The 144,179-nt window shown below is 37.7% G+C and overlaps 1 protein-coding gene across 3 annotated transcripts; it reads right to left on the reverse strand.

Annotated features, from left to right (window-relative positions):
- Positions 1-14,262: 14,262 nt before the first annotated feature.
- Positions 14,263-105,501, reverse strand: Nox4 (NADPH oxidase 4). Of its 3 annotated transcripts, XM_075952725.1 has the most exons (18): positions 105,286-105,501; positions 104,624-104,719; positions 79,096-79,206; positions 77,424-77,508; positions 76,564-76,661; positions 74,615-74,642; positions 69,554-69,626; positions 65,434-65,514; positions 61,630-61,846; positions 59,697-59,861; positions 59,499-59,561; positions 52,902-52,962; positions 37,920-38,001; positions 29,286-29,405; positions 27,088-27,196; positions 24,778-24,846; positions 23,461-23,561; positions 14,263-16,483 (listed from the first exon to the last, which is right to left on the reverse strand). In XM_075952725.1, exons 1-18 carry the CDS (start codon positions 105,340-105,342, stop codon positions 16,363-16,365), a joined length of 1,737 nt encoding a protein of 578 aa, XP_075808840.1. In that variant the 5' UTR covers positions 105,343-105,501; the 3' UTR covers positions 14,263-16,362. The 3 variants fall into 3 exon arrangements, with proteins under 3 accessions (XP_075808840.1, XP_075808841.1, XP_075808842.1); XM_075952726.1 differs by lacking the exon at positions 59,499-59,561 and having other exon boundaries at positions 16,228-16,483; positions 105,286-105,475; XM_075952727.1 differs by lacking the exon at positions 105,286-105,501 and having other exon boundaries at positions 16,228-16,483; positions 79,096-79,202; positions 104,624-104,714.
- Positions 105,502-144,179: the final 38,678 nt, after the last annotated feature.

Consider the following 144,179-nt stretch of genomic DNA (forward strand, 5'->3'; position numbering starts at 1 on the left):
GGATGTATATAACCAAAATATATTACTTAAAATTCTCAAAAATTAGTAAGATACTTATAAATGAACTCAGAGACTGTGACAGCATGCACAGTCCAGAGAGGGTAGCAGACCAGAGAGGGGGTAATGAACACAGTCTCCCACTACTGACCAAGAGGCTATCTATAATTGATACCTGCAGGCAAAGAAAAACAATAGTTTCTCTCATGGAGTCTTACTGGGTATATTAACCATACTGTAGGGCAGATGTGATCCCAGGAATACTTGAGCAAATACAATACAAACTCAATGATATTTTTGTAGACATTTTGTCTCATTTTGCTTAATTGGACATTTTTGTCTTATAAATCTGTTTTTTAGCTCAATTTTTGTTTTTATATTTCTGTGTGCATTTTTTGATTGGTATTATTTTTGTCTATTTTTTGAGAGAGAGATGAGAGAGAAAGACAGAGACAGAAAGAGGGAGAGAGAATTTAAAGTTGGGTGAAGACAGAGGTAGGGGCATCTGAGAGGAATTAGAATTAAGAGAAGAAAATATGGTCAAAATGTAAGAAAAAATTAGTAAAATAGTCTAGAAAGGTAAATTTTAAAATAGAAGCAGAGTTATGGATTCAAGTTCCACCGGGTACATCAAGAAAACAAGTCTAGCATCTAAGACTCTGGGATCATTGCAGAATTTGGGGAAGAAGAAAGAAAGCAAGATTGTAAGAACCAGAGGATCAGAAGATTGCTGTGAGACCCTTGTGATGATAAAGCTACACTCATACAGTCTCTCCAACATGACTGCCCACATGAGCTCATCAAGGACAACAGCAGTCACCTGCCAACGTGGACCGGGAAAGCCAGGAGGCTTCAACCATATACAAAGAACTACAGGCAACTTATCAAGAAAGAAAAGCAATTAAATATAAAGAAACTCCGTTACCTGAGAGAATTATATGCTTGACTGTGCACATCTCTGAGCTCCCCTACATTTTCCTGGCTCATTCGTTTGACAATCACCATATATGTATTTTCCGACTCTTAGGACATTGCAGATCCAGTCTTTACCTCTACCTAAAAACACATTTTATCGCTGGGCGGTGGTGGTGCACGCCTTTAATCCCAGCACTCGGGAGGCAGAGGCAGGTGGATCTCTGGGAGTTCGAGGCCAGCCTGGTCTACAAGAGCTAGTTCCAGGACAGGCTCCAAAGCCACAGAGAAACCCTGTCTCGAAAAAAAAAAGCCACATTTTATCTAAATATATCCATAGCTAATCTCTTACATCTTTCAGAGTTTTCTCCAATGGTTCCTCCTTAATGAATCTTTTTGTCTGAACTGAGTGCTCCAAAGCCTCTTATTCTCTGTACATTGTCTGGTTGTGGGTCTCTGTCATACCTCTGCATTTTTGACTAGTTATGGTTTTCTGTAATATTCTCCATCTGTTGCAATGGGAAGTTTCCTTGATGATGGATGGAAGATAAACTTATCTATGGGCATAAGGACAAAAATTTAGATAGTAGTTAGGGTTATGCTAGTTGAGTATATTGGCAGTTGAAGATTTTCCTCCAAAATTCCTGACTTCATTAGTCCTTGGTAGTTCTCTGGGTTTCCAGTGACAGGCATGATTTCCTTGTTGTTGAGCAAATCTAGCTCAGGATGAAATGGCAGTTTGATCTTTGTCAAGTTGGTAGTTACAGTTTGCATATTCACTGTTAGGTTTCAAGCATTACTTACACACTTTTGCAGTTAAGCACTTTGTTGAGCTCCTAGCTGTAAATGTTTTCTCTGTACTGTACATAGTCGCTTCATTCTGAAAGGAACTTTTTAATGCAAAAAAATAAATGTGTGGTTTTTTGTAAATTTTAGTAAAGCCAAATTTATGAAACTATTTATTATTTATGGTTCTGTGTTCCACCCAAGAAATATTTTCTTAAATCTAGGTTATAAAGATGTTTTGAAAATGAATAATTTTATAATTTGCAATTAACTTTTGAGTTTTTACATCAGACGAAAGAGTAAGAGTGAAGTTCATGTTTTGCAAATGGACATTCAATTTTTTCAATACTACTAACCATATGTTTCCACAGAATTGCTTATGAACATTTGTAATACTCAAAGGCAGAAAACAAGTAAATCAGCAATAAGAATGAATAATTTATACCCATGACCTCAGTGCTCTCTAAGACACAGACTGATACTTCACAGAGCAGACCAAGAGGTAAGTGGCCAGCCCCTCAACTGGTCAGTCCAGTCTTTAGGCCTGAAGATCCAGGGCAAAACCCTGTACCTTTCCCCTCCCCAACTGAGCTACAATAGCTAGTCAGAAGCAAGCCTCTTGCATGAACGCTGCACCAACACCCCCCATCAAACCCTGTAATCCCAGAGACACAGACAACTTCACAAAACAAACCAAGAGTGGCTCCCTGAGACACAGACAGCAACTGTCACGATTGGTCTGAGAGAGAATTCCTGAGACATAGACACTGACTGCAAGGATTGGACCAAGAGGTAAAGACACTGACTGCACCAATTAGAGGAAGAGATGGGTAATTGCTAATGCCAGAATACATTCAACAATCTAAAGAGGAATATGACAACACCAGAACCTAGCTTATCTACATCAGGAAGACCTGAACATTCTAACTCAGAAGAAGGTGAAGAAAACAGTTTAAATATAACTTTGTGAAGATGATAGAGATCCTTAAAGAGGAAATAAAAATTCCCTTAAAGAAATGGAAAAATTAAAAAGATTTTGAAGAAACCAATAAATCTCTTAAAGAAAGCCAAGAAAATCAAGAAAAAATAACCAAACAGGTGAAGCAAACATCTTAAATAATTCAAGACTTGAAAATTGAAATAGATGCAATAAGGAAGGAAAACAAACCAAGGGAATTTTGTAAATGGAAAATCTGTGTAATCAAACAAAGCTATAGATAAAAGCAAAACCAACAGAATACAAGCGATGAAAGAGAGAATCTCAGAAATTGAAGATACAATAGAGGAAATAGATTATCAGTCAAAGAAAGTGTTAAAATGAATACATTCTTAATACAAAACATTCAGTATATCTGGAACACTACAAAATGACCAAACCTAAGAAAAATGGGGATAAAAGAAGGAGAAGAACTACAGATCGAAGGCACAGGAAATAGGTTCAACAAAATCAGAATAAAAGTTTCCCAACCTAACGAAGAATATACTTATGAAGGTACAAGAAGCTTATATAACACCGCATAGACTGGAGGAAAAAAGTCCCCTTGCCATATAATAATCGAAACACAAACACACTGAATAAAGAAAGCATATTAAGAGCTGCAAAGAAAAAGGACGAAGTAACACATAAAGGCAGATCTATCTGAATTACACCCAGTTTCTCAATGGAAACTCTGAAGCCAAAGGTATGGACAGATGTGCTGCATACACCAAGAGACTACAGATGCCAAAGCTTTCAGTCACCATAGATGGAGAAAACAAGATATTCCATGACAGAACCAGATTTGAACAATACCTATACACAATTCCAGTCTTATAGAAAGTACTACAAGGAAAATTCCAACCCAAGGAAATTAACTGCATCCATGAAAACACAGGCAACAGATAACCTCACAAGAGCAAACCCCAAAGAAAGGAAACACACAAACACTACCACCGAAAAATAACAGTAATTAACAATCACTGGTTATTAATATCTCTTAATATCAATGGACTCTATTCACCTATAAAAAGACACAGGCTAACAAAACAGATACAAAAGGAGATCCATCTTTCTGCTCTATACAAGGAATATACCTCAACCTCAACAGACATTATCTCAGAGTAAAGGATTAGGCAAAAATTTTCCAGTCAAATGGATCTAAGAAACAAGCAGGTGTAGCTAAACTAATATCTTACAAAACATACTTCACACTAAAATCAGTCAAAAGAGATGGAGAAGGACACTTCATACTCATCACAGGAAAAATCCATCAAGATCAAGTCTCCATTAGGAGCATCTGTGTCCTAAATACAAAAGCACCCACATGTGCAAAAGAAACATTACTAAGCCTAAATCACACATCAAACCCCACACACTAATAGTACAAAACTTCAACATCCCCCTTTCACTAATGGACAGGTCTGCCAGACAGAAACTTAACAGAGAAAGAACAGAACTAACAGATGTCACAACTCAAATAAACTTAACAGACATATATAGAACATTTCACCCAAACACAAAAGAAGATACCTTCTTCCCAGCACCTCATGGAATCTTCTCTAAAACCGATCACGTACTCAGTAACAAAGCAAACTTCAACCAATACAAAAGAATTGGAATAATCTGGTGTATCTTATCTGGTCACCACGGCTTAAAGTTATAATTCAACAACAACACTAATTGCAGAAAGCCTACAAACTCATGGAAATTTAACAATGCTCAATTGAATCACCCTTGGATCAAGAAAAAAATAAAGAGAGAAACTAAAGATTTTCTAGAATTCAATGAAAATAAATGCATAATTGTTGTCGGAGGCTGCTTGCTCCTTTTCCTGCAGCCTAGACTCCTGAAATAATCGCACAGAAATCTGTATTAATTGCAATACTGTTTGGCTGATAGCTTAAGGGTATTGCTAGCTAGGTGTTATTTCTTAAACTAAACCATTTCCATTAATCTGTACATCACTACAAGGTTGTGGCCTACCAGCAAACTTTCTGCAGGCTCCAGTGGAGGCATGTGTCTCCGGTGGTTGCTACAGGGCTTCTTTCTGCCTCGGGCTACTCTCTCTTTAGATCCCTTTCAGCCTGGCTTTACTCGGTTAAGCCATTGGCCAAAAGCAGCTTCTTTATTAACCAATGGCAATAAAACATATTCACAACATACATCACTGCCCAAATCACATAACATACCCAAACTTATGGGACACTATGAAATCAGTGCTAATAGGAAAATTCATAGCACTAAGTGCCCATATAAAGGAAGTGGAGATATCTCACACTAAGTGACTTAACAGCACACCTGAAATCACTAGAACAAAAAGAAGCAGGCTCACCCAAGAGGAGTAGAAGACCGGAAATAATCAAATTGAGGGCTGAAATCAGTAAAATAGAAACAAAGGAAACAATACAAAGAATCAATGAAACAAAGAGTTGGTACTTTGAGAAAATCAACAAAATTGACAAGGCCTTTTCCAAACTAACTAAAAGGGTTAACATATTGCATTCAGCAGCATGTACTACAAATCCATCCATTTATTTGCAAATGACATAATTTAGTTCTTCTGGCTAACAAATCTCTGTCATGTATATATTCCATGGTTTCTTTATCCATTCATCTCTTAAAGAACATCTGAAGATGTCACAATTAACTCATTCCTTTACACTGATAAAAGAAAAAAGTATGCCCAAGTTGTTATGTCATATTTATAAAGACAAAATGAAGTCAGAGTTAACAACAATCAAATATGTTGCTAGGATTTGGGACTATAACGATGATTAAAATTCATAAACTATATGCTTCATTGAAAACTGTGAAACAATTGAGGTAATAGACAAGTAGATAATTACTTATGAAATTATGATGGAAATAATATCACTCTCGAGCAGTATTTCAACACACAACATAACAAATAAGATCATAAAACATAGAGGGGCTCCCAGGTGCCCAGGGTGATGTCCCCAGGTAGTTCCTGGGGCAGCTGAGGATAGGGAACCTGAAATGACCCTATCCTATAGCCATACTGATGAATATCTTGCATATCACCATAGAACCTTCATCTGGCGATGGATGGAGATAGAGACAGAGACCCACATTGGAGCACTGGACTGAGCTCCCAATGTCCCAATGAGGAGCAGAAGGAGGGAGAACATGAGCAGAGAAGTCGGGACCGCGAGGGGTGCACCCACCCACTGAGACAGTGGAGCTGATCTATTGGGAGCTCACCAAGGCCAGCTGGACTGTGACTGAAAAAGCATGGGATAAAACCGGACTCTCTGAATATGGCAGACAATGAGGGCTGCTGAGAAGCCAAGGACAATGGCACTGGGTTTTGATCCTACTTCATGTTCTGGCTTTGTGGGAGCCTAGCCAGTTTGGATGTTCACCTTCCTAGACCAGGATGGAGCGGGGAGGACTTTGGACTTTCCACAGGGAAGGGAATCCTGACTGCTCTTCAGACTGGAGAGGGAGGGGGAGAGGAGTGGGGGGAGGGGGAGAGGAGGGAAAGGAGGGGGAGGGAAATGGGAGGCTGGGAGGAGGCGGAAATTTTTTTTTCATAAAAAAATTTAAAAAAATTAAAAAAGATCATAAAACATGATTAAATATCTTTAATTTGATCATAAAATAGGAAAAAATGATTAAATATCCTTAATCTAAGACACATTTTTTTAGATTGGATTACTTTCTTCTAAAACAATTAGAATAGATTCTTCCCCCCCTTTTTAATGTGTAGCCCAGGCTAGCCTTAAACTCATGATTTTCCTACCTCTGCCTCATTCAGCAAATCCTACTGGCATGCACTACCACAACTGGTTACAAGAGAACCCCATTAATCATTTATATATTGTACACATTTCTAAGTACTACTCTATATAATTGCTACTTGTCATGTGAACACTAAGCATTAGTACACTATTTTATTTTAATGAGGAAGAAGCTTGAATAACAAAGACATTCTAAAAAGTCAAACAACTACTAAACTGGCTGTATAACAATTCCTTTTTTAAAACTTTTTTTTAAGTATTAGATTTAAAAAAAATACCAAACCGAGTTCCCACTCCCTCCCCTCCTCCCATTCCCTCCACACATCCTTCCACCCCACCCCCATTTAATCCTTAGAGAGGGTAAGACACATTGCATTGTGGAAGGTTCAAGGCCCTCTCTACTATATCTAGGCTGAGCAAGGTATCCATCCAAAGAGTACAGGTTCTCAAAAGACCAGTACATGCAGCAGGGATAAATCCTGGTGCCACTACCAGTGGCCCCTCAGTCTGCCCCAGCCATGCAACTGTCAACCACATTCAGAGGGACTAGTTTGGTCCTATGCTTGTTTCTTCTCAGTCCAGCTGGAGCTGGTGAGCTCCTATTAGCTCAGGTAAGCTGTTTCAGTGGGTGAACCAACCCATCACGGTCTTGACCTCTTTGCTCATATTCTCATTCCTTCCCCTCTTCAACTGGACTTTGGGAGCTCAGTCCAGTGCTCTGATGTGCGTCTCTGCCTCTGTTTCCATTAGTTGAAGGTTCTATGGTGATATTTAAGATAATTACCAGTCTGATTATAAGGCAAGTCAAGATCGGGTCCCCTCTCCTCTACTGCCTAGAGTCTTAGCTGAGGTCATCCTTGTAGCTTCCTGGGAATTTCTCTAGAGCCAGGTTTCGGCTAACCCTATAATGGCTCCCTCAATCAAAATATCTCTTTCCTTGATCTCATCTTTGTCCTTCATCTCTACTATCCTATTCCCTCAAGTTCTTCTCAACCTTCCCCTTCTTCCTCCTCTTCCCCTCCCTTCTCCCCCCACATCCCTGCTCCCAATTTTGTCTGGCGATCTTGTCTGTTTCCAGTTTCCAGGTGGGTCTATATATGTTTTTCTTTGGGTTCATCTTATTACTTAGCTTTTCTAAGATCATGAACTATAGGCTCAATGTTCTTTGTTTATAGCTAGTATTCACTTATGAGTGAGTACATACCATATCCATCTTTTTGGGTCTGGGTTACCTCACTCAGGATAGTGTTTTCTATTTCCATCCATTTGCATGCAAAATTCAAGACGTCATTTTATTTACCACTGAGTAATACTCTAATGTGTAAAATGGTGTCATTTGAAAGAACACAATGAGTTAGCTATCAATACCATAGTAAAGAAACCTAAGACACACTGGGAGGTAAGCATCCTGAAATCTGAATTTGTTTGTGAATTTGTAAATAAACTTTGTCATAATAAACAGAATTTTTAGTTTTAGAAATTGCTTTGTCCAGATGATTGCAAGTAACATAATTACTCATTGTTCTAAGTAAAGCACATTCTTCAAATACCACTTGTGATGTGTTCAACTTCGATGGTGCCCATTCCCCCTTCCTGATGATCACGCACTCGACAGAAAGCTGTAAACATGGCCCCTGCCAAATAGAAACACACAGGCAAGTTAAGAAATTCTAACTAGTTTTACTGCACTAAAGAAAGCCTGATGACACTAACTTCCTACATCTTTTTATATTTCAAAGTAATCAATACGAATAAAATGAAGCATTTCGAGACACTTTTAATCCTCAGTACTTAGATTTCCATCAAAAGCTCCTTGATTTGTACATGCTCACACCCCAAAGCCATTTTTCCCCAATTATCTTTTGTTTTTTTGTCTTACTGGACGATTTTACAACACTAATGCTATTAATGCATGCACTCCTGACCCCATCATGACACAAAGCGGATAGTGTGGACGGAGAATGTATGCACATAACTGATGGGTTCGTCTTCTAAATGCATTTGAACTCGACCCTACTGAAATGTTCATGACAGACAGTGTGACAGCCTTGTGAAAAGAAGGAGCAAGGGCTCATTTCAGGGAAGCAGGCTCTTTGAAATTGAATGTATTGAATGTAAAAATTGATTTGAAAAAAGAATTCAGTACCTCATAAAGAAATAACCTGCTTAAACTCTACAACCCAGTCATTACTATTAAAATGTTCTGCACATTGAAACACAGCCAATGCTGATTTGACACAGGAGTAGCTTTTAAACTAGAGACATGGCATACTCCTATAATGTAAAGACTTTTATTTAGGAACATTAATAATATAAAGTCTCTTATTCTGAAGTGAAACTTCATTCATTCTTCTTAAACAAAGGAGTCATCTCATTCCAAATTTGTGGACAATATGAGGTACATTTTAAGATCTAATGGTCACCATATTAATGAATACTAAAGCATGTTTACTCATTCAGCTAGTTAGTAAATTATAGATTATTATGAAATTCACAGTCAGCATACAGAAACAAAATAGAATTATTTATATAGAAAATTCTGGACTTCAACTTACTGATGGATTAAATCAATTTTCAGAACATGTCAGGCAAACTGGTGTAAATGCCTCATTTCCCACCTACCCAAAATGTCAGACAAACCTGGGAGTTACTATTTTATCCCTCATTTGCATAACAGGAAAGTGGTGGTGGCTGCAAGAGCGTGGAACTCGACAATATGGCAGCATCTGGGTAAGCTGGAGCTCACAATGATCAAATGGAAAATTGTATCTGGATTTCAAAATGAGCACATTAGAGATTATTGGTTTTTTTCTTGGAAGAAAATGTACTTAGGTTTCACTTTCTAAAATTTTATTGATATTTAATGTTATACTTTTGATGAAACAAATATTAGAATTGGCCATAACAAAATAAACACCTCAAATAAATAAAACTAAAGACTTAAAATATAAAGATTTCAAGATCAGAAACAGCGAAAACAAGATCCTATATTCTGCTAGAAATTCCATGTGATTTTCCACACAGAATACAAAATTAATTTACAATAGAGGGAGATTAAATCTTTTTGTGATCCTTCTCTTGCTTTCTACGGCTGTTACAGTATTAAATGACACGGTACGCACCTAAAGTTTTGATTACAGGATTATCTTTTCTTCAACTTAAAGCTAACCATTATGCTACTATAAAGTATGGAAAGTGTCATTGCATACGTTTCATCAATTTATTTTCAGTCAAACATGCTTCTTACCTTCAGCCATAAAGATATATATCCACTGAAAACCATGGTCAAAGCAACATGCAAAGCTCCTTCATTGTGGATAAACAATGACAATACTAGAACTGAAGCTTGTCTAAATTCTTGCCCTACCTTCCCTGAAGATACCATGGTAATAGATGAACAGGAAATTTGCTTACCAACCCCAATACATTTTTAATATATCCCATTCACCCAGTTTCTCTAGTGATGGTCGCTCACCTTCTTAATTTCTGTACTTTTTCTCTTCTGTGACCAGGTGATTTCCTCCCTTTGTCTGTAGGTCATCGTCTGGGCTCTTACAGATATAATTTAAATATTAAAATCTAAAATAAACAGTATCACTTGTCAAGTACATAATGCAAAGTATCTCTGGTGAGAGTAAAGGATTTGTAAATTGTCTTTAGTTCTTTCTAAAGAGAAAGAGAAGTCATAATGTATTACATATTTCTTGTTACAGAATTATTTCAGTTATAGGCTAAAGGCAGTTTGATACATCTTATAGACAGCCACTTTCCCACATTTTTCTCCTCTGAATGCTTAGAAGAGGAAGTGAAAAAATTTTAAGAGTCACAGGTGGAGGATGATAAAACAGAAATGCCGTTTTCTGGGCACAGCAGGGCAGTTGCTCCGTGGACTCTCAGTAGTTGTTGGTAGCATACACAAAACTTACACTAGCTCTAGTCCAACAAAACTCTGAGCATGGTGCAGGGATGGGGGCAAGAAGTCCCACCCCTGGCTGGTGAGTTATGGAGAGAAGGAAAATCAGTTTTCTTTAGTGGTGTAGCCATTGTTGGGTGGGACATTCTGCAGTAGAAAGCTATACATCTGAGAGAATATGAGCAGTACAAATAATGTTAGTTCTTAAATCACAACTGATTTAAAAACAATTAAAACTAAAAGAAAGTAAAGTTTCTTGTTAATTGCAATTGCAGAGATATTATATTTTTTTAACCATTGAGTAGTACTCTACTATGTAAATGTACCAATTTCTTTATCCATTCTTTGGTTGAGTGACATCTACGTTGTTTCCAGGTTCTGACTAATACAAATAATGCTGCTATGAACATAGTTGAACAAAGGTCCTTATAGTATGATTGAGCATCCTTTGAGTATATGCCCAAGAGTGGTATTGATAGGTCTTTATGTAGACTGATTCCTAATTTTCCGAGAAACCACCATACTAATTTCCAGGTTGGTTGTACAAGTTTCAAACACTATTCTTATAGGAATGTTTCTGAACTGACCAATTCCTAAGCATAAAAATTAGTATTTTGCATTTAAATGAAAATATCTATTCAAATATTTAACTCATGCAGAACTTAAAAAGATGCAACACTTTTTCCTTAATTGATTCTCCTTTGCAATTTGTTAGAATTCTTATATTTTCCTTTAGGAAACCTAGATTCTCAGATTTTTCAAATTTTATTCATTGAAAATAATACACAATGAGGTAAAATTGGGGGGAGTGGAGAATAATTTAGACCTTAAGCAACAATGATTCTCACTGTCCTGTGATGTTTCTTTTCTCACTAGTTTACAAAGGCTGGTTCTGTTGGCCAAGTAGCAAGTTATAATAACAGAAAGATAGGAGATTGATCATGTGTTTTCATATCAAATTGTCTCTTGGAGACCAGAAAGTTGGCTAAATTATGCCTTGCAACTATGAGTCTACATTTAAAACTAAAGTTTTAATATTAAGGTTTCTAGAAAGCTTATTTTGCATTCTCCAACATCAAGCTTTAGAGAACCTTACCATTTAGCGTAGTTAGTTCCCAATGACAGAAAACGTGATCTTCCTCACGTCATGTCCCACCCCAGATGAAACAGGGTATTTATAGAGAGATTCGGGAAAAGAGGACTAGATATTCAACTGAATGTATATCTCATAGCAAAGTGGAAAGAGCCTGGCAGCAGATTTCTATAAACTGAATTCTGCTATAAATAGATATCTTAAAATATGTCACATGCTCTTTTTGGGCACCAGTTTAAGTACAAAAGAAGAGTTCTAACTTCAGCATTTTATATTACTACATCATAACTGAATGTGGAAATGTCATAGCTACCATAAGAAAAGGAAAGTTTTTCATAAATAGCAATTGTTATATTTATTATTTGAGAGGGAGAGGAGAGAGATTGGCACATGAATGCTGTGCTCTACTTGTGGAGGTCAGAGGAAAACTTTTTGGGAATCAGTTCTCTCCTCCTACCCTGATAAGATAGTCCTTTTAATCATTTCTTTTGTGCTACATACTTCAGATTAACTATCCTACATGTTTCTGGGAATACTCCTGTCTATGCCTGACTTCCTGATGGGGGAGGTCTGGGATATGTGTCTGTACGGGTTCTGTATACAGAGCTCAGATCATCAGGCTTCCGTGGCAAATGCTTTTACATAATGGTCACATTATCTGTGGAGTGCTCAGCTATCAATAGACTATCATCTATCTCATGAGTCTTTCCCCAAAATGAAGGAAACATTGTGGAAGAGGGAACAGGAATACTTAAGAGGCAGAAGTTAGGAGAGGATGGTGTCAAAACAGTCTTCCGGACAGGACAGGCATGATGTTCTCATGAACTCAGGGCTGGTAGAGTTGCTTATACAAGATCTACACAAGATCATGTCACTCAACATTCTATCAGGAAGGTAGAAGAAACTCATGAGCTCCCACCCCTAGATGATTAATTATGGACAGTTTACAGCTTCTAAAGGAGGTTGGGTCAGTTCTCTTTATAAGAGTGGTCCCTAACAGATAGGCCATTCTCCAGTGGGGGGCTCCACACTTGTGTCCATATGGGTGGCTGTTGTGTAGCAATTTCCTCTGAGATAAAACATTTCTTTTTGGAAGAAAGATTCTAAGCTCAGAATATTATAAAGGGTGGTTAAATATTCCTTCACACATTAAATCTCATTAAGTTCAGGAAGCAAGCGAAACAAATGCTTTAGGGAGTCAGTAAAACAGACCAGATTTACGAGGTTCCTCTGTCCCCAAGCACAGATAAACTGTAAAAGACTATTGAGGGACAAAACTCCGAGTCAAACTAGTTGATTAAAAGATGCTCATAGGAGCCAAAACATCTGAAAGATGCAGAGCTTCCTAAGAGATGCTAAGACCAACTGAGATGACTGCAAAAGGGACCCTTCCTACTATCAAACTAACAATAAGTTCTGCAGTGAGAGCTGGATTTCCAGGTGTCTTTTGTATCTTAGGAACCTAGTACATCCTAGGGATGAGGAGCTGTTATCCGTGTTGGGTGAGCTTTTGGTTTATGTTTCTGTAAGTAACCCCTCACTCAAATTCCTGTGAGAAACCCCAATAATACTCATTGGTTCACCAACTTGAACTCCATATCCGGGGTGAGCAGACATTTTTATTAATGTCTCTTCAGTAACAGTGCTATACAACAGTAGCACACATTGAACTCTGTGGGTAAAGGAAAAGAGAGGATATGAAGTTGGGAGTGGGGGACAGAAGGTAGGAGGTAGACCCAGGAGGATGTAGGGAGAGGAAAAAGGGATAAATGTGGTAATATATTGTATGCATGTATGATATTATACAAGAATAAAATACCATGTTAAATACAAAAATATGTTAATATGATGAACATTATTTAGCATCAGTGTAATTGTATTATTCACTGATGACAATGTCACCTTTTTCTCTAGTAAGCTTCCAACAATGTCCTGTAAGTAAAATTTATTACTTTTTTAATAAGTGTTCTAAGGAATCACTGATTGGGTAAGTAAGTCATAATCACATAGCTATGCAGAAAACATTGTAGCATGTGGATTGTTCAACATGCCTTTTAAGAGTGCCTATATTTTCACAATTACTCAACTGATATTTTTGATTCAACAAATGAGGAATTGTGCACTGTTTCTTTCTTACCAGAAATTAACCCTGAAAAGAGAACTAAGCCTCAAACATGTACGGGTGTAACCTCCTCTTTCTCTCTCTCTCTCTCTCTGGGTGTGGTATATGTTTATACACACATGCATGCACACACAGATGGAATCTGATGTCTCCTGCTGATTTCACAGACAAAAGGCACACATGTGGTACACACACACACACACACACACATATATATATATATATATAAATTCATATATATGAGTATGTGTATGAATCTAAACTTTTTGGTCTTAGTTATATGTAAAACGACAGCCTCTTCCCTTCACCTAAATGAGATGCAAAATTAAAACCTGATACAAATCATCATTGAATTATTTACTTAGCAGCATATAAAGAGCATTCTCTCTATCCACAAAGAAAACTTGCTAGTATAAATCTATAAATTACTGATAATTTCTTCAAAAAATAGAGGGAATGTGCAAGGAGAACTATCCACAGCAGAAATCATGTTCTCTAGAGATTCTTTGATATATGATCTTGCCATTTGAGGATGTTTGTGGCCTTATATTATGTTCAATATATATCATAGCATGATTTACATTATGTTCTCGAATAGATATCTTACCTAAAATAACTTGTATTTTGCATGGCAGTAATGCTTGTAATTCTACACTTGGGAAAAAGAGACAGGAGAAAAAGAAGCTTAAAGCTAACTTTGGCCTTAAACAATTTTTTAATTGTTTAAACTTGAGGTCAATTTTTCTATACAAGACAATTTTTCAAAGCAAATTAAAAAAAAACAGTACTACAAATATTAACTGAGCCCAAATGAAAAATCTTAACCCACAGTTATATGACTAAACTATGACATTTATAGTTGCAGAATCCAAATTCTTAAGGTTATCGTACCAAATTGCAGACATATCTGTTGTAAAAGAGATTCATGGACACGACTTCAATTTTATATTTATTGCCATTAAAATTAGGGATTTAAAGTATACATGAAAATAACCACCACCATAGAAAGAATTTGTCAAAACAAACAAAGCTGTCTTCTATATGTGTGATAAAGCTTTAATTAGATTCCTGCTAAAATAAAACTATTTTTAACTTATAGATGCTTGAACATGCACTGGAATTTAGATCAGAAAAGGAGGCCCATCTATCCTCACATATAAGCTTGGAAATGTCATTCTTCTTTTCTAAATGTTTGATCTGAATTATTGAAATTTGATGAATTTACATAATCACATGAATGTTATGATTAATAAAGATTCATTATTGTATACAAGCCTGGATAAACTCTTTCTTTTTGTGAGTTCTTTCTGATCTGTATCTGAGCATTACCAAGATGTAATGATTATATATGTGTGTGTGTGTGTGTGTGTGTGTGTGTTTCTCTATATATATGTCTTCAGAGCTCAATCTACATGAGCATTGCACATTGCCCATAGAAGTGATAAGAAAGTGTTTCAAGGAAAGAAAAAAATATGTGTAATAAATACACATGTGGTCATTTGACGCTAGCTGTTTTTAGTATACTTGTTTGTTAGTGGTGAATGAAACCAAAATCAAATAATAACAGCATTTACCATTGTTATGTGACATACAAAAGACTACCAAAAATAAGGCAAGAAACTGATTACACCAATGTACTACACTTGACAGCATTAATAGCTATGTACCAAATTAAATGGACAAATTGTACAAATATCTTAATTAAGTTTGTAAAGTAGATTTTCTTTCTGATTAAAAAATATTAAATAATGAAAGGCCATAAACCGATTGGATCACAAGAATAGGAAATTTAAATCTAATAACTCACAATGATATGAAACAGTGCAAAAATCATATTAGTGATTCTTAACTTAAATTTGAATAAATAGTGAAATAGTCCCACTTTTCTAGGAAGCAAAGTGAGGGTCGCACTGCAGGAATGTAACTTCAACATCTCTATGAAAACAAAGGGAGACAAGGGAGAGAGGTTTTATGCTTCAGTGTTCCCTGCAAGATTTGCTCTTTGGTGTCTAAGCATAAACTAAGCCAAGCACTCTAGGAGGCTACCTTTCCCGGTTTTCATTACTATGCAAAAGCACTAAATTGAGCAAATTGGTGATAAACTAGATCAATTAAATCATTGTGTGGAAGGCCTGCTGAGGGAATGCAGATTTCCCTAGTAGAGGATAAGGTGCAAAAATAAGAAAGCCGATACTGTATCAACAAGGGCAGATGGCCTGGGAGCCTGTGCAGTACACACAACACAGGGAAACAACAGAGTGAGCAGAGAAAATTATCAGTGAACATAAAGTACCCGTATCGATACAAAGTTTTGTGCTGCTGCTTCCAACTCCAAGGGTTGGCCAGGATCCTTTCCAAATGAAAGCGACTCCACTTATGCAAAACGGAGAAAAGTCTAGTTTCAATGAATTTTTAATTTTGTTCAATCTTGAATCTGCTCAACCAAAAACAATTTAAGGAGGACTGCCGCTATCAGCTTCAGAGTAAGTAAGTTCAGCTCCTCGCAAGAGAGTTCTTGAATCTCCCATAAAAATCAACAGTGTGCATCTAACAGCATTCTTTTTAATTTGCCCATCAAAATGTGAATCACCACATCAAATATTCTTCAGGGCCTCTTTGGCTCGCAGATTAAACATGTCATTTTGCAACATTCTTTGCAATCTCATTTTAAATAATCATAAATAATAAAACCTTGATATTCTTTGGCGTAGCACAGTTGTTTGATTCAGCTAAGTTTCCAAGTCTTAGAAATTGCACTGTTCCTTCTTTATAGTCCTCAAAAGATAGTTCCCTAAGGCTTCAGCTGAAGGATTCTTTGTTATATTCAAATCTTGTCCCATATGAGTTGCTCCGGTTACTTATATTATGAAGAGTTTTGGAAATCGAACTTGGTCCACAGCAGAAAACTCCAACTGTTTTCCTGGAAAGAGAAGAAAGGGGTAATCAGGTACAAAATTTGACAGAACACAACAAGCACTGAGCTGTATGAACATGGGTCTAAGGTATTGGAAAAGTTAATTTCATGCTGCTTTACATTTTAAAACAACTTTCCAATTATGACATCCATGGCTGAATTCGGAACAATGTAACTGTGAGCATACATTGGCTGGTGGAAATTATGCATGCATCTAATACTTTCACCACAGGCCAGTGGGTGACCACACTAAGAGGAAGAGTGAAGAGGTGACAACTTTTTAATTGGCGTTTTATGAATGTTGTTCTAAGCTTTTCACATGGAGTTGCATGAGCCGTAGTTAAAAAAGAGACTGAAAATCACTACCAGTTGGAAAGCAGCATTTTTTATCAACCTGGGGGGAAGTTATATACTGCTATATCCATGAAAAATGACAAATGGGTTTATTATTCTCTAACATAAAACTTCCGACAATAATCAAAACCATGCAGCTGTAACAAATAGAAAACATAAATTCCAAGAATTAAATATTTCAATGTGATCTCCCTCCAAGGTTTATTGATGCACACTGGCTTCCTTCTAGGATATCAAATGTTTAAAATTACCTATTCCAAATAAGACAAATGCAGAAACCCCTCATTACCCTAGTGTAATGGAGAGCAAAAGACAAAGACCAAAATTTGTTGAAACAAAAAAATACAGAAAACAGTTATATTAAGACTTTTCACTTTGAAAATTAAATTAAGAAACATTAAAACAGAATGTTTCCTTGTAGCAATGATGGTAAAATGCAGACATCCTCTTCCATTAAAGAACCAAAGAAAGGCCTATAGCTACATCTCAGGGTTAGTGCTTTTGCCTATCATATGGGACACCCTAATTTTGATCTCCAACCTTGCCATTATGACAAACCTACTATTGTATAAACATAATATTTACTGTACATTGGAGATGACGTTACTGCAGGAAGCCACAGGCTGACAAATAAAAAGCTCAGAGCCAAATGTGGCAAACCTTCCCTGAGACAGATAGCTTTCATTGACTAAAAAGATACTATGGATACTGCTGGAGATAAATTATCCATGGTCTTACCCAGCTGTAAACACTGAGAGATATAATAAGGAATAGTGTAGCAAGATTTGACCATGGTTGCAATAATGGCCAAAAAAAGTGTAACCAACTGTTTTCTGATTAGGTTTAAGACCCACTTCAAAGGAGGAATGCATGCCTAGTACTATAAATCTGGGTAAGAAACCAAGGCAGGGCAGCTCACAGGCTCTGCGGATGAACTCAATACTATTAGTTCCAATCTGTCCACTCAATTCATATCTTTATACTCATAAATTGGTTCAGGTCTCAGAACTCAGCAGGAGATGGTGCTATGGTTGGTAGTTAAAGAAGAAACTTACAACTGGCAAAGTGAAGAGAAGTGATGTCTATGAAGGGCTTTCTCACAAATGGGGCATCTTTTTAAGGTTCAGAGCCCATGATGGAAGAATGGGAGATTTTAAGAGCTGATGTACAGGGAGAACTTGGGTGAGACTCTTCTGAATATGAGGGACTACTGTACTCATGAGTTCACGGTGGCTGTGTCTGTCTGCACAAGACCTACTCAAGAACAGGCAGGTCAACATTGCAGCATGAAGGTGGGGTTCAGGAACAGCTACCCTGAACTGAGGAGTTATTGACAGCTGATGGAGGCTGGAGAGGGACAGACAGTTTTCTTTAAGGGTCTGGTCCCTGGTAGAACCTCACACAAATGGGTATGAGGACAGCACACGCTGGACTCAGTGTTCCTGCTTTAAGAGGATGTGAAATGGGGAGAAGGGGAGTTGGATGTGAGAGAACTTAGGAGGAGTGGGAGGCAGATGTAATCAAAACACACATGATACATGTGTAAAATTCTCAAATACTTTATATTTATCAAATATCCCAAAATGTGTGAAGCAAGTGTTTCAGAAACTGAACGCATAACTACGATCTTGGGGGAAAAATAAAGAAACAAACTAAGCCTAGGATTATCATCACTTATTGCCCAGCAAAAATCTGTATGGCAAAAAAAACACGGTGCAAATCCTCAAAAGTCTCACTGGGTTAAAACAACAACAAAAAAAATGAGTTTACAGAGGCCAAAGGAGTTATAAGCCATGTAACAAAATAAAGAAGAGATAGATCTACAGCAAGAAGCTCCAAAGTTCTGGAAAATAGAAACCTCGAATACCTGGCTGAAAAATCATCTGGTCATTTTCAACCACACAAATTTAGTCAAAAGATTTCAAGAGATCACTAGGTCAAACACTTCTCAACGTTGGGAGAGTGCTGTGGAGAACTTTTAAAACCACAAACCGGAATGGAAAGACCTGTGCTTCATGGTTCCTGGGTCATGTTCCTAAGTTTCCCCTTATTTGCAAAGGGTAGTTAGTAAAGATGTTGATAAAAGTAGCCTTAATCTTCAGACTGCTCTACTTCTGTACTAAGAAATCTCACAGGAAGTCTTTAAAAGAGCAAACTGAAATAAAGTAGTGGAGTTATATGCTACAAGTCCAATACAGTTGAGAAGAAGAAACTAAAATTGGCATTTAGCATCCAAACCTTAAAATGGGCAGAACGTAAATGTTATCAGAAGGGCCCAAGTATATAGGTGAATATTACATCACGTGCTCAGCATGTACCCCATCTCTCTCTCTCTCTTTCTCTCTCTCTCTAAAACACACACACACACATAATATAAAGGAAAGACAAAATTTACTTAGAATTATTATAGACTGATTTGTTCCCCTCCATTCCTAAGTTAAAATCCTAACTTCAGTGCCTAAGATTGTGACTATTTTTGGCCAGAGGACTCTGAAGAAGATGACTAAGTTAAAATTAAACATGAAGAATTGGCTTGAATACAATATAAGTAATATATCTAGATGGAATCTGAACACAAGCACTGAGGAAGAATGGGGGGAAGGTCATATGAAGAGGCAAAAAGAGCACAGACACATGTAAAACAGGGGTTCAGACAGTTTCTGTTGCTGCCAGTCACCTTACCTGGCTATAAACGTCATTCCTTGTTTTTCGCTTGTTCTTTGTTTCAAAAGTCAAGAAAGTATTAAAGAGATTAGAAGTTATACAAAATTATGCTTAATATTACTCATAGGTTTCTATAGCCTGAGCCATCCTGAATCCAAAAATAATCAAGATAATCCCCAAAGACATGTCTACTAGTCAGTATGATTGAGACAATTTCTGTAGCAGGGCTTTCCTCTCAGATGACTCTCAGCTGTGTTAAGTTGACAATTAAGGCTCAGCAGGATACCATCTGGTAACATTTAGCTTCTTCTAGGTAGTCTACAGTTGGTTGGTCATACAAGAGTTGACATTTTAGTCTGTTGGTGCTTTGAGGTTCCTCTCCACTGCATTCTTACATGTATATTTTGAGACAAATACTGACATTTTGCATTTTATCTTCTGTTTATGATGCATAATACATGGGTTTTTATCCCCTGCTAAATATACCTAAGTTTTTTTCTCTTTGTTGTATTATTTTCAGCATTTTCTTAAGGTTCATGTGATTCATGGATTTATGGGTTGTGAGGCTTTTTTTTTACAGCGTATTTGAGGGATGTTTTGTAGCTAATTCCTCAGCTTTGTCTTAGTCTGTCTTCTCTCCCACCGGGGCATCAGCTGCACATGTTAAAATAGTTTCTGTTATTCCCAAGTTCGCTGGTAATATTTTTCTCAGTCTTTGTTCTCTACAGAATTTGATTTGTATAGATTCTAATTTTATAATTTTCATTTTGTTTCTCTTTTGTTTTTGAACCTATCTAGTGTACTCATTGCTTTAAAAACTGTATTAAATCCCAGAAAATGTACTTAGGCTTATAATCTGATAGCTTGCAGTCACAGTCCATTATAGTAGGAGAGACATGGTTATAGGGGCTTGAGGTAGTGAATATCGTCACATTCACAGTCAAGGATCAGGGAGCAATGAAAGTGGCTGCTTAACTCCTTCTCCCTTAACAATTCATTCCAAGACAACAGCCAACGGAATGTTGTGACTTTCAAAGTGGCATTTTCCATCTTAGGTAAACTTTATAAAATTCCTCACATAAATGTCCAGAGATTTGTTTCCATGATGACTCTAAATCCTGTCACCTTGACAATGGAGGTGCACAATCACAGTGGAAAGTAAATTTTTCTCACTCTGGTATCAAGTGAACACAGAGACAGGATCTGTCATCTCTATTTGCCTTGCCCATCTTGAATGTGTCCTTAAATAACCTGACTTTCTTATACTTGCCCATATCTCAAAAGGGTTCCAAACTCACCAGCTGGGGAGTGGGATGAAAAGCGGTATATATGGGAGAGACAGACAAAATTAAGGGCCATTTGAGTGGTAGTATGGAAACCTAATGCAGTAGAAACATTCTCAAGTAGGATCTATGAAGGTGATCTAAATGAAATCACCAAATAACAGGGAGACAGAGCTGCTGCACCTGGACTATTCTTGTATCGAAATGAAGCTTCAAGTACCAGGATTGGGTTACATCTAATTGATTTGTTAGCCAAAAAGTATCCATTTGAACTCCCCACATAAACCAAGTTGTCGGCAAGACTGTAGTTGGCTCGTCTCAGCTCACAGTCAGGTCCCATTGCTGAAACCAACAACCACACAACTCACTGAACATAGAGAAAACAAACTAGTACCTACCTAGAAACTGTACCCCTAGGGGCTAGTGTTCTTAGTACCAGACGGCACTCTACATGTTACCAAAAGAGAAACATAAACCCCAAGTCAGCTACAAGCCCTCTATTGTCAACTGCATCCTGCCTGCAAGACAGATTAGTGCAGAGGTGGCACAAAGCTTGTGGGAGTAACCCACCAATATCAATGGTCTTTTCAATACTTTTTATCATCCATGCATTCACGGCTTGGAGGTCTTCTTTAAAGCTTACCCTCATTCAAGATGGCCTATGCACTTAAAATCAATCAATACCCTCTGTATATAGCAAGATGCGTTTTTAAAATTACAAAATTTTCAACCACATTCATGCACCACAGAATGAATTTCAATCAAAGATTTGTCATACATATAACTGTGCTCCCATTAGATGAAAATAGTGAAAAAATGTTCTTGATGATGAAAATTATCAATTGATAAATGAGCATGTTGCTGGTACGTTTATAAGTTTATTATACTATACATTTTGTTATTGTAGAATGCATTCCTTCTACTTAAAAAAGAGAGTTACTGCAAAGTAGCAGCAGCCTCAGAAATGTCTGGTAGAGTATTACTTTTGGCTGCATTATTTTCTCTTGTGCTTCATTTAATCTTATATTGCTTTGCTCATTATTGCATTAGGAATACTATGTCTATCTAAATAAACACATGTATAGAGAGACACATAGAGATCTGAGGTATGTCATATCTTAAGCAAGTTTGTTTGCTTAAATACCCTCTGTATATATATAAAATACCCTTTATATATAATGTATTATTAAAATTATGAATTATTCAACTACATTCAGGCATGACATAATGACATTTCAATCAAAGATTAATAAAAATGATTGTTGTACCATAATGTGGAAACAGAACTAAAAGTTCTCCTCATCTAATAATGCTGTAGCTGTTATTAAAACATAAGTACAGGACATTGTTCATGACTTTGTGCTCAAGTTGGTACAAGCAGTTGGACTGTACTGTGAAACATATAATAATTATTATTATATTGCCCTATAATTATATATGTATTATGCATATAATTGGTTTTACTTGTTATATAATATTGTTATATTATGTATTACATAAATAATTATATGATAATATAATAATCATAATGTATAATATATAAGTGTGTGCTTCCCCATGACGAACAATTCCAAAAATGTCTAGATCACTAACTGAATGTACATATTAGTGATTACAATGGTAAAGTCATACGAAAAATACTAACCTATGTACAAACTTCTCATAAAAAAATTTAAAAACACAATTACAATTTATATGCATACTTGATGATATAAAAGTAATATCAATTTAGCAATAAAGGCATCAATTTTTCAGGTATAAAGTAAATTGAATTCCAAGAGAATTCAATAATTAATAAATTATTAAAAAATAATTAATAAATTAAACAGCAATTCAAGTTTAAGAGGAAAGGTTGTACAATGTTCAGTAGCTAACAAGAGCTTCTTCGGGCATCATTTTTATAGCCAAGGAGTTAATATATTTCTATTCCAGTATATATGTTTAAAGTAGTTAATTGCAAAATGTCCACATCTGCAAACTTTTTAGTACAACTTATGAAACATCTGAAAATTAAACTCAAGTTATAAATTTTAGATGTTCATGGGCACACAGCTTTCCAAATATTTTCGGTATTTTATGGCTAATGCAGTTCAATCTGGTAGTTTCAGTGAACATATATGACTAGTTCATCTGTCCTAATGTAAATGCCTTTCCTTCCACCGTTAATTCTTCAGGTCAGAGACACGTCTATAACACTAAGATTCTTCATAGAACCTCAGCTTCTAAAAAGGAAAAATGCATTTGGAAATACTTCTTGTTTGAATAGTTAACATAAAAATAAAAGCTTTGAAAAAACTCCAATCTGACAATAAAGTACAAAAAATTAATTTCTGAATGTAACCATTGGTGATATTCCCTTGTTTACCAAAACGACATTGAAAATATTTTATTCCAGTTGCCTGGAATATACCATGTAAATAAATGTCCAAGTAAAAGTGAGTACAGAGATTTAAAAGTAGGTGAGTCTAATTCATTAGCCATTTCTAAATCAATTTTAATTTTTTGGTATTCCCTGCTTTTAGGGTGGTAAATATCTGACTTCAACCTTTGATTGAATGTTCAAATGACTTTGTGATTTGAAAACATATGGACAATTTATCTTTAAACATTTCATGGGAAGGTCCAGAAAGATTTTAATTTGATCTTCAGCCATACATCAGTTTTATGAGGAACATTACTTACCCTCTGTTACATTTTGCTATTTCATCAAATAAAAGCTTCCACCGAGGACGTCCAATAAAAAGTCTACAATTCAGTGTGGGATAGTTTTCTCCAATTATCTTCTGTCAAAAAAGAAGGACATGTTTTATAAGACGTAGCTTTGAATAAATAGCACATTTCTCTTACGTGAATTCACCTGGACCATATCTTAACTTCCCAATTGCTAAGACAGAAGGTAAGAAATGGAAATATATGAAGTACAACCATTTCAAAATGTCACTTTCATTTTCTTTCCCTTTAAAATTCATTATCCTTTTGAATGCCATTTTTATAAATTGCTGACATACCTAAATTTTAGTTGTTTCATTTTTAATAAATTTAAAGTAAGATAAAGAACAAATTTCACGTCACTGCATACTATTAAATGGGCTCAAAATGAAATGTCACTGACATATGTTTGTATGTAAGGATAGTTGTCATATTATGCTCATTATATGAGTAAATTAACACAATTTAATCACAAAATTTGGGGAATAACTGCAGACAAGATATCCCAAAAGAGAAGAGCTCAAAATTTCTACCCTATCAATCAATGTTGATTAATGCATTGTTAGAAATAAAAACACTCCTTAATTGTCAGTGAATAGTCACATGAAACACACACACACACACAGAAAGAGAGAGAGAGAGAGAGAGAGAGAGAGAGAGAGAGAGAGAGAGAGAGAGAGAGGATTTTTTTAACCTAAAAAAAAAAAAACATTTGCCCCAAGATTCTTCACATTTTATACAGCTATTTGATATTTTTAAACATGAGTTTGTTTCACATCAAAATATCGCCACTAAGAACAGACATTGTCCCGATGAGTTGAGATGACACAAAATGCTGTGTGGAAATGCTCAGCATACTCTCTTATCGTAAACAAGGCAGGGTAGCTCTTACTGTTTCTACATGAGATTCCTCTGGGATAAACCAAGTTTAATTGGCCATGGCTTTATCTTTGCTCACCATAGCAAAACTGCCCTCTATGGAAAAAGAATCACAAGGTTGTACACTTATTGCTGCCATCTCCCTAGAGACAAAGAACTTCAAATCAACCCCAAAAGGAAAGATGGAATCAAAAGGTTTGCTTCAGCATGCTGTGAGGGGAACTGAAAGGCACAACATGGTTGACTTCAAGGACAAGTAACGAGTTTTCTGGACAGATTCCAAAAGAGGCTTTCCTTTAGGACACTTCTGCTCAAACCTCCTGCGGTAATTTTTTTTCCAGCACAGCTCTTCTTATAAATCTTCCATTATCAAGGGGCTCATTTAATTAACAATAACATCCAGCCACATACCTGAATCCCATCTGTTTGACTGAGGTACAGCTGGATGTTCACATAGTCAGGTCTGTTTTCCTGCCAAAACTGGGAGCAACAAGGCAATGAATAGACTCATTTAAGTTCTTTCCAAATGCTCAGGTTTTACCTAGCATATGTGATTCTATAACACAATAGATAATTTGGCTTATCATAGTATAATATAAGTAGACATGAAGTTGATAAGTGATTAATAAATACACAGATAGGCAAGCGACAGGTGACGGGTTCTTATATTCATACCTTGCTCTGATCTAATGCTGATATTTAGGGATGATGATGATGATGGCAGAAAAAAAAATATGTACACCTAAAGATACAGTATAAGTCATTCTAAGCACCACCTTATTCCTACTAGTCCCCTTTAAATATCCTTTATTTTATTTTCTGCAAGGCCCTAAATTTTAACCTGCAGCTTCACTCATCAATAAACATAATTTTCATTTAAAAAGACAATAGGGATATAGGATATTTATCATAGGGGAAAATCAAAAGAATAAAAAGTAGACATGTGCCTTGTTTACGGTCATTCACTGCCGACTTTCCTCGAGTAAAAGGGTAGGAGACAAGAAGCAACCTAGAAAACGTGAGACAACAGCTTTCCTTTTCCTCTCCCACCTGGAAACCTTGATTCTACATTAACTATTCCAAGTACCTTCATATTTGGGTTATGTCACAACAATTATAGAGCATCTCTAAGGTTCACCCACACTTTACTATGTGTCAGAGTGCTCATCTTTTCAGGTTAAAGAATTTTAGTGTACAAATTCACTGTATTTTGTTTCTTCATCAGGCATACATGAGATGTTTGCATGTTTGGAATATTATAAATAATGCTTCTAGGAACATTTTGTGCAAGTCCACATCTTCAATAACACTAGATTTGTACTTAAAAATGTTTTCCTAACATAAAGTCTGAAGTACCACACACATGCATGCATAATGAATACACATGCATGCATGCAACACATGAACACAAGCCCTACATACGCACACACACACACACACACACAATTCTATTGCCGCATTTCTTGCTTTTTTCTTATGTTATAGACTCCTCTACTATTCATCGATTGCATGAAGCATACGGCTCTATCACAGCACTTCCTGGAATGCTGGGTTCCCCATCTTGAATTTGCTACCAAGCTTCTTGACTAACAATCCATTCAAGTCTGTATCCCAACAGCATTTGGTTTGGCGGACACTCCTGAACTCACTCCTTAAACAGACACTCTGTCAGCAACACTGATATACTTCTATGTTCCTTTCTCTTTTACCCAAATTGAAATCTCAGAATCAGACATACTGCATATTTATTGGTTTGTTGTCTATCACACTACTAATATAAGATAAAAACGTGGCTATATTTTGTTACCTTATATATCTTTAGATCCTAATTCACAGTTGGCAGTTAATGATATTTGCTGGATGATAACAAGATTGATTCCATGTAGAAAAAAATATTGCAATGAAGCATGTGAATGATGATCACTGAAGAACTTTTTACAGTTAAAAAGTGCCAACATTAAGGAATTGATAAGTCAGTAACAGGGAGCCATGGAATTCTCCACAGCAGTAAAGACAACAAATTGATTCTATGCTAACTCATAGAAAAACAACTTTATGATGGTAGAAATAAGTTTTCAAATGATTTGAAGAAAAATATAAATAACATGCTAGAACTTTCATAATTCTAGTGATATAGACTTTATAGGTAAATTAGTAAGAGAGATTTGCCTTTACTCAATTGATTTGAAGTATTTATAGCTTTATTTATATAATTTGTACCTATATCTCTCTATACATAAAAATTAATGGAAAGTATTAATGATAGAATAGGCAAAGAATGAATACTATTATTTCTGAGTAAGAAATAAAAAATTGATTTTTAATCATGTATAGTGGGTCATGAAACTTGCTGACTATAACATTAAAACAAGAATATGGGACAAACTTATTCTAATTGAGCTTAGAAGATAATGTAGTGTCTGCGGTGGTCCCTTCATCCCTCTTCTCTCTTTTCTCATCACTTCTAGCCATGTGCATATACATGTATGTGGAGTGTTTTATGTTAAAATGCAGAAACACATGTTAAAGAATGTCACAGGAACACACATATATTTGCAAGCACTCATATCTGAGAAGATGTACATCTGTTTTAGTTAGATATTACCTCTGGTTTTAGATACAAAAGAAGTTTTTATTCTATAATGAGTACTTCTTGCTTTTAAAATATAAAAATATTTAGAAAATGAGATAACTAAAAAATAATAACCATCCTAATAATACCTTGTTGTGTAACATACAGAGCAAGTCTGCAAACCACTGGAAGGACCGGATGTCTCTGCACACCCAGATAAAGTACAGTCTTCTTAGCTTGTATGGTTTCCAGTCGTCCCTTGAAAATCAAGAGTGAAGTTGTGACTGGAACTGGATGAACAATACAAAATTCACCTATTCTTGAACATTTTCATTCCTAAGCAATCACTAAGAGACAAACAAAGATGTCCCAAACCCAGTCACTTCCATGTCAGCATGCTATATATTATTACTGTCAGTTACTGTAAACAACACATTGACTCTATGATGTCATCAACTGCTAAATTTATCAGTATTATATACACATCACCTGCTTCTACTTTGAGACCATAAACTGAACTATTGGATAAAAAGAGCATTGGCTCATGAGTCTCAGAAAAACAAGTTCTCTATTTCAGTGAACTGTACCATTGTGCAGGAATCAAAAGGTCATTCGGCCTTGCCCTCACTTTTAGGCAAAAATCATTCCAGAAACTTGGTTGTTTATCCTTTTCTTAATACTCACTTAATAAAGATTTCACAACCACACACTATGTAATACATTCCATTCACTCTCAATTCCAAGTCACGATGCCTACTTATGACTATGAAGCAGACTTGAGGTTAAGAAAATGTTCCTATTTTTATAATACTAAATATCAAAATAACTTGTAATATGTTGTCAGAAACAAATGATTTCTGGATTGTAACATGCTTGTTTTTTTAAGAGTCTCCAACATGTCCCCAAATCACATCCAGTAGAATACTTGAAATGAAATAAAATATTATTCAAAAATATCTTTCATTTATCTTTTGTGCTGAGACAAGGTCTAGCTATGTAGCCCAAACTTATTTTGAACTCGTGACACTCCTAACAAAGCCAAAGGAGTGTTGATCCCTCTGCTTCTTCTTTCTCCTTCTCCTCCTTCTTTTTAAAATATTCCCTCAAACATTTTCAAGTGAATTTTGCCTACTTGAGAAGTGAATGGAAGTGATCCGGGATCACCTTTTTTGCTGTCACTGTGTGTTTTTATGTTGACGAATCAACCTTTGTTTAGAATTCCGGAACTAAAGTACTGAGAGTATGTCCCATTTGGGCAACCTCAACTTTGACATTTCTTTTCTTCAGTTTGTTACAAATTTGCTAATAAATGAAGGGCTGAGGTGATGAAGTGTTCATCGTCTTCTCAAAGGAGCTTTCCCTGATCATACTCTTATAATTACCCCCAGACATTTATTTTTATAATCTATTCAACATTGTTTTGCTTAAAAGGCTTTTATGAATTAATTTCAGACATGTATATAATGTATTCTGGTTTCCCCCCCCCAATCCTATCTTCTCTCCCTCCATCACTATCATCTTTCCTTAATTCCCTATCAATCCTGTTCCCAGATTTATGACTTTTGGTTTTGATTTGTGGTCCGTTTAGCTTTACCAGAGCCATTTGTGACCACAGATTGAATTAATCATTGGAGCCTGGTGGGGTCACCAGTGGGCACAAAACTAAAGACATTGACTTTCTTTCCCCTAGTCTATCAGTAGCATGTAGTTTGGCAATGGCTTCATCAACCCCTTACTACTGATGTGCTCATACTTCTGAAGACTCAGAAAGGCATGATTGCAATGGTTATGTTTTGTCCAGAAGAGGACATTTCAATCCTGGCCTCTATAATCTCTATTCTTTCTGCCTCCCTGTTCTAAAATATTCTCTGATCCTTACACAGCTTTTCACTGGATTTGATATTTTCAGAAACAATTCACCGTATAAATGTGTTACTTTATTTTAAGTTGCTCTAATTGAATGTTGACTTTCTAACAGCAGAGTCTATGTTTCCATTGACTGTTTCACCCCCAGTAACTCTAAGATTAATTGGCACAAAGGCACCCCAAAGTAATTGTTCACAAAATGAATGAACAATGGCACCACTGTGAGGAGGTCAAGCAAGAAGGCCTAGGGTGTGTAATTCTTAATAGGAAAAGAAGATGGATTTCTTTTTCCAGGGAGCATGCGGGGTGCTGAAGCTCATAAACTGTGTTACTGAATTTTTCACTTCCCTTAGTAGGAAATTAAATTTCTTGAATAGCGAGTAAGAAAACTCTGTAAAAAACTATTTCATATATAAACTAGAATTATTTGAATATTGATACTTCTCTGTTTGGAGTAAGAAAATAGATTAAAGTGACGTACAGCAGGGTGTTTAGTATCGATGCAAACGGAGTGACCCCAATGCCTCCGGCCACACAGAGGCTAACTTCATAGTTCAGCGACTCCTCAAATGGACTTCCAAATGGACCATCAATGTACAATCTATAGAGTGGACAATGAAAATAAGTTAATTTCCTATAACATTAACTATTCATGCTGAATGCAAATTCTATGTGCTGTGATAGCTCAGGCATTATCTCTTTGTTCCTTACAGTGAAAGGTCGTAAGGAAAAAGCAATTTGTTTTGAACAACTGATAGCAAAACAAGAACTTCCTTCCATTTCTACATGAACTAAAAGTTTAGAAAAGCATAGGAAAAACTATTTTATAAATGAGTTATTGGTTAAAGCTCTGGTAATGTTTCACTATGACAACTGACCAAATGAAAATACCAGTTTCTTCACTGTATTTGAAACTGAATAGTGTACCCCTCAGTAGCAAGTACTCTATCACACATATTTACTCACATATACACTATATGGACTGGAAATCAGAGAAAGCAGAAGAATCTAATTGTTCCTCTCTTGCCCTAGATAAATTATTATGTATAGGAATTAAAAGAAATCACAATAGAAATTGTCCTTGATCTGTGAGTGCTTGTGTGTGTGTGTACATTTAAACATCCTTAACTGTAAACAGAAATCATGAATTGTCTACTTAGTATCCATCCTTCTTCTCGTAGTAACAGAACATTAATTTTATTCAGGGAAGCGAATGTCCAGCCAAAACACCACATTTCTCAGATTCCATTCATCTGTTTTGACTGTGTGGCTATTTTGGCAGATGTGGAACAAGTGAATCTGGAATGGAAAGACGTCTCATGAGAGGCTGTCTCACTTGGGTGCTGTGACTCTTCCCCTTCCCCTTTCCTCCTGTATCCCCGATGTCTAAAAGGTCCATATTTATGGTCAAATAGTTATCTGTGATGATTGCAGAATAACCATATTTTTATGGTTTGTGTGATTTCAGCATCTTGACAGGAAAGATAGACCTTATGTATGTAAGACAGTTGCATTGAACTTTTATCTCAACAAACAAGCATCAAAATTGATGTGCCTATGACTACATATCTTATACAATTACATATGTACAATTCTTACTCTGTCTACTTAACTCATAGCTTACATTTAGTCAGCAAACATGAAATATGTGTGAATTATTTGTATGACGATGTTTTTGATTCAAGACCAACAATGACTTGAGACCTACCCTATAAATGTTTGCATCTTCATCTATGCCACATTGAATGAGTTAGATAACAAACAGATTAATTGAATGCATTGATACCTTAAAAGACAAGACTGTCTGTAAATTTCAGCAATAATATTTATACATTATTTCATCAACAAATAAGTAAGAGGAATCATGGAAAAGACCTTTCTACTATTTGTCTGCTTCCAAAGCAACACATCCTCCTCCCTCCCCACATGGCTATTCTCTGGTGTTTTGTAATAGCTTTGAACACAACCACTAGAACTTGAAGTTCCAGTCACTTACTAGGAATGAGATCACCGATGAGCTACTTGACCTTGCTAAACTCCATTTTCTTCATCCATAAAAGAGACAAGATGTGATGAGACAGAGAAAACCTGTTAGGAATTGTAGAATGCAACCCAAACACTGGAGATCGTTTCTACATATGACATCAGTGTATTTATAGTATCCCATTGGGATGAGGCACAGCATAAACAGAAGAACTGGACTAAGCTCAATACAAGGTGGGGATGGTAAGGATTTATTATGATGGATCTCTGATAATCAGTTGCTTTTCATTAGAAACAGTTTTAAAAATTCGTTATAAATTAATACATATAAATGAGGTCCCATGTAATATTTTGAAAACTGAATTCACTATGAAATATTTAAATCAGCTCAGTCACATAGAATTCAAACACACACACACATAAACACGGCCCAAACAATGGTGAAGGGAAAAGATTACAAAATCACTAGTGACCAGTTCTCTGATTGATGAGACCTAGATTTTTTTTATGAGAGGTAGAGACAAGAAAATAACTGAAATCTAAGTTTTTACACATTAATTTCATTAATGTGCAAAATAACTTGGTTTTCATTTATGAGTAGTAGTAACCTTTAGTACCAGATTTTACAATTACATTATATGTGACAAGATTATGGATATTAAATGCAAGTCTTCACTTCTATAAAACTGCAGTTGAGCTATGGACATAATTTTAAACTTCAGTTGACAAGTGATGGAACATTCTATTATGAAGGACAGCATATCTAAAGAAAGGACCTATAAACTTCCATGGTTTACCCCAAACTACATATGCATATTCTACATTTTAATACATGTTTCCCTTAAAAAAATTCTCGTCAGTGCTTCTAAATTGTGTTATTCGTTTGTTAAAATGGAGTTGATTAAAGAATCAGTGGAGATAGTTTTAAAAGTATTCTCTTCAGGCACTTGCTGTTGCCTCTCAAGACCAGACTGATATTACAATTGCCTTTGCCAATTTGAGGGGAAAGTTTATGTGTAAATAGTAAATGTCCTTACTAAGTTTTTACAGTAGATGATAATCATCACACTTCTGACTCTCCAGTCCCTTCCAAGTACCACACCGCTTGCTCCGAAGACTTTACCCTCAAATGTCATAAATGTGTATCTTTTCCCTTGATCTATAATTTATGCTTCATGTAAGTAATGTGGTATGCCCCAGTCTGCTTTGTATCGCTATAATAAAATTCCTGATATTGGGTAATGTATACAGAAAAAAAAGAAAAAAAACATCAAATCAAATTTATATTTCTACATAATTATATTCAAAATACATTTCTACTTTAAGAACCAAAGAAGCCTTTTAACATGGACCTTTGACATATAACATACTTTAAAAAATCATGATATTGTTACTGATGACAAATATTTATGATCGGTATACAACCATTTCATGCTATTTTAAATGCTTACTTTAAAAACTATATATCTTTTTAATTTTTAAGCCATTTAAAATCTTTAAAGAATTATTATTTTAATTTGTGTGTGTGTATGGTTGTATTGTGGGTGTGTGTGCGCACACATGCATGTCATTATATGCCACAGATATGCAGTAGCCCTTGGAGGCCAGAAGAGGCACTGGCACTGGAGTCACATGGATTTTTTTTCTTGAGGCTTCTCTTCTTAAAAGTTTTAAATTAAGAAAATCAACAAATACTTAAGTTTTACCTCAGAGTCTAAAACAAGATATCATCAAAATAAAAACTGCGTATTTAAAATTTAATCTGTTCCAGAAGCTGTACTAATTATTCTATATATACCGTCACTGTAGAGTCACAAAATAACTTAAAGTAGGCATAATAATTGCCATTTAATTGTAATGGGAATTTAAATGCCAAGGCATCAAGTAATTTTCCCTAGACCACAACTCCTATTTAGAGAAAAGATAATTTCTAAATTCCTTTTGAATCTATCTCCAGCATTCCCTTCCTTAATGACTAGACATTAATCATACCAGCCAATCACCACTTCTTTTGGTTTGGAAAATAAAGGGCATGCAGTCCTAGACCATCCATCAGGTAACAATTTCTTCTTCATCCGGGAGAAAAATGATTATGATTAACTACTCCCCAGGAGAAGATGGATTTGCAGTTTAGATCACTCAAGAGATAATTACATCAGTAAAAGCCATAAAAAGTGGCGAGGGAGCATTAAAAGACCGAGATGGTCTTCAAAATCTGTCTTGCTTTTATGGGTTGTAAACTAACGTGCGAATGGAATTTCTTGGAGGGCTTATTAACACACCCAGATCTGGGCGCTACCCCTAGACTCTCTATTCAAGGTTCATATTCTGGATGAAGGCTAAGACATGAAACTCTAACAGCATCCCTGACACCCCCACCAGAGCTGTACTACTGCAGATGATGATTTTGCATACAGTGATCATGGGAGCTCCTGGAAGCCCATAACATTTGGATCAAAACTCTGTAGAGGGCAGGAGACTTAACTCAGTGGTAAAGTTCAGTAAAACACTTGCCCACCTAAGAGCCACTGAGCCTGGAAACATGGAGATACAAAACAAGCAAGCACAGACCTTGCTCGAAGATTTGGATGGCAATATACATGAAAGGAAAAAAACATTGCTAGCAAAATGTTAAGTAAGCCTTCGAAGACAGAAGCCATTCATCATTTAAGGATCTGCAAGGATAAAACTTTTCTGGAATGGAACTACCAAAAAAAAGCATATTCTTGAAATTATATTCTTATATCCATTATGAATTGACATATTTAGTTTAAGAGTAGCTTTTAACTTTCATTTTAGTACTCATCTATAAAACATATTCATCAACTATTTTTGAGGCTATGAATTAACTCTGATGTCTATCTGTTTGCTGAGGATACTTTTGAAGAGCAATGAACAAACAATACTCTGTTAAAAAGTGGGTGGTTTCTATCATGGGAATCTTAAGATTTACTTTTCTCTTCTTTCCATGTTGGGGATCAAAGCCACAGGTTCAAAAACGCCAGGTAGCCCTTTATCAATGAAAGAAATTCAACCTGGATTTTTAAGAACTTTTCACAAACGAAGAATTTCAGGACAATATATTAGTCAAAAACAAAAAAATAAAGTCCCCAACCAATGAAAACCTCACAAACCTAAAGTCCACTGACACTGAAAGGTGTCTGGCAGGCAATAATAACAGAGGAGGACAAACCAGCAAAGCCTCTCAAGCACGCAGACGGTAAGTCATGCATACATATCTCACACACAGATGCTAAGTCATGCATGCATATCTCTTACACACGCGTGCATCCTCAGAATGTTAGACGCATTAGGCAAACCTCCAGCCAACTGACTCACATGGCTCCTCTAGAATCGGTTCTTATGAATATGTCTGAGTTACTCTGTCAGCCACATAGGTGTCCTCTTGTTTGCTTATTGGTTTTGAACTACCAGCTTCTTGATTGTCGGATCTCTTAAAGAGAATCTTAAAATTTTAGCCATTCTTCAGTTTTTGGAAAATCATTTTATTTTAGTGGTCTGCTAGTTTTCTAAAGCTCCAAAGAGTATGTTTTAATTGTGAGTTGAATGTTAGGGGCTGTGGGACTTAGTACCTGATAATATTAACAGAATAACTCCCCTTTGACATATTGCTTCCCTAGACTAGAGAATACCAATGGCATCAGAAATACTTACAATTCAATTCTACATACAACTCCGAAATTTACATTTTTAGCTATCTTGTCAGCTAGGTATTAGAATTCCACTAGTAAAGATGTCCTAGTATAGACAAGAGACAATAATTCTTATTTTGTCTTTTCATTTTAAAAAGATTTCTTTTTGATTTTTGTGTGTTTATATGTCTGTGTATATATGTGCATGTTGTGAGTGCAGGAGTCCTTACAGACTGTGGTGAGCCACCTGATGTGGATACTGGGAACTAAACTTAGATCTTCTGCAAGAGCATCACATCTCTTAACCATTGAGTCACTTCTATTATACCAACAAAGTTAAAAAAAATAGTCTATTTGTTGTAAAGAAAATCATAGTTGTGGCTGTGGAAACATCCAGAAGAACATCCATATCACATAAGCAGGAACACAACAGAAAGGGCTTCAACCTGACTAATCACCCCCCAAACAGAGCCTATGAACAGGACATCTTTCTTGGGAAGCACAGTGATCCCTGTGACAGCATCAAGCTTGGAAAATGGTAATCAGACCTCACACAGAGCTTTCATGCTGCTCAGAGGCAAGGCTTAGGGTTGAGGAAGTGCAGAACAGAAAGAAATGAGGACTAGGTTGAGAACTGACTTCTTTATACAGGCCTGGGGTTTCACATCCTTTTCTTTAATACCACAAAGCTGTGTAAAATGGAATTAGGACAGACACTGTGACTTACTCAAATTAATGTAGCAAGGAAGCATCTTTGCCATTTCCGATCAAAACATAGGAGTAAACAAAGATATTCATAGAAACTGTCACTCATTTCCCATCATGAGGGCAGTAAAAAGAGGTTGCAGTCACCCAAAATTCGGACTGCTTCTTCTCTCCTCTTCACCTCCATCTAGTCAGTCACCACTACATTGTGTGGATTGTGCCTCCTGACATCCCATGATAGTCACTGAACAGTTCATATCACCAGCACCTCATGGATCCTTTATGGATTTTGAATGGAGATTATATTATCCTGAGACAGTGCTTCATGTTTTACTTTTGATCCACGGTAAGTGGATGAAAATATAGGTTAGCTTTTATTCCCATTGCTTAAAGCCTTCTCACGATTCTCCACTGTCATTGCAACAAAGTCCAACTTCTGTTAAATAGCAGACCAGATTGAGTCATCTTCATTTATCTTTATATTCTTCTTCTCTAGAGTGTGCCTACAGATGTGTGTACTGCACAATTATTGTTAGCTGGAGTGCTCCTCAAGCATTCCAATGGCTGCATGTGCTATTAACCCTTGGTTTTGACTAAATAACCTCTCATCTGGACATTTTACTCAAGGACAAAATTAACTTTATATACTTTGCTTCAAAATAATTCAATATTTCTCCACATATGCCTTAACACATTGGTATGATTTATTCATTAAGCTTTTCCCTCTAAGAATTCTCGCTTCCTCAGATACATACACTGTACCTTAGTCATTTTTATATTATTGGTAGTTAGGATCACGTGTCATGTGGTATGCATTCAGCACACATTTGATGAATGGTTAGATAAATATATGGGTGGATAAATGAATGACAGCCTGTATAACGAGATTAAATATAATTTGGAATAACAGAGATCTGAGTTTGAGAATCAATGGCACCACATTACTTGGTTATGATATATAATTTTTTTTCTCGATCCTCTCTAAAATAATAATACTAGGAAAATAATAAAGATTTCATGGAATTATTCACTTAAAGGTATAATTCCTAACACATAAATATATGTATGTTGCTAACATTTCATTATTGGGGTGATAATAAAAGTATGGTAAAAAAAATATATTACTCTTAAGTGAACAAAAACTACTAAAGAGGGAGAATTTCTAGAAATAGGACTCTGAATACAGAGAAGAAAAAGGAAGACTATCTTGCTAAGAGATGAAACCTAAAAGGTCATCTGAGGACTGTGCTTTAGAGATATTACACAATATTATGACTTGAAGACATTTTTAAGCAGCCAGTTGGAAATGAGATTGGGTTGGAACATAGATTTTACTATCCAAATAATTAAGGTTGTTCTTTGGCAGTCAAGCAAAACAATAATTCTGACTTCTGTTATAAATAATATTCATGTTTATAAGTAGTGGATGCTTATCTAGGTGCTTAGCATCTCATAGGACTTAATCCATGTGAAAAGAAAATGGAAATAAGTTTTTCTGCATTTCCACAATACTTTGTCCACATCCACACTAAGCCTTCCAAAGCTACTGCGTCATGTTTTGTTGACTTAATGATCCACTTAAGCTTCCAGTCTAAATTATGTCAAATTTCTTCAAACATTCTGCACATATAAGCTGTTAAGTAAGGATAAAATATAAATATACTCTAAAAACATATCACAAACCAACATCTTTTCAGACATCATGATGGTGAGCTGCACAGAGACTGAGAAATTAGATGTGTTCCTGCTGTTTATTTCCCCTAACCTAACATCCAAATGTACTTCGCAGTAAGTGTCCTTTTCCTTTCTTTGAGTCCTCTGTTTTATTTTCATAACCGCCACATTTATTCATACTAAGAACTCTTACAGAACAATATCTGCACTTGACTTCTGGAGAGCGAGTGTCCCTATTTTGGGCAATGGGTCAAATAGGGGTTCATAAATTTAAGAACGTGATTAAGAAAATTTGTTATTATTTAGAACCATGTTTTCCAGAATTATTAGAAAATGTTTTTCAAATGGCTTTCCCTTAATATTTCTTTAGTTATGTTTCTGTTCCTCTGTCATATCATCAAGCATACATTTCATTGATGAGTCACTTTTTCTACCACATGAGTTTATTTCACCCGAAGACCACATTTTTATATCCTCTATCGTTAGATTTTTCATGTTCAAAGAATGCTAAAGATTAAAAGGAATCATGCAACCTAATTAGAGTCCACCCCAAATCCCACAACATGCATTAGCTAGAGTATTGTGAGTCTATGTTGGATATAATAGGCTTCATAAATATTAGCCTTTGTATATAATATATTGCCTACAAGTTGCTTTTTACCTTGTGTTTTAGGTTATAAGGCATATTTTTAAACAAAAAAAGGTTTATTGCAATTAATCAGCAAAGGAAGTAGAAAACTAAGAGGACAATCTCTATGGAAATACACTTCCTTTAATTTAAAGAATAGAAAATAGAGAATAAGATTAGGAGCCATCCACTGATGATACGGCATGACTAGACAGGGGGCTCATTGCTTGCACAGAGGAGCAACTCCCCAGTCACACAAAGTTCAATAGAATTTGAAGCAGAGATTGGTCTTCTGCATCACTTCTGAGGAGCCAAAGATCAGACGCTATAAGTGAGATATTAAAGTGGTTTGGCTCAGTTACTCAGGATCTTTACAAAGCCCACAGAATAATTACAATTTGCTTTCTTGCATCAAATTCTGCCAATATCTAGTGCTTCTCCTCTCAACACCCAGCAAACTCCTGCTACTTACTTGGGATAATTTCTAGACTGAATGAAGGGCAGAATCTCAGAGTCCTGGCCAGATGGAGGGAGTAGTAAATCTCGGAATCGTTCTGTCAAAAGAAAAAAAAAGGAATTATCAACTGTGAAAAGTTCATCAAGAGAATAATTTCAAAATAGAATTGGCTTTCTTTCTACTCTCTGCATGTATTTCATGACTAAAATAATAAAGTCACTGAAAATATTTTTTAAAAGTATATCCTTTGGTATAGACTTGTAAAATCTTATCACTGAAACATCAGAAAACACACAATGACATTAATTGTTAGACATGTATACTGCTATTACTTATATGAGTTGAAAAATATCAATCATAGCTCTCATGTTATGTGGCAGGCATTTGGCAACGATGAGTGTCATAAGATCAACATTAGGACTAAGCATGCCACTATACACTGCTGATAATAAAGAGCAGTTATAAGAGCTTGTAAGAGTGATTTAGGGTTATTCTGGAAATGTGAACTTTGCAATGACTATTGTTAAATCTTTCTAGTCCATACCCTGTAGCAACTTTCAGTATGACTGGGTAGAAAGCATGAGGGTATACAAAGCAACATTTTTATAACAATCTAAAACAGAAATATCTAAATTTCTCATAAACATGAGACTAAGAAACCTATTCTCTTCGGATAATAGAACATTTACTAATAGAAGTAAACTGAATGCTTTTATTTGTAGATACAAACCGAATCATGTTGTAAACTTTTGAGGATGGGAATGCACAAAATATCATTTTATAGAGATAGAAAGCAATGAAATAATGCATTGTGTCAGCACAGTCTATATAAAGCCGAAGAAACCAATGAACACAATAAGGCAGTCGATTCCATTTCACGGTAAATTTTAGGAAGAGTTAGATGTATTCAGTAATGAAGAAGCAAAAAGGTCATTGTGAGTAATTTTTAATACATCATATTCACTAATTATGTTATAATGAATGCATGTTTCTCAATATTTCAAATGTACTAATTATATTATCACGATAACTGAATGACTGAGTTTAGAGTAGTCAAACGAGGAGAGGAGGTCATGAACCAAGATTTAGTTGAATGGACTTTAGAGCATTTAAAATTCTTAAGGAAGGCAAGGAGAAGATATGACAGAGAAAAAGGCATGAATTATATTAAATGCTACCTTACAATACTAACACTGCCTCTCTGCCTGCATTGTTGAAGTATTTACTGTAGCAAAATTGGGCAAGGTAGAGCATCCTGATTCATTAGGGAACAGCTGAGTCATTGTCTCCACCAGTAAATCTAGAGAATGAGCACTACTGAGCAACTTACACAACCAAGCTGCAGCAGTGTCCCAGCCTAAAATGCCAGTGTTGCTGTAAATCTATTGCCACGAGAGGTGAGCACTCTCCCTGAAATACTAAAATCTACACCTGAAGACAATGCTCCTTCCCAGTTACTGTATGTTACAAAGGTAGTCACTTGTAAGCATAACAGAAGGCAGCAAAGGATTCCCAAGAGAAGAGGCATACAACTTCTTTGCACATGTTCAACCAGAATCATTTCAGTTGTCCATCACAATTTTTGCCTTTGTCACCCAGTCTTTACAGCGACACGCTTGGGGGTGAAACAGTGGGATCCAAGAACGGCCTTATATTTTCTGGTTCTATTTTGAAGTGTAGAGTTCTGAAGCTGAAGCTCTCATCTTTTCCTTTTGTATTTACTCTTTAATTTGCATCCAAATTTTTGAAAATTTATGAAACATTAACTACTGCTGGGTTGTTATATTTAATCTATGAAGTTATTATTTGTTCCAGTAGGATGATATCAACTAGTTTTGAAAGTTGTCTGCTTTCTTCTCTTAAAAATATTTCTTTTATTTTGTAAGATTATAATTAAATCATTTTCCCTTCTCTTTCTTCCCTCCAAACCTTTCTACAACACTTGCTCTCTTTCAAATTTATCGCATCTGTTATTTGATGACACATGACCCTGCCTTTTATTTTAAAGGAGTACTTTTCAATGTTACTTATTTCCAAATACTTTTACTATTCAATCCTTTTCTAAAATAGATCCTGAAAATGAAACTTAAGACCAAAAGAAATCAAGAAGTTTATTGACCATGTAAAAGAATGTTTTCTCTAAAAAAAAAAAAACAAAACATATAGCAGAATTCACTGGGAGCTAAAAGCATGCTTTGAAATTTGCTTAAAATGAAAACGCTTCAGCCTCTCAGATTCCTGCCATCAGTTACCAATGGCCATCCTGTTCTTCATCTGATTCCACAAGAAACATACTTTGATTTTTCATTTGCCAACAAAGGAAAGTAAAATGCCAAACTCAACATGCTTGTTCAACCGACACAGGATTTTCTTAGAAAATAGCAGATTCCCAACACTATTGCTCAGGCCTTTCACAAGGCATCTTAGAGGAAGTTGTTAAAGCCACTGACAAGAACCAAGGGACTCGCTGCCATGATGCAGTGATGAGCTGACTAATGAGGTAGAGATGTCTGGAGGTGATTTTCCACCAACCGGGAATTCCTTAATTGACACGAGCTCCTACAGACTTTCAACTTCATTTTATTTCTCTCTAATTCAATCAACCAAACGGGCCTGAAGGACAACCTATACAGAATTACATTAATGTGCACAGTATAGACAATCACTTATGACACAATATAGGTATTCAAGGACAAAATTAGAAGGAATATTTCCCAATTTAAAAATTTTGTTTTGATGTATTTACTATGCTCCAGTGTCATGTTACCTTTAGGAGAAACTAATCAATCATCCAATTATTGGCAATGTGCAGTACATGAACTACAACAAGGATTTGTGTAATGACAATAAAAATCATGGGAATCTATTTCTGTTGTGAGAATGGAATATTCCTATCACTACCAAGAAAAAGAGGAAGATGAAATGATTTAAGAGAAAAATTGACAGTAATTTTGAATGATTGAATGATATCCCTTTATAACCTAGGAAAAATCTTTTGATTACAGAACTTAACTAATCTTGTTTAGTAACATACTTGAAAGGAACTTGTTTGCTAGAGGCAAGATTTGAGCAACTTCAAATAATTGTGTTTCTATAGGTGGTCTTTTTCCCTGTTTCTTTCACTATTATCTTCAATATGAAAATGATGCTTCACTTACTTTGAATACTCAAATATCACAGGCAAGAAAGGGAAGTCATATAAAGTATCTCTCAAAGGTGACAGAATTGCCACAAAATGAAACATTTATTGCATTTTTACTAAAACATACAATTTTATCCTTTTTCTTTTAATCTTTATATTACGTCCAATTTACCAGTTTTGGTTGTCTTTTTCAAAAAGCACCGAAATCAAATCCTTAAAAACACTGAAGTTCCCCATGGTATATTTGATCTTACTTATAAAGTTAACTGGAATAAGTCAGCCATGGTGGTGCACACCTTTATATATAACACTTGAGAGGCTGGGGCAAGAAAACTGCAAATAAGAGCCAGTCGTTACTACACAGTAAGTTTCCTTCTTGAAAATGCATAAGAAAATGGGAAAAATAAATGGAGGTATAATACAGGTAGTATTAGAAATTGTGTTGTCAAGGAAACAGAAACTACCCCCAAGCAATATAAAATGAAACTGTAAAATCGATTCTACCATGATACTTATCAGATTTTACATTGATTTTTTTTTTAACATAGAAAGCTTTATGTCAGTATAAATATGTGAAATTTGGTCTTTGTAGACAACTGGATTACAATGAGAGGTATCTAAGACTGCTAACGTATCGCTGTGTACATCAGGAGTCTTTTCCATATGTGAGAAAATTAGAGTGTTTGGGTGGTGAATGCATGGCTGAAGGGTGAAATGTTAGTGGCACTTTCCGAGAAGCTGGAGCCCCTGCTGAAAAAGAGGTCTGAGAAAAACAGTGTCCGTAGCCCGCGAGCCATTTCTTTGTAAGACAGTTTGAATTTTGCTGCTGCCACTACACTCTAGCTTCTTAGACCTTCCGTGAACCAACAACACCAGCAACTTTCCAGTGAGCTTCAACCTTGCATTAAGATTGATGAGTTTCTTGGACAGGGAACTACTTGGTTCTCTGCTACAGAAGTCCAGACAGCAGTTGTTCGGTCACCTAGAATCTGAGGTTTAAGTCAGTCTGAAACATAATCCCATTTTCAGATCTCTCAATCAATGTATCATGTGTCATATCATATCATATAATATTATGTCATATCTGTTTATCTATCTATTAACCATTTATATATCATCTGTCATCTAACATCTAACTACCTGTCTGTCTATTTTCTATCTATCTATCTATCTATCTATCTATCTATCTATCTATCTATCTATCTATCATCTAATTTTTATCATTTGCCTATTTATGCAAACATATACATGCAAATTCTTTTGGTTCTTTTTTTATACTGTGATGCTTTTTACAATAATTTTATACTGAAAGATTAAATTATTTTATAATGCTGACAAGTCTTTCTTATTGTATACTTTACAATACTTAAAAGCAAGAGATTATAGCAATAATGATATCCAACAAGACCTTGGATATTCCCATCACTGCAAAGACACAAGAAGGTATCAATGAGACATGGAAACGTATGCATTTGATTGTTTATAGTGATCATTTCATAGTATATGCCAAATGTTATATTGTATAACTTGATTATACACAATAAACTTATTAAATAAAGTTAACAACTTTAATAAGTAAATCACCCTCTACTCATAGGAAAGCATGAGTTCAGACTGATATCTTAATTTTAACTCAGTAGAAGTATTGGAAGAAGGCCACTTGTTGGTTCCCATCTGCTCAGCCCTGAGATAATCACACAGAAACTATATTAATTAATTTACATCTTGGCCCATTACCTCTAGCTTCTTTTGGCTAACACATCTTAATGTAACCTAGCTCCATTAATTTGTGTATTGCCACATGGCTGTGGCTGTCTGGCTAAAGTTCTGGCGTCTGTCTCCAGCGGGGTTAAATGGCTTCTCTCCCACTCTGCCTCCTTTCTCCCAGGATTCAGTTTAGTTTTCCCCGCTTACCTAAGTTCTGCCCTGCCACAGGTCAAGGCAGTTTCTTTTTTCACCAATGGTGCTCACAGTATACATTTAGAAGAACACGAATTTTAATATCTCTGCTTGCCTTGCCCAGCTTGGTTTATGCCTGCTTCCTGACATTTGATCTGTATAGTACTCATCGCATACTTCTATCTTTTAATTAAATGAGAAGAAAATAAGCTAGTGGTGATGTAGTCAGTAGACACATTTTTCTCAAATTCCTCTTCAAAGGGCTTGTTGCTCAGCTCTAGAATTGGCAGTCAGACACACATCATGACCCTTAAGCTCCTTCTGCATTGATCATATGTTCAAAGGCAATGATTTCCCCAGAACAGTTCCAAACTCCAAATGCAGAAAGTAGGGATCTTCCAGCCCTATCCAAACAGATCTGATTATCAATATTTGCTCTAAAGCCTATTATAAATGTATCTGCATTGGATTGACTCCGTATAGCAGCTGCTCAACTTCTCTCAATCCAATAAATTTGTTCTTTTGTCAAGGTATTGATTTTTAACAAGAATGTTACATTAAACAAACAAACAAAACACAGCACCAGTTTCATTGGAACACAACTTGCAAAAGATGAGACTGGCAGGCCTAAATTTTGTACTGAGAGGTTCTCTATGAAATTTGCCAATACCAGGTGAAACACATGTGCATGCTACTAAGAAGGACTAAGGTCAGGAATGAACTATTTCCCATATTCCAGATGTTTCATAAACATCTGAATTGTATATTCAGATGCTCACTGTTAAAGAAAAAGTCTTCTCAGACACAGATTCCTTGCAACAGGTGCCACTACCTGATATGGCCAAGAGGTTGGTACAATGCAATTCCCTCCACTTTTATAGCATGATCAAAACCATTCTTTTTACTAGAGGCCTTGAACTCCCTTTTGAATCCATTCTTACTCATTAGACTTGGAAATCTAAGAGGAGAGCCTGATTTCCCTGTGATATCATATCTGGGACTCAGTGAGTATTAAGCAAAGTATAAGGCATTATAGAAAGACACCCACTTATTCGTCGATGCTAACTCTGTTATTCTGTAAGCTCAGAACTGCAAACTTTGCTGAATGTGCTTCTTGAACATGTTGGTTATTAAGAAATAAAATAAAAGAAAGAGAAAAGAAGATTAGTAAAGTGTTAGGATATCCATAGAAGAAACCCTTCTAATCCATGGAACTACAAGACAAGCTAAATATATTTGATAAAATTCTCCCTTTTCTCCCTCATCAATAAAGGCCAACAAACCCTAATGGAAGACCGTTGAGAGTAAGATCAATATTTAGGGAAGCTGGAAATTTCTTCACATTAAACATTTGTTTCCCTCACATAACAAAACATTTACTGAATGGTTCTTATTTGCACATTCTATGAATAGAGAAAATTCTCATCAAGGCAACTCTGCTTACTGCAGAAACAAATGCTCAAAACAAAACGATTTCACAGTCGTTATAGACATGTGTTGATGGGGTTTTAAAGGGACTTACAAAATTGCTTAAATTACTTAAAGAGGGAAAGAGGAGCATTACTTCTAGTAACTCAAAATTAATGGTTTTCAAGTTTTGATGTTTATTTTCTTAGGAAAAATATGCACATTAATCTTAGCAGAACCAATTACTTCTAACAATGGAAATTAAGGGGCAGACTTAGAGACAGCCATATACACTGAAAAGAGATAGAGGATAAATTTGCTGTTCTGGAGAATTTGTTTAAATCAAATAACTTTGTTCATTACCATGGTAACTAGTGCTGAATAACAATGGTTTCTATTTAAAGTATTGCTTTCAAAACAACATTAAAAGCATTCATAATAGACAATTTTGGATAGATCAAGAAATCTAGATCTAGAGAAAGAACATTTTCTTTTTACATCTATAGCCAAACCTTCTTTACCAGAACTCAAAAGGAAATAGACAACAATTTTAGAATAAAAATGTCAGCTGCCCGTTTGGATTCTTATGGAACGTCCTTTCCACAAATATCAAGGCCACTGTGAAAACAATACAAAACAAAACCTTATTCTTCTGTCTTATATACAGGCGCACAAAACAAACGCAAAACATACTTTTCAGAAGACAACAGAAACACAAAACATGTGTAACCAGAGCTAGTAATTGAGTTATACCAGTTGAACCCGAGAAGAGGCGTTACACCCTCCCTGCTCTGGCCATACCTCCTGAACTACATTCCTTTTAGATTCTCTCAACTATATGAAAAGGTATCTACTTTCACTAATACTTCAGATAGAGTTAAGATATTAATTCCAGCCTTTGCCTCCCTGAAAAGATTTATAATGTGACATCTATAATGAGCAGAGAAATGATTAGAAAGAATTTGTGTGTTGTAGATAAGGAAACTGAACATCAGGCAGGACCTGACAACCCACAGGTCTGCTGGCTAGCAGGAGGTAGAGACAAAAACCAAACAGAAGCATTGCAGAATCAAATTGCCATCCAGTATTTTTTTTTGATTTCTTGGTTTGCACAGTTTTCTTTCCAGACAAAGCACTCTGTTCATTTCTCCTCCCTCTTCTCTTTTTTTCCTTTCTAAAAACAATCTTATTTTACATAGCAATCCTAGTTCCCTCTCCCTCCCATCCTCCTTCTCCACTTAACTCCCCCATCATACCCACTTCCAATCTACTTCTCAGAGAGGATGAGGCCTTCCGTGGGGAGTTAACAATGTCTGTCACATCACTTGAGGCAGGATCAAGGCCCTCCCCAGTGTATCTAGACTGAGCAAGTTATCCCTCTGTAAAGGGAAGTTTTTGTCTCATATGGTCTTACAGCAATTCAGTCCCAAAGAATCACACAGGGGCTTATATTAATCATAAACTGTTTGGCCTATCAGCTCAGGTTTATTATTATTATTAACTAGCTCTTACAACTTAAATTAACCCATAATTCTTGTCTATGTTTAGTCACATGCTTGGTACTTTTGCTCAGTAAGTCATTCTCATCTTGCCTCCTCTGCATCTGGCTGGTGGCTGACTCTCTGCCCTTCTTCTTTCCAGAATTCTTAGTCTGGTCACCCTGCCTATACTTCCTGCCTGACTAACAACAAATCAGCATTTTATTAAAATAATATGAGTGATAAATCTTTAGAGTGTTTAAGAGTATTATCCCAAGCCAGGCGGTGGTGGCGCACGCCTTTAATCCCAGCACTCGGGAGGCAGAGGCAGGCGGATCTCTGTGAGTTCGAGACCAACCTGGTCTACAAGAGCTAGTTCCAGGACAGGCTCCAAAACCACAGAGAAACCCTGTCTCAAAAAACCAAAAAAAAAATAAAAAATAAAATAAAAAAAAGAGTATTATCCCACAGCATCCTTCTACAGGGAATGGACTCCAAAGAGCCAGTTCATTCACTAGAACCAGTATTTATCCATTTCCTTCTAGCCTAAGGATTATATAGTGAGAAAAACCACACCTAACATCTGCATGACACCACACCTGCAACATTTCAGCACAAGTCTGAAGGGAGACAATGCAGTATTATAAAAAGGAAAACTACTTTCAATGGGCCCGTCCACTTTTGAGGGAAGCAGTGATAAAATTCTATCCCCGTTGGACCCATTATTCTGCTTCCTATTTGGTAAGCGTACAATTTAAAGACATGGAATGAGCTTTTGGAAACTACAAACAAACTTCTTTGCCTCGAAACACATCAATGATTCGCTGTCTATAAATGGATTTCTCCTAAGATGTAAATTTTCTTTTATTGCTGTGGAGGCTGTGCGGTAACAAGAAAAACACCCACAAGGGCAAGAAAGAAAACACAGGTTCAAGAAGAGTGAAAGCAATTATCAGAGGCACTCTTGGATAAACACATTACTGCTACTAAGTTTTCTTCAACACAATCCACCTTTTAAGGAAAATGCTCTACTGAACAATTGTCACAGCAAATACATTGTTAAACAGTGTTGGCACTGAACAAAAGTAACACCTCAAAAGGATCAAGGCTCAGCTTGATACTAATTCAGTTTTGGCTTTCAGCACAAACTCTAATACTACCTACGCTCTTATTCAAAAAGGAATAGGCAATTTTGTTCAAGACTCAAAGAAAATGCAAGGCTGTGTGTGTGTGTGTGTGTGTGTGTGTGTGTGTGTGTGTGTGTGTGTTTAAAGTGTTCTTGCCTAAAATCTGGGCTATGAAAATTAATAGCATGAAGTACATGGTCTTTCGAAATCTATCAAAACCAACCCAGCAGTGTGTCTTTTGTGTTCTTAAATATAGGACACACTGGATACAGACAAGGCCTAAAGAAAATCCACATCAGGGAAGAGCAGCAAGTAAATAATGCTGTTCTAGTGGACTGGACAGTTTTCCGTAAGCCCCCCAATTCCTCCTTCATCTGCTTCCCTACTGCCAGGACCTCTTTTCTTTTAATGCTGGTCTTTAATCAAATTCTGCCCAGGACTTAAGGGCCAACTTAGAAGCTCAGTCTTTGAAAAGGTCTTGATTGATCATGCTGAACAGAAAAAATATTTTCACAGAATTTCCTCAGCTCACAGTTTGATGACAAGAGAGAAATTATATGCAATGAGTGCAGCCCATGGGGTAAAGATTCTTCATCGGCCCTAGGACAGAAATTAAAGTCCAGTTCCTTTGGCTTAGCATTAAATTTTTTTTTTGCAAAAAAAAGCCAAAAGATCTCGTGTGTGTGTCTGTAGCTCTCCCTCTCCCAAGACCTCTGAATATAAACCAACTACTCAGCCCCATGAACACAATACCACTGTCTAAAGAGCATGTATTTATTATTTCTCCTTGCTTGTTTTTTAAGGTCCACTTTGGCCATACAAATTCCTTGTATGTTTTGGCAAGCGTCTGCATTTTCTCTTTAAGATCTTAGCATATTAGTCAGTTTTTAGCAGTTCCTAATCAAGTAATTCAAACATTAACTGCCAGTTTGAATAAAGTTTGGATACCAGTTTTGTCTATTTTATAATCCTCTGGTTTTTGCTTTATAAAAATCCTCCAATCTGTGTAAAATAAGACTTTTATGCGCTGGGTGGAATCAGTGGCAGACCATAGCTTTTTATTAGGACAGGTGTAAGAATGGGGTAATGGAAGACTAGTTTGTGCCTGGTCTTGGTGCTCCATTGAGCTTGTTCCTGGACAATGTGATGTTAAGCAGTGTTTGTTTTCTGTTCTCATAGCTTGAGAAGGATCGACAGCTGGGAGATGCTGGAGTATGGAATTCCTGTTTCTCCAGGAAGACATATGCAGTAGGTTCCCATCAGGCTACTAGAGGCCCAAAATGGTGAGAATATTTCCATCTAGACAGATGGTTGGAATATGCAAACTTATGTCTGCTCCTTCTTTTGTTATATAAGGTTAACTGGGAATGGCTGTCTTCAGGATACTTGGTCTAAGGTGGCTTCACTGCCTAAACAACAGAATGCTAATGACTTGATGCCTCAAAGTGTTAAAGCAATTAACTGTTTGAATTGTCCTTTGTATCATGTTAAAGAAGTTTTTTGTTATACCACAGTACTATTGTGGTAATGTGGATGATTTCAGTATTCACTGGGATGCCCTCCTGGTACTATTCTATGGTTCCTGTATTACTATTTCTCAGGCATCTTTGTATTCTTCACTTATATTCATAAATCCCTATGTCCCTACCCTCACAAAGAGGTGTTTTTGCCAAGGCTAGTCTCTTGATAGCTAATCACTGGCAAAATAGTTTCTCCTGAAGGCAGGCTGCTGAGGGAGAAGAATGTTTGGTACTTTTTAAAGCAGCTCATTTTTCCTAGCCCTTGCCAAAAGTCCAAGATTTTTCTCTTAACATTTTGTTATGAAGACCTTATAACTCCCAGAGACAATAAATTCATGAGAACACAGACCTATTGGAGACTGGTTATCGCTTAGCCTTGTCCACAAGGAGGTTCTTGCTGTTCATGGCGCTGTTCTACCCAGACACTGGGACCATGGAGTTCAGCTGATGAGTCCCTGTGTGGAAAACTCCTGGAATCCTCTTATCAAGATTACATGAGAGAGGAGATCTAGCCTGGCACATAATATCTCTGACACTAATCCAGAAAAATTGCTGATTTTTTTTTTACATGGTTCAGCCTTTTATATGCTGGCAGCATACAGCTTCTGTAATGATTCAGTCCCACAACATGGCTGACACTTCCGGGTTCCAGGGCCAAGCATGTGCAGACAAGCCCTCAGGCAGAAGTGCTTAACGGTGCCAGGAATCTTTATTTTATTATTTTTATTGATTTTTATTGAGCTCTACATTTTTCTCTGCTTCCCTCCTCTTCCCTCCCCTTCAACCCTCTCCCAAGGTCGCCATGCTCCCAATTTACTCAGGAGTTCTTGTCTTTTTCTACTTCCCATGTAGATTAAATCTACATATGTCTCTCTTAGGGTCCTCATTGTTGGCCCCAGGAATCTTAAAGGACCTGTATGACCCATGTGTAGCATGGTTGCATCGACGTATGACACCGTTATATGAGCCCTTGTGCACATGTGTGAGCTCCGTCATCTGCGTAAGATATAACCACCCCATCCCCCTGTGCAGATGCACAGGCAGCCCTTAAAAGCTGGAGGCGCCATCTTCATACCTCTCTCTCTCTGAACACTGTCCTTCACTAGGCCTGTACCCCCCCCCATCCAATAAACTCTTAAGGAGGTTTATTGGCTGTGTCTTGTTTCCTTCTCAATTGTGCCAGGTAACTTCAGCTTCTATGTCTAGTCAAAGGTCTATGAACACCAAACTTTATTAGGTTTAAAATACACAAAATATTGTTCTGTTCCTTTAACTTTTAAAGAAAATTATTATTTTTAAGTGTATGTATGTTTCACTTGCATATATGTTTGTGCAGTACTTGAGTGCCTGTTGCCTCTGCAAGTCTGGGGAGGGTGTTTGATCTATTAGAATTGGAGTTACAGATAGTTTTTTGCTGCCATGTTGTTGCTGGGACTCAAACCCAGATGCTCTGAAAAACACAAGTGCTCTTAACTGCTGAGCCATGTCCAGCCCTCCTTTAGTTTAAATGAAGTGAATATCGCGATTGTTTTATATTTGCAACCTTAAGACTCTTACCTGCATTACTACATTCAATCTTGCTTTAATTTTGTTGTTTTTAAATATTTCAAATTTCTGTAAGTTATTTTTTGAGATTATAATCACATAATTTTCTGCTTCCTTTTCCTCTTTCCGATGCTTACCAAATGCCCTCCTTGCTCTTTTTCAATTCAAAGCCTCTTTTAACATTAATTGTTGGTCCATATGCATATATGTGTATATATATATATACATTACATATAAATATATTAATAAGTAAATAACTTTGTTTTAAAAGTTTTAATTTCTTTAGAGAACAAGAGTTCTCTTATTATGCTTTCATTTTAAGAAAATGAGTAGAGCCCATCTTTTTGTCTGCGAGGTCCTTGAAGCCTGGCCCTGCTCCCTACTGTGGAATGTAACATCATTTTTCTTTCAAGCTCAGGATTCTCAACCATTTTCCCTTCCTCCTAAATGCACTCCATTTAAATAAGTACCTCCTGATACCACTAGGTAGAACCAATTAGGACCAAAGGAATAATCCTTGAGACAGATTTGAAAACCGTGCCTTCGACCTGGCTCATCCTCCTACAGCCTAGAGCAAATGTTTAATACATGATTGATTATTAGTCTCTGCAATTTATTTTAGCTCTCCCCTTTGCATGGCCTTTACATTTGGATTTAGTGGTCGTATTCAGGATTATTTGTAATTTTGCAGTAACTAAAAGGCCCCAATCTTCCCTGGGGATCTATTAGCGGCCAATGACTGCTAGGGGAGGCAACACCATTTTCTTCAATGCTCAGCCTACAGATGCCTTGCTATGCTCTCATAAATCCCCATCATGTTCATACAACTGGAATTAGGTTCATTGAGTCACGCACGAAAAGAAGATTGGAATGTAGGAAGATGGCTGGTGGCGGGGCTGATGGAGATGGACGAGGGCAATAAGGAAGAAAAGAAATACAATTCACTGTATACAATTAATGAAACTTAAAAAGAAATATAAGTAAATTGAAAACCTCTCCATAATACCACGATTCTGGGAATTTATTAAAGCTACTTGAATCAAAAGCAAACTGAGCATTCAAAGTCATTTCTACTATATGGCGAATTATATATATTTTCCTGAATATGCTGTCACCATAAATTAATGTAATTTAGTGTGGTTATATCTAACTTATAAGGAGAATTACAAATTTAAGAAAGTGCTTAACATACAAAGCACATGCCCTTTCTTAGTCTTTTCATGAAAAATCAGCAGGATGGAACATGAAGCATGCTTTATAGTGAAATAGACACAGACAGACGCAATAGCTAATATTTTGTGGATGTTTGTAACATTTCTTATACTGTGGTTGATTGGTTTCATGTTATCAAAGCAAATCCACAGTGATATATTGTCCTTATATCCCTTTAGATTCTATAAGTTAGCCATATCTAATGATTATTGCAAATGATAATAGACAATATGAAAATTTTATAATCATGAATTAATAAAAAGTCATTATGTGACACATATAACAGGCACTCTATTTAATGTCTACCTGTGATTACCTACCAACTGGTTATTGAATTTGTCCACTAATTATTTGTGGACACTGTGTACATAACACTTTTGTTATAAAAATTCAAAACCTTTTAAAAATCTACTATTTAACCATTAAAATAACAGTAAAATGCTGATGCTGAAATTATTCTACAATAATCATATCTAGCACAGATATTTTTAGACAGAATGGTAATCAAGATAGCAGTCTGGGTTCATTTGTTTGAAACAGAAATATGATAAATTTTGGAAGAGAAACAAAATACTAATTCAATTCTTTTGACTAACGTTATCATTGCAGAATGAGAAAAACTATCTTGCACACTTGAGGCTTCATGACTTCTCTAAATTTAACGGGTGACTCATGCGATCAGAAGATGCAACAAATGCAGACAAGTGTGAAACTTGGTGACTTCTCTCCTGCTATGTACCCGTTTCAGTTACATTGTGGACATTGCGTATAGGAGGCTTCTCTCGGAAAGATAAGTATGGAATAATCTCTTCTTTATTTCCTGTGTACTGCCCACGGTAGAGCATATTTTATCACAGCAAAGTCAATGCTAAAATTCACAACAAGGATCTGAAGCGATGGCTCAGTAGGTAAAAGTGACTGCACTCAAACCTAGTGATCCAATCGAAACCGATTTTGGAAGGTAAGAATATTCCTCCACTAGAACACTATGACTCCAAATGCACACTAGGGCTTACATGCAGCTTCATGTATGTGAGCGCACACACATCATAATACACATACACACTAATAATAAGTCATATCACTTAAGAAAAACAAACTTGTGATGTTCAAATTCTTATCTTATATTCTTTGTCACTTCTATACATAGTGTGCTGTTCATAATTTTAATTTTGGATGAAAATTCAGTAATTTCTGATCTCGGGAGAATGTTCTCATTTTTCCTCCAGTAATTCTAACTTTGTTGTTTCCTGGCAGTTAAATCTCCTTTTGAAATATTGTTTCAATGTGTGACAGAATTATTTAGGGTTTCTCGACATGCATGCTTGGCTCCATTACGTGAGAAATGTCTCACTGTAGGCAGAACTGAACTCATTGAATAGAATGATCTTGTATTTCTCTCAATATTACAGCACACTGAGGGCAAAACTGACAATATTAAATGCTCCCGATGGAGATAATTAAAATAAATATTAAAGTAATTATTTATTCTCAGTTATGTTCAAAAATAACTGAGAAAAACTCAAACATAATAGCTAGTAAGCAAAGAAATAATTAAACTGCTCAATATCTCTGTAATTTTCCATATATTGGAGTACTTATTTTGTTGATATATTTCGTTATGCTCCATTCTTTTCAAGGCATTTAAACTCCTAAATGGTACATACCTGTCCAGTCTCCTACTACTTTAAAGTGGACACCAAATGTTGCCTTGGTTTCAGTAGGACACTGAAAAAAAATTGGATTAATTGTTATATATTAGAAGTATATGATCTGATCAAAACTTTTATTCTGATAATAAGTCCCCCAATCAACGGCTAATAGAAAAAAACAGGATAAAATTTATATGATAAAAAAGCAATGCTATCTGATCATTTGGACATCTGAATTGCTCTAAAGATCCATTAATAACATATAAAACAAAAATACAGACAAAATTTAATAGTATATTGTATTTAACTATAAATCCTGTTAAAATATCTTTTGAGGCAAAATATAGGAGCCATAAGGAAGAACTAAGCACTGAAGAATAATGATATTTGTGTGTCATATTCAAAGGCATCAGATATTTTGCGTCGTGAGAAATCAATGAGCATAAAAATTCTAAATATGATATGAATTTCCATGTCCACTGTGGCACTGGTCAAAATACATTTAATATATTTTGTCTTTAATTTTCAGGAAAAAAAATCTGCTTGACACCTGTAGAGACAAATGAGTTTCAAAATGCAGGTAAAAAAAGGATTATTCTATGGTTCCAGAATACATTTCAGCCAGTGATGAGAAAGTATTTCCCTCATTTTCCAGACTGCTAATTGCTCATTTACAATCACCAAATTTAACGTTTTTCGATACTGGATATTTTTTCCCCAATCCATTTGGTAGTGTTACGTAGCCTGAAGTTATGACAGGATGTAACTGTAAACTTTTGGCCATGAGAGTAAAAAAGAAGTATTATCCTAACGACTCTCCAATTGATTTAGGAGTGTTGGCTAATGTTCCGTGGTAAGGACTCACATAGGAAGGCCATATACCTGCTACATCACAAGAAATTTAAATATAACCTAATGACTATGAATGAAGATTATCTGATAGTGATCACTCAGATTGATTCAAGTACAGTGCAGGACTGTGCTACCAACCTAGCCATATAACCTTTGATTAACAATTTGCCCTGATTACAAGATATGCCAGGGTAAAGATGACAAGAAATTATGGGAGTGGCCAAACAATGTCTGGTAATCCAGTTTGAGACCCATACCATGAGAAGTCAGAAGATCCAAGCACAAGAGTTTGCGTGGGAATGACCTAGGCCCTCTGAACATATGTTAGAGCTACACTTGATCTTCTTGTGGGGCTCCTAACCGTGGGAGCGGGAACTGTCTCTGATGTGCTACCTGCTTTTTGGGGACTCTTTCATTCTACTGTGTTGCCTCATCCAGCCTTAGTAGGAGAGGAGATGTCTAGTCTTACTGAAAATTCGTATGCCATGGCTGGCAGATACATGCAAGGCCTACCCTTTTCTAGAAAAAAGAAAGAAAGAAAGAAAGAAAGAAAGAAAGAAAGAAAGAAAGAAAGAAAGAAAGAAAGAAGGAAGGAAGGAAGGAAGGAAGGAAGGAAGGAAGGAAGGAAGGAAGGAAGGAAGGAAGGAAGGAAGGAAGGAAGGAAGGAGAGAGAGAGAGAAAGAGAGAGAGAGAGAGAGAGAGAGAGAGAGAGAGAGAAAGGAAAAAAAGTGGAATAGATGAGCAAGGGAGAGCAAAGGTTGTGGGGAGAGAAGGGAGGGAGGGAAAAATATGATTGGGCTGGAAAAAATTAACAAAAAATTAATAAAAATATACTGGAGAATCTTAGCTCTCTGAGACAGGAAGCAAGAGCTCAGATTCAAAGATATTTAAAAGTTTCTGTCTATATTTCTTTGTTACCTCATCTCTCCCAGAGGGAAAAAAATAGGGAAAGTACCATTCCACAAACTCTAAGTCAAGCAGAGGCAAAACACACAGGGGACTGGGTTGGGTACCAATGGTCCATTGAAAACAAAGAATGAGCTGCCATTCATTTATTGAATAAGTAACGCAAGATACTGCATGTAATTTCCAAATATTATAATTGAAACTGTGTTCCTAAAATTCCCATCACAACCTGGAACCCAGTCCAAGACTGTCTGTTTTAGTCAATAGACCTCTAATTGTTTATGCAGAAACTGAGATACTAAGTTTGAATTAAAATCCAGTTTCTGGGGGGAAAAAGCAAGTCCTGACCATTTAAACTTCAAAATGAAAATGGACTCAGAAGCTGGCCCCTCTCACCGTCTCCAATGTCAACACCACGGTCAAAGCAATCGTCACACCTCTGCTAGACGACCTTCTTATGTATGTTCTTGCTCCTTTGCCTACTCTTTTTTTTCTTTTGTGTTTTTTCGAGACGGGGTTTCTCTGTAGCTTTGGAGCCTGTCCTTGAACTAGCTCTTGTAGACCAGGCTGGCCTCAAACTCACAAAGATTCATCTGCCTCTGCCTCCCGAGTACTGGGATTAAAGGTGTGCACTACCACCATCCGGCTTCCTTGCCTACTCTTAATGTAGCAAACAGAGTCTGTTCCAAAGTTAAACCCACAGGAGGCCTGTCCCTTTCTAATCAGAAACAGGAGTGGATTGTGGGGGGCAGGAACGGGGACAAAGGAGAAGAGGAGGAAATAGGAGGAGAGGAGGAAGGGGAAAGAGCAGTCGGGTATAAAATAAATGAATAAATTTAATTAATAATAAAAAGTAAGTCATCGCACATCATTTATCTATTCTGACTCTCCGGTGGATGCTTTATCAATCAAAGGGAAGGGCCTGAAATATCTGGGAAACACTTAGTGATGGGAACCGGAATTTCAGAACTGGAAACACAGATGGGTCGCCAGAGAAATACGCACAACAGTAAAGTAATAGGGGTTCTGGGAATGGACCATAGTGCATCGTGATCTTTAGAGCTCACGAGGATGGCAAGGAGAATAAAAGAAATAATATGGGATCAATGTCAGAGAATGAGGAAGAAAGCCAGATAAATCGATGTCCTGGAAACAAAATGAAAATTGTAAGTGTTTCAATAAAATGGTCAGCTGCATAAAAAGGTGCTGAGCTCTGAAGACCATTAAATTTTGGAAAATGGTTACTGTATTTAACAGTAAGAGGGCAGTGTGCATGGTGAATTATCTTCAGAGAATAGGGCTGTGGACAAATCTGAGGGTACGTAAAACACTAAGAGAGGAAAATCAAATTTGACAAGCTAGACAGTAGCCAGAGAGCAGAGTCAAGAAGGAAGTATCTTCAGCATTTTTTCTTGATACCTGGAGGTGAAAGAAGTATCAGAAACTATAGACTGAGCCGAGGGTGGTGGCACAGACTTTTAATCCCAGAACTGGGGAGGCAGAAGCAGGAGAATCTCTGTGAGTTTGAGGCCACTCTGGTCTACAGAGAGAGTTCTAGAACAGCCAAGACTACACAGTGAAACCCTGTCAAGAAAACAAACAAAAACTACAAACAAAAAATAACAAACTATAAGCAAACAAACAATAAAAACCAAAAAACCCTATTTACTGAATTAATCAAATTAATATTAACCAATCCATTTGTTCCAAACATGGTACATTATTTAAATAACATTTATCACAGGGGCCAGCATTAGCCTCTGAAGAGACATTTCTTTTCTCCTGGAATACAGCCAAAGAACAGGAGTTAGCTGATGTTTAATTCTCAGAAAACTCAAACATTTTGTTGGGTTCCTTGGATACTAATCACTGTCTGTGGTTTTCATCGCTGTGCCTAGAATACATAATGACACATTGCTCCTGGCAGTCTACCTTCTCCTCATCCATCTTAGTTTCTAGAGCAAAAAAGACTTGGGGAATATAAAAGTAAAACAAGGTTTAAGAATTAAGTAGATGAGATTAAGACAAACAATCAAAGTAGTTGACACAGACTTTCTAATTATATATAATGTCATAAAATTTAATAATTAACAACCATAAATTTTTGTCTTATTTTCTTTAAATAAAAGTTTACTCCCAAAAGTAACTGTTTAGGAGGTAAAAACAAATGCCACAAAGAAATGATGAAAGAGCAGGCATGCTATGTAAAGTATAGACAAAAACAGGACCGCCACTGGAGTCCGACTCAAAACTTACGTGAAATCAGGTTATTCAAGCTTAAAAAATAATGAATAATATAACCTAAATTACAGATGTCAGAGGAGCATGTTTATTACTGAATAAAAATAATACTGAAAGGAAATAGATGTATTCACATATGCTTCAATGAGTTAACAATGAAAAGGAAGATTGTAAATTATTTCCATAAATGAGAATTGATTAAAAGTATCAAGGGACATAACATCTACCTCAGCTAAAAATGAAGAGATGTTATATTTTGTACCAAGTAGAATATCTTACGCTTTCTTAAGTCTGGGCTTTTGTTTTATTTATTTATTTATTTATTTATTTGTTTGTTTGTTTGTTTGTTTGTTTATTTATTTATTTATTTATTTAGGATTTCTGCCTCCCCCCCTCATCCGCCTCCCATTTCCCTCCCCCTCCCCCGATCAAGTCACCCTCCCTCATCTGCTCAAAGAGCAATCAGGGTTCCCTGACCTGTGGGAAGCCCAAGGACCGCCCACCTCTATCCAGGACTCCAAAGGTGAGCATCCAAACTGCCTAGGCTCCCCCAAAGCCAGTGCGTGCAGTAGGATCAAAAACCCACTGCGATTGTTCCTGAGTTCTCAGTATTCCTCATTGTCCTCTATGTTCAGCTAGTCCGGATTTATCCCATGCTTTTTCAGACCCAGGCCCTCAAAAATTGAAGTCTTGGCTTTTGAAAACTCATTTTGGATTTAATTTTGTAAATTAGAAAAAGAAACATAATAGAGTTTTGGCAAAAGAAAAATACAAACATTTTATCATTACAGAACACAGCTGGGAAACACTTGCCAAGACTCACTGAGTAGCTTAGGAACCAAGTGTAAAATCTTATATAGGTATTAAGTCAACAAAGGTCTGATGAGGGAAAAATCATAAAACTTGAGTTCTGATAAGTTTTTCTTATCAATTATATTCTACAATGATTTTGTTCCCTTTAACAATTTTTATTTTTGATCCTCCAAATGTAACTTGGACAGGAGATGTTGAAGTTTAAATATATTAATAAAAGGGATCTATATGATTAATTTCAGATTCTAAAGAAGGAATTACTTTGCAAAAAATATTGTCTTGAGATGAAACTTGTGATTGACATGTTATGCTGCCCAGGTTTTTCACTTTCCTTTCAATCTTTCTCAACTTTCACAATCCAAGCATTCAGTAACTCTCCCGGCTGTGGGGATGGCTTTCTATTGGGACTTTCCCCAGAAACTTATACTCATTCCAAAAGTTTATTCCTCATCCATGTCTAATTTCCTTGTCCTGGAAGCACCTCAAATTCGGAAACAGGTCAACTTGGAGATAACAAGTTTTGGGCCCCTGACTTCATGTCAGACAACTGTGGAATAAAAAGTCATCTGGAGAACTCTTAGTTAGCCACTTTGAGATCTCTTCCGTTACTCTACCACACTGTTCAAGTTCTGGCTGCCTTCCTGTCCATCAAGCCTTCCTGGATGCTGTCCTGAGCATAGTTCCCAACAAACTAAACTTATGCAATATCTCTTGTGGTCTTTATTTTAGAAGCTTTACCTTTTGTTCCTTTGCATTTATCAAATTGTCTTCGTAATTGCTTTTATTATTGTGCTATTTTATTGTTTCTTCTTTCCACTCTCCTTAATATTCTCATCAATCATCTGCTGTTTCCTTTATTTTATTTAATCCTGTTTCTCTTATATTTCCTTCTGTACATACCTGATTTCTAAGCATAATTCACACATGGAACACCACAAAATATTTTTGGAGACAGAAACTCATGCCATTTTCATTGTCCTTAAACTCGCTATTTTTGCCATGAATGACTTTGAATTTAGGATTCTCCTGCCTCTGTCTCTGGAGCAGTGAGACTGCCGGCAAGTACCAGCATGTTCAGGGCACAAGGTTGTGGGGAGAGAACCCACCAGCGTTTCATGCATACAGAAAAGGCACTTTAACAACTATCAACATCCCCCTGTCCATAATACACACATGGAAAAATGAAACTATTAATTGTCTGCACATTAAATTAGTAAATTTTATAAAGTTTTAAATAAGTATAATGTATACTTATTTAAATAGTAATGAATGAGAAAATAACGAAAAACTAAGAGTGACAAAGTTTCTGAACAGAAAACTACAGTTCTTTGCAAAAAAACAAATAAATACAATAAAGACAGCTTACTAAGACATGAAGGGAACCATGACCCTACTCCAATAATTTTTAGAGTGAAGTCAAACCCATACACACACAAATACACACTTGTGTTGCACGTATGTACTCATACTATAAATACATACATATACTCAGGCATGTGCACATGTATAGACACACATACGTGTGTACGCAGACATGTATGCACACACAGATACACAAATACATATGCAGACACGTGCACATGTATAGACCCACATACGTGTGTATGCAGACATGTATGCACACACAGATACACAAATACATATGCAGACATGTGCACATGTATAGACCCACATACGTGTGTACGCAGACATGTATGCACACACAGATACACAAATACATATGCCCTTGTGTACATGCACACACACACAAAACTGCTCTGCATTCTAAATTTTTTAAAATTCAAGAAATGTATGTCTTACCATCGTGAGAGTAAATGGGTGGTTTTCTAATGCTGATACACTGGGACAATGTAGAATAATATACTAAAAAAGCAACAAACAGATAATGTTTTAAATGATCAAAAGAGAAATGAAACTATTGCAAAACATCTGTCTACTAATGTCCAAAAGCTACCTAACGATGAAGGATATCGGCATAGCCACTAACCACTGGCTCACCTGGCCAGGTCTTGCTTTAAAGTTTTCTTTGACCATGCGGAGTTCCATGACATCTGAGGGATGATGGATTACTGAGATGATGGTGACAGGTTTGTTGCTCCTGATGCATCGGTAAAGTCTCTCAGCACAGTACAGGCACAAAGGTCCACAAATCCAAATCCAGGTCTAAGAGAAATTCGTATAAGTATGCTTCAAGAACAGATGACTGTATAAACAATTGAGAAATAATATTTCAACATATGTTTAAAACATTAAGATATTGGTAAGAGTGAGTAAAACGGCTGATGCTCACAGCAATTCATTCAAATAAAGGTCAAGCTAAAGCTTCATATTTATCTGAGTACTATTTAGAAAAATAAAACCAGTCCAGTATTTAGTAAAATAAAATATTGCCCTAGATATTTAATTAACATAACATAGGTATGTAGATGCAAATATGACTTACATAAACAATGTTAAATGTAAGTACATTCCTAGTTTTGAAATTAGGGTGCACTGAACATGTTTTATTATAACTTTTACACAGTATGGTCAAAATTACATTTATATAAAAATGGGGAAAGTCAGATGCCTATGAGAACAATTTTTTCCCCTACAAGAGCACACTATCACCTCCACATCTCTTTAAAGCTTCCGACCGAATTATATTTTATTTATAGAGACGTTTATTTTATTTGTTTATCTGAGATGAGCTTCATTGTGTTAGTACAACACGCTTTTGGACTTGCTATCCTATTGCCTCTGTCTCTTGATTACAGGTTTACAGGCTTTTTATTCCATTTAACCTTCAACGACTCTGCATAAAAACCTTATTTACACAGTTGTTCCAGACATTGCTCCTTCAGGGAAGACAGCTAGCTTCTGCTCTGCAAACTATGACAATGAACATGACACTCTGAAGAGTAAGCAGCGCAGAATAAGTCCTGCAGCACAAGGATCTTGCAATTTTGAGCCAATCACTCGTTGATGATTAAGGCCCATGTCAGAAAAATGGAACTTGCCATGTTTACCTCATATGACATTCATTATTATATGACACTCAGAAAACTGGCCAGCTGACTCCAAAGTCATCTAAAACTTCATGCTAGCTTTGTTACTTCTCTATTTTTTCTCTTGAAAGCAGAATTTCCTAAGTCTATCCAGTCCTCCATTTCATATTCAGAATAGAAGTCTCACTTAGATGTTGACAGTTCCCTCAGCCACAAGGGCAGACATCAGGGTGTGTGTGTGTGTGTGTGTGTGTGTGTGTGTGTGTGTGTGTGTGTGTATGTGTGTGTGTGTGGCAGGGGAAGAGAGGAGTAGAAATTACTGAAGTATTTGTGGATTCCCTGGGGAGCTTTTCAAGAACAGCATTTGAGTTAAAGACCTGCACCTACACACTACCCTCCACCACTTGTTATAGGCTTTAGTGAAGAAACATGTTTAAGCTCAATGTCTTCAGCTGATAGTTGGGTAATTGCTTTAAATTTTAAACTGTGGATACTGAAGGAAGTCGTGCATACAGAGCAACTCAGCGTAGTGCCAAGAATATCACAGCAAGCTTTCAAGAAATTAACTTCACTATTTATAATCTTTAGTATTATTATGAAAAACTGTATTATAATTGGTAGCTGTTTTTGTTTTGCATTACACTTTTCCCTATTCAATCTGCATATCTTAGTAGCTTTAGAATAAATATATAGACTTTGGAAGCAAACTCTAGAAGAAGCATACTTCAGTAAAACTGTATAACTAGACATTTTTCTATATTCTAAATGCATGCCTTTTGCCTTGAAGTATTAGATACATTACAAAAAAAATACCAATTTGCTTTCTCAATGTCCTCAGAAATCTCATGGTCTCTGAAAACACAGTTTCGGAGACTTGCTTAAATGTAATTTCAGTCATGTGAAACCACAGACTTGGCAGTTCTTAAACACAGAATTTATCTAACCTGTGGAAAATGAGCTTGGAACTTGGGTTCTTCCAGGCAAGTCTTCTCAAGTGTTTTCTGGTGACGATCTTCTAGTTTTGAAAATCCTTCAGGCAAAGATCCATGAAAATGTTCCGCGATATAGTCTGGGGAGGAAGCAGCCTGAGACTGGGTCCGGTTAAGGCTGATGCAGCCAGGAGGGTGGGTATCTAAATTGGTTTGATACTTCAACAGCCCACTATGTTAAATTGGATCAAAACAAGGAGATGGAAAAAAAGACCGAGTCAGTGGATGAAATGGGGTAAAGGGAAACAATTATTTCCTCTTCCTTGTTGGCTTTACATAAACTTTTATGAAAGGTATTCCATATGTAATCTATTCCAGAACTACTAAAATGTCTTAAATTTTAAATAAATTCTCTTTACTAAGAGGTAGGGGAAAATGCTTAGCTCTCCACACAAATGCTATGTCTGGGTGGTAGAGGAAAGCGTGTTCAAGCTGCTTGATGTTATTTGAGTTGGACAAGCTTGATTCCTATCAGGCATTTGTACAGCCACTTATAAGTTTTCCCTTGAATCAACACTGTAAAAATAGCTCCGTTGCTATACATCTCCAAGCTTTAAAGAAAAGCAGACGGATCATATTTGATCTGGATAAGACTAGATAAAACAGACTTCATGGTTCATGGAAAAATAGTAAACAAAAATAACAGGCATCAAAAGCTAGAGCTTGTTGCATCTATGAAAACAATTTTTACATACTCATTAAATCCCAAAGCTGTTTGTTTTTCAATCTCGCTATAAACAAAACCACATAAAAAGCTGATAGTGAACATAGCTCGAAACCCTATTTACAAGGGCATTTCATGCTTTCTTATTTTGCTATGTTCATTCCTGAGACCTGAATATTTTCTTTCTTTCAGTCTTCATTTATTTTAGTGTGTATGTGTGTGTGTGTGCATGGGACTGTATGCACATCTGCACTTGCCCATCAGCATGCACACCCATGTGTCATGAAGAGGCTGGCGGACAACTGGCAGGGGTCAGTATTTTTCTTCCACAATATGGATTCTGGAGATCAAAGTCAGGAACAAGTGCCTTTACCCTCTCAGCCAACTCACCAACCCTGGGTTGTGTAACTGCTTGCACTGACAAGCAGTGAAAGGAAGAGCAAACAACTGTCAGCTTGTTGGGAAAACTCAAAAAAATAAACATCAGTGAGCTGGTGATATAGCTGCACTGTGGCAGAGTACTCACCTAGCAAGGCTAATGCTTGAAGCCCCGCGGTTAATCCCCAGCACACGTGTGTGTGTGTGTGTGTGTGTGTGTGTGTGTGTGTGTGTGATTAGCACTCAGTCAATGTTAACTTACAACATGTCCAATGACAAAAGTTAAGAATGATGTTGTATATAGAGTTTAAATCCCTGGATTAAAGTTTAGGGAAATTAACTTGGGATCTAAAAGGAAGAAAATGTGTGGGAATTAGAGCTTTGCCACATTGAAATGAGCATTTTCAGAATTTGGCATTTACTCCATAGGGACACAGCTATTCAGAAAACAGAAGTACATTTGAGGCTAATCTATGATAGACACAGGGAAAGCTGGCTTTATCAACCAAGAATGTATATATGTATCAAAATTCATATCATTATTCATAAACATAAACAATTGCTATCAGTCATTTAAATAGGAAGCACAATTTTAAAGAGAAAAGTTGTTTGACATTAAGAAAAAAGTGCTAGTTCAAAGTACATTTGAAAATTCTACGGTTAAACAAAACCTAACAAAATCACTTGACATAATCAACCCTTTTCCTGTAAAATCTATGTAAGCAGAAAGAGCAGCCAAAACAATCGAATCACCTCCTCTTTGAAGCCAAATCTTTTCTAAAATTTCTAGTCAGTATGGATTCATCTATTCCCTGAATTGCTATAATTCCTGTAAATAAATGCCTGTATTTCAAAGATACAGTCTGAGGCTCTTTATTGACTTTGTTTAATCTCAACTCCATTATCTCCTGGGAGACTGAAATCCTATGGCAGATTGCTCTTCTTTACCTCAAGTGTTCAGTACATTGATGGGCAGAGGCGTGGGCGCCCAGCACATAGAGACTGTTCTCATCAAGTCTACAGTATACTGTTAAATAGAAATCTTAGCATTCATGCATGAATCTTGTTTCCAACAACTCCACCTCCTTCCTATTAAAAAAAGATTGGAGGACGATATTACGCATGTGTTTTAGGAGTAAAAATGTGTCTGAATTCCCAGAAATGGCACAAAAGATAATGTAAAATAATTTGCCCACATATGTGCACTTGTTAATTAAAAAGAAAACTTTGAACAAGCTGCAAAATTTACCAGTAGCCATTTTCTTAAAAAGATTGTGCTAAAAAGGTCTTACTATAATCCTCCTTTAAAGTAACAACTTTTTGATCTCCTGAACCATAAAAAGCCACTGTTTTGAATTGCAATGGAACTTCTTTTTTCATAATTTTTATTTAATAAGGCATAAAAGCAAAATGAATAATTGCATATACTAGTAAGTGATCATGTTTTCTCTTTCCAAATAGAAAGAAAAGAAGGGGAAAGGAGGAAAAAGAGGAATTAAACAACAAAGAGATAGTGACAAAGAGATTATAGTCCCAAGTAAGGCCAGAAAAACTTTAAAGAAACATTACAATAGAAAGTATTGTAATGAGAAGGGTGAGCTCTCAAAAATATCCATGTCATATGTGTGTGTATTGTCTAGCAGTAAAAAAGAAACTTCAAAATGCCTATGTCTGAATCAAGTTTGTATTAATTAAGCAAATTCTGAAAAGTCACTGAATCTTTCTCAACCTTAGTTTCCCACTTGGAGCTTTCAAAATATTATCTTCATAAAATCCTGAGATTTTATGTCAGAAGATATTTAAAAACATTGGACTTTATGGTTGGCGTATTGTATATGAATAATTGCATTTTATTTTAATTTTAAATTACTGGCACCCTGAGTAGAATATGCTGATCCAATGTCTCCTCCATAACCACAGTTCTGAACTAGCAAGTTAGCCATTTAAAGACGAGAGCACATGGTCCGTTCGTGGTATAAGCACAGCTGCTTTCCAGGAGAAAATGCAAAGAAATTCACTGTACCCAACCCTTTTGTTGCAGCCGAAGACTCCACAGAATGCATCTCCACCATGAGAACCAAAACAGTTCTCAGTTGCATCTATCAAAGCCCTCCCCCTTTTGAGCAGCAATGATTGCTCAGGGCTCATGATTATTATAAGTGGTCAAGTTTCTGAAGCCTTACATCTCTACGTTCTAGAGTTGGAGTACCAAAAAAATTTTCACTCCAGTTGGAACAAAGTTGGTTAATAGCCCTGTCCATACCAATGACATCCAAAACTGAAGAGAGGAGGGATTGAGCATTTTGAAGATGTACCCTGAAATAACTAACTAATTTAGATAAATTACCTAACAGCTTGACAAGTACTTTATAAAACAATATAACAGCAATGGGTCTGTTTCTCTAAGCTCTCTTTCCCTGGAAAAACTTGACATGAGATCATTGGAGGGTGCCAGTTGTACTCCTACCCAATACTATTTATGATTTGTGAAAACTACCTCAACTAGAAGAAAGTGATGAAACTAAAATATAATTCAAAAATCAGGACTTCAGCTCCTAGTAGGTGGGGTGCGGAGTGCATTGAGCGTCCCTTGTGGAACCCCTGGGGGTGCTAACAAGTTGATTGCTCATGCAGAGGATCACCCTTTCCACAAATGTTTCCCTTCTGTTGTAGGTGGGGTGAGAACATACATTGCAGGCACAAATTGTTCTACTTACCCTGAAACATGCAAGAGCAGCAGTACGTAGAAGACAAAGAAGAGGTTGTGAGTATACCAGAAGATATCATAATTAGAAACTCTGCAAAAGCAAAGCAGTTTATCTCAGTCCGACTTTACCTTTGTCACATGAAAGGAACATTCATTTTGAAAATCATATTTGAAGAACACTGAACTGTCAATTGTCAAACATTTGTCTATTGAGATCAGGGTCTTAACTCACTACACAAGGTAACTATCAAAACTTACAAGTAATACCATTTGAAAGTTGTGTATACTGCATAATTCAAATAAAGACCATGGTGTAGTCTGATTTAGAATTTTTCTGTCCTTTCTCAGTAGCATTTTCTTTTCATTTGCTTGTTTTTTGAGACAGGGTGTCTCTATGTAACCCTAGAACTCACTTTGTAGACCAGCTTGGCCTCAGATTCAAAGACCCACCTGTCACTGACTCCTGAATGTGGCAATCAAAGGCAGGCACCACAATTTAAGCTCTTTTTTAAAAAAATGTATTACAATTTTAAATTGTCAAGTATTTTCCAATGCAATACTGTTCTGATTTCAAAGGATGTTTTGAAGAAGTTCAAAGAAAACTCCAATGGAAAGAAATGAGATTATCACTAAAATTTCAGCATCCTCGACCTGCTTCAGTCACTGCTTCCAGGTTTCTACCTTGAGTTTCTACCCTGACTTTCTTTGACAATAGATTGTGATGTGGAACTGGAAGCCACAATAAATCCTTTCTTTTTGGTTGGTCATGGTGTTTCATCACAGCAACAGAAAGACGATCTAAGACAGTTCTGGTATCACGAAACTGGGATTTTTTTTTGACACACCTGAGCACGTTCTGGGGTGGTGGTGAGGGTAGTTATGCAAGGACTTGGAAGTTTGGGATAGAAAAAAATGGATGTTCAGAGTATACTGAGCTATTGTGGGAACTTTTAATGCAAAAGACACTGCAGATAACGTCGGTCTGGCACATAAATTTTCAGAGGGAAGTTTGAGAATTCCTTAAAGACTATCTGGGATAGTCCATATTTTGGACTAAGAGTAAATGGTTCTGGTCAGCCAGTGGTGAAAACAGGCCTTGATTAAGAAGAGACCATAATGGCTGAAAAGAAATCCTCTGGGAAATATTTTCTCCAGGTCAGAACTTCAAAGCCATGGTCCAGAAATGGCCAAGTTCAGGCTGCCAACTGAATTGGGTAATGTGTAACGGTTTCCCAGGTGGTACTGATTTTGGAGGTATGAAGGGTTATGGAGAGCAGCTGAATTTTGGCACTGTGAGAGGCCTGGAGAAACCACTGGTAAAGGAACAGACATAGCTGTGATAAAAGCTCCAGGCCTGAAGGAATCCTAAAAAGAAGCAGAGGTTGAGCATCATGTGACAGGGCCAGAGTCCCTAAAAGAAAGGATACAGGCTAAGGTGCAGCCCAGTTGCAGCAGAGATCCCAGCATCTTGGAGATGCATGGGGAGAAACCAAGGACTGTGGCAAGTGTGGAAGGAAACTTGAGCCTGTAAGACAATCTGAATGGAAGTGGGGATGCCCAGGCCTTTGAAGCCCACCTGACACAGAGCTTTACATGGGTGAACATTGGTTTTTACTTTGATCTCATTTGAACTGTTCCCAGGATCTCCTTTTAAAAAGAAGTAGTAAGCAATTTATTTTTGATTTTGCAAGAATAGAATGACGAGATTTTGGAATTTAAAGGAACTTCGGACAGTTTAAAGAGACTGGATCTTTAAAAACTGAATTCTAAAAGTGGAAGTATCACATTTTATTATAATAAAAAATAGATATGAAGATGAGACCTTGAGGATAAACAATAAAGAAAAGTAATATATTGTGTAATACAGTTATGTGTTAATTTGACAAGATGGCCAATTGTTCTAGCTTTTATTTGTTTTGTTTTTATTAACTTGATACAAGCTAGTGTTTTTGGGAAAACAAACCTTAATTGAGGAAAGATATCCATCAGATTGCCTGTAGGAGATGCTGTGGGCCATTCTCTTGATTAACAGTTGATGCAGAGAAGCCCAGTCCACTGTGGAGGGTCTCCACCTTGGGCGAGAGGTACTAATTTGCATAAGTGGGCTGAGAAAATGGGGAGGAAGCTAATAAGCAGCTCCTCCACAGCTTCCAGTTCAGTAGCGGCCTCCAAGTTCCTGCCTTGACTTCCTGCGCAGACGTCCCTTGGTGATGGAGGGTGACACCTGAGACCCCTAAGCTGAAACAAGCCCGCTCCTCCTCAGATTGTTGTTAGACAAAGTGTTTGCTCACAGCAATGGAAACCCTAGCTAAGATAGTGTTATTGCTCCGGAAGAGTACAGGATATAAAATAAGCATTGTGTGTTTAATATATGTGAGGCACACAGATTTATTTTATTTCATGAGTTTAGAGGAAATATTTACTTATTAAAAATTAGAGGTAGAGGGTAGATATTTGTAAGAGTTCTTTGAATGACTTTAATATTTCACTAACAACCTTTAAAAACCCTCTTTAAGTAAGAGTTAATTATTTTCCATTTGCTTAACTTATAACATTTGCTTTCCCAAAGAATGTCACAAAATCTTCATAACACAAATTTTGTGCCTATCTAATTTGCTTTTATCTTTAGGTCAAATACTACATGAATGTTAATATTTTCAATAAGGGTCTAATGCTCTCTAAAAATAAGTTTAGTTTATCTATTTCAGGCCATTCATAGGGAAGAACAGCTTATTTTCCCAAAACCTAGACTTTAAAATTTATAGTTTCTCTAAGAAGCTTAAAAATGCACTTACTTTTTGAGCCAAGTGTTTTACATCTAAATATGTATGTAAACATAATATCGGGTACCTGTTTCAGAATTTACTATTTGAGCCAAGTGTTTTACATCTAAATATGTTAACCCCAAAAGCTCAACACGCGTAGGTCTTAAAAAATACTATGTTATGTGCATGGTGACAGAGAAAGGTAAGATATGTTAACACAGAAAATGTTTAAAACTCTTATGTGAGTCCAAGTTCCGTTGGTGGAATGGCACATAACAATCAAGAGTAAGGGGTTATGTCCAGAAAAATAAACCACAGAATGGCAAAACTAATCTTCTGTGATGATTGGGAGGGGAGTATAATTATGAGGAGATGCATATGAAAGTATAGAGTCCTTTGAAAATAACATTTTTAAGTTATTTTAAAATTGTGTACCCATTTATGTGTTCATTGATTTTTATATCTCAGTCAATGCAATAATAAAATATTTTTAAGTTACGAGACATGTTGATATTTTTTTCTCTCTTTTCATTTATTCAAGCAAAAAGTTTAATTGATATGAGAGACACTTCTATTCTGAAATGGAGTGTGCTCACTCAGAAAAAAATACATGCAAGTGCTCCTGACACTTATCAAGGTGTGTGGGAGGGAGAGGTGGAGGGATAGTGTGTTTGTGTGTGCTCATGTGTAGATGTGTCTGTCCAGAAAGCCCCCATTTTTCCATCGGTCTACAGGTAGCTCCAGCCAGGGCTGGGGTCACAGATAAACACTATGCGTGATTTATACATTGAGAATATGGATTTGCACTCAGGACCTCATGCCTGGGTGGCAAGCACTTTCCCAACTGGGTCTTCTCCCAAGCCCATCACAATATTTTAACTTGAAAAATCAATGTAAATCATGTTTCTCAATATTTTACTTTGTGTCAGTTTTGTTTCAGAGGCTTTACTTAAAACACTATTTTATATTATAGTCAAAACCAAAAACTACCAGCTGCAAAATATTTTTAAAGCATATATTCCTGGGAACTCTCAAGTTCTGTGGGTAGGCAGTCAAATTCGGGGCTATATCCAATTATGTTTAATAGGAAAGATCCTCAAGAATTCTGCTTCCCGAGGTATTCAGTAGAAATTCCCATATATTATTCCTTTCGACGAGTAAAACGTAATTTTCAAAATCTGGAAACGAAATATATAAATGTCTCCACTGCAAATGTGCCAACCCACAAGAACCCGCTAATAACCGCACTGTCTAAATACTTTAGCCACCCAAGACTTTTCCTATTTGCATGGAAATGAGTATAAACGGACAGAAATGTGGACACCATGGACAGGTGAAGAAGGAAACGGCCACGCTGACACTCACCTTATTGCATAGGTCGAAGCTGTCACCATGAGGAACAGGACCACCACCATGCAGACACCCGTCAGACCTGGGACTGGGAAAGCATTTACAAGTGCATTTTAACTTAATACTGGGAAGAAAGTTTACAAATTATGACCTTAAAGCCTAAAGTATAGTACACCATTCAGTGGAAAGCCAATTCAAATCGTATTTCTCTGTGTATACAACCCCTCAAAGAAGCTGTTAAGAAAATCAGTACAGCTTCAAAGTATTTCAGACAAGGCAGACTCTCGTTCCTGGAGCAGCCTTGCCGGATGTTCTATTCATAATGATGAAGGCATACCTACTTTTGCACATACATAACCTACCAAATGAGATTAATTAATGCAAGAGCATCCTGTTTCTACAATTTCCACCACAATACTCACCTCCTTTACTTGTTCTATCCTTGCATGGAACTACTAACTCCCTTCTGTATCACTTCTTGGACTTCACTACTTGGAATCACGTTTTCTTAGTGCTTTGAGAATCTTGTGCAGTGTGTTGTCTTTCTATTTGCCCTCCACCCCAACTCTTCCAGACCTACTGTTTCCCCTCCCCCCAACTTTGTGTCCACTCCTCATCTCACCGCTTTCCCAACAAGGCCAATTTGTACTACCGAAACGTTCACAGATCTGTGGTTTTCTACTGGAAGGTGGTCGACTTATCAGAAGAATACTTTTAGAGAAAATTGATCCTTTCTTTCCCAGCAGTAAAGAATTGCCAATAGCTACTCGGCTGGGGGTGGAATTCTATGTCCAACTCCGCCCTGCATGGTAGGATTTGGGCCTATTTTAGGCTTCGCGTGTCTTCACTGTGCTGTTACAACTGCTGTGAGTTCACCTGTGCATCTACCTTGCTGAACTCAGAAGACATTGCTTCCTCATAGCTGTCCAGCTCTTCTAACTCTTGCACCCTTTCCGCTACTCCTTCTTCAGCAAGGATCCCTGAGTCTTTGGAAGAGAATAATTTTAAAGGAAATAGCGTTTAATGAAAGCTGCCATTCACTGACTGTAGCTCTTCGTTTGGAAGAGTTCCCTCATCCACATTGGTATGTCATCATGTGGATCTTGTTTCGGCAATAATATTGTTGATAATTCATGGGTGCAGCTTCCCTCTTGTATATAGAAGACACTACCTTGAAATAAATGTTCTGGTCCTAAGGTTCTAATAATCTGTCTTCTCAATCTTCGATGATAAACCCTAACTACGCTGGTGTTAGAGGAAAGCTTTTAGATGTATTTTCTCTTCATATCAAACACATGATATGGGCTGTGAGACAGCATGCAGATAAAGCTGCTTGCCACCAAGCTTGACAATTTAGATTTCATCCCCATAGTTCACACAGTGAAACTAGAAAAACTTCCACAATTTGTCCTCTGATCTACCCCCCTCAGACCCAAACACTGTGAACCCTCCACAGACAAATAATGTCTACAAAGTATAAAACCAATGCTCTGATACAGTATAAAATTCATTTAAATATAAAAGAAAACCCACAGACATGTTAAAATTAATGATATTTTTATAGCTACAAATTTAGCATTAGATCATACACCATGACTAGAATGAACAGATATATAATATCTAAGGTAAGATGTAAATAGATACCTTACTATGTTATTACTGTAAAATTAATTACTCTTCCTATTTCACTACATTTTTTAATTTCATAAAATCACATAAACAATAGTAAGTAGTAAATTTTCCCATATGAGAGATTCTAAAATTGGATCAGAAGGAAGAATTATTCAACTGAGTCTATCTGGAGCAGTATATATACTTCTCACTTCTCTTTTTGTTCAGGCATCAGCTATGGGGCAGAAAAGCATTCACTGACAGTTAACCACTAACGAAACAACCAGTCTGGAAACCGTGCAAGGAGGGTGCATGTAGGCATCATTCAGATTCCAGCGTCTCTGCAACAACTAGATATTAATGATATCAGAATACTCGCTATGTTAGAAACAAATTTCACTTTAAAGAGCCACATACAAGACAAGGGATCTAATCTCTGGCACTTAAACTTTTGAGCTCTTTTCCAAATACACAGACTTAGTGCCATTCGAAAAAACTGCCCTTGCCTTACGCACCTAACCTGAACAATGTCTTCCGTGCAATTTTTTTTCCTATGTTACTCATTTCATGGCACCTTTTCCATTTCCTCTTGGTAAATGATTGCTTTCCAACCATATGGGGGAAATTAGTCCACCTCACCCTGAAGGACAGACAATAGACTATTTGAAAGCAGTATCCCTGAATGGCCTAGTTTCTGAATATATACTCAAAGAAGAAAGCATATATCAACCCAAATACTCTTCTGAGAATATTCATAGCTGTTTTTCATAGTCATGAATATAGATACTCACATTAACATCGACAGATAAGTAGAGAAATAGTTGTATTGCTACACATATCTGGAAAATTAATAAGCAATATAACAAGAAGTATTGCTGGATTAAGCATCACCATGAATGAATCCCCCAAATTATTAGATTGAGTAAAAGATGTAAAGTTTTCCCATCCACTAACATGTAAAAGTGTGCTGATTAATTTTTATGTAAAAGTCTAGAATTTTCGTGTAACCTTTTAGTTATGAAAGCAGCTGAGTCACATGAAGGGACAGAAAATAAGAGAGATAATTAAGGGTCATATTTGGGAGCAGGGTAATGGAAATAAATGAAGTCTTGATTTTGGTAAAGACTAACTCATATGCATATTAAAGTCAATCAAAGAATGTGTTTTCCATATATATGGGCAATTTAGTGAATGTTAGTTAGATGTGGAAAGATTTGAAAAACAAACAAACAACAAAACCCTCTACTTAAGCCTCAAAAGCTATGTAAGTGTTAGAATCCATGATTATTACATACTACAAAATTTGGGATCTGATGGACTTCCCTGATAATTTCATTCTGCCATCATTAAGTATTTAGGTTTGGAGGATTCCTGTGTTAGTCTGGACCTGCCACAATTGGTCAGTAAATAAATATCTCTCTACAAAGCATCTTAATGGGTAATTTGGAATACATCCACAGTTTTCTATTAGTAAGATATTCACTTCTGTTTCTCAAAAGAGTCAGAAGCATTCTTTGAAGAGTCACAAGCCTTATTAGTGCAATAAAGCATCTCAGAAGAACTACAAAGATGCACTGGGATGGAATATTTCCTAAAATTGACTAGAGAATGTCCTGCACGAAGCAGAACGAGGAAAACATGGAGGAAAAATCTGGAACGAGAGGGAGAGAACATAGCAGGCTTAACTCTTGTCACTGGAAGATGAAAGAGAAGCCCATGACCACCCAGCCAATCTTCAAAATGGTCTGGCATTATGGTCTTGTAATTATTCCTCTGGCAAAGTCATAAGCTTACTGAATCTCATCAGAAAACTACAGAGAAGAAATTCAATAATTTTTAATTCTCTTGATAAAATTATCTTTTTATCTAAAATTTGTTGTTGCTTTTATTTTCTGTATACCCAATTTGTTTTTGCGGTATTTGTAAACACAGTATACAACATATTGGGTTTCATTAGGACATTTGCAGTCATATTTTGTTCCTATTGAATCTCCCTGTTTTCCTCCCCCTGTTCTCCTCTCCCATGCACTCACTTCCACTTTCATGTCAAATACTTTTTATTGTCTGCTTTTCCCCATTCCACCCCTTAGGGTCCTAACCCTCCCTCCACGATTTCCTTACTTACGCACACACACAAATGAAAGTAGGACTTGGTTGTGGGAGAAAACACACAGGCTTTATCCCTAACATATTTTATATAACATAATTTTCAGTTCCACCTATTTTCTATAGATGTCATGATTTTATTTTTCTCCGAGGATGGATAGAATTCAATCACATGTATGTACCATATTTTCTTTAGCTGGTATGGTTCAGTTTCTTAGATACTGTGACTAATGTAGAAAAAAACATGTATGTGCAGAATTCTGTCTCTCAAAATGATTAAGAGTCCATATAGCTCATACTGAGAATACAGCACAGGGGACTCTAAGTGATAAACACAGAGTTATCCTTGAAACATTGAATGGCTTCTAATACACTCTTGGCTAACAACTAAGCTAAGTTCTAATCCATTAGACGCTTATGGTCATAAACTCTAAAACACAGGAAAAACAGACTAAAATTAATCACTAGTCCAGTTGCATAAACTTGCTTGCATGAATTATCCTTATTTATCTGAAAGTACTTGAGCCCCTCAAATAATAAAGACACATACTTGTATTTTTGAGAAAGAAAATTGGCACATGTACTCCTACTTATTTACATATATTCATATGAAAATGATTAACTAGTAGCCTTTACAATGCATAATTACACCCCAAATGCCCTGTCTGAATGACCTTGAATGGATAGTCTTGAAAAGGAACAATCAATCACAAATTGAAAAGGTAACAAAGACTCAAAACCTAAGTAACTACCTTGCTTATTGATTTTAAGATTGAATCTCGCTTATCAGTGTAAGATGATTCAATTATTAGAACTGCACTGACGCCAAGAGTCTGGTGTTTTCCCTCTAAACTTTGAGAGCAGGTACTCAGGACATGTATGTGACCTTCCACAGCATCAGTCTCAGTTCAAAGCAGGCCTTCTGGGGGCATGAGGGTTGTAGTCTTTTTTTTGTTGTTTTGTTTTTTTGGTTTTTTTTTTTTTTTTGTTTTTCGAGACAGGGTTTCTCTGTGGTTTTGGAGCCTGTCCTAGAACTTGCTCTTGTAGACCAGGCTGGTCTCGAACTCACAGAGATCCGCCTGCCTCTGCCTCCCAAGTGCTGGGATTAAAGGCGTGCACCACCACCGCCCGGCTTAGTCTTTTCATTCAAAGAACTTGTCAAAGAATATACAACAAACCAATGTCACTGATTGATTTTACTCTTTGTTTATTTGAGCTCCAAACTACCAGTTTCCTTCCCTCAGTTGGCACTGCATCATAGCTAGACTATTAACATCACTTATAGAATGTGGTAATTTGACTATGCTAATTTCCAAAGGCCTTGGTGAATCTAAGGAAAAACAACGAATAACAACTTACCAGTTGTGAAGAGAAGCTTTCTAGGATCCTGAGAAAAGAAAAAAATAAAATATTTCACTGGAAAATAAAATGCTAACTGCATAAACCTCTGCAAGAAGTTTGCAAGGTTTGTTGCCGTGTATTAGGAATTAGAGCAGCACTCTTACAGTGTGAATAACAACTCAATTAAGTCTCAGGACATTTTTGCATTATATAAAGCAAAGTCAGAGAAGTCTTCCTGCCTGAGAAAAGGGAATCTCTGGATAAGGTAGAAGGCCTGACCATTGATCTGATTACAGGCTGTCTGTAATGTCTATTCTTCAATGACATTGAGACTCAATAGCTTAAGCTATATTGCAAAATTGAATGTATATTATAGTCTCACTATGTTGCCCAGAATATTGTAAGTTTAGAAATTTATTATCGTCCAGACTCTACAGCTAAGATAGCTTTTAAATACTCTGTGTTCAATGCCCAACAAAAAAATAATTTTTAACTCTAAAACACGGGCCAATCATGTTGGCACATGACTTTAATCCTAGCACCCAGAAAGTCAAAGGCAGGTGGAGTTCTACGAGTTCCTGGCCTGTCTGGTCTACAAAGTGAGTTCCAGTACAGCCAGGGCAACACAGACATGTCCTGTCACATCCTCACGATCTGCCATCTGAAAGACTAAAAAACAGCCAAGACAGTGGAATATTGGACAACTAACTATAAGCAGATAGCATGAAAACAGGAAAACTACTGGAGGTGTTAAAGAAGTATGAATTATAGAGAGAGGAGCATAAAAGGGAAGGCTACACTAAGGAGATAATAGTGAGAAAGAAGCAAATATTGATAATGTGGGGGAGGGCTAGAGGATGGCACAGGGAGTTTGGTGGAGACAGAGAAACAGAACTCAGCCTGAAAACACGCTGTGTGAAGTGCTGTCACTGGACAGGCTAGGCAGCTACATTCTCCAGAGAATCTCAGGGCTTTACTCAGTATATAATCACTTGGTCATCCTTTTAAAAGTAGCAATTCCCATGCCCTAGTCATACTAATCAAATCATATTGATGTTTATATATGGTCCTAGAGGCAACAGATTCATTGAACATTATTTGAGGTATTCAGTTTTACAATTTGTTTTGTCATTTGTTTCCTTTAAGGAAGACAGTCAAATAAATGATTATAGCAGTCTTGGCTGAGAAGGCTCTCATGGTATGTGAAGGACTAAATGGAGTATGGAATGAGGGGAACATTTAATAAAAGGGCAAGTCACTGTCATTTATCATAAAAGGGCATGGAGACAGAGCAGTCTGGCTTGGTTGCAGCCTTGGTCCTGGGAAGACAATCTGAAAGTACTGAGCAACAGAGACCTAGCCAGGGCTTTCCATGTGCTTGTGCATCTACTCTGGCTGACCACATACAATCTCATCTCAAGAACAGAGAGATGAAATGAAAGAACAGCATCCCCTGAGTCAGATAAGGCATGCTAGGAAATTCAGCTCAAGGTTGTCTATTTCATGGAAACAAAAGAATCATAAAAACACACTAACACCTTAAGTCAAATAACTTCATTATTTAGTATCCACAAATAATCAGCCTGCAGCTGTGCCCTTTCCCCCCTGCACAGTAAGGGAGTTATTAAAGTATTTTTACCTGAGATTGGCACTGTCGTCACTCTCAGCTAACCGAGAGGAATTAGACAAAGGCTGTTGGCAGTCAGAAAGTAGATCTGAGTGGCAACCTTCTGAATATAGCAGGATATAAAAAGTAGACACTGCAAACTCCCATTTTTCAGCAGGAGAAACTATAGAATAGTAATTACCTGCAATTTCTATTGAAAGGGAATAAAACTCAACTTGACAACCGCATTTTAAAAGCACTCAAAGGCGCAGCAAGGTACAAATTTTCTGTAAAAATCACAGACCCTCATTAGTTATCCAATGACAAGCGAAAGGAAAATGGAAGGGCAAGGACCACCCACCTCATTTCGGTATCGTGCCGCATTCAGTTCAGGGAAATCTTCACTATAGTTCACTGAGAAGTTGAGGGCATTCATCAAATGGGCAGCCACATGCACACCTATGGAACCGCACCAGGGATAAGTCAGTGGGGATTTCAACGCATGTTCTTTGTCTAGAAGTCAACAGTTCTCCATAAACAAACTCCAATAGTAATCTAAGCAACGAAATATCTGGGTGAAACTAGTCTAAAACACAAAACGAAAATCACCTGAATGTAGATAACTTACTAAAATTACACGTATTTAAATTCTATTCTTCTACTCAATTGTCAATATAAAAAATGGTGGCTGAATACATCTTGAGCTAGAATCATATTTTTAAACAAAAATCTCACATTCTAATTTTCATTCACATATGGTCATACAATATTACATTTGAGCTTGGAAATGCTTAGTCTCCTTACTTTAACCTTTACAAATGATATTATTTACTATTATAAGAAAGTCACTATGACATTGGGTTCAGCATCTGAACAACATAATACAAAATGCCATAAGAAACACCCATGTTTGAAGTAGAAAAAAGACAAGATCTCCTGAGTAAATTGGGAGCATGGGGACCTTGGGAGAGGGTTGAAGGGAAGGGGAGAGACAGAGAGGGGAGCAGAGCTCAATAAAAATCAATAAAAAAAGAAACACCTATGTTCTTACTTCCTTTCACAACTGTCTCCAGACTCACAAAAAGAGTGACTAAAATACCTAATTAGAAAATCACTAAATAAGCTCATGGTTGGAGAAAACATACAGAAGGAAATCAAATATTCTGTATTGGTAAGATGGACAATTCTGAAAAAAAAAACGATCATTTTCCACTTTCTCACCTGAGAAAATACAGATAGTTATGCCACAGGTTATGTGGAACGTCTTACTTTTATCCAATAATCTTCTTGTTCTCCTGCTTGGAACCTAAATAAAAACAAATTAATATGGTAAGACTAATACAACCAGTCAAAATATGTATAATTTTTTTTCATTACACCATTGCTAATATCATCAAAAATGTGAAACTATAGCACAAGCTTATTAGTCAAAATTGAGGGAATTATGGCATAATGATTCACTGAAGGCATTCAAATGAATGTGAGAAAGTATACTATTGAGCTGTAAAAAACGGAAAGACACGCTGTTGGATACAAAGACTAGAACCACACTGTGTTCTTACGTTGCTCAAAGCAAACATCACTGTACTTAAGTCTGTGCCAACATTTGTCTCCAACTCTCATCAGCAGCGGTCCTGTCACAACATAGGTGAAACTGTCTGATAACTTAGCATACTTTTAAAATGTTTAAATTTGATAGAACACATGACTTCCTTTTTGTTGCAAAGTAAAGTTATTTTTTAGTTAGGCCAATCACATCTATGGTTTTAAATACCCGCTAGATTTGTAGAAACATAATAGCCACGAATCTTCAAATAGCTGTGATTCGTACTGGGCAACAACTCTTTAAGGCTATTATCTACTGAGAAATCTGGAGGGAACTTCTCGCATTCTGCCACTTATATGCCTTCTCTTCGTGCCAAGCCAATGTCTAGCCAGAGGGACCAAATCCTAGCATTTAGGAATATTGGCAACCTGGGGAATGTTATTTTCATAAATGACTGCATTAAGATAAAGACTTTTCAAGTATAACTGCCTGAAAAAAAAACTGAGAAGTTTTGCTAGAGTAAATCAGCATTGCACACTTCACAGATCACTGACAACAGCTCTGAAAACATAATTAATTATCTACCCGGGTAACCCTGATTATTTTGGTGAAGAATCAACACATGCATACAAACATGTTCATGCTCACACATATGCAAAAGACTAATCGAACCCAAAAAAAATGTAGTTGAGCTCTTAAATAATGACACAGAATTTGTTCATTCCCTCTCTCACTTTGCAACAAGTAAGCATTCTAGATGAGAATTGTTACTCAATAAGGGCATCTATTTCAGCCTCTTGCATAGCTCAAAATGAGTCATGCATGTTAAGCAATGAAAAATTGCACTTATTACACTTATTAGCAACCACTCTGTAAAATACTCAAAGGCCACAGGACTCAGGTTTGCTCATGTGAACTTTGTTAAGGAAAAATTGAGACCTCAATGAGGTCTGATAGAGTGGAAAAGAGCTCAGAACTGGAATTAACATTTTATCTCTGTCATTCACGCATTTCCGATCTTGGTCAAGCCATACTCTCTATGCCTCAGGTTCTCAAGCTTAAAATAGACCAGTGATATCTGATTGCAGAGTTGTTGTTAGGAGTCATGAGAGTTCTGAAGTACTGAAAATAGTCCCTGAAAGCATAATTGACAATACATCTGCAATTCTCTATCCTACACTAATTTTGCAGAACAGTCTTCTGACCACTTTTACAATGGCTGTGTCCCTTACCATCACCGAGAAGTAAAATTCTGAAAAGGAATCAATTAAAAAAAAACAGCAAAATTAACATGTGATCCTTATACTTGATTTCTAAACAGATATTCATAAACATATTTTTTCATACCTTCTGTGATCCTCGAAGATAAGCCAGGAGTGTCCGGCACATGGGTAAAAGGATAAGGCTGCAGTTGAGGTTCAGGACAGATGCAGAGGCTCTGCTTAGACACAATCCTACCTGAACAAAGAAGACAAGAGTCAAAACAGAGTCAAGTGTAAATGAAAAGTAACGGTGACCTGGTCTCTCCCTGCTCTCTAAGGACCATGACAAATTTCAAGAATCCTGAAGGAAGCCAGGTGGTGGTGGCGCAAGCCTTTAATCCCAGCACTCGGAAGGCAGAGGCAGGCGGATCTCTGTGAGTTCGAGGCCAGCCTAGTCTACAAGAGCTAGTTCCAGGACAGGAACCAAAAAGCTACAGAGAAACCCTGTCTCGAAAATCCAAAAAGAAAGAATCCTGAAGGGTTCCTTTCATCTCACTAAAGCTTCCTGAGGGAAAAAGAAAATCTTTTGCTCCTAATGGCCATAAAACTGACTTTTCTCCTTTCTGCTAATGATATAATCACTTTCACATATTTTTGCATCTGTGGGTCAATTTCTTACACTACCCTGGATCCGGCATCACAGGAATCAGAACTCACTGATAAGCTAAGGAGAGTTCTAAAAGGAACCGCATTTGTAGTCTGCCCTCTCTCTGGAACTCCCTCCATCTCTACGCAGCCTACCCATTCACACAGAGTCCCCTCCAACTCTTCAGTCCAGCCTCTCTTACAGCTTTGCCTTAAACTATGGGAACTGCCCTGGCCTGAAGATGGGAGTTATCCCAGTGAGACAAGGATTCTTGTTACTTTTGTATTGTCCCATCATGTTTTCAACACTCTTCCAATCACCTCTTTTTAAATCTTATTTTATTTTTAATTGACAAATAAGTACTGTACACATTCATTAGGTATAAGGTGAAATATTTACATGAATGCACAATATAAGATGACCACACTACACTAACAGAGATGTGTCACTCCCTGCGTTGCATCAACACTTACCATTTGTTTGCACTAAGGTCACTAATTCAACTCTTTTCTGCATTGTGAAACGCGTAATACATTACTGACTTACAATTGCCACATTGCTCAACTGGTGATCAGAACTTGTTTCTCCCGTCTACTAATAATCTTCATCTAACATCTTCCCTCCAAAGTTCACCACAGAAAGCCCCAGTGATCATTACTCTCCCCTCTGATTCTGTGAATTCAACTATTAGATTCTAAATTGTAAGTCACACCATGATAGTTCTCTTCTCTGTGTGGCTCACTTGACTAAGAACACTCTAAGTTCAATACGTTGTTGCAAATTACCAATTTGAAATAAGACCATATCTAGTAAAACTGTGATCCATTTGTTTAAATAATATATAGGGTCTTTTTGTTGTTTTAGTGTTTTAACTTTTTTAAAAGAAATTCATTTCCATTTGATCACTCTTAAAATATTTCTTCATGCTCGAATAAAGGAATTATATAGAACAGATCCTATAGATGTTAGTAAACACGCTTACCTATCTTTACTGTTCAATTTGCATTTATTAACTCTAAACATCCCCCTGGAACTTGAGAATGTAATTGCTAGCAATATCTCTTCTACATGACAGAACGTGTCATTATGATATTAAAATTTGGCCCACCACCGCTAGGAGCAGCAGCAACAACAACAACAAAAACAACATGAAATTTATAGAACCAAATCGCCATCCTAAAGATTCTGCCTCAAGTACCTGTGCTCTTAACCACTGCACACACCACCTCCTAAGCTTGACTTTAAATAAAGAACAGAAGCAAAGAGCAGACTATAAATACTTTGTTGATTGATCACTGAAGATTAGAACTAAGTGGTTTTAGAAAACGGCCCTAGATGTCTTCCCTTCTCATAACGCTATCCATTCCCAAGATGGTCTTTGTTCCTGCTCTTAATCATTAGAGAAGCCTGAGGTATCAATTCCGTAGTACTAGAGGAAGCCACAAGGACATATTCATTACAATGGACTAGAAATGGTATGGTGGAGAAGGGATTTCCAACACACTTTTCCTTTGTTCTATGACGTCTGACTGCCTTTGACTTCCTTTGTTTTTTTCCTGTTTCTCTTGGTGCCTGCTGATCTCCCTATGAGCACAGCATTTCTGAAATGCTTTAACATCACTTTGATCGGTTGCTTTAGAACAGATTGTTACTGTGATCCTCAGATCAGCTCCTTAAGTTAGGCTCTAACACCTCATAGATGACAGCTGTTACAAAAAAAAAAAAAGAGATACTCAGCTAGGAATTCTCAGCTCCATGGTTTGGGGTAGTATCTGGATACCTTTTCTACAGTTTTTCCAGATAACTCTAACAATCTAGCCTCGGTTAAGGATCACAATCTTAAACTACTTAACTAAGCTGTGCTGCTTATGAGGTAGGAAATGAAGGCTACCATTAAATTATAACAAGCAAATGTGTATTCCCAAATGTATGGCCAAATTTAGCTTCAAAACTTAATTTTCATTAGAAATATAAAAGCAACTATTCCAAATATACATAAAACCAAGAAGTGACAGCAACGTCACCTCTTTAAAGCTGACACAGTATATATCACAGCAGCTGGGCCCACTGCTTGATAATCTGATGCACACAATGAAGCTGGATGAATAAAAGATGTTTTCTTATGTTACAAACCGTTGTAAGAAAGCAAGTACTTCATGCATTTTGCAGATGATTTATAAAGGAATCTGAAGAAGTCAAGTAGTTTGCCCAAAGCCACAGAAAATAATTTGAAGAGTCAATGAAAGTCCCACTATTATCAGAAGATATCATCTCTCTACATGAAATGCAATAATATTTATACACATATAAAGAAAGAAGAAATACATTTTTAAAAGCTACAAAATTACATAGGTCACTGCCATAACTCTCTTATTGTAACCCCCAGAAGTCATATGCAAATCCATGCATTAAGACGGTCTTAGATAAATCTTCTGCAAAGTGATTGAATCTGTAAAAATTCTAGTAAATATATCTCACATAAATCAACACAAATGCTTATTTTAATAGGTTTTTTTTTAAGATTGAAATCTAGTTAAGAAGGACATAATTAAATCCAGTAAGATGGTGAGACAAATCAGAGGAGGGAAGAACAGATTCTCAGCAAAGCATATTTTATAGGTTACATGTCTTCAAAGCAAAGTTGTCGGGATTTAAAGACTACTAGCAATTCTCTCCAGATATGGGAAAGTTATTTCTACGTTCTAATGTTTATTATTCATCTGCAGCATCTTGTAAGGAGAGGAGTCACAAATTATTGTAAAATAGAAGACATTTTCTACCCCATAAATGCTATTCTTTCTAACATTTGATGTATTCTGCTTTTGGTGGAGGAAAAAGAAAAAAGAAGATAGAATGGTAAGAAATAAAACAAAGAGAAAGCAAGAAGAAAATATGGAAGAAAAAAATTAAAGAATTCTCTGAAATATATTACATTTTTGCGTTACTCATTTCTTGGTTGAACCCCAATTTTTTCTTAGAAATGAAGAGAATGGGCCTGGAGAAATGTCTTGTAGTTAAGAGCTCCTCTTACAAAGGACCCAGAATCAGTTCCCAGCACTCACATCGGGGTACACAACCATCCATAGCTTCAGTTCTAGGAGATTCAAAGTCCTCTTCTGCAGGTACTGAGCACACATTTGAAGAACAGGGATACATGAGTTAAGCACTCCTGTCGATAAAATAAACTAAATAAAACTAAAACATTGTTTTGAGTGGAGGAGAAAAAGAGGAATTATAAAAGAATGTAACTAGTCCATCCTCTCATCACAGAAGGGATATTGAGACTGTCCAAGGCAGAGGACCAGGATTCCTGATGTGAGATAGTCTTCTAGACATGAAAAGGCTACACCCGTGAAATCTCACTAATACAAATGTGTAAATAAGACCTAAATAATGACCACACAAGTGGACATGCCAACAACATAGTTGAGGAAACCTGTAGGTGAAGAGCTACAGGATATCAATGACTGCAGAAAGAAGAAGAATTAGCCTTCTCCAGGGAAGAGCCTTCAATAGAGGTAATCCAGTAGGTAATCCAATCCCAAGCGGCCAGCCCTAACACATGTGCATACAAAAAGCACTAAATGGACATGGTAGGATGTATATTTGTAAAAAAAAAAAAAAGGAAAAGAAAAAAGAAAAGAAAAAGAAAAAACAATCATTTCAAAATTAGTAATAAAGTTGAGAGTAGGGAACACAGAAGTAGTTGGAGAGGGGAGAGGAAGAGTGGGAATTATGTAAAGATATTACCAATGTATTATCAGAAATATTTTTAAAAGATATGAAATAACAATAAAATTCTGCCAAATAAAAAACAACATAGGGAAAAGAGAAATGGCTCAGTTGTAAAGAGGACTTGCTCTTTCAGAGGACTCAGACCTAGGGTTGGTTCCCAGCACTCACACATTGGCTCACAAGCATCCAACTCCACTTCTAAGAGACCCGGAAAAATTTAACCCACAAGATTCTAGACGGCTGCTTTATCTGCAATATTAATATACCAAGATACTAATGTCTCTTAAAATATGTAAACTAAGATCTAATTAAACATGAAAGTTCAGAACTTTAAAAATACCAATAAATCATCTCCACTTCCTTTAGGATTAAATACTTTATAAAAAATTTGTATTTTTCCTCATTAATAGTCATTTCATTCTGGAATGTTTAATCATTGTGTTTACTATACAGTAATTCAAATCAAAGTGATTTTAAATGCACTTTGGGAAGGACAGGGTTTATTTTGGAATTCCTTTCCGTTTTCATGATGCAAAACCCAACTGGAAATTTTACCAATGATTCATTTCCTCACATATGTTTCCTGAATATACTTGGTTTAAAAAAAAAAAAACTAAAACCAAAACTCCCCTCAGTTCATAAGGTACAAAATTCATGCATTCAGAACAGTGTCAAGATTGAGGAAAACAGAAAAGTGTTTTTAAATTAGCATTATTAGAAAACATTTCACCTCTTTTCTTATTGAGTAACATTCTACATCAGTATGTTTGCTAAGTCTATTCATTTTTATTTAATTCCTATTCTGCCATTGGCTCCAAAAGAATCCACATTCTGAAATGAATGCTCCAGAGTTCCCCTGTCTCAGGGAGCTGGTGGTCACTAGAGGGCGGTATTATTTTCCTAGTTCACGTTTGTCCCAATGTCCCAGAGACATAATTAACAGAATTTCTGGTGTGCTGTCATGTTAAGATGATACATACACTTGAAATCCTTGTGATGGACTGCTTGATCTGTCCGCGCCCCCCCCACCATGTTTATTTATTGAAGCATTAGTCCTCAAGGTCCTCAAAATTCTTCAGCACATTGGAAAACAACAGTTTAAAGAAATCAAGACCCCCCCCCACTTCCAGAAAGAATTAGAATTCTATTACCATGTTATAGTTTTTCTATTATATTTGTCTTATTTAATTTCATTCAGCTGATGTTACGTAATATTAAGTTAGATTAACTTTGTAGGCAGTTAAGTAACTACAGATAAAGAGGAAGTAGCAAATTTAGGCTGCAAAACCCTGTATTTGAAAATTCAGGTACTTGTATCCAGATGTCTTATTGTGTGATTTCATAATTGTTCAGTGTTAGTTTGGCCATCTTTAACAACGCACCTTAAAGAAAGCAACTTCAAAAGCATTTGTTTGTTTCCTATTGCTCTTGGGTCCAGGAAATCCAAGAACAAGCTACCAGGGTGTTCAGTGTGTCTGTGACGGCCATCTTTCTGCTTTGTAGATGGCTATTCCCAGGGCGCAACTGAACATCATGATGGAAATCAGTAGATATGAACAGACACACAGACAGACATGGAGCATGAACTAGTCTTTCCTTCTTCTTTAGGGATTCCTTACATAGTATACACTAGTCTTTGTCACACAGACTCTACCCTTCTGACCCATTTGTCTCAACTCTTAAACCCAGCACTGTAGGAGTGAAAGGGGAGAGGTTACATACGTTCAGGCTATACGCAGCACAGAGTAAGTGCATTTTTGGATGAGAGTGGTCATTAAGGGGACTGCTGTTTATTAACGACTACTGTCAAGGAACAGACTAGAAGGAACTAGAACAGAGTGTAGTACCTTGGTTACCGTATATCATTGATAACAAAAATGAAACTTTGTTAATGACAAGCCACTTATGTCTGAGTTACCTCTAGAAAGGAGTCAGGAATAACCAGGGTTTGTCAGGGAATTTATATTGTCACTAACTTTACTAAAGTATAATTCTTTTTATTGAGTTGGCAGATATTCTAATTAGCTTGACGTAAGTGGTTATTTCACAGTATATACACATAACTAATTGAGTTGTGTATCTTTAATATGCAGTCTTTTGAATTATCAATCTTAATTCCTTTTACTCAGTAAGTAGAAAATAAGTTAATTATAATTTCTTAAAAGTGGATAGAGGAACTGGGAGGGAGAAATGATGTAATTATACTAAAATTTCAGAATAAACAATTATATTTTAAATTCAAATGGTTATATCTAGCTAAGCAAACATCACAAATATCCCTCAATTATATTAATCTTAACTACTATGATAACCCCACTGCTTGTATATATAATGATGGATTATATACATTTCTTTGGGTATACACATACCATTGGATTTTTAAGGTTTCTAACGTTAGGCAGAATAAAACATCTAAGGTAAGCATCTTGCATATAAACTTTCTCAATATATCTACCCATTTCATAAGACAGATTTCTAGTAACTAATTAGAAATGGCACAGCTTTTAGAGATACATTATCACCCTCACTGGTGATGGGGTCCACCTGTCAATACACTGCCTTTTAGTGAACTGTTCTTGCTCGCTCTTTCCCAACGGCTTCTGTTCCCCCTGGCAATCTGCATGCCTGTGAATCTATAGCTCCTTCCCGTGCTCTATTTTTATCAACATGTATTGACTGCACTAAGCAGAGGGTTCCATGGTGACAATGAGTACATGCAAATAACGTTCTTTCACAATGTCCCCTTCACCTTCTTATCTCCCCTCTACCCACATTGATCCGTTTCTTCCTTAGTTGTCCCTATTTTGCATTTCTGTATTTTAAGAAACATTAGGATTCCCTATATGTGAAAGAAACAACATTTCTCTCTATGGAACTGACTTACTTTGCTTATCCTAAGGATCTCCAGTTCTTCTCAATTTCCTGCAGATGAAATGATTTTATTTTATGGCTGAGTAAACATCTGTGTATACATATTACCATTATCTACTCATGATATACCTGAGTCCATAATCGGTTACTGTGATTAATGCTTCTGTACATGGATGTGCAGGTATCTTAGCTGTATGCTAACACAAATTCCTTCAGGGATAGAGTGAGGAATGATACAGCAGCTCTGTGTTTAGGGTTTTTTTGCTGTTGTTTTGAGGACACTCTGGTGATGTCTCTGGAGACAACAATAGTTTTTATTCCCATGAGGTGTGTATAAAAGAAGTCCTTCCCCCTGCTGTATTGTAACCATCACTTGTTGTAGAACGTATATTTTTTATAACTAGAAAACCTAAAGGGCCTCATCTTCTACCATCTAACCTAGGGTCTGTCTCTTCTCTGAGAGTTTGCAGCCAAGAGGAAACACCCTACTTGAATTCCTCCAGAGACAGCAGTCTGTTCCACTGTCAAACTGCTTTATTTTCTTATGTGCAGATGAAATCTGTTTCCTGGTAACTTCCACCCACAGAGCTGCACTGGATAACAATTTCCTGAAATGGATATCTAAAACAGAAGATAAAAGGGTCTGAAAAGGGGATGATTTCCTGGTCCGATATTATTTTTTCATGTTGAAAGTAATTTATAACTCTTGAAATAATTTTAAGAGTTGCTTATCATCTCAGACACTTCCCAAGGCAACTCTGTTAAATAAATCCACAAAAGAGACACAGGAAGATCACCACCATATTTCTTACTCTACGGGATCCGAAATAAAGGACAACTGTTGTCCTTGAGTTCATAACACATAAGTCTGATTCCCAGGAGTCACTATGAAGCCATGACCCTTCTTTTCTACACTAATAGTGGAAAAAAATCAATGAGGAAGAGAGAGTAGGAACAGAATTTGCTCCTACTGCAGCTCACTATATTACATGGAGTGTGAGGCCAACATTCCTATTTCCCTCTTAACTTTTAACTTTACCTAAGCTAAAAGCTTTCCATTCATGTGGTTTGCTTCCTACCCAAAGTTTTGGCATCTTATTAAAAGACTTTTTAAAAAATTAAAAGGAAAAAATTTCTGTGAATTAGCCAATTCCAGGAGAATAACACCAGGTACCTTTTCTGATGAATTAATTTTCAAACAAGCATTTTTCTTCCAACTAGGAATTTCTTCACAGTTTGGAGAAATATGACATCTTACAAAGGGCTACGCAAATATGTTGCTCAAAGAGCTCTGAAAAGGCCTTGGCAGTGTTAATAGTACGTATAGAACTGGTCCCTTTTTTTAGCTTCCTCTTGTGCGTCAACAATCAGCCATTTCCAAGAAAAATAAAATACTAGAGTTTATAAAGCATATGTGTATTGTGATCCGCTATTTATCAAGATATATGTGATTTTTCTACCCTGTAAAGTTAATTTTAATTGATTCTTCTCTCTCTGAAACATATTTAATTAAACCAAGTGTTGTATATCAAACTATACAATGCCTAATTCTTACAGCTCTTTCATAGACTGGCAGATCATCAGCTCTTCTGTTTGTATTTAATTAAACTACACCAACATTTTATAAAGAAACAAGAATGGGAGGTGAAATCCCCTCCAAGCACTGTCATTTCCTAACTACACAACACAGGCAGAGGAAAAAGTGAGTTTACACAACCTTATCCAGTACCCCTCCAAAGCACAACACCTCTTCACCCTTTTATCTGCTCATCCTTTTTTCTCAACTCCTACAGTTTCCTATTATGACATGGAAGACTTTACCAGACTTTCCCAAATCTGACTACAGATGGGAAACGCCCGATGAAGTGATGGACTACATTAAAATCTGCATACCTTCACTGCCCTTTGTAGAATTCTGGGTTTTGTATCTCATGATGGGTAGCAGTCTAGAGAGATGGCTCGGTGGCTAAAAGTGTTTGCTGAAATCAGACTACCAGAGCCCTCATAAAAAGCCAGAAGAGATCACATGTCTGCAACCCCAACACAGTAGGGGTCACGTCAGGAGAATGGGGGCTTAACTTATGTCGGCCTTGGTCCAGGTACAACCAATGAGAAATCTGTCTCAAGGAAATATGACTGAAAGGGACACCTCACATTGTCCTCTGTCCTTCACATTCACATTTGAGTTTATAAACACAGGCCCACAGTGCACACATACGTGCACACATACACACATTCATAAATCACACATAGCTATATCACACACACGTATGCCTAGAACACATACCTCACACAAATGTGCATGTACCATACATAATTGTATATATTATATCACACACACGTATGCCTAGAACACATACCTCACACAAATGTGCATGTACCATACATAAATTGTATATATTATATCACACACAAAACAAACAACAAACAAACAAACAAACAAAAAAGCTCTGTTGTGGGCCCCTCAAGACACACAACTAATTTTATGCTGTACCAGCTCAGCATATACTCTGAAGCCATTAATTTGTTAGAAGTCTCTTTACTAGCTGTGTGAACTTACGTAATACTTATTCTATCTCAACCTAATTTTTTTCTCACCTGGCATTTGAAAAATGAAGAGACAATAGTACATACATCAGAAAGAAATATATAGTAATACGTGAATGATATAGAATTAAGTGTAGGGGTGCTTAGCAAGAGGCATTGTTAGCCCTCCACAAAAAAAGATAAAGTTTCTCTAAAGTCCATTCTTTCAGATATCTCATCTTCAACTCTGTAGAATGGGGTCCCTGTTACAATTATGAAGGTGAGCTTGGTTTCACTCATCTGCATCTAATGAATTCAAAGGAAGTTCTAAGCAACTATTAGATGTTGAAAGAATGAATGGCCCTTCAACATTTTTTCCACCGGTAAAAAGAGGGAACAAAAAGTGATCACCCAAGAAATACAGTTCAAATCTAGGCTTAGAATTCAGAACTGCTCTATCTTATCGTCCAAAAGTAACCAGTCTTTTCTACTCTCCAGTTTCCAGCAGCTCAGACTAATTCTGGAAATGAGCAATGCCCAGTCTATAAAAATATCTGAGAGCAGCTAGAACTCTTTCATGAGTCTACAGGGGTCAGTCAGTCCAAGCCATTTTTGTCTTAATTTATATTACAAGTAGGTTTTGACAAGCCAAACTGATGATATCATAAGGCCATGAGGCTATATTTTCATATGTGGCTCAGATTAGCTCCCAGATGCATTGCTTAAATTAGTCCACATTATCACTACAAGTCCCCGTTCCCTATCCACAGCTCACACTATTTCAATCCCATCTGTGATGCAAGTTGACCTTATGCAGCCTCCGTGACAAATAGACAAAGTCTAACAGCCTTGGAACTCCAGCTCAAGGCTTACTTTTCTGTGAGGATCTATTAGAGCAAACACTTCACTCTGCCCTCTATATCTCTTCTCCCATTTTCAGAAACTCTGACAAGCCTGGAGCCTTTTACAATGATTCATTTTATGTCAAAGAGCATTTAATTACAAGCCAGATTGTTTTATATTTGATTATTCACATCTCCCTAAGTTATCAAGTGTCCGTACAGGTTAAATGTCAAAGCTTAAATTGCCTCTTATTCCTGGTGATCTTAAAATGCATGGTCATTCATAAAGACTTTATGTATAATAAATACTCACTGAGCAAAACATGGTTTGAGCAATGAAAGGTGGCAAAAATAAAATGTGGTCATCAAACAAATAGAGATAAAAGACAAACCCATGAAGAAGCTGATTATATAATGCTCCAAAATCTTGAAGGTTTTTGTATTTTCTTTTTCATAACCTAAAATGCTTGTGATACTGTGGTTCTTGTGCCTATAAATCAATTCTTTTTTCTTATGTGAATGGTTTCATTATTCAGTTTGTATAATGAATAAATCATTATAAGGATATGAATTTAGAACACAATGGATGTTCCATGGCAGCAAAACTTCACTCAAGAAGAAAATATGAGCTAGAGAGATGGCTCAGTCAGTCAAATGCTTGTTGCACAAGCACTAGAAATTGAGTTTATAGCCACAAAACCCATTAAAAAAAACCAGCACACTGGTGTATGTCTCTGATTCCAACACTGTGAATTCTGGAGGTTCAATGGCCAGTCAGTCAAGCCAGTAGTGTGCTACAGGTTCAACGAGAAACCCAGTCTCAAAATAAAATAATAAATAAATAAATGAAGTAAGAAGTCAAGGGTGATACAGAAGACAGTCTTGTACCTTGTAAACAGCCCCCCCATACACACACATGGGTGGGTATACCCACGTGTATTCAATAACACACACACTAAAAACAAAACAACAGTTAGCTGAGTACTGGAGCAATTGTTTAGTATGTGAGAGGCCATAAACTTGATTCCAGAACCACAAAGAAAAGGAAGAACAAGAGAAGACGACAAGGACAGGAGAGGGTAGAATGAAGAGAAGTAAGACAGGAGAAGGGAAAGGAGGAGGGAGGAGAAGGGGGAAAGTGGGGGGAGGGAAAGGAGAAACAGGTGACAGATGGGAAAAATAAAAACGGCATCCAGTTATGAGTTAGTTAAAAATCAGATTAAACAATAATGATTTTGATAAGGCTTCACCAAATGGCATGTGGTGGACAACTAGGAAATAATCCATATTGATTAATTGTTTAAAATGTATATTCTCCAATTATCACTTCTTATAAAACAAATGAAAGTGGACATCCTTAAGGCTGTAATAAACTATAGTTGAGGCCAAATAATGCTAACAGGCTTCTGTCCTCCAGCTGCCCTAGAAACTTCAAACTTTCCCGTAATATTTGACTCCAGCTGACACCGTTTCTCAGTTTAAACAGTGCGAAGGGAAAAGAAAATCTCCAAAACAAGTGATCATTTCCAGAGAAATATCTGATGGGAGATCAGTCAGCAACATGCCCGCCACCATGTCCTGGTCAGACATTCTTGTCAATCACTGAGCTCCGGGTTCAGTGTGAGACCTTGTCTCAAAAAATATGGTGGAGAGCAACAGAGGAAGACACCTTGATTCCAGTCTCTGGGTTCTGCCCGTGTGCAAAAGTGTTCACGCACGTTTACACGCACAGACAAACTATTTAGGCATGCACGCTAAATAAATAAATAGAACAGGCTTAAGAATTGTTTCCTTATAAAAATAAATATATAACCAAACAGCAAGAACCTATCCTACTCTGCATCCAGATTTCCTTATTGCCAACTTAAATCGTTCCTGTGTTGAATGCTAGTGTATTTTTTTTCCATTCTTTCTAAAAGTGAAGATCCTTTTAATGTTCAATGCAAGCATGGTTTTTCCTCATAAACGTTTATTACAAGTCAATGGAGCATGTAGCTATTACATAAGAATTTAAGCCTCTTTCTTTAAAGGACAGAGGAAAACTGTATCAGAGCTTGATATTTCTGTCAGGTTGTATCTAGCTTGTCTTTTAACGTATCCAACCGCTATGACAACGTGATTCACTTCTAGACTGTGTCTGTCTGGGAAAGTTAAAGTTCAACAGGACTGGAATTCAAGGTTGCATATAAGCATGTTCATGAGCTTCTACAGACAGTGCTGTTGAAGGAAAAGATCAGCAGCTGCCGAGCAAAAAAATGTGGATCTCGGGTAACACCTATGGCCTCAATTGAGGTCACTGGCTTCTAAGACTTAAAGAAGAAGTTAAAGAGCATTAAAAACCACCTTCACTTGGCTTTAAGGAACAAAAATAATTCCAGTAAACCCATGAAGTGGCTTCACTTATTTGGCTGAATAACATTAGTGAGATGAATCATCTCTTTTTATGATATGATGATCTCTTTTTTTGATGATGATGTTTGTGCCCACACCTAAGTCTTTATTACCTTTTAAGATGTAAAAAAAAAAGCTTCAAGAATTAGAGAAGTTGGTTATATAACACCGCTAAATTTTCTTCCTTCAGCGTAAGTAATCTGGGACCTGGGAATGGTCAGGAGTACAACTGACTTTGCTGGGCATGATGGACTTGAAAACTCAGCAGGGCCCAGATTTTCTCAAAACATAAACATAGCATATTTGACAACAATCATCACCTGCAGAGTGACTTCGCAGGCACTCTTCATCCAAAACAACCATCCCAAACCCTTGCCTCATCCCTCGTCATTAATCCATTTTCAAATTTTCCCATATTCTTTCTAAAATTAAAAGCCAATATGGGCACTTACATTTTCAACTGGAAATTGAAGAACCAGACCCTGTAGTTTTAATAAATTTTATATAAAGTATAATTTGAAGCTCACAACTTGGTCGACGTTCAAAAATTTATGTTATTTGTGCAATATCATACCATTACCATCTTGATGTCTATAGTTATTTCCATATTTGACCTTTGAACTAAGAGTCACATCATGCTCAGAAAACATTAATGGCAGACACCTCATTTCAACAGAAGTTAGAATGGAAATCATTCGATGCCAGCTGAAAGACATTAATACAAACCACTGATGTTTGTCAGGTGCTCCTTTTAGACATTATGAAATATGGGGGAAGAAAAGATATTTTTCACTTTGTCTACTTCAATGTATTTTGAAAATGGAATTTGAAAATCATGTTTCTCCAAACCAGAATATCTGACACAGCTCAAAACGCCCACGTAATTTAGAAGGTAACATGAGCCAGGAATATCAGTGGGGTAGACAAAAGCAGCCTCATGACCCTAACTCATCAGCTCATCTCTACCCGCAGGTACTACTTTTTACTTTCAAGTTTCATATCAAACCCTCTTTGCTTAGGGCACCATCATGCACCTTGAAGTCAGGGATGGCAGGGTGAGAGGAAGGCACACAGGCAAAGCACACCGAGGAAGGAGCTGGACAAACAAGGAGAAACTAGAAATCTGCCAGAATAACTGTCAGGCTGTTTCCCTCCAGCTGAAGTGAGCTTCGCAAGTTTCACTAAATGTGGTTACTTGTAATTTGAAGTCATGAAATTGAAAATTTTATCAAGAGAAAAGGGAATCAGGTCAAAAAAGGCATCATCTAAAATTATTTCTTAAACAAATCTTAATTTAAAAATCTATTTTTGATTCCAGAGATATAAAATGCTTTACTCTGAGTACATAATTCATTTCATTTTGCCTTTACTACATGTTACTTTTAATAGATAGATAGATAGATAGATAGATAGATAGATAGATAGATAGATACCTGTCTTTAAGAATTTCTAGGGCCACAGAAATAAATTTGACCATATAAGACAATATATTGAAAAAACGTATCATAGAAACCATTGTCAAATTCAGCTTTCTAATTTCTAACAATACACACAATCAAAATCCATATATTACTTACTCTTTACACCATTCCCTTGGTCCCATTGCCAATATAGGAAAGAAGTTATTTTCATAAGAAATGCTACGTCACAGTGTTTAAGTTTATCACAGAGAAAAATGTATAGTATATGAAAGTGTAAAGAGAAGTAGGCTCTAGGTGCTGAGTATTTCCTAAGCGAGTAACTTGCTGTTAAACAAGTTTCCTTATTACCTAAAACGTAGTACAGGCATTCGAAGTCGCACTTCAGAAGGGACTTCTGTATATGTAAGGGGTGTATTTGACATTGACGTTAACTCCAGTTTTCCTTCAGGAAGGAAAACCCTTCTCTTATTGCTTTCTGCAAACGTTTCTTAATGACCTTCAGGAGTGTCATGCCAAGGCGCTATGGTAATTAGAACCTGCTGCCTGCTAAGAGACACAAACACTATATGACATCTTTCATATCTGTGCTGTGTTCAGTTCCCCCAAACACTTGACTATCGTGTCATAATGTGCTGTGTAACACGGATATGACTAGAACATATTTGTGTTTTCCCGGGTACCGAGTAGTAACATGAATTCCTATATAAGGTTGTAAAGGAAGAGAATACAGGAAAGAAGGAAACTGCCATCTTTCAAGATTTTAAAAATAACACAGTGACCTTCATGTTTAAATTCTTTTCTTAACTTCCTCTTATGAATAGGACCTGTGTTGAAGAAGATTCAGGACTTTAAAAAATATATAGTAAGAATATAGACCAATTTCAAGCTCATGAGTAGACTTCCATGAACAATGCTCTGTTACTTTAACTTTCTTTAAAGAATCAGAACAATATCATGAAATAATTATATTTTTTTATTTGCTAAAAAACTTCAGTTAATAATAGTAATAGGTCTTCTTAATGACTTCCTGATAAAAAAAAATCTTCTACCTCAAACAGAAATTCTACCCAACAATCAGTCAAGTTCCTACAAACTTTGCGACAATTACCAAAAACAACACATATCTTTCTCCTCTCAAAAAGAAGCAGGGACAAAAGCAGTGGTCAATCAAAGGTTCCAGCTGACCAATGAAACACAGCCTCATTACTGCGTATCTATTTACTAAGCATCTTATAAGCGCTACAATAATGGATAAAGGGACAAACCAACATGCCTTGCAAGCCATGTACTGTATGCTCAGCAAATCCCCCCATCTCTATGTCATTGAACTCCATTTAGCATGTATACTTATAAACATAAATAATACAAAATATTACTCTTTAATGGTATCTACAGTGTCACTACCAACAATACTAAATACTACTATATAGTATTTATAGCAATACTTATACTCTAAGCATTTATGTACCAGATGCTAAGCATTGCACCTGCCTTTTCTTATGCAATCTTCAATACCTAAATTTCATTTCAAAGGTGAGATTGTCTCAGAACATTAGTTTACCCAAATCCTAAATGCATAAAAATGCCTGAACATGTTCTTTGAATTTGAGGCCAACCTGGTCTACAGAGCTGGTTCCAGGACAGCCAAGGCTACAAAAGAAACTTTGTCTCAAAAAAAAAAAAAAGCCTGAACCATTATTTAAATTCATCTCCATAGAATTCTAAGTTTTTTTAATAAGAAAGTACAAAGAAATCTTTATTCTTCCTCTCCAGAATTAGTTCTGGGATTTTAAAAATTGTTACTATGGCAAACTCAGTAGTTAGCAGGATGGGCATGAAGAAACACTGACTAGAAGTTAGAAGATTGGCTTTCCACAGTCAGTTTTGCTCTGAGTACACGAAGACTGTAACAATCCCTTTAGTCTCTGTGGCACATCACTGTACTACTGTCTTCCCTCACGTTTCCACAGGCTGACGAATTCTCAATAGAAGGATCTAGGGCCTCTGCTGCATGTGAAACCAAACAGCCTTCAGAATCCACAAAGCTCGTTCCCTGAAGTCACATTTAATGCCATTTAAGCTATCAAAATGAAATGCTGGTCCTATTGCTCCTGGAGAGTTCATTTATTTGATTCCCAAGGACATGAAGAAAGTATAAGGATCACTGAAGAACATTATTCGAAATAAAGGTAGTAGGGCTGGAGAGACGGCTCAGGGGTTACGAGCACTTGCTCCTCATCCAGAGGACACAGGTTTGATTCCTAGCATCCACATGGCGGTTCACAACCTTCTAACACTCTAGTCCCAGGAAATCCAATGCTGCCTTCTGACCTCTGTGGCCACTAAGGATGTAAGTAGCACACAGACATACAGGCAGACAAATCATTCATAAACAAAATAAAATAAATAAATATTGAAAATATTTTCAGAATAATATAGTAGTCTTTACGTTTGATCAAGTACTTATTGACAAAGATAAAGATATAATACATAATATATAAACAAACATCCAAAAAATCCCATTCAGGACCATTGTGAGAGGATGCATATGAACCTCAGTTAAGGACAGAGAATGTAGGTTTCCGAGAGAGCCCAGCAAATACAGACACTCCTTACCAAACCTGGTGGCATCAGCTTTATCTCTCAAGGCATGCATACGTTAGCAGGAAAGAAACCACTCTTACAAACTGTCTTCCACACATGTGCCACAGCATGTGTCTCCCCAACCCCAAGACACACGCATACAGTCTACATACAAAAATACAAGAGAATCCCATGTGTAACACAGTCTATGTGAGAGCTCTGAATAATAGAAGGAATGAGCAGAATGCGTTTTTCCCTGTCACTCCAATGAGGGCTCCGACTGGACTTTGACATTTCTTAGCTACCATGATCTGCACAATATTATCTAACCACTGTGAGCCTAAGATTTTCAAATTTTATTGTGTTGGAATTCTTATCTTTTATGATTGTTATAAAAATTCATTAAATATAAAGATTGGATATGTTTAAAAACAAATGTGCCAAGAACTGTACCTGTGACTTTGTGTGTGACCAATAAATGGTAGCTGTTGTTACAGGTTAAACTGAACAAAACAGCTGATATCTAATTGTTACTGACTCACAAAAATGGCAATGACGTGTGGTCCACCTTGATACTGCCGTGCATAGATACAGGTGAGCCCAAAAACCAATGGGTCAAGTTCTGTCACCAGATGAACACATAAAGAAAACATGTACAATGAAACAGTATTCTGTATTTAAACAAAATGCAAGGCAAATCCTGTCACTCGCACAACGTGATGGGCGAACCTGGAGATTAATATGCAAAGTGAGACAAGTAAAGCACAGAAGAACAAACGGAAGGACAAACACCACCAGATGCTCTGACTTCTGTTGGGAATCTAAGAAAAATCAACTCACAGAAGCAAAGAACAGAATAATGATTTCCAGGACAGAGGCTATAGGTAAAGCTAGGGTTCAAAAATGCAAATTTTCAGCTATTTAGGAAGTAACTGAAGATTTTGGGGAGATCGAGATATATTAGACATTATGATGAATATAGCAGCTAACTATCATATTCTTGAACACTGCGAAAAAAGAATTCTGTTCTGGCCTTAAACATGATACAATAATGTATATATCAAATATCTCATTGATCCATTCTATATATAACAATATGTTGGAAAAATAAATATATTAAGTTTTTATCTGTTAGCTAGTTTTTAAAAAAGCAAGAAGGAAAATTCACCGCTAGAAACACTGGGCTATAGTCCAAGAGCATGACTAGGAAGTCAAAGAGTCTATAATTCAGTTTCTCAGCTACAAAACAAAAAACTGAAAAACCTCTAATTCGTGGTTTAATTTAAAAGATTAAATAATTAATCAATGAAATGATCTATTTATGGTCTAGATTCCACTAGTCTTCAATGACGCAATGTTATTGATATTACTACTTCCATCACAAAATGAAGAAAACAAAATAAAAAAATGTTTAAGATCATCTCAGCTTCCACTTTAATGCGGTTTTGTATATTTATAAAAATGAATGATGTGGTAGATACATAGCAGAGGTTAAAGATTTAGCCCTAAATTTCCGATATGTGGAATTAGGAGTAATCTACATAAAATATTTCATACTTCTTTAACAATTTACCCCGAAGGCAAGTCACTAAGCTTCCTCAACTGTCATATGTGTTCAAGTATCATTTCATATAAAATAAAAAGCTAGTAGCCACGCAGTGTGGAGTTTAATGTGTTCTTTTTCTTTGATTTCGGCTATTATTATTGTTTATGCATGTGTAAATGTGTGTGAGCATACATGATATATGTGTGTGATGAGGGAAGGTGGAATGTGCCACAGCATGGGACTGGAGGTCAGAGATTCCGCATGTGCAACCAAAGCTCTAACTTAAGTTGCCTAGTGTATATAGCCATCTTGACAGTCTAATTAATGCTGTTTATTCCAGCGGGGCTAAATATGGCCTGAGAATCAATAGGTCAAATAGTGTTCAGGCCACTGATTCAGTAGACGACAGTGAATGAACCACTTCAAACTCCAATTTTTTATTTTGGAAAATAAAAAAGGAAATCTACGATAAGGCACGCAAACACACGGTACCACTGGTACATGGCTGTTATCACAGTACTCAAAGAAAGGATCACTAGGGCATGGCTACACAGAGACTCTGAAGCCATGCAGTCTCAGAAAAAAAATAAATGCCAAAATTTGCTATCTAGTAAGAGCCGATAAAGAACATGTGACTGATGTCAAAGTAATGTAATATAGACCCTCTCACTGGTCAGTGACCAGGGTCTCCCATTTCAACATCAACAAAAACTCTTGCCTACAAATATCTCTGAGCTGAAAGCTCAATCCATGCGTGGCTAAGTCTAGACAGAGACTTTTATAATTTATAGAATAAGGGGAAAAGTTAATGATTAAGGCCTCTTGGGTTGGAAATTCAAAGAACATATATTTCCTTCCTCAGCAGATTCAAAGCTGTGAAACTAGCACTGACTAGAAACCCCAGGTCTTTTCACCTGGAGACCACAGACCCCACTGGGAACAGGCAGAGAACTGCCTCCTCAAACGTTATGGAATAGCCCTAGGCACCAAGAGATGGTAAATGCTCTTGGCTATCACTAGAGGTTTAAAAAGAGTCAGAACACTCATAACTTTCTTTCAACATGGAAATCTCAGTTAAGGCTTTCCAAAGGAAAAGATCACTGTAGTAGATGTCAAACATATTTGTGGGAAAAAGGAGGGAAAAAAAGTTCTCATCATAGCCTAAGAACAATTACACAGAAAATATTTTGCACAAAGAAATTAATTTGTAGAGAATACAATATAGAAAATTGAGACACCTCGAACTGTTATTAGAAGATATATGTTTGATTCACATTATATTATTCATAGCAATTTAAAAAAGAAAAACACCCTTGACAGGTGACAGCACTCAGGGCACTGTGTATATTAGGCAAGCACTGGATCACAGACCTACATCACTTGGTCCAGATTCTTTTTTTTTTTTTGACACATGATACATTAGAAAGAAATTGTGTTTATTAAATCTAATACTATAAACAATGACTTTATACCAACTAAAGGCACAAACCTAATTTTCTCAGGGTGGCTCATAACACACTGGTATTCATTATTGTGGTGGGAAAAAAGTAACCACATTTTACATCCTTAAAAAAATAAATGGAAACAGAGTTCACCTTAAACATTCAGAAGTATCCTTTATTTTAAAAGTTGCTATGGGAGATTGGATGAAGTTATCTTGGTTTTACTTATTTGTTTGTTTGGCTGTTTCCAAAATGCAGCTTGTCACAATTAAACACCTCCAAAGGCGTGCATGATCTGATTAGCACATTAATTTGAGCATAAACCAGCCGTGATAAGGTTGCCTCTCAGTCTAGGAACAAATAATCCTAAGAAATCCTACCAAAGCATATTAATCTCACCTTTACTTAATCTTCCAGTGGTTCTTCTGTCAGAAGTTTCCTAACCTTTAAATTTGTTCTAAAAACAACCACATGATCATAAAAACAAACACTCCAGTTTTGCGAATTGGTTTTCTCATAATGCTAACCAGCTCTCACCAGCAAGTTTAGATCATGACGCAGAACTCTGAGAAGTATTTTATGGTCCAGACCAATAATTATTACATCCCACACCATCCTATTCAGTGTCAACTTCTGTTCAGTGGAGAAGGAACTAGGAAGACATCAAAATTCAGATCTAGATGAATTGTTTTGTTTTTACATTTATGGGGTATGTGTGTGTGTGCACGGAGGGGTTCATGTGTGCATGCCTGCGGGCATGTGTGTGTGTGCACGGAGGGGTTCATGTGTGCATGCCTGCGGGCATGTGTGTGTGTGCATGGAGGGGTTCATGTGTGCATGCCTGCGGGCATGTGTGTGTGTGCACGGAGGGGTTCATGTGTGCATGCCTGCGGGCATGTGTGTGTGCATGGAGGGGTTCATGTGTGCATGCCTGCGGGCATGTGTGTGTGTGCACGGAGGGGTTCATGTGTGCATGCCTGCGGGCATGTGTGTGTGTGCATGGAGGGGTTCATGTGTGCATGCCTGCGGGCATGTGTGTGTGTGCACGGAGGGGTTCATGTGTGCATGCCTGCGGGCATGTGTGTGTGCATGGAGGGGTTCATGTGTGCATGCCTGCGGGCATGTGTGTGTGTGCACGGAGGGGTTCATGTGTGCATGCCTGCGGGCATGTGTGTGTGTGCACGGAGGGGTTCATGTGTGCATGCCTGCGGGCATGTGTGTGTGTGCACGGAGGGGTTCATGTGTGCATGCCTGCGGGCATGTGTGTGTGCATGGAGGGGTTCATGTGTGCATGCCTGCGGGCATGTGTGTGTGTGCACGGAGGGGTTCATGTGTGCATGCCTGCGGGCATGTGTGTGTGTGCACGGAGGGGTTCATGTGTGCATGCCTGCGGGCATGTGTGTGTGTGCATGGAGGGGTTCATGTGTGCATGCCTGCGGGCATGTGTGTGTGTGCACGGAGGGGTTCATGTGTGCATGCCTGCGGGCATGTGTGTGTGCATGGAGGGGTTCATGTGTGCATGCCTACGGGCATGTGTGTGTGTGCACGGAGGGGTTCATGTGTGCATGCCTGCGGGCATGTGTGTGTGTGCACGGAGGGGTTCATGTGTGCATGCCTGCGGGCATGTGTGTGTGTGCATGGAGGGGTTCATGTGTGCATGCCTGCGGGCATGTGTGTGTGTGCACGGAGGGGTTCATGTGTGCATGCCTGCGGGCATGTGTGTGTGTGCACGGAGGGGTTCATGTGTGCATGCCTGCGGGCATGTGTGTGTGTGCATGGAGGGGTTCATGTGTGCATGCCTGCGGGCATGTGTGTGTGTGCACGGAGGGGTTCATGTGTGCATGCCTGCGGGCATGTGTGTGTGCATGGAGGGGTTCATGTGTGCATGCCTGCGGGCATGTGTGTGTGTGCACGGAGGGGTTCATGTGTGCATGCCTGCGGGCATGTGTGTGTGCATGGAGGGGTTCATGTGTGCATGCCTGCGGGCATGTGTGTGTGCACGGAGGGGTTCATGTGTGCATGCCTGCGGGCATGTGTGTGTGGAGGATAACTTAGGAAAGCCATTTCAGTCCTTCCACTAGATGAGTCCTGGGGATTGACCCAGTTCACCAGGTCTAGCAGCAAGCACTTTTCCTGCTGAGCCATCTCATTGGTCCCAGAGACATCTGTAACTGAACTAGTTTGGTGAGTGGTAAGGTCATATGACTATCCAGGTAAGAATATTCTACCTCTAAGGTTGTTACTTGAAATGTCCAAAACAAACCACTTGCCACATCTGGTGATTTGGTATGTTAATTGTGCCTAGGATTAATAAAGGACTGATTTGTTGTGTTTGTTCAGTGATTTTATTAACTTTTATTCTCAAGACAGGGTCTTACTACCATGCTACCTAGTGTTCAAGCAACCCACCTGCTACAGCTTCTTAAGTAATTAAGACTATAGACACTACAGGTACATGCCACAGGCACCTGGCTCCTATATTTTAAATTTAAAGTTGATACTGCTCATGTGCGTTATCAGAAAATTTTATGTGTGTGTATTTATGTGTGTGAATCTGCTTATTATCTATGAACTTTGTAAAATCTAAATAAGTCTAGTAATTTTGTGAATCAATATGAGATTATAACTCAAAAGAGAACAGAATGCATACTCTATTACAAATATACAAATATTTGGCAAGATAAACTGTCAAATATCACTTTGATTTTTTTAAATAATGAATATATGTCAAAAGAATGATACTTTGTGTTTACTGAGCTAAAGGTATTTTTCAGTTAATTCCTGCAGCTTTTTACTTTGTCGCGCATTATATTTCTACTGAACAACACTGATAAAAAAATATTAACCAATGGGATAAGTACTTAGGATCAATGGTTCCTTACAGCTTATGATACCAGGATACCTTTGTTACTACATTTTACAGATAAATGAGAGCAAATGTGCACTTAATGTTATTATCAAAATGTTTGGAGAATGGGTTTATTTCCCTTAGTGCTTTTTTTCCCTTTTTGGTATGTGTTTGTTTACGTATCTAAGTGAGTGTGTGATCTGTAAGCTTCTGTGTCTGAGTACATGAGCCCATGTATGTAGATACCAGACGTCTGGCTCTATCCCTCTCATTGCCTTGAGACAGGGACTCTCACTGACCTGGAGCTGGGCTAACATCCAGGAATTCTCAGTGTTCCTGCTGTGTCCGCTTCCCACAGCACTGGGGTTATAGAAGCTTGTGGTTATTCCTTACTTTGTATGTGTCTGCTGGGCATTTGAACTCGGGAATTCGTACTTGCAGGACAAGTGCCGTCTTCCAGTCTCCATTTGCGTTTTAAAGCAATGGAAATGATTTCTAGAAATACCACCATGTTCTTTTGTTTGTTTTGTTTAAACCTATTGTTTACCTGAAGGTGACTTAAAACATCACAATACCTGTACAGCCCTCAGCATTTCTAGATTCCTGTCATCGTGGAACTGTTTCACATATATAATTTTAGCTTATTAAACAAGTAATATGAAAAAGATATAAAACATGGAGACCAAAATGTGCATTTTAAAATTAATTGTATCTCATTGGTGCACCGTATTTGTAATAGAGAAGAAACTGTAAGTTCTTCCGCTATAATACCATACCCCATCTTTGTAAGACGAGAAAGGTAAGCCCAGAAAGACTATCGACAAAAGTCACATTACATATGCCTCAACAAAGTACACAGTATTACTACGGATGGAAGTCCTCGTTCATTAGAAACTAATATGTAAATTGAAATATCTATTACAAATAGCTTAGATAATTAATACTACAGAATTCACAACAGGTAATTTTCAGAAAGTGAGAAGTGCCAAGAAAAACCATTCCTTTCAACAAGGAGTTTTGTTGAAATGTTGAGGCCTGCATAGGTAGCTCGGAGGTCCACCCACTATGATTAGTCTGGAGTTTCCAAGAAAGCTAAGGTAGTAGTTGAGTCTTTCATTCATGTATCCAGTCCCTGCCATGCACCAATAATTCTTGGACTTCTCTGATTTGTAACATCATTGGCTCAAAAGCACTAATGCAGAATGAAGATAGAAAAGTAGATCATACTTTAATATGTCCTTCAAATATGTTGGATTTTGTCTATTCCTTTGTGCATGTGCTTGAACACGCCATCTTAATCATATTTGATTTGCCACCAGCATCAATTTGAAGTTAAATTACACAGCATGCAAGTACATAAAGACTACCTTGTTGGATTTTTACAAAATTAGTTTGCTAATTGCTAAATGTTGTCTCTGTGTTAGAGTAAAAATCCAAAGAGGAGTTATGGCTTTTGCACATCGCAGATTTATATAGTAACAAAAGCATCCTAATCAGAAGACATTCTGCTAGTGTAATTCTTCTCAGGATTTTTTCCAAGTGGTCCCCCAAGTTATGCATTAAGAGAAATGAGCCTCACATTTAAATATTTATAACTTATTAATTCACTTTGAGCAGTGAGTTTTCAAGAAATGGGTATGAAAGACTGAACATTCTTGGGAATTCATGGGAGAAAAGTTTCTTAATTTTTTTATTAGACTACAGTTATTTGCTTGTTTTTGTTTGCTTATAGGGTTGCTGGTCTACATTAGAGTGTAAGGCATTTAAAAATCAGTGAAGATTTTAATCCCTGTGTCCATTTAAAAAGCAATTTGAAGGACAGTCCTGAATAACTAGATCAAAATTGGACGGATGAAAGAAAGGCAAGCATGCTAAATTCAGAATTCTTCAATAAGAGGTCGTTTGTTGTTTTTTTAAACTATTTTTCTGAACCCAATACTTAAAACTAGAGCAATTAAATGTTAAAAGATGTCATCACCAATGACAAATACAGTAGTCTGTTTTGTAAAATAACCATTAGTTGAACTTAACTGCAGGGTTGGCATGTGCTAATGACTGGCTCTGGGTACTAAGGCTAGTTACCCTGAGCTCATCTCAAGTGATGTTAGTTTTTTAGATAGTTACATATTTATAACAATCAAAGCAGTAAGTCTCCTCTTTCGAGTGACGATGATAGATCGGCTGCCCTGGGATTATACAACACATTTCTAATTTTGGTGGTGGCATACAAAAATTCTGTCTCCTTATACAAAGTAAGATGTCCTTGAGGAATCCTGACATTTACAGGGTCAGGTAAGGTGGACACGGAACAGGAGAGGGATGTGAGAAACACAACCAAGAGAAACATCAACATGAAACAAACCACAGCAGAGGCTTGTATGATAGTGTCCTCAGACGAAACCATATCCAGCCAGTCACCTAAGGCCACCAGCAGAAACCTACCCAGAAGTAAGTAACAGCTCACTTTGTGAGTGTTAGTAAAACAGCTGAAATGCTCTGGACAGACTTGGGTGCAGGCAGAAAGCCTTGCTAAGTGTAGACTAACAGCCTGTTGTAGGTTGGTCCTCCTGGAGAAGCAAACCCTTCAGGGCTCCTTGGTGCAGTTTACAAAAAAGCAGCAATTTCCTTCAGGCACTAATAGCCTGGTCTGACAGGTTCATTCGCCCCACTTTAGCAGATACTACCCCTGGTCCTTAGAGAACCGCTTTCTGAGAGAAACGTGTTTACACAAGTAATACTCTGAGACATGGGCAGCCTGACAAAGCTCTGTAGCTGTCTGCTCCCTTAAACCCACTCCTCCAGGTCACCCCAGTTTCACTTACGCCCAACATCTGGTGGATGTAGTAGTATTCGGGCCCTTGGTTGTACAGCAGGAAGGTTTTCCAGAAAAGCAGGACATTTAGGGACAGCCAAATGAGCTAGAGCAGTAAAGGAGAGAATCAAAAATTACAAAAAAAAAAAAAAACCACAACTCCATAGAAGCCCCTCACTGGACTCTCAGCCCTGCACAGGCAACCTCAGGATTCACCAGAAGCATGCTCAATCAGAAAAGCCACTCTGAGGACCCTCATTTGACCTTACCCAGACTCTGCACCTGAAATAAAGGTTGGTGGCAAATCCACCCCTGAGCAAACTGAGACTTAAGATATCAGACATCACCACCATGGCAGAAGGGAACTAAAGCAATTGGAAGAGTAAAAGAGGCAAGCCTTTGAAAGGCTAAGGAAAAGCCGCTTTGGCTTCCCCTTCCTCCACGTACACACGTACATCACTCTGTAGTGAAGTTCGTCTAGGTGGAGCAGGAAGGAGTTATCTTCAGTAATGCGTAAAGTTGAGACTAGGTGAAAAAGTCTGAAACAACTCTCCCCCTCCCCCCCATGCCCAAACTTCCACTTCTTTTATGCCACCGGTGCACACTCCAAGAATGAATCAAACTCGCTGCGAGACAGACCGAGCGCCAAGCCAGCCTGGCCCGCCATCCTACCAGGCAGAGGTGTTTAACCCCTTCGTTGGCCAGCCAGCTGCTCCAGGACACCGCCATGCCGCCGGCGCCCGGGTGCTGCGCTCCGCTCCGTGCGTGGGGCTGAAAGGGGCGAGTTGAGGCCGGGACAGCGGTTGCCGGGGCGAGGCCTGCAGGGGGGCCGCGGGGGACCGAGGGTCAAAGGCTGGACCGAGTCCGGAGGCCGGGCAGGAGGTCTCCGCCCCGGCTCCCACCCGCGCCGCGCCCTCGCCTCCCCGCGTCCCCCCTGGCCCCGTGCGCCGCCCCGTGCCGGCTCCTTTGTCTCGCGCGAGCCTGTTGTTGTGGCGGCTCAGGACGTCCCGGGTGGGAAGGTGGAGGCGTCCCCTGCAGCTTCCAGCCCCGCCTGTCCAGCTGCAGACGACACCCCCGCCCCCAGATGTGGGAACGAGAATCGGAAATGTGGGAAGGATCTCTGCATCCAGGCGCGCGCACACCTACTTTCTTAGGAATGATTCTGTCCCCCTCCCCCTCAAAAAAAAAAAAAGTTCAGCAGAAAGAAGGAAACTTGGTAAGAAAATTTGAGCGGAAGTAGCCTTCTGTGTATTAGCGTCCTCTGTCCTGCCAGTCCTAGGTGAGCGGCCCTACCTACAAACAAATACCACTTCACAGCTGTAGGCCAGTCTCTTCTTTGCTTCTCCTTTCTCGCTGGCCCATCCCATCTTATCTTGAGATAAAGCTTTCTAGACTTTGCTAACCACAAATCAGGCCGGCAAAGCGTTAACACTGACGTCATTATCGGGAGTTTTAGGGAGGCCCGGATTCCCTCTAGGAGTGTATTCTTTACGCTGCCTAATTGCAAAGCCGACTTAGTAAAAGAGAAAACCTCTCAAACTTATACCAGAAGTTCAAGGAACGCTAAGGAGGGTGCAGTGGGCATAGTTAATTAAAAAGTTAACCGCATGAAATAATGCGGGTAGCATAATCGATGTTCAGTGACTATTAATATACTTCACAGGTGCCAGAAAGTCATTTGACATGCCTGACTTAATCGTGTGATTTGCAAGACTTTTCTTTTAAAATAAAATTCGTTTTATCACACTGGCCGTGGCATATAGTTGAATCTAAATTTTAATAAAATCATGCTCTCCTTACTTCATGCAGTGTCCTTATTTGAGTTAATTTAAGAAACCGTATAATGATTTCAGTCTTCAGTTGAAAAACAGCTAGAAAAGATCCATATCAGATCTTGGTTGACTTCCACACACGTGTCTTTCCATCATCTCATTTTAATATATAATCTGTCGCAAGCATGAGTGAATCAGGAAACTTCCCCAGCTGGAGTTTGGGACCGTATTATGGGTAAGTCATTACTAAAGTCTTATTGGCATTGTTATACCTAAGGACGCAGGGAAGTCACACGTGGAAACCCCAGCAGTGCCGCCTCTGAAAAAGACCAGGCATGTGCCTCTTGTGCTCTCATTCAATAAATGGGGCCAGGCCTATAGGAAGTCAAAGCAGTCATGTCTGCAATGTGCTGAGAAGACCACACCGTTTGAAAGATTAATTTCATAAAAGACAAGTTTTAAAGGCTCAGCTACTTTCAGAAAAAAATAATAATAACAAGGACAAAAACATAAAAGACATCATTTCTAGATGACCATACTAGTCTAAACGTGTTCCTGCTAAATTTCAGACACTGACCTTTGCATCTGTACCAAAGTTCTCATTGGAACTCTTTGTAGAGCTTACCTCCCCTAAAGATGAAGAAACAAAAGCTACAGAAGATTTTTTACTTACATTAATTGTGTAAAAAGGGTAGCCAATACTCAACCTGTAATCCAGAGAATGCTGCACCCAAAAGTTGATTATTCAAATCACTTCTATTGTTTTGAGGTTATAGAATCTAAGTGCTTTCACCTGACATGCAGTGAAACAAAAATTACAACAGCAAGCCATCCCCAGGGGACAGAGTTACTAATGTGTTACGTGAGAACAACCATTGACCAGGTTCCTTTGCAATGAAATTGTCTCTAGGCCAGAAGGTTCAATGAAAGTAGCTTCTGCTATCTGGAACTAAAAAATATGGTAAAATGATTACTAAAGCATTAAGACTTGACTTCCATTTCCTACACCTAGGTAAAAAACTATGAATGGAGCCTACATTTTTAATCTCAACACTGGGGAGGCAGAGGCAGAAATATCCCCGAGGTTTACTGGCCAACCAGTTTAGCCCAGTCAGCAGTGAACTCCAGTTCAAGGAGTAACCCTCTCTTTAAAAAAATATGGTGCAGGAGCAGTGTCATGAAGAAATGAGAAAGTCCAAAGCCAAAGGCCACTCTGTCTGCTAAGTCAACACTTACCTTTGTTTCCACAGCTATGCCCAGAAGAACGCTAGAGGAGACAAAGCCCCCAAGTGAAAGTTGAGGTTTATCTATCTTCAAGGTTATCTGTGAAACTTGCTCCTCCAAATCCAAAGCATAAGCTTGCAAAGGCCACTGCAGAGAAGAGAGAGACAGTGTCCCAAGGGAAAAGGGGAAAGCTGAGATTGGCAAGGATAAGAAAAAATCCTGTAAAAATGGACATGCAAAAGCTGAACAGCACAGAAAGCTGAGGGGCTTGGGGTGTCCAGGAAACTGTCTGAATTTGTGGTAGCTGTTTGCTTCTGGTGACTGTAGAGTTTGAAATACTATTGTTATCAAGTGTTATGCAAATGCAGAACTTTGATTTGCTGCTTTGTTTTAAGCCATGCTGTTAACACACAGAACACACTTTATTGCTTGCAGGGTGGGAAATATGTTGCTAACAAAATGTCTACCCAGTTGTATTGATGTGGAAGAAACACCTTATTCTCCATGTTTTGAAAGATTCTTCTTGTATCCCATGTGGCATTCTCTGATGCTGATACATTTGGCCACCTTAGCACAAAATGCTTTGTGGTGTAGGAAAACTCAAAACTTATTTTTCATGTCTTCCTTACCCTCTACCATTAAGAGATTTAACTCCTTTAAAATAAGATACTTGTTTGGAACTGACCTCCTGAAATCCTTTGAACTAATGTGTTAAGTGACTGAGTTTTGCAGGGACAGAACTGAGATGATCGTCCCCAACAGGCAGCAGCCCTTTCTCTAAAAGACTATGGTTTTTCAGACTGATAATTCTTCTCATTGCATTTCCTTTCCTGGAAGCCAATCGTAGCTTTTGAAAAGTTGTTGAACAAGGCTTGCCTGTAATGTCTGCCTTCATTCTGAACGTCCCTGTTCAGAGCATCAATTACAGATTCCACTGGATTTTGTAGTCCACCTAAAAAGGGAATTCGAAAGTACCTAAATTGTGCTAATACTTGCCTGCCCATGTCTGGCCTGAAAAGCCATAAACATTTGTGACAGGTGTGTTTAATAAAGTTGAATACAGTTTGACTTATAAAATAAAAGTGATGGAGAACAATCAAGAAAGACAGCAACCTCAGGCCTCCCCAGACACACAGAAGCATACACACACAGAGCACACACACACACACACACACATACACGCACACACACACAGTGCACACACATGTGCATGCATAGTAATGAAAAGAGAGTTCTATAGCTCCATCAGTGTGTTTTAAATATAATGAAAATAATACTTTTTTTCAGTTAAAAATTTCACTAGAAAAATTTAGGTGATAAATACCTTTCCTTTTGATTGAAATAGTATTCAGCTTGCAGTGTGACAGTCATCTTGGTATCTACCTATAAAGCCCTTCATGACTAGGGATTGCTCTATTTGTTTGATTTTTTTAGACAAAGGGTCTAAATTTATTACTATTATTATTATTATTATATTATTATTATTTTGAAATTTTACATATCAATCCCAGTTCCCACTCCCTCCCCTCCTCCTGCTCCTTCTACCCTCCCGTTTACTCTATCCCCATCCACTCCTCAGAGAGGCTAAGGCTTCCCATTGGGAGTCAACAAAGTCTAGTACATCACTTTGAGACAGAACCAAAGCCCTTACCACTATGTCTAGGCTGAGCAAGGTATCCCTACAAAGAGAATGGGCTCCAAAAAGCCAGTACACTAGGGATAAATCCTGACTCCACTGCCAGTGGCTTCTCAGAGTGTCCCAGCCATACAACCGTCACCCAAATTCAGAGGGCCTAGTTTCGTCCTCTGCTGGTTCCCTCTCTGTCAGTCCAGAGTCAGTGGGCTCCCATTAGCTCAGGTAAGCTGTTTCAGTGGGTATCCCCAGCATGGTCTTGACCCCTTTGCTCATATGATTGCTCCTCCATCTCTTAGACTGGATTCTGGGAGGTCAGCTTGGTGTTTCACTATGGATTTCTACATCTGTTCCCATCAGATGCTGGATGAAGGTTCTATGATGACAATTAAGGTAGCTTTTAATCTGATTACAGGGGAAGGCTAGTTCAGGCACCCTCTCCACCACTGCTTAGGGTCTTAGCTGGGGTCATCCTTGTGAATTCCTGGGAATTTCGCTAGTGTCAGGTTTCTTGTTAGCTCCATAATGGCTCCCTTGAGTTTTTTTCCTTGTTCTCTCTTTCCGTCCCTCGCTCATTTTATTTTCCTCCCTTTGGCTTTCGAAATATGGTCTTACTGTGTGGCCCTAAGAGGCCATTAAGTTGTTGCAATCTTCCTGCCTCAGCGTCCTGAGTGTTGAGATTACAGATATAAACATAGCTTACATCAATAAAGCCTAGCAAACCTGGCTTTATAAATGTTCTTGATTTGTCATATTCTACTTGATAAACACAGAGTCATTGTTTAATGTCCTCAGTAGGGGATACATGGGCAGGATTGCTGAAGTTTATTCATCCAGCCTTACTGTACTCCTTTCTGTCTAAGAAAAAAAGCAAGGAGCTTTCATTAAACTGCCTTTTCTTTATAAACTCACAAATTCCTCTAGATGTATGACTTTGCTGTATTTATAATACCCTGGGTGTTCTCTATGTGATTCATTTTATGCATCCATGTGTTTATCTCTTTTATAAATTTGGCATTGTTTAAATAAACACCCTGTCTTGTTCAGTTTTAATACAGGTCTTAGCAAGTCTTGACATATTAAATGCACTTATAAAATGTTTATTTGATGGGTGAATGAGACACAATATTGATATCCTCTTTTGCCCTATGTCTTTCTTAAACCCCTTTTTATCAAGTGTAACTTCCTAGGAAAATAAGAAAGTTTTTCCTCATCTTGGTAACCAGCAACCAGACAAGGAAGGGTGGATAGAAAAATGTACCTCCAGGTGGTTGTCCTCTTTCCCACAGTTAAAGGAGGCATTCGTGACAAGTGGACACTTGCATTCATTTCCTGCTGTTGTTACAAATGACTGCAGAGTTCTTCGTTCCCAACCAATATGTTCACTCACACTTCTGAGGTCCAGAGATCTGAAGTCAGCACGACCCAGTCAAGACCAAGGTGTTGACAGGACCATAGACTGAGGTGTCAGGAGAAGATCTGCTCCGTGTCACTCCAGCTTTAGGAGCGAACAGTAATCTTTGACTTGAGTGTGTCTGGCCCTTGTCTGTGCCTCCATTCTCATTGTATTCTCCTTTCCTTCACTACCATTGTTCTCTGTCCTCTAAAGACACATGTGATGGTGGCCAGAACTCAGCTATATAATGTCCTCATGGCAAGATCCTTAATTTAATCATACCTTGAGAAACATTTTTTTCTTTAAACAATAATAGTTATAGGTTCCAAAAATTGATACCAGGTCTTTTAGGGGCAGTCATTACTCAGTCTACTATTATTGCACTTAAATTAATTGATATTAGTTTTCTTTTTCCTTTTTATAATTTTTTGGGGGACTGAAGATGTTAGCCTTAGATTCTGACTTTTGAAGAAATCCATTTTAAGTGATAAAAATGTAACACTTCCAAATAGTATTTCTTTTAGAAACCCACAAAATACATATCAGAAGTATAATTGACAGAGAAGAATTCTTAAGTTTACTGCTTTTATTAGCAAATATCTTATTGCCAAGACACAGTAGTATTAAAATTCAGGAGGAAAATGGTGTGTGTGTTTTCCCAAAAGGACAAAAGAAGGAAACAAGGAAAAGCCCATTCCATGTACTGTGTAACTGACAGGTAAGTAGGAAAAACTGTACCTTATCCTACTTATCCCTAAGGCCCTTAGCAATGAAGAAATCCCATCAGAAGGCTAGTGAAAATTGGCCTGGAGGCTTTTGAAGAGTGGGGACAAGTTCCAGACAGTGACTCACTGTCATTTCTACACAAAACAAGTGCAGACCACCATGTGAGTCATCTCTCAGGAATGTCTCCTGTGCACTCACAGGGCTGGGGCAGCTCCTCAAGGAACAGAGATGTTGGAAAGGTTCTCATGCCCTAGAGGACCAGTTGCTGTGCTGAAAAACAAGTCTTACAATGTGACGGCAAGTCGAGAGTTCCAGGAAAAAAAAATCAATCAAAACTTTTTGACTAAAAAAAAAAAAATTATAGTCCATTTTTGTTTAGGATGAACTTTTTACCAAACAATTGTGAAAACTTCTGAAATTCATAGACCAATATAATTAACAAAAAGATTATTGGTTCTAAATATATATTAAGATCTAAACATTAGTTTATGCATATAAAATACACACACATTTGTGTCACAGTAATATACCCGTTGAGTTACAAAATAAGTAAATGAATAACCACCAGCACAGACTAACCAAAATATTCTGTAATTAGAGCAACTTTTTAAATCTAACAGCAAACATACCATCTACAAACTATTGACCATCTTCAACTTTAAAAGAAACTAAATTTTCTCTTTTTTTCCAGTTATTCCACAATAGACTTCGGATCCTTTATCGTTTCATCCCCAAGTGTCTTCCATACAATTGAGGGAACATTCTTCATCTTCAGTTTACAAATGAGTAAACAGAGGTACATTAACAGTAATGAACTGGTCCATGGTGCCTCAGCTCTAAATAGTAGATTCCCAGAGGCAACTATTCCTACTTGTCCCTCTACATCATTTCATCGTTATTGAGCCAGAAGTTCCATGTGAATTCTATTGCTTTATACCACAAGTATGACTGTGGTTGGCAGTCTCCACAGTCATTCCAGATGTGTACAGATGTACCAGCTGGCCTTCATGTTACCAATATAGTGCATGTTCTCAGAAGAGAGCTGGGTCTATTGTGCATGGTATATCATTCTCTTTTGGCATATTGTTTTCCTAAGCGCATCCATTGGCTGAATAATTCCTGAATGCTTGTGGAATTCTATTATTTTTAATGTTGTAAACTGAAATTTTCCAAAAAGTCAAAAAATATTCCCACCACCGAATTCCACATTTCTTGTTGCACACTTGGACAACCTTGAAATGTTAGGAAGATAAGATGAGTCAGTGTCAATCATAGGATGACAAATGATACTTTCTAAAAATATGAAAATAGGAAGCCAAAATTACTACAACTCATGTTACATGATAAGATTTTTAGAGACATGAAAACATCAAAATTTGCCCAGGTATGTGATATGACAGATATTTGTCACCTCAGTAGTTCTGAGGCTAACACAGGAAGTTAATACATTTGAGTACAGTATGGTCTCTGTGTACACAGATGCTGCCTCCAACAAACAAACAGCAACACAGAGTGTAAAAAGGCCTTAGATGGCTTCATTGCTTCCACTGTATTCATGAGGAAAACTGCAGCCACAAAACTTCCTCATGTCACTGGGCCCCTCCATAGCCTGATGTCATATGTTAATATACTTGATGATGAGTGTCCTTGATTAATGTCCATTTCTCTCTGAAGTTATCAGTTCCCCAAGGATAGACACTATGTCTATTTATATTCTCTTCTATTTCCCCCAGAGTCTAGCACACAGCTGGGAATGTGAGTATATACTCAGCAATTGCTTTGAGTGAAAAAAACTTTAAGCCAGGAAAAAGTCTGACTTACTAAAATTATGTTCCAATAATTCTTTCACAATTAGATGTTTCTGTCCATCTTGCTTCTTTAGTTCCATTGAATTTCCAAACATATCCTGTTTTCTCACATCTTCATCCATGCCTACATGCTATTCTTGCTTCATGATACATCAGTCTGGTGATGTTTGCTGAGTTTTAAAACTCAGAATAAGCATCTTTTCTTCATAGAAGCCCTCAGAGCTTTACTCAGCAGGATCAGAAGCCTCCTCATGAACCTATATCTGTTGTGATGCTGTGTCTCTGAGCAGTTAATTTTGATATATTTCTTGATGTATCTTCTGGGTCGTTTCCCTACTTGGGCTGTAAATATTTTGAGAGCAAGAATTTTTTTCTTCTGTACTGAAAGCCTGATGTGTATAAGTGATCAAAATTAGCCATGAACCAATGGGCAACTACCTCAAACATAAAACAAAGTTCGATTGTTTCCTAAATGCAAACTCGGCACTCATTAAGTTGTACTCTAGCTTTTCCGAGGGTGTCAAAGGATTTGACTTAGAACTTGCTAGAGAACAAGTTGGAAAATAAGGTGACAGGGTAGGAATGAAAACTGACATTTTTACAGGCTAGAAGTATTCTTGAACCATAGATTAAATGACAATGCTCTAAGAAGTAACTAAGAAATAAGACATTAAAATTTTAGTGATCTTGTGAATGAGTCATGTCTGCCCTAACGATATGCTCATCTTGTGTCTCTTATGAGAGACAGAGACACAGTTCTGTTTTACTCAGGATACAGTATCAAAGCTTGTGGTTTTGTACTTACATAATATTTCTGTAAATATAAGACCCCAAATCAGTCTAGATATCCATCAATAGATAATAAAAATTCAGCACACATACTCAAAGCACTTTTGTTCTGCAATAAAGAAAGTCAACATTCCAGGCAGTGGAGATACGTGCCTATAATCCCAGCATTCAAGAGGCAGAGATAGGTTGATCTCTGTGAGTTTGAGGCCAGCCTGGTCTACAGAGCAAATTCCAGGACAGCCAGGACACGGAGAAAGGCTTTCAGGAAAAAAACAAAATAAAGGAAAGAAATAAATAAAAAAGAAAAAAGTAAGGCAACATCATGAAATTTGCAGGAAAATATATGCAACATATGGAACTAGACAACATTATAAGAATTGAGGTTATCTGTTCTTTGAAAGACAAAGACTGTGTGCTGTCCCTCACATGAAGATCTCAGCTTTTAAATGTTAAATCTGTATATCTAGATGGTAGTAGATTTTAGTAAAGATAAGGGAAGTGGAAAAGAAGCCATGGTGAAGAAAAAAAGAGGCTTTATGAAAAGGAATATAAAAGAATATAATACATGACATATTGAAGTGGAAGAGGGAAAAATGAAGTGAAAAGTTACCCAAGGAAAGGAAAGGTGTTAAAGAGTGGTGAACTGAGTAACCAGGAAGGAAAGACTCAAACACAATGAATTATGATATAATTCATTTATTATATATAGATATATATAAATCATACAAATAAATAAATATCATATAAAACATGAAAGTGATATAAAGAAACTTGTAGTTTTCTCAAATCCATTAAAATAAAATATTTTAGCTGGGTGTGGTGGCTCATGCTTTTTAATCCCAACAATTGAAAGACAGAAGCAGTCAGATCTCTATGAGTTCCAGGCCAGCATGTTCTATAGAGTGAGTTCCAGGACAGGCTCCAAAGCTATAGAGAAACCAAGTCTCAAAAAACAAACCAAGAAAAAATATATTTCAAGATAAAAAAAAAACAAAAATTGGTTCCTGCAAACTAGGTACTTACATAATAACGGGCAAAAAAAGGCACGGTATTTAGGAGACCATGATTGTTCATGCCTGAAAGTCTAGGACTCAGATACCTGAATAGGAGAACCATATGTCCTATACTTATAATTCAGCATACTAGGTGCTGCAGAGAAAGAAGCAAATTAGAGAGGGATACTTCACGATACTGAAAACATTACTACTGAGGACAAAATATTTCAAATGTTAAGCATTTGGCTGTGCTGGATGCTATTTAGAAGTTTATATAAAATGTTGTTACAAGAAACACAGCACCAAGGTAGAAGAATACTGGCCCATTTGCAACTACTTGAAGTCAAAGCTGTGAAGGAAATAAATGACAGAAATACTTACAAGGAGAGGAAGTAGAGTTTCGTTAACCAGACAACTCCTCCCACCAGCAAGATTACACATATTCACCAAGAATTGAACATCTACGGTGGTCCAGAAAATACTGTGTGATTTACAATTTCACATTTCTACCGTGGGTTCTTTCATTGCAGTTAATTCAATACTCTCCTATATTATTTATCAGGGCCAGGGTAGGCTTGTAACTCATGTTTAGCTGACTCCTGATCATAAAGAATGACTTCCAGGCCGGATGGAAAAGACCGTATTTAACTCCATTTGTGGTTTTCAGCTGAGGTGGTAATTAAATGAGTTTTTGTGTGAGCATCTTTGAAGAAGACATGAGAGTCTTTATGATGGAAGAAGATATGCACAGATCACAGATACCTGCACGGTTAGAAAAACAAATTGACAGAAACATAAAACTGTCCGTGGTGGCTCATGCTCCCTACTTAACTTTCTAGTAGAATAACAGAGGTTTATCTGAGCTTATCACTACCCAACCAAACTCCACTTTTCCCATCCTGCCCTGGAGGTGGGAACAATTCAACTGTCTACACTAGTAGAGATGATGTGGGAATGACAGTCATTCAAGGAGAAATTTCCTGAACTTCCTTTCCTCTTCATAGATCCTCCCACGAATTGCGACAACAAAACAAAACTATGTTGGTAAACTGCAAATAGAAGAGGATCCATATTCCCGAACAAACAGGAAAAAGATTCCGAAGTGACTGAATGCATACAGCAAAGTCTTTTTAGGCAGGGCTGGTGGACACAATATGAGAGGAAGAAAAAACTATTGCCTTGATACAGTAAAGCTGTATATATAGAAAATTTTTACTGCCATGGTAACTTAGGCTATAACCTATGGTTACATCTGCATTAGGAAAGTATAGATTGAGGACAAAACAGACCAACAACCACATTAATTTTCTAAATGTTCACCTTACACTTTAGTTCACCAATATGTCAAAGACTGTATCTAAATATTTTTATATCTAGCAAGTGTTTTACTATCTGGTATTGTAATCTACCTAAATTTCTTTTATGTCGGGGTCTCGAACCAGAGTGGAGGTGTGGGAATAAAGACGTAACTCACATGACTTTATTGGGAGGGAGTTTTCAGGAATACTTTATGAAGTCCTGAGTTTACATCCTGAAAATCACCTGTGTTTATTTTTCAAACAGCTTTTATACCAAAATGTAAACTGAGGGGGAAATTTATTTGCATTCTGTTTTTTAGGTAGCCAGGAGAATAATTGTGGTCATGTCCCTACCTCCCTATGTCCATTTTGTCATGTCTTTTTATCTATGCCTGCTCTATATGCCTGCACTGTCACATAGACTGAATTAACACCTCTTTCCCAGACAAATTCCCAAATTACAAAGAAGGAGCCGAACAATTGTGCTCTGAAATTTTGGCCATCATACAATGTAGAAATATGAGCCTATATAATATGGCTTCTATAATTTCATTAATTTCATGATAACAATAGAAAAGTAATGAAGGTTGTAAGATTCAAATATTTTTCAATGAATTAGAATTCTGACCCTTCTCTTGTTGTTGTATATCTATTGGTGTGGAACCTTTTCATTGTGGTTTGACTTGAATAAGTCATCTGTCATGTGGTGACATAGATGGGGGAGAAAAACATACACCCCGATGTATATCCTCCCATCCCTTCACCCCCAACTCGGGTGACGTCATGAGAGTGGGAGAACTGTCCTTGTCCTTCATCAGCTGCAGCTGATATTATTCATCTCTAGCCTATCCATATTAAAAATTTAGTTAATTTGCATTTATTTGTCCAAGGAATTCTCATCATTAATTTTAACATTGAAATTAAAACAATAGCATTAGTGACTAGCCCTGTAAATGAGTGCTAGCTCTGTTAAGAGTTGCTCTCCAGCTGATTCATGGACAGACAGCAAAGGTCAAAAGGGAACTCTCTGTTCAAAGGAGATTTTGCTAATGTATTTGATAGGAATTTCAACAATCAGCATCTCTGAAAAAAATTTCCTTGACGTCTCTAAGATTACTCATACTGAGAAAGATAACTATTCAACAAAATATTCAAGACAACTGTGGGGTTTGCAACGTTCTCAGAACTGGGCCAGATTTCAGTCGCTGAGATAAGACATAATCATGGGACTGATGACATGCCCCGGATTATTGTTTTCCCTAGGGGTATGTCTTTGAGAAGGATGTCTTGGAGAGAGGGTGGGAATTTCTTCTCCTGTTTACCATAATCTGTTAAGGAAGCTGAATATAGAATGTTCACAGGGTTTTTTTTTAAGTAACAGTTATTAACCTCATTTTAAATAGTGAAAAGGCTGTGATTCAAATGTTGATCTGCTCTCTAAGTTTCGGAAACAACTAAATAATGGACGGTCACTAAGAACCACTCTGTAGAATGGCAGAGAATTTCCATTTCTCAGAGAAATACCACGAAAGAATCAAACAGCTGTCATGTAAGTAACAACAATAATCAAAAGCAGGTCATCAATTTAAGATTGTGAGGGATAGGGAAAGGACAGAGAAAGTGACCATTGGAGATGATGGAGACAGTTTATGAGGCTATGAATTTGAAAAAATGCAAAGAGGGGTCTATGGGAGGATTTAGAGGAAGGAAAAAGAAAGAAATTGTGTAACTAGCTATATTATAACCTCAAAAATAAAATAAATTAAAATGAAAATAATTAAAATGAAAATTTGGTATTATTCAGGAATTTCAGCTCTACTTGAGTTCATAGTGTTACTGAGTGCTCTACGGGAATACCCTTGTTCTCTTTCATTACATTTTAAATGATGATGACATTTTTTTGTTCCTCAGCAACAAAAAGATGGAATCTGACAAAATAAGCAGACAATTTGCAAAGAACAAATCATTCTTAACAAATCTAATTACTTTTTCTTTAACAAAACTGCATGGATGGAAGATAATGGAAGTACAAAGGAAACAATATATCTTGATTATCAATATAACAGATAGTGTCTCTAAGACAATTAATTAAAAATAGCCTCCATCCAGACTAAAAGTTGACTTCATAGGAACAAAAGAGCCAGAGGTCAGTCTGGGACACCCAACTTGTCCATCTCCAAGAACCTTTTGTAATAGTCCTTGAGGGACAACAATTGTCTGGGATGACAAAGAGGACAAATCCCTTTTGTCTCATTCTGGCTTAATTGCATTAGATGGAGACCAACTTCAGGATCCTCCAATAACTAACCACACATGGGGGAAATGAGTAACAGTTGTGAAACAAACTTGAAGTGGTGGTAGAAGGAAGGTTTACAAGACCTTTTCAGCATTCAAAAATGACCTCTAGAAGTATTTGCTCTGGACCCTAAGCTACCTCTTGCCATGAATCTGAAGGGGGCAATATATCAATGAGAAAGATGAGTCAGCCTCCAAAGCATAGAAACAGAAAGAAGCTACTGAGACAGTGGGTAAGATATTTTACACTTAGTGAGATTCAGTGCTTTGCCTAAAGGCACAAAGCCGTGATACTTTGAAAGGAAAGCTAAAACATAATATGTCAGTGTCCCCAGTTTTACCCAAGTGAATTGCTATGATATCATTCTACATGAAGATGAACAATGTCTATGAGATGTCTCTGTCCAGACACTACCAGACCTCACATGTTGGAGATGACCCTGGAGTAGCTGACAAGACAAATATACATAACCTTTATAATAGAGATCATATGAATGTGGAGAGGTCTTAACCAAGACACAACTTTGGACTTGTCCTCTTGGATTCTTTGCCTGTTTTGAAGAAATTGGATCTTATTGTAATGAGAAGCAATAGAAAGAATTCCATGTGATTCTGCTCTTAGCTGTCTAGGGCAGAAAGATTAGCCTGGCCTTCCAAAGTTCTCACTCTCCTGGGTATAGTCTAGAAGGCATACACCTCATCCAAAGGTTACAGAATATGAAAATTTTGAGCAAGTAATTGGCATGAAGGCTAAGAAAATACCTCACAAATCTCACAGATGATAACAGAGTGCCCAAAAGTTATAGTACATATGGCAAAAAACAGGAAGCACATACACTCATACCACACACACACACACACAAACACACACACACACACACAGAGAGAGAGAGAGAGAGAATGATTTTACTCAATAGCTTGAACTGCTCTTTTTTTTCTTTTTTTTTATTGATAAAAGAAGAATAAAGAAAAAAAAACAAACTTCCACCTCCTCCCAGCCTCCCCTTTCCCTCCCCCTCCTCCCACTCTTCTCCCCCTCCTCCCACTCTTCTCCCCCTCCTCCCACCCCTCTCCCCTTCCCCCCACTCCTCTCCCCCTCTCTCTCCAGTCCAAAGAGCAGTCAGGGTTCCCTGCCCTGTGGTAAGTCCTAGGTCCTCCCCCCTCCGTCCATATCTAGGAAAGTGAACATCCAAACTGGCTAGGCTCCCACCAAGCCAGCAGATTGCGTAGGATCAAAACTGCATGCCATTGTCCTTGGCGTCTCATCAGCCCTCATTGTTCGTCATGATCAGAGAGTTCAGTTTTATCCCATGCTTTTTTTGGTAATAGTCCAGCTGGCCTTGGTGAGCTCCCAGTAGATCAGCTCCACTGTCTCAGTGGGTGGGTGCACCCCTCGTGGTCCCGACTTCTTTGCTCATGTTCTCCCTCCTTCTGCTCCTCATTGGGACCTTGGGAGCTCAGTCCAGTGCTCCAGTGTGGGTCTCTGTCTCAGCTTGAACTACTCTTAAACTCATAATCTTCCTGCCTCAGCCTCCTGAGTTCAGAATCAGCAATATGATATTTCATCCAGTTGAAAGGCAATATTTTGATTACTAGCAAGTGCACATAATTTGCTAATGAATCTGATGACAAATTTGTGTGTAGTGATAATACTTTCAAAGGAACACCAACATTATAAGGAAAATTCTAAGAAAATGAAAAAGCAACAGGTTTTTGTTTTTCTGTCTACCATCTTAAAATACAGGAGATTTTTTTCTGATGAAAGATTATTTTTCGATTTTGACAACAATATGTCCCAGCTTGTTTTCATCATATGCATTGAGAAACATTGGCTTGGATCCAAAAATTGCCAATTTGTAACACTCTATTCCAAGACTAAACTTTGATTCTTTCCAAAGCAAACAGAGGGCCTTCTCTCTGTCTGTGAAAACTGAAGATTACATCTTCCTAATTTTAACAAAGCTCTTCTGCTGCAGCTCCAAGTATTTTCTGACATTTTTGATACTGCACAAGTTAAGATGGCAAACATTGATGTCATATCATGCTCTCGGTGTCATGTTATGCTGTTAGCATTTCTTTAATATCATGAGGCTCTTTTTAAACATATTTCTTATTTCATGTAGTTTTTAATTGTAATCACAAATATTTATTCTATGCTGGCAATATTTTTCTAGAAGACTGAATCAAGCTCAGTAACATATTCATCACCTTGTCAAGCTGTCATATTTTTGAGGGTAGATATTTGAAATCTATCATGGGGATGGGAGCTTGATATATTATTTGCCTACATGTGTGAAGCCCTAACATTCAAACCCCACCCTCAAGGACACACAAACACACACACACATACACACACACACACACACACACACACAGCAGCAGCAGCAGCAGCAATTTGGATCATTCAATGTGCTATTAGTAACTCGCGTCATTGTGCAGAGCAAACCTACCGGTCAAGTAGAAGTGAAGCTTGCCGCCTTTTCAGTGAGCATTTGTTCTCTCTCCCATCTTCCCCTCCTCTCTCCTAGTCACTTTTCTACTTTCCTCTTCTCTAAGACAGACTTCTGTGGTCTATGAGAGAACTGGCACAGGATCTTACTATGTCATGGAGGCTAACTTCAAATTCTTCATCCTCCCACCTCAGCCTCCAGGATGCTGAGACTGCAAAGCTGCATCATATGCACCCCCAAGCTTATCAAGGTCAACTTTGACACGCTGCCCACATTTATGGATAGTATTGGAAAGATATTTTTCATAAACCAGGGTTATCTTTATTCAAGACTCTCCCTTTCCTGGCTGCCTAATTGCTGATATTCCAGAGACAGAGATAAGTTTTGACGGCAGATGTCTATGTATCAGAAGACAGCCCAGGTCCTCTCTCAACACTGAGGATAGACAATACATAAAACCGAAGTGTAAAAGTTAAATAAATGCTTCGTTAATTCTAGTTAAGAGCCACAACTGTTTGAATTATTTTCCAAAATTCCCATTTTCAAAGACTGTCATTCATCTAAGTCAAATAAAGATAAAGGAAGAAACACTTCAGATTTTCCATATGGTCCACACACATAGCTCATGTTTGTTTCCAAACAAGCCCAACTGCTCTTAAGACCAAAGCAATTTTCTAAATCATAAACATATTAAAGCAAAACACTTCTCATCAAGATCACCAGTCTCCTCTGTCTGAATATCACAAATATAATTAGTATGTGTACCGTGTTTACAATGCTTAAACCAGTCCTGAGCTCAACAGAGCAATTTAAAATTAATTTTTCTTCATACTGTGTAAATATATTGCAGTCTATCATTTCCCTTTAAATAAACCAACACTTTAATCTTTTAACAAATTTATTGATGTATTGCTGGTACATAAAACTACACATGTTTAAAATAGACAACGTGATGAATTTGGACACGTGCAAAACTCATAAAACGCCACAATTAAGTAACTGGTATCCATCATATCCAAGTTTCTTTCTGTCCGTTGTTTTGTTTTGTTTTTAACATGTTAAGCTCGTGCTATAGTATTTTTATCATTATATTCTCTAGTGCAACTCTATGACTTATTTCTTTTGTGTAACAGGAAATTTATACCAATTTTCAGTAAATTACAATTTCAATTAATCAAATAGATCACAATTGCAAGCTTGACTGTTGTTCTGGTTATTTTTATGTCAACTTTACATAAGCTAGTGTTATCTGAAAGGATGGCAATGAGAACATGCCTCCATAAAATTATATTGTAGGGCGTTTCTTTTATTAATGATTTGTGGGAGAGGGCACTGCCAATTGTGTGATTGTCAGTCTTGGGCTGGTGGTCCTGAGTTATCTAAGAAAGCAGACGGAGCAATCCTTTAAGCAGCACCCCTTCATGGTCTCTTTATCATTTCCTGTTTTCAGGCTCCTACCTTGTTTGAGTTACTGTCCTGACTTTCTTTGATGATCAATAGTGATATGGAAGTGTAAGCCAAATAACTAGCTTTTTGGTTATAGTATTTCAGTGCAGCATAGAAACCCTTACTAAGACAACTATTTTAGATACCTCCTATGAGTATATTCACAGAATATTTTTTGGTGCTTATTTACTCATCACAGTGATCTCCATGCTCATCCAGGTTTCAAAATACTGAGTAAGATTCCATTAGGTATAACTCACACATACACAACACACACACACATGCACGCATGCACAGACACATGCACACACTAACACACTCATCAATCTGGTCATAGTGAATAATGTTAAAATGAATCTAAATCTCCACTTAAAATCACTTTGGTAGCAATTTAACTTTCATATCTAAATCACTCTGACATGTCTTTCCATTTATCATAAAAGCATTATTGTCCCTGCGTATAGCAGTGGAGACAAACAATTTCTAACAGAGAAGGGCTTTATCCTATGGTACGTACCATGCACCTTGGGGAAAACATGTACCAGAACATTGGGGATTTACTCAGAACTGACGTTGTGCTGGAGAAGGCACTTATCTAATTGGAAACTTTGGAGTATTTTTGAATATCTGGGAAATGTTATGTGCAACCAAGTGTGTTTCCATACCCATGGGAAGAATTTCTACTGTGAGATATCTTAACTTCCTGAATATCACAGAAACCTTGGCTTCGTATTTCACCTAATATATGCAAAATAACACGTATTTCTAGCTACGTTGTGTAAAAGCTTCCTCCTAGATTGATGTGTTGTTCCGTCCTGCAGGAAGTTCCTTAAGCAGGAAGGTAAAGAACTCAAAATAACTTCAGGATGCCCCTGAAAATGACAAGATTTACTCAGCCCCTCCCTGCCAAATTAAATAATAAAAACTGAGAGTTCTTTTCAGATAGAAGGAAACTGAATTGTAAAGAAGATTCTGAGACCAGATTGTAGCACAATTAATAGAAAACCAGAGACAGAAATTGGGGTTCAACCTGAAGGCCAGAAAAGCAAAACAGCCAGCCACAGATTCTTACCTCGACCTCAGTCTGAAAATGGTGGTCCTGTCTCCAGAAAACCTCAGAATGAGACTGAGAACTGTCTCCTCCTGTTTTATAATCCTCTCTAGTTCTGGGATTAATAGCGTGCACCACTACTGCCTGGTTTCTATGGCAAGCTAGTGTGGCTACTGCAATTAAAGGTGTGTGTCATTACTGCCTGGTTTGTAAGACAAGCCAGTGTGGTCGTTTTACTTTTCTGGTCTTCAGGAAAGATTTATTTATTAAACTCCAAATGAAATGTCACTACCCCAGACAGCTGTATTCAAGAAATAGATACATCCAAGCTGTCCTGAAGAGGTTTAGACCTCTTGGTGCACCTGGAAAGAGAACTCTCCAGTCTGTGAAGCTGACTGCAGAATGTGCGGTGTGCTTTAGGTTCCTAACTTTGTAAGCTTTTCTACATGCTGGGGTAGACTTTGGTGATGTAGCTGTCTTTGATTCTTTCAGCTCCTATAAGTAACATCTCAACCATATTCTTGTAAGTAACTCTGATAAAACTCATTTTTTCACCAGATTGAACTTTGGTGACACCTGTAGTCTATTGTGGGTTCCCTATCTGGGGTGAGTAGATGTATATGTTGTGTCTCCCAGGAAAATTTTTTCATTAAACAACCCACTAAAAATTTAGAATGACATATTTCAGAAATTAAGGAATTTGTTTATGATTCATTTTTTCCAAATATAATCAAAATGGTCAGCCTTTAAAAAGATAGCTCTAGCCGGGCGGTGGTGGCGCACGCCTTTAATCCCAGCACTCGGGAGGCAGAGGCAGGCGGATCTCTGTGAGTTCGAGACCAGCCTGGTCTACAAGAGCTAGTTCCAGGACAGGCTCCAAAACCACAGAGAAACCCTGTCTCGAAAAACCAAAAAAAAAAAAAAAAAAAAAAGATAGCTCTAAATTAAAACGTGCTGTTTATGTTCTGTGTGATTGCATACTGATGTGCTAGTATATTTAAGAATGCAGAGTAGAATTTCTGTCCAAATAAGGGTATCATTTGGAGAAAATGTAGCTCAAATTGTTTTATGGCAGGATTTCTTAGCAAAATGAACTATGGATAGGCTGTATAAAGTCTTTCATTTCCTAAAAATCTGAACAAAGTATTAAGCGCTATGAAGTAATCTATTCATGCTATCAAAGAATAAAAATACACACCAACATAGCTACAAACCCTTCGATCTACAAAGATTTTCTAACTTCAAGATACCCTGGTACTATGATGGCCCCAAACTTGTAGGAGTAGCCACCAACATCTGATTTGACTTAAGGCTCACTCTGTGAGATGGGACCTACACCTGGTGGTGCCTGAGTGATCAAGAGCCTGAGACTTGGTATCCCAGAGACCTAGAGTAAAACCAAATACTACTGTTCTACTAAAGGAACATATCAATAAGTTGACTTTCAATTGCATTGTGCTTTACTAATAAATCAATACCTTCCTCAACCGCCATCAGAGAAACTTCCTCTTGCAACAAATGGGAACAAATATACAGATGTCAGCCAGACAATATGCAGAGAGAGAGAGAGAGACTTTGGAGCATAGCCCTAAACAGGAAGTTTCCATCAAATTCTCCCCCCCACCCCAGGTCTCAGAGAATCCCGAGAAAGTGGAGGCAGAAAGGGATGGAGCACATCAAGGAGACAAGGCCCTCTAAACACAACAGGTCAGACACATTTATAAACTAACAGAGATCGAGGTAGCATGAATAGTACCTGCATAGAACTGCAGTAGATGATTTATTTCTTAGAGTCAAAAGATGTGGACACATGGCTCATCCATAACCCAGAGCCATCTGTAATTGATCATTACTTGAATATGAAAATGTAGTTTTCTTCAAAGGCGTCTCGCTGGGGAAACAAACTACTACTCTTTAGAGTAGTCTGCATGCCCAGCAGTAGATGACCAGCTGAAAAAGAACTGAGTGGCATCTTTGGAGGTTCTGTGTCTCATAATGTCATGTCAGTGTTGTGGGAACTTATTCAGCCAATAGCCTTTAAGATACCAGTATACATTGGGTGTAGACTCATGTACGATAAGTGCAGATAAAAAGCGTGCATGGCCCTCTTTTCTGCTGGATTTGGTTCTAGTCCCCAGCTCACACAAAGGACTACAAATTGCTACCCTTACTGTGAGTGTATTCCCAAATAAAGAAATCTTTGTTATACTCTGTTCAGGGATATTGTGACACTCTTTGGTACTACTACCTGCCAGGGCCTTTTCTTTTCTTTTTTATATTGTGTTTATTTCTAAGGTGGCCATAATTTGACATGCTTGAGGCAGAAGCAAGGAGTTTAAAAAGCATTCCAGTTGCCATAGTAATAAAGTTACTAAAGTATGGGTACAAGAGAACATGCAGACAAGAACATGGAGAAAGAACCACCTGCCCAATTACGTCCATTTATACCAGTGGGTGCCTTATTGAGCCTCTTACAGACATGTAAATCAGCTTTAACAAGTTCCGTCCCTCTACAATATCTGTATGTTTAGTTTATCAGCTCTGGTTCTTCTGAAAGTCTGTTGTTTTGAGGTTTGTTTGGTTGATGTGTTTATCACAAGTTAATAAATATTTGAAATTATGTTTCCTTCATATTAAAAGTTATTGGGTAGAATATTCATGTGCAACATGACATTAAATACTTTATTACATAATAACATAAAGAGCATGTGACTATAATAGGACCATAACAGAAACAGGATTTAAAATTTGGTCTGTTTCCAGCACAACATTTACTTTCTTACCTACATTGCACCATTTCTTTCCTTTCCTGCTTTTGATTTGTATAAAAGCAAGTAAATCACAGACCTCAGTCCACTGTAGTCGCTCTCTGGCTATTTGAAATAACTACCAAATAAAACCGAGAGACTTTTGTGTGGTGTTGCAGATTGAGGAAGGAATAGGGGTAGTAAACACATGCTGGAAAGAAGTTTCTGTTTAAGTTTGCTACAGCTTCCAGTCTCAGAAACTACTTTCAATCTTCCAAGAGCTCAGCCACATTCTCTCTGTTGAACTCATGGAACTCTTTTGTTCCTTTTGTAACATGTCCTGTTTTGCTTCAGTTAGCTCCAGCTGGCTTTCTCTATGTGCAACACAAGAATCCTAACGGCAAGGATGCCAGGGTTGATTTTCATCAAAAGGATAAACAGACAAAATTTCACTGACCTCAAAGATTAGTTGATTCCAAGGGAATTATGTCTTGTGTTGTAAGTGTAGACTTCTAACTCAGAATTACTCTCTATGAGACTTTTAAATAAATACACTGTTCACCAGGCCTTCAAGTTCACCCACACACTGAAGACTTTGTGTCTAGGCAACGGTCATTTTTAAGATGTCAAGATCTGCAGTTCAGGTAAGTACATATCAAACACCACAGAAGATTTGGATCAAACAGACATGAATTCAAATCCCGGAAGCTAGCTCCCTGGTTGACCTTACTTACTTATTATTACTGTCCTCCTCCTCCTCCAACATCTCATTCTCCTCTTTATCTTTCTCCTCATCCTTATTTTCTTCTAGATGGAGGTATCTCACCTACAGTTGTTTATCTGGAATATTATTTGACACATACATAGTAAATTACACTTTGGATTTCTTATCACTGTTTAGACCTTGCTGTTTTATTGCTAGTAAGTCCTAGTGTTACATATTTATATTCCTTAGTTTTCTATATAAAAGTCAGGTTCCCCTCTTTCTGTTTTTCTTTTCCCCTCTTTTGTTTTTGTCAAGCTGATGGTCAATGGGCTGCTTATCTGTCAGTGACAGGAGCTAAGGGATCTGTGAAATGTGGGCTGTAGGCTCAGGATCCTCACTCCACTGACTGGTCAGCATCAGGAGCTAGAAGATGACTGCAGAAGTTTGGGCTGGGATCTTGGGTCCAGGTGCCCCTTATCTATGGACACTGGAAGATGACAGGATGGTAGAAGTTTGGTCTGTGTTCTCAGTGTCTAGGTATCTTTACCCATGAATGTGGAGAGCTGAGCAGTGAACAGAAAAATTGAACTGAGTAAAATACAAGTCGTTTGACTACAGGCATAATATCCTGTATAATAACAAACTCCAGTTGACTACAGACATAACATCTTGCACGTTAATGATGAGCTATGAATGACTAGAGACATAGTATCTTCTACATTAATGATGGGCTCTAATGACTAAAGACCTTTCAGAATTTCTTCTCTTTAGAGTCTCACAATTCACAGCCTTGAGCTTTCTCGTCTTCATTTCCATCTCCACCTTCTCTGCCTTTCAGCTCATACCTACTCTTTTCCCATCTCACACATAATGGGCAGAGTGATTCATCTTTATAATAGTCCCCCTCCCCAGCACTGCCACATAGGATCTTGATTTGTATTGCATTCTATTTTGGTAACCTGGGTTCTGGATTCTCTGAAGATCTTTTACCAGGTCCTTATCTCTGTGACTCAGTGCAACTTCCTGAGTTCTTCAGAATTTTGTTAGAAACGGAAACTATCTTGGAGTGTCTGCGATCTTCCAGATTCCACTCTGTTGAATACTCTCTCTGGAATTTTTGTGGAGCTGGACCTAGGTTGACGCTGGAGGTAGGAAAGCTGGGGTGTACTGTTTTTTTGTTCCTCATAGACTTTTTCAACTGTTTTTGTTTTATTCTTCAGATCCTATAATTTATACATAAACCTGATCACATGGTAAGTGTGCATACATAGGATGACTATCAATTCTGAGAGATAGATACTGGGCAATATTTCTTTTCAGTTTGAATACATTGAATTTAGAGTTGATGGAGGCTGCTTATTTGTCCCTGGCCACTCAGACTAAAAATAATTATACTATTTTAATTGTATTAATTTATTGCTGTTTGGCCTATTAGCATGTGTATATTTCTAGTTAACTCTTACATCTTAAATTAATCAATTTTTATTAATTTGTGCATAATTATAAGGCTTGTGGTTTGCCAGTAAAGTTCCCGAGTTTCTGTCTTTCTTGGTACCAGTTACATGGCATCTCACTGACTCTGCCTACTTTCTCCTCCTTTATGGTTTGAAATTTCTGCCTGTAAGAGGCCCAAAGCAACTTTTTTATTAACCAATGATATTTACAACATATAGAGGGAAATCCCACTTCAATTTAGAATTTAATCTTGTAAATTAAATAGTGACTTAAAGTAGAAATTTTTTATGAGAATTTCTTCTTTATTTAGCCGACTTGGAATAAATTTTAAAATTTTGTTCTTTTACTTTTCTCTATCAAAGTCATATAAATAGATTATTTTCTTCAAATTGCACTGTATTGACTTATTTTGTGTGTAAGCATGTGGAGGTCAAAGGACAACTTTTGTGAGTCAGATGTCTACTTCTACAGTATAGGTTTGGGCAAACTTAGGTTGGCAGGCACCTTTACCCACTGAGTGATCTCATTAGACCGGTATGAATACATTCTAAGTGAGGGGACAGAAAAATGTCTTTCAGTTTTATCCCTCTAAGACAGCAGTTCTCAAACTGTGGGTTGTGACTCTTCTGGGTGTCAAACGGCCCTCTCACTGGAGTCAGGTATCAGATATCCTGCATATTTGCATTATAATTCATAAGAGTAGCACAATTACAGTTATGAAATAGAAACATAAATACTGTTATGGTTGGGGATCACTACCATCTGAGTAACTTCAGTAAAGGGTCACAGTATTAGGAAGGTTGAGAACCATGCTCTAAGATAAAAACCTGTTCCTGTCTACTGTCGCCAAACATTTTTTACAATTTGTTCTTCAGCTGCCTTTTATCTTGGTGTTTCAGTTCAGACACACATCAGTAAGCTCTCCAGGGTATTATCATTAGTTTTATTTAATATTCCAGGCCGAAACATTGCCCGAAAAACATCATCAGTTAAGCCACTAAGGGATGGAGATGCCATCTTCTCCACCTGTCTAACAAAGAAACTGGACAAAGAATTAGCAAATGCTAGCCAAAAGGATGACTTATGTCCTCTCCTTTCCCTTTGTTCCCCTTTGCTATTTCCATCCTTTGTCTCTCTGTCTCTTACCCTGTAAGAGTAATCACTGTACTATATTTTAGAGCACCCTGAGATATAGTATGAATAAGAATTTAACCAAATAACATAATACTTAGACAACAAGTTAAAAGTTATTGACAAAGACAGTGGCAATGTAAAAGAATTAAATATAATCACACTATGATGCAGCATATTATAATTTTCCCTTAAACACTACTAAAAAGGCAAAATAAAACAAAGGGACATATTTACTTCAGTTGTGGAGCAAGATAAATTTCTAAACATGAAAGCTTATAATTAAAATAAAAACACCACCATCTATCTTAGCTCAAATTCAGGCGATCAACTCTTGAGTTGGGGTCCTGGAAGAGGAGAAAAGTGAGTTTAGTAAAATCCATTTCTGTCTCCTTCTAGACTGGATGGAATGTGACTACATGTATCATGTTCCCAATAGCACAGTTAGAGCAACTCTTACCCCATGTCATTTGGTCTTGATAAACTGGACATCTTATCTGCAAGGCAAGAGAAGCTCTCCCTTTTCTAATTTTCTTTTGTTAGCTAATTCATCGCAGGAACAACAAAAAACTAATACCCTCTTAAGACTAAACTACTAACAAAACTCTCAAGGGCTAAAGTGTTTATTAGATGTAGTCCTATTACCCACCTGATGTATATCAGCACTATAGAAAGTTTTACAAGCCCATCAAGTACACCTACACATCCTGGAGCTGAGTCTGTACAATTCTGTTCTATTCTCTGCTGGACTCAGACTTGGTTCATGTTCCTAACCCTGACTTCAGATACCTGAACACATATGACATCAAGGAACCTGTTGAATATATGGTTTTTATTACTATATCTGATCCATATCTCTACAAAAAAATATCATCTTCTTATGCTTGATTCCCTAAACAAGCTATGTACTTTGAGAACATCTGTTTTACTTTTCCCGTCCTATTTAAAACCAGAGCCTAGCTGGAGTGTTGCTTGGCATGCTTTGATTTTATTGTTTCAGCCCCTCTGGTGGTTTTATTTATAAGTTTACCATGTAACTTGGCATGAACTCGCCTATCATCCAGCTCAAAGTCATTAATGGGAAAACAACCCACAGTTAGTTTCCTGAAAATGCAGAGCATCTTCCAAAATATGCTTCATTAGTTTGCTCCCTGTGGTCTTCATGGAAGTTTTTTTTAACACATATGTTGATTTTATTCAGGGTTCATAATTTCAGCTCCATGTTGGTTAATCTTTTGACTTTTTTTTTGTTTGAGACACTGTCTTAGGGTTCTATTGATGTGATGAAACACCATGACCAAAACAACTTAGGAAGGAGAGAATTTATTCTGCTTAAACTTTTTTTGAGCCGGGTGGTGGTGGTGCACGCCTTTAATCCCAGCACTCGGGAGGCAGAGGCAGGTGGATCTCTGTGAGTTCGAGGCCAGCCTGGTCTACAAGAGCTAGTGCCAGGACAGGCTCCAAAGCTACAGAGAAACCCTGTCTCAGAAAAAATAAAAAAAAAAACAAAACTTTTTTTGGTTTTGTTTTGTTGTTGTTGTTGTTTGCTTTTTTTTTTTTTTTTTTTTTTTGGAGCCTGTCTTGGAACTAGCTCTTATAGACCAGGCTGGTCTCGAACTCACAGAGATCCAAGTGCCTTTGCCTCCTGAGTTCTGGGCTTAAAGGTGTGCACCACTACTGCCTGGCTAAGTTTACATTCTCAACTTCCACATCAGAGTTCATGAAAGGAAACAGGCAGGAACTCAAGATGACAGAAAACTGGAGCAGGAATTGATGAAGAGGCCATGGAGGGGTGCTGCTTACTGACTTGCTTCCCATGACTTGTTTGGCCTGTTTTTTTTTAGAGAACCCTGGAACAGCAATCCAGGGATGGCCCCACCCAAAATGGGCTGGTCCCTTTCCCATCAATTACTAATTCCAAAAGATTTCCTACTGCTGGGTCTAATGGAGGCATATTCTCAATTGAGGCTCCTCTGATGACTGTAGCCTGTGTTAATTTGACATAAAATTAGCCAATACGGATGCCTTTTCATCTTTTCATTGAAAACATTTTTTTGCATCAATACACTATATTTATGTTTTTTACATAAATACATTTTTTTACATAAATACACTATATTTATGCTTCTCTTCCCCTCCAAATCCTCATAGATCACCTCAGTTCTCTATACACCCTACATTTATGTTTCTCTCTCTTTAAAACAGACTATCAAAATGAAACCAACAACAAAAACTACCACAAAGAATAAGAAACATACATATACTTAAAATAAGCTCCCCAAAGAGAAATCAGAACAATCAAAAGACCAATAAGACAAAAATTCTCCAAACAAAGCATAATGAGACAGCGTATTTACAAAATGCCATTGAGTTCATTTTGTGTTGTTGAACTATGTTTGGGCATGAGTTCTGCCCTGAATTATGTTATATATCCAGGGAAACTCCATTGGAGTAAATTGATTTTTTTTGCCATAAGTATAAATTGCATATAGCTTCTTGATCACGGAGAAGCCTGTGTTCATCAACCCTCTCAGGCCTGGAATGCCTGGCTTGAGCCTATGCAGGCCTTGTGAGTCCTGTTACAGTTTTTGTGAGTTCAAGTTAGCATCAATCCTGTTGTGTCTGAACGACACTATTTCCCTGGAGACGTCCATCATCTTTGGTTTTTATCAACTTTCTACTTCCTTTTCCACCTTTATCCCTGAGCCTCGAGGGATAATTCCTTGAGGGATTTTTTTGAAACATCCCATTTAAGACTGAGTAAGCTCATATGAGCATGAATCATCTTGTGTCCAGAAGACACTGCTCCCTTTGAGTCACCTGTCATCTTTCACTTCTATAGTCTTCCTGCCTCTTCTTTCACCTAGATCCCTGAGACCTGGGAGAAGGGCTTTGATGAAAAGTCCATTCAGGACTGAGTGCTCAAAAAACTTTCACTCTCTAAATACTGTCCATCATGGGTCTCTGTTGTTTTAAATCTGCTGCCAAAGAAACTTCTCTGATAGGACTGAAAGAGGCATTGATTAAGGGCATAGCAATATGTCATTAGCTGTCCTTGTATTGCTATGTTCCTTTACCGGAATAGTAGTCTAAAATTTTCCCCAAAGCCCATGACTTATCTAGTCCCAGGTTCTTAGTCACTTTAATAATGTCAGTTATAGGTTCCAACTCATAGAATCAAAAACTGATTGGTTATTACCATAACATTTGTGCCACTATTAAATCAGTATATCTTCCAGGCAGGTCACTGTTGCATGTCAAAGGATTTGTAACTGAAAAATATTGGTGATTTCTTTTCTCTTCTATATGTAGGAAGAATATGGTCTATGATGGTTAATTTTGCCTTTAATGTCAAAAGAAGAAATCTATGCATTATGGTTTTGATTCTTCTTCACCTTCATCAAATTACTGAACGTCTTCATCAAAACTTCAAACTGCTGCTGGGATTACCTTAATGATTACCCATGTAAAGTATCTGATGGATGGACCTAAAGCTGTTTGTGAAATGTCACTTCTGAAAATTGATTCAATATGTTCACGGTCCACTTCTCTCACAAACCCATGATATTCCAGAATTGAAACTTAATTAAACTAATTTCGAGTACTCATTTGTTTTAAATGAAAAGGGTTGATTCACAAAGTGATAGGAAAATCCCCCTATAGTCTATCTGTTGAATTTATTTGCATGTTATTGGGAAACAATGCTCCAAATCTCAATGCCTAGAGACTTGTAACAACTACCTGATTTTTTTTTATTTTGTTTTGTTTTTATTTCACAGTCTCTTGAGTTAGAGTTAAGTGAAAAACACAACAGGCGTAACTACTCTGTGAACTTGCTATCTGGGAGCCTGGTCCTGTGGATTGAATGTGACCTTCTTTTATTCAGTCACCAAAATCCTAATTCCCAGATGTTGCTGCTGTTAGATGAGGTCTCTCTACCACAATTAAATTTAGATGAAGTCAGGATGATAATGGGATTCTCTTGATGGAATTAGTGCCCTTATATAAATCAACCACAGAATTTCCAGGTATTTTCACACCACACACCCTACCTCACTAACCTGATCACATCCTTACATGAGGATGCAGCAGGAATCCACAATCTTCCAGCTAGGAAGGGAAAGTTTGCCAGTAATCTAGTAGACTGACATCAAATGCTGCATTTACTAACGTTCAATAGTACAACGAATATATTTCAGTTGTTTCAGACACTCACCCTGTGGCATGCTGTAGTGGTGGAGTAAATAGACTAAGACATCAGTGTATCTTTGCTTTTCGGTCTCCCCCATTATTGTTATTTTTCTTCCTTTCCCTTTTCTCCTTCTTCATTCCTATCTTTTCCTTTCTCCTTGTCCACTCCCTGCCTTTTCCTTCCTCATTTTGCTCCCTTAGGAGAACATGGAGCTCTGAATTTTTGTAAGGTGACTCAGAGTTTCAAGAAACAGTAAGTGTTTCATAAGGCAGGAAGTAGAAGCCAGAAGATTGAGACTTCAGTAGCATAGCATTATTTGCACTGTAATCTGTTGGCCCAAACCGTCATAGATCATGATCATTATAAGCTGAGTGATCATGTATCATCTTCCAATGGAAAAAAAAATCAAAGTATTTCCAAATTATTTACATTGTCTCTTTCAATATCCACTCTTCTTCTCTATCCCTCCCTATATTCTAACCTAACATAGTATTAATCTCAGACTTAAAGTTTGTGATTTCATTTTCTTAATTTGATTCTCAGATTTTGGAATGTTCATGAAAAATTTACCAAAAGGACAAGGCATATCTGCTCCCCTACATGCCAATGAAATGAAGCCAACCAAATTATGGTCGTAATAGTTATTCTCATCAAAAAGTGTAAACCAAGCTGGGTAGAAACGCTTCATTAGAGCAGAGCTGCATTCTTTCCTCAAGGTTGTTTGGTGCCCGGGAAATGATTCCTCAAGGCTCTCAGTTTTGCCATATAAGCAATTGCTCATATTCCCTGGGCCTTTGCTCTATTCCCGTAAGAAACTCTTAGACCACTTCTTCTCTTCCTCTATTCTTCCCTTCTTTCCTCCCCTTCCCTTTCACCTCCCTTCCTTCCTTCTTGGTGTTTTGATTGAGACAGACTAGACCAGAACTGACTATATAGCTGAATTGGCAAAAAACTCCTGATTCTTCCAGCTCAGTATCAAAAGTGCTTTGATTAGACTTCTGTAACCACCTGGTTTGCCCAAGGTAGGTCTTTACTTCAGGCCCAGGAAGAGTTCTGTTGCTTAAAAATTTAGTGCCAAAGAGCAAACTCCTAAGATAATAAAAGAAACTTATATTGGAAGAGTTGATACAATCGTAAGTGTTTTTCTGAGGACCTCACAAGGTATTATAGAATCCCGAATTTTGCCTCAATTCTGAGGCCTCATTTTATTTAGGGCAACTTTGTTTAAATGGAAATCCTTCCTCATACCCTCCACATTAGGAGAATACATTGAAGTCCTATAAATGATTTTGAACTCTGTTAGTAAATTAATAAATTTTAAAGTTAATTTATCTTTATTTTGTTAGTATTAGCAGTAAGAAATGTTTGAGGACCAGGAATGTAATTCAGTGAAGAAGTACTTGCTGTCAAAACAAACAATCAAACAAAAAAAAATAGATTCATTCCCAAAAAGAGAAGAGGAGGAAACGTTTCAGAGTCACAAAGGAAAGCCATGAGCAGCTGAAAAGTGATGGGAGGCATATGAAATGAAAGCAACAAGACAAACACAGCTTTGCCCACATGACTGCCAGACTAGATTGGAAGCAAATGTCTCCTCCAAAAGTTAGGTTGGGCTGCTCAAGTGACAAAATTCTGTCAGTTCCAGCTCCAGGACAAGCTTACAATGCTCATGATTCTCAAATCCGCATTCATATTTCCATGAGCTGTGACAGATATTCTTCTAGGGAATAAATCATCAGTGAGGAAGAATTCCATTTGATCACTCTGTATGAGGACTGTGGATGGGAGTTGTGGTGAAGGAGTTATTTTTTTTTTAAATTGAGCCACCTGGGGCCCTTGAGAACAGAAGAAAAACATCAGTCAAGGGGCCTGAATTTATCCTAGTACTGTATAATGTGAGCAACAGCCCTAACAGAGAGATGTGGAGGCTGGAGTGCCAGGGAGAAACTGATGAACTATACAGTACAAGTGGAGACTCTGTTCAGGCAAAGTAAATGGGGAAAATAGCTCTATTTTTGATGGCTTGGAGTACAGTTCATCAACAAAACAAAATGAAGGGATAAACAAAATATGGTATGAATTCATAATGGAATTTATTTTGGTTCTAGAGAACAGTGGAATTTTGACCTGTGTGGGAAATTGGGTGGAATTAGAGATCATTGTGTTGAGCTAAAAACAACTAGACTCAGAAACATAAATATCATACTTACACATACATAACTGTAGAATTAAACACATATACTTGTCTATATGTGTCTCCACACACACATACACATATAAGACATGAAAGCAGAACTGAGTCAATAACAGAGTAGCAAGTAGTCTACTGGAGGGTGAGGAAGTAGCGGCAGAGGGGAATGGAACATATGTGGTTTAAAAACAGAAGGAGGGTGGCGAATTATAGGCTCAATGTCCTTTATTTATGGCTATAGAGAAGCTAAATAAGAAGGTGAACCCAAAGAAAAACATATAGGCACCCTCCTGAATATTAACCTTCATCAGGCGATGAAAGGAGACAGAGACAGAGACCCACATTGGAGCACCAGACTGAAATCTCAAGGTCCAAATCAGGAGCAGAAGGAGAGGGAGCACGAGCAAGGAACTCAGGACCGCGAGGGGTGCACCCACACACCGAGACAATGGGGATGTTCTATCGGGAACTCACCAAGGCCAGCTGGCCTGGGTCTGAAAAAGCATGGGATAAAACCGGACTTGCTGAACATAGTGGACAATGAGGACTACTGAGAACTCAAGAACAATGGCAATGGGTTTTTGATCCTACTGCACGTACTGGCTTTGGGGGAGCCTAGGCAGTTTGGATGCTCACCTTACTAGACCTGGATGGAGGTGGGTGGTCCTTGGACTTCCCACAGGGCAGGGAACCCTGATTGCTCTTCGGGCTGATGAGGGTGGGGACTTGATCGGGAGAGGGGGAGGGAAATGGGAGGCAGTGGCGGGGAGGAGGCAGAAATCTTTAATAAATAAATAAATAAACAGAAGGAGGGGCTCTTCATAGAGAGGGAGGGGTCAGCAAGAAAGGAGGAAGGGATGAAGCAGAGAAAGCTGGGAGTGAGAATTAGGATAAAACAAAAAGATTTAATTTCATAAAATGCCACAATGAAACCCATTGTATGAATAAAAATATTTAAAAGGGGGGCCAGGCATCATGGCTCACACCTTTAACCCTAGCACTTGAGAGGTAAAAGACAGGTGGGTCGTCTCTGTGGGTTCAAGGCTATCCAACATGGGTGACGTAAAAGGAAACGCTGTTGGAACTTTCAGGGTCTGCTTTGAAATCTTGATAATAGAAACATACTTCCTACACAGGTACTACATGCAACAATGTAGAAGCCTGGTGCTTTATGTCCTGAGTGCTTCTATCCTGAGACAATAATTTTATCTCACTTTCTTTCGAGGTTTATGTATTTACACATGTGTGAGTGTGTGTGGAAGAAAATGTCTGTCTCTGAGATCTGAGGTTCACCAATTTGTCCCAACTGACTCATCAGTAGGCTCAGGGGGCTCTGTATTTCTGTGTCCAGTATCACCATGTCCTGCTTTTTATGACAGTACTGTGAATGAACGCAGGTGCACCAGCTAGTGTAGTAAGCATTTTCCTGAGACACCACCTCAGATTTTACTTCATGTTTGCCTACCCTTTCTTCAATGTTCTATTACTTCCTTTAAACACACACTTGAGGACTTTAATTATAACAACCCCCTACTAACAGTTCCTAGAGTCTTTTAAAATTAACCACTAACCTAAACTATAGGTTGATGCTCAACTTTCAATATCAACTGTTTTCCAACTGCAGGATAGGTGCTCGACCTTTGCCTTAGTTATGGATTCAATCACAAACTTTCTTAGAAAATGAAAGTTAATATATTATATTATGAGTACACAATATATATTTTTATTTCCTCAATGACAAAGATGTTTGTGGCCAACTGGAAGTCCCTATACCAAAGTAAAGAACAATAATAATGGTTATTTGATAAATGACAAAAATCACCATATAGGCATATTTAAGTTTTCCTTTATGAACTCAGTCGTTATGTTCCCGTCTAGAAAGGAAAGTGTGAATAGTTATCTTTGTATTGCAGATGTAATGCCTTTGCAACATATTGAGCTCATGCACAACAGGAAATTGATTCTGCATCCTAATTATTTTCCAAGAATGATTCAAAGAAAATGGGACTAAAATAGAAATAATTATTTTCAAAAGATGTCATTTAATAATCATATGTCTTGAAGCTTGCAGTCCTATAAAATTATTCAATCATTTAAATACCCAGAGGCATTCCTCTAAGCTAATATATTTTGAAAAAATATTTATAACTTACTATATTTAAAGTCAGGAGTTAGGCTCATGGTTTATTGCTGGATTATTAATTAACACTACAACAGTGATTATTTTTGTGACCCAAGAAGTATTTCATTTGCATTTTAATAAATAAACTTGCCTGAGAATCAGAAATATGAAACAACCATATTGGCCAGCCTTACAGACCAGGCAACAAGGACACACACCTTTAATCCCAGTAACCACACTAGCATGCCATAGAAACCAGGTAGTAGTGGTGCATGCTCTTAATCCTAGAACTAGGAAGAAATATCAGACAGGAAGAGACATCTCTCAGTCTCATTCTGAGATTCCTGGAGGCAGGATCGCCATTTTGGACTGAGGTAGAGGTAAGAGTCAATGACTGGCTGTTTTGCTTTTCTGACCTTCAGATTGACACCAATTTCTGTCTCTGAGATTTTTTTTTAATCGAGCTTCATCAAGATGCATTCTTTTCTTACAAATGAATAAAATATTTTAGCAGGCAGAAACTGGCTAGAATAGACAGTCTATTCCATACTTGCCTTGGAGCATGGCTGTGGGTGAAAGACTTCTCTGTCTAAGATGAAGAGTCACAGTGTAGCTCTGGTTGCTCTTCATTCCCTCCTTTCCATCCTTCCTTACTGCCTGGAGAGAGGATGCTGTCATCTGGCCATAGGAAACAAGCTACATAGGTGAAAGAAAGACTCAGTCTCTACTGAAATTATGAAAAAATTAACAATTAATAATTTGTTCAACACATTATGTAAAAAATAAATAAATTTACAATGATGTTTAATAATATGCCTGTAATCAACTTTTAATAACGTCTTATATTAATAATAGAGAAATTGGAGGCTAGAAATATAACTCAGATGTGTGGCCTCTGTCAGAACTGTGTTTAAGCCCAAGTATTAGAAAAAAAATAGTTAACTAATAGAGAAATTTACTTCACAGTAAATCTACTGATATATCATCACTGTATTTCTTTAATTGAAATGATTTAGTCAGGGCACAGACTTGGATAGTAAAATGGTTTCAAAAGTCTTTTGTCACCATAGTTCATCTCTTCTCATTACTCCTTTGTCATGATGAAAATCGAGGGTCAGATTTTGACAACATTACATCTCTATTTTTTCTTTTTACATTTTTAAAGACAAGTCTTTTAAAACCAATTTTCTGAGTTTAGACTCATAGCTTCACATTAAAGTCCCTAACCTGTGTCTCTCCCTCCTGACCAGATGCCTTCATGATAAGATTCATCAAACACTTAAAAGATGATTTTCACCAAACCTGGGCATCACCTCTCAAGGCTCGTTTGATAAAAGCCCAAGTCTATTACTTTCGAAGTGTTGTTAAATGTAGCAATGACACCTTCCCAGTTTGTAAATAATACCCCTAAGTCTATGAAATTACAGTAATTCAGGGGGAAAGACTATCAGGCTTATGCAGACTTGCAATCTTGCTGTGCTAGATCTCTTTTTTGCTCATAGTCTAGTTTTTCTTTATATTCTTAAAGTTGTCTTTGATTCCTTTTTTATTGTTTGTTTTGTTTTTCAAGGCAGGATTTCTCTCTTTAGCTGTCCTGGAATCAGGCATGTTTGTACACCAGGCTAGTCTTGAACTCCAGAAATCTGCCTGCCTTTGCCTCCCCAGTGCTGGGATTAGAGGTGTGCACAGCCCTGCCTGGCTTTGTCTTTCACTCTTAATCCTGTGTCATGGAAAGGACAAAGGACTCTGGGTAGAGATGGAGACCTGACTCTATCATGTAGGAGGTATGAGAGCTGAGTCATGTTGCTAGCCTATTCAATTTTTCATAACATCTAAACTAGTTTATTTATAATTCCTATTATTATCCATATGTTTTGAAATTGGTATGATAATTAAATACAATGAAATAAGTTATGTAATATATTTTAAGCATAGCATACATCACTAATGAGCAACTCCATCCTACAGGGTCATTTTTCAAGCTCTCACTAAAATTTATCATGCTCAGTTAGTGGTCAGACTTGCAGTGACTCAGTTCTCTTGTCTCTTCACGTTTGCATGTGCTTTTGATTCTGTGTGTTGCCGGTTGTCTCTGAATCAACTTTACGACATAATGTTAGGCTTAGTTCTGAGCCCTTTCTGTACCCCCAGATGATGTAAAATGAGGAAAACATTAGAAGGTATAGTCAGGAATGATTCCAGATCTATGATCAGAATTTGAGTCTCTAGTTTCTTCATCCAGAAATCTTTCAGTTTCTCACTGAAACTGGAGGTTGCTGATTGGCTGAACAGGGTGGCCACCAAGCCCCAGGGCCATTTTCTCCTACCTCAGAACTTGGATTGCAGGTATGCATCACCACACCGGATTTACATACAGGTGATGGGTATATAAATTCAGTTTCTCATGCTGTAGACCAAGCGTTGTACCAACAAAGCCATGTCCCTGGTCCCCTAAAACCTTGTATAATCAAGAGCAAGTGAACATTAAAAATCCAGAGGGAGATATTTTAAGCAATGTTTTAAGAGAAGAAATATTAATGATAAAGAAAATAAGTCAAACCACTTGTGATAAGATGTGGGAGAGTTTCCTCAGTTCAGATCGGATGTAATTGGCAAGGTTAACTGCATAGCTCTCTATTTGTATGTTTCCCTTTGAATGCAGTTCAACTCCTGCCTGAGACAGATCAATAATAGATGCAGTGAACTCTGATAAACTCAGCTCAGAATTTGAAATCCCTTGGCATTGTTGTGGAATGTAGCAGAGGAGTGCAAACCCAGCTAAAATGACTGGGCAAGCATTCATGCAAAGGTGCATGATATTTTAACGGAAATTTGATGTCCACAATACTGACTTCATATGTGCACTTGCATTACCATGACAACCAGAAGCTCTCTATAGTTCACTATGGAATAATGACTTGCTTATGCCTGAGCATTTAACATAACAGTTTTTCGTCCTACCCACAAAAATTAAATTGAAAAAGAACCTTAAACCAAATTTGACTTAAAGTAGGAAATTTACTTTCTGAAAATAAATATCTAAAATAATTGCTGCCTGCATTTCCTTCTTAATTTGGAGACTAACTCCCCGGATATGTTAGTGTAGCAAAGTCTTTCCCATGAATGTTTTTGGTGGTGAGTGGGAGAATTCTTAGGTGAATATGACTTTGCAGCATGAACTTGAATCATAATTGCAGCCAAGGCTGTGCTGGAAGCACTTACTTGACAATTGCTTCTCTGGGAAAGAAGACTCGTTAATAAATTACATCTCTAAAAAAAAAGAAAAATCTGTCCTGGAAGACTTCTTGTTTTGAATTCCTGACACATCAGTCCCAAATTATTGAGAAGTAAATCACATCCAATAAACACTCCTCATGTTCTCTGATCCTTTGCCTTCCTTATGTAAACTCCAAATAAGTAACTGCCAGGTAGACATAACTTAAAAGGACCTCTCTCTCTCTCTCTCTCTCTCTCTCTCTCTCTCTCTCTCTCTCTCTCTCTCTCTCTCTCTCTCATTCCTGAGACTGCCAAGGTTGATTGGCACATGAAGAATTATAGTGGCATCTTATATTCCTAGAATCCATTAAAGATGCTTCTGAAAGGAAGCTATATCCCTGGGGTTGAAGTCTTTCATGGGGGAATGGGTGATGAGAACCAGGAGTGATTTCAATTGTCTAATATAGGAATGGAAGCAAAAAGACTTGAGAGAGTAAGGGCTGACCTTGCTTTCTCTAAACTTAAGGAAATTCTACTTTGTATGGTCTGGAAAATATAGGGGGGACACAAAGAAAAGACTTGCAAGGACAGAAACTGGCATTTACATGCTTCTGTTTCAGAAAGGGCTCGGGGTCTTAATGTAAGTACTATTTATTCTTTTCTTCAGTTCCAGAATCCAAAGTATTTGTGCTTCTTGCTTCCAGTACTAATAAGTTTTATTATTTATGTGTTATGCATGGACCTTTTGCCTGAATGCATGTCTGAGGGGCTCTTTTGTATCTACTTCTTGCAGAGCCCAGGAGAGGGTATTCAGTTCCTTGGAACTGGAGTCACGGACTGTGTGAGCTAGTCCCAGACCACTGGAACAGGAGCCAGTGCTCTTCATGATTGAGCCTTCTATTCAGTTCCTGAAAGTAAGTAATCTTGTAGCCTCAGTGTAGCCACAAGGAGTATCTCTTCTTTCTCTAAATAGAAACATTCTTTTTTTTATTTTTTCTCGAGTTGCTCCTTAGTGACAGGGACTATTTTGCCTGGGAGCTGAGTGAACATTACTAATTGATAAAACTTACACAGTGCACACAATCTTATTAAGCGAATTAGTCACAGAAAGAGAGCATCACATTTTGTGTCATCTGAAAGACCTTGACTTTAAAAATATATAAAATTATATATGCCATTGGGAGCTGGGTCCCAGTCCTCAGGGCGGCCGGGCGGGCTGCACTTCCTTTGTTTCGGTGGCCTGCCTGCACCAAGGAGGGTAGGCGCTTTGTTTGCAAGCTGCCCAACCAGCACGGAGGCCTGATCTCTCGGCCCCAGGAGAACCAGCGTTGGGGTGAGTTTCTGGCCCGCGGCGCCAGCCAGGGACAGGGATCTCGGGGGTCCCTTGGCCTCCTGTCTTTCTTGGGCTCTCTGCAGGACCTCTATTCCCTGGGTACTGCCTCTTTCTTCCTGGCCCACCCAGCTTCCGTCCAGAGCCCTCCCCACTTGGCCCCCCCTGCCCTCTTTTGGCGCGTGGCATTGGGAGCTGGGTCCCAGTCCTCGGGGCGGCCGGGCGGGCTGCACTTCCTTTGTTTCTGTGGCCTGCCTGCACCAAGGAGGGTAGGCGCTTTGTTTGCGAGCTGCCCAACCAGCACGGAGGCCTGATCTCTCGGCCCCAGGAGAACCAGCGTTGGGGTGAGTTTCTGGCCCGCGGCGCCAGCCAGGGACAGGGATCTCGGGGGTCCCTTGGCCTCCTGTCTTTCTTGGGCTCTCTGCAGGACCTCTATTCCCTGGGTACTGCCTCTTTCTTCCTGGCCCACCCAGATTCCATCCAGAGCCCTCCCCACTTGCCCCCCCCCTGCCCTCTTTTGGCGCGTGGCATTGGGAGCTGGGTCCCAGTCCTCAGGGCGGCCGGGCGGGCTGCACTTCCTTTGTTTCGGTGGCCTGCCTGCACCAAGGAGGGTAGGCGCTTTGTTTGCGAGCTGCCCAACCAGCACGGAGGCCTGATCTCTCGGCCCCAGGAGAACCAGCGTTGGGGTGAGTTTCTGGCCCGCGGCGCCAGCCAGGGACAGGGATCTCGGGGGTCCCTTGGCCTCCTGTCTTTCTTGGGCTCTCTGCAGGACCTCTATTCCCTGGGTACTGCCTCTTTCTTCCTGGCCCACCCAGCTTCCGTCCAGAGCCCCCCTTTTCGCCCCCCCCTCTTTTGCGTCCAGGCGGGCTGCAGTTCCTTTGCTTCTGTGGCCTGCCTGCACCCAGCAGGGTAGGCGCTTTGTTTGCGAGCTGCCCAACCAGCACGGAGGCCTGATCTCTCGGCCCCAGGAGAACCATCAGTGGGGAGAATCAGCATTGGGACGAGCCAGGGTTGGGCACGGAGACCTGATCCCTTGGTGCCAGGAGAGCCAACATTGGGGAGGCCGCGTTGGGTAGGCAAGGAGACCTGATCTGGTAAAAGAAGATCCATAAGGGAGTATTTGGAAGAAGAGATGGGCAGACGCCAAGGCAAGAATTCGCCCAACAAACTGAAAAGCAACATGAAGCCACCAGAAACCAGCGACCTCACAACGGAAGGACATGAACACCTTAATCAAGAAGGAGAAAAGATTGACTTCATGAAAGTTATTGACGCCCTTAAACAGCATGTAAAAAACGCCCTTATAGAAATGGATAAGAAATATAACAGAAAGTTTGAAGAATTGAATAAATCAGTGAATGATACCCTAGAAAACCAAGGAAAAACAATCAAACAGATAATGGAAACAGTTCAAGACTTGAAAACTGAAATAGAGGCAAAGAAGAAAACACAAACAGAGGGCCGGCTGGACATGGAAAATCTAGGTAAACGAATAGAGAATACAGAAACAAGCATATCCAGCAGAATACAAGAGATGGAAGAAAGACTCTCAGATTCTGAAGATACCATAGAGAAAATAAACACACTGATCAA

This window comes from Microtus pennsylvanicus, chromosome 18, assembly GCF_037038515.1.
Source record: "Microtus pennsylvanicus isolate mMicPen1 chromosome 18, mMicPen1.hap1, whole genome shotgun sequence".
Classification (NCBI taxonomy): Eukaryota; Metazoa; Chordata; class Mammalia; order Rodentia; family Cricetidae; genus Microtus; species Microtus pennsylvanicus.

Excerpts from the sequence above, each read along its gene's own strand:
- Nox4 (XM_075952725.1), bottom strand. The coding sequence starts at position 105,342 with ATGGCGGTGTCCTGGAGCAGCTGGCTGGCCAACGAAGGGGTTAAACAC. Across the intron at positions 77,509-79,095 it reads ATCTTCGAGGATCACAGAAG|GTTCCAAGCAGGAGAACAAG; the intron begins GTATGAAAAAAT and ends GTTTTTATTTAG. Across the intron at positions 65,515-69,553 it reads GCTTCGACCTATGCAATAAG|AGTTTCTAATTATGATATCT; the intron begins GTGAGTGTCAGC and ends TTGCTTTTGCAG.